This window comes from Mixophyes fleayi, chromosome 2, assembly GCF_038048845.1.
Source record: "Mixophyes fleayi isolate aMixFle1 chromosome 2, aMixFle1.hap1, whole genome shotgun sequence".
NCBI classification, from domain to species: Eukaryota; Metazoa; Chordata; class Amphibia; order Anura; family Limnodynastidae; genus Mixophyes; species Mixophyes fleayi.
In genome coordinates, this window is record NC_134403.1 from 92,874,522 (window position 1) to 93,018,700 (window position 144,179).

General features: G+C 42.0%; 1 protein-coding gene across 2 annotated transcripts; it reads right to left on the bottom strand.

Annotated features, from left to right (window-relative positions):
* Positions 1-45,476: 45,476 nt before the first annotated feature.
* Positions 45,477-81,662, bottom strand: NR4A1 (nuclear receptor subfamily 4 group A member 1). 2 transcript variants are annotated; one of them, XM_075199684.1, is made up of 7 exons: positions 81,387-81,662; positions 51,355-52,166; positions 49,852-49,981; positions 48,749-48,903; positions 47,938-48,140; positions 47,006-47,184; positions 45,477-46,377 (listed from the first exon to the last, which is right to left on the bottom strand). In XM_075199684.1, exons 2-7 carry the CDS (start codon positions 52,162-52,164, stop codon positions 46,121-46,123), a joined length of 1,734 nt encoding a protein of 577 aa, XP_075055785.1. In that variant the 5' UTR covers positions 52,165-52,166; positions 81,387-81,662; the 3' UTR covers positions 45,477-46,120. The 2 variants fall into 2 exon arrangements, with proteins under 2 accessions (XP_075055785.1, XP_075055784.1); XM_075199683.1 differs by lacking the exon at positions 81,387-81,662 and adding an exon at positions 55,180-55,298.
* Between the last annotated feature and the right edge of the window lie 62,517 nt (positions 81,663-144,179).

Below are 144,179 nucleotides of genomic sequence, written 5' to 3' on the forward strand. Positions count from 1 at the left end.
CTTTGTGTCTACTTATTGATATTTTGTTTTCCTGATTTATCAATGTTAGAAAATGGCCATATATAATTATGGTTTGCACCATACAATTTTGTTTTTTACCTACAAATATGTAAAGGTCTTCAGGCCTTGTACATATTCATGCACTAAGAAATAAGTAAATAACACACATAAAATCACATGCTTTAGACACATATTAGTGATGCATTTTCAACAAATATTCCATGAGTTGCCCTTTTAACTAATATAATCTATTGTATTAGTATGGAAAATTAACACGAGAAATTGGTTGTTCTACGTTATAAAGTTGTAAAACACAATGGTGGGTATGGCATCACTGAATCTTATTTTGGACATTTTTATTGTGATTTTCAATAAAATTGCATTTATTAATGTTTACAAAGTGCAAAAGTTTGGCTGGGTGTGAACGAGCCGTCAATGTAACTCAGGAACTATTATTTTGTTCATATTGCCTGTTTTTATCTTTTTACTACTATTGATAGCATAATCTAGTTCAGGTAATATAAACATGTATGACATTCGTTGCCAGATTTTTGAAATACTTTCCAGGAACACGTTGCTGCTGAGCCAGTACACATAGCAAGTCACACGCTATACTCTCTTGGTGGACCTTGGAGAATCCCGCATAACGTCATATTAACTGGATTTCATTACCACATACTTTTTTATAGTTTAAATACTCCTGCTCAATAATTGTTAATTTATAAAAGTGAGACTAAGAACATATGATAAGAATTAACTTGCATCTAACATGCAGAAAAAGAGGAATTTTATTGTTCATTTAGTCAGAATTGAAAATACAGGGATATTTTCAGGGGCAAATCTTTAAAACCTGGGACTTGGAAATGTGGGACATTGGTATCTGGGTGACTGCCTTGGTGTACAAGGAAACAGGGTCTGCACCTGCATTAATTCGGGCATTGATGCGGGAAAGCTGTTCTGTTCCGGTGCCACTCGGTTAGTTCCAGTCTCGTTTATTCATCTTTTTCTCTTTGTATTATTTTGTGAGAGGTTCATTGTTCATTGTTTAAGTCCATCCCTTTGCAGATCAGCCCCCATTAGCAAGTTTAGGTTTCCTAATGCACTGACTGATATTCAGCAAGTGTGATCTGAGCCTGGCCACATTACGTAGCTGTGGTCTAATGGAACACAAGGCTACAGAGGGGTTAAACAGCACATATTGTGAGATGATGAGTGCTGAGCTGGTGTCCCTGTGAAGTGTCTGACTGCCGGCCAGACAGAGACTCATTTCTCCCTGCGAGAGGGCGTTTCTAGGGTTCGCGATTTCCCTTCTATTTTTGGGGACGACAAATCAACAAGTAACAGGTGGTGCCTTTAAAAGCAGCCGTCAGGGTAGTATTGGTTACCCCTTCCAAGGGCATCAGAGTTTCCGCGTGTGTCACACAAACCTAATGTGTGAATCCCGAGGCCCTACAGGCTTTTGACAGCTATGCTCTGCTACAGAAACCTTATCCCGGGCTTGACAGGTCTTGTGTTACTAGGCAACACAAACCCTTTTGCAGTTGTAGTCTGCAGTCTATTGCTTTGCTCTGACAATAGTATAGCAGATGTAAAGTGAGTAGAATATACTGTAAAACAGACATTTATCACACTATTAAATTTCATAACAAGAAAATATCCACCGCACCAGGCAATCACTCACCCTGTATGATGTATATAATATATAATTGAATTATAACATTACAACAGTTACTAGGGTGGTGCTCCCCAACCATGTATAGCTCACAGATAATAATAAAAGAAAAAGAAAGAAAACATGGAATGTAAGTGAGGGCACTCTTAGAGTGACAGAGTAATATTTTAAAATAAAAAACTTTATTAGGTATATATTAAAACGATCCCTTAATGGCCAATAGCTTATTTACATTCCATGTTTCTTTTCTTTTTCCTTTATTATTAACTATTAAACTTCAGCAACAGTTTTCTTTTTCAATTTATGCTTTATTTTTATATAGAGTATATTGGATGGAAAGAGGTTACAGGTTATACTAGAGCATATAATGACAAAAAACAGTTATAAATAAAGGACATTGTGAACAAAAAAACATTTAAATTAGGCAGGGCTTATTTTGATTGTTTATCTGATTACAGCAAAGTGACTAGAATTTTTATATATTTCTTTATTAAATCAATCAATGTATCATTGTGCCACGCACACCACAGATTGATTGATAGTTTTTGTTTTGTTTTTTGTTTTAATGAGGCACAATAAGCTAAATTCAATTTTAAAATGCAAGGCCACAATACTTGTGGTTAGTATACAGTTCAATCCCTGATCTAGTATAGAACAGAGACTCTAATCTGATGGATAGTGTAAACTACAGGAATATATTTGAAGATTAATGAGTAATACAGGCTCTCAAACGATGGCTAGTGAACAATGAAGACCTTATTCACCCGGTTAGTGTAAAATACAGACCCCAATCTTAGCGACTAGTGTAGAAAGCAGACCCCAGTTCTGGTGGCTCATTTAAAAATCTTACCCCAATGCTTGTGACTAGTAAAAGTCAGAAACAATCTGGGTGGCTAGTATAAAACATAGACCCCAGTCCAGGGGACTATTTTAGAAAGCACACCCCAATCCAGACCTGATCACTTACCTGTCCTATCACATAAATTTGCTCTCCTTCTTGCCAACCCGCAATGTTAGTACCTGGACAGATCCAGGGACACTGTGCACATGCAAGCAGACCTGTAAAAGTCCTTTACTTATTCAATAATGAGCGGCATAATCATTGTTTTTACTGGGTCAGAATTGGCAGCACATGAAAACAAATTTACAGTTATACATTTTTTTTTTACCTATGGCTAACATTTTCATATTGTATTAAATTAGAGATGTTTACTGATCCCCGTATTTTGGTTTTGGTTTTGGATCTGGATTAACTTAATGTTTTGGTTTTGGTTTTGGCAAAACCACCCTTGTGTGTTTTGGTTTTGGTTTTGGATCTGTATTTTTTTAGAAAAAATATCTATAATATGTTAAAATCACATAATTTTGCTCTTTTTTTGTTCCTACATTATTATTAACCTCAATAACACTAATTTCCAGTCAATTTTGACCACCTCACAGGTCACAATATTATTTTCATACACTCTCGGACAAAGACTGCAGCGACCTGGCCGGATGCTAAGCGACAGAGCAATGGCTCAAACACACGGCAGTTCCTAGCACATCTAGGAAACATTGCCACACAGCTTCAGAAAAGAAAAGTGGTACAAGATGAAATTGTCCTTGGGCCCTCCCACCCACCCTTATGTAAGATATTGAAAAGGACATGTACAGTTTAACAAAGCAAGTGCTTCAGCGTCAAGGAGTGCAACTTTTATGGCTGAAGTGCTTGGTTTGTTAGGGCCCCCACAAAACAAGCTAACAATGGGCTTAAGGCACCTAAGCAAACAGTGCTGTTAATGAACTCTACTGTGGAAAGTCATACTCCAGTAGAAGCAGTTCTTGCCAGTGATAAGAAGAAGGCCATTGTCATGCCTGGGCATAAGACCAAAAAATCCACCTTATGTGTGGAATTACTTTTACACAAATCCTGACAGTTGTCCAGCCATTTATAGCATTGTAAAGCCACAGTCAGTAGAGGTAGAGGTAGGAAACTTATACTAAAAAATATAAACAAGCTGTCCAGCATCAGCTACCTCCCTTCTCTCAGCTAAATCCCAGCACCGGCAATCTACACCCCCAACAACTTCATCAATATCCTCACAAGTGATCGGAGTTAGTTCTGCTTCCACGTTGCTAATGCGAGATGACTCCTTCCCTATCTAGGACTCCTCAGAAGAATCCTTGAGCGGTAGGCCCACTGCTGCTGCTTCTGCTGCTGGGGGTGGATCTTCAACACAGAAGCAGACCAAGAAGAAGACTGCTAGTAGTTAACAACAATTGACTGTTAAATAATCCTTTGCAAGAGGAAGCAAGTATGTCAACTGTCAACCAGTCGCACAGCGGATCACAGGCACCATGTGACTATTCTACCGTGTTTCCCCGATAATAAGACACTCTTATTTTTTGGGGAGGCCAAAAATAATGCATATAGCTTATTTTTAGGGTAGGGCTTATTTTAATCAACATTGACAGAAATTTCAATAAACAGGTAAGTATGAACAAAAAAACCTACCTGTATTCAAAAATGGTCATGTCATCTTCTTCAACAACATCATCATAAATGTCCATACCCCGAATTCCGGCCTGAATTTATTGCGCCTCCATTTCCTGCAGAAGAAGTGGACCCAATCTGTCATGTCCAGCGATATAGCTCTTCTTAAATGAGCATGTCTTGTCCAGGTAGCCTGCTTGTAGTGCATTGGCGACAAAGCTGTCAGTAATTTTATCCCATGACTTCTTCACCTAAGTCACAAGCTCTTGCAGACGGGGCTTCACAAAGTTTCCACATTATGCCCCTCAGTCCTGCTTTTTCCCACATCATGCCCCCCCAGTCCTGCTTTTTTGCACATCAGGCCCCTCAGTCCTGCTATTTTCCACATCATGCCCATCAGTCCTGCTTTATCCCACATCATGCCCATCAGTCCTGCTTTATCCCACATCATGCCCATCAGTCCTGCTTTATCCCACATCATGCCCCTCAGTCCTGCTTTTTCCTACATCATGCCCCTCAGTCCTGCTTTTTCCTACATCATGCCCCTCAGTCCTGCTTTATCCCACATCATGCCCCTCAGTCCTGCTTTATCCTACATCATGCCCCTCAGTCCTGCTTTTTTCCACATCATGCCCCTCAGTCCTGCTTTTTTCCACATCATGCCCCTCAGTCCTGCTTTACAATACTTTACTGTACTTTTTTCTTCACTTTCCTCTTTTTCTATCCTCTCCTCCACGGCGCTTCTGCAAATGACGCTGGCACGCACGCCAGCGTCATTCACAGAAAACGAGGGGAGGGTGCGCGCTCACTGTGAGACAGTGAGATGCTGCAGCTGTGATTGGATGCCACTGTTAAATCTTTAACAGCGGCATCCATTTCATGCGGGCAGGGGGAGCTGGGGGCATTGTATTGTAGCGCAGGGGGCGGCCAAAATGGGGATTTAGCTAGAGTTTATTTTCGGGGCAGGACTTATTTTGGGCCGTTCGGGGAAAGTAAGGGTAGGTCTTATAATCGGTGAAACACGGTAGTATTAGATCTGCGTCCAGTATCCACCATTAATGCAGCAGGTATAAGACAGTTAATTGAGGTCCTGTGTCCCCATTACCAAATTCCATTTACTAGACAAGTAATTACTCACCTGTACCAGAAGGTTACAAAAAAGACAATTATTGGGCTACAAAATGCCATTCTACCCACTGTACACTTAACCACAGATATGGGGACAAGCGGAACTGGGAAAATTAAAGATTATATGACTGTGACAGCCCACTGGGTTGGTAAATCGCCTTCAGCAGCAGGAACAGCAGCAGCAACTACGAAACAACACCAGGGGCTAGATTTACTAAGCCGCGGGTTTGAAAAAGTGGGGATGTTGCCTATGGCAACCAATCAGATTCTAGCTTTCATTTAATTAGTACCTTCTAGAAAATGACAGCTAGAATCTGATTGGTTGCTATAGGCAACATCCCCACTTCTTCAAACCCGCAGCTTAGTAAATCTAGGCCCAGATCCTTCAGAGGCAGGCTACTCTGTGTATCATCTGCTTTACTAAGAGGCATACAGCTGACAACCTGTTTGAAAACTTAGGGATGTCATTGCAACATGGTTTATCCTGCTTGGTCTCTCCTGAGGATATGTGATTTCTGATAATGCCACCAATATTGTTAGAGCATTACAGCTGGGGGAATTCCATCACATTCCCTGTTTTGCTCACACAATCAACTTGGTGGTACAGAACTTTTTAAAAAGTGACAATGACATGCAGGAGATGCCGTCTGTGTCCCGAAATATTGAGGGTCATTTTCGGGATTCTGCAACAGCATGTAGGAGAATGCAGCAGCTGCAAGAAGAATAGAATTTAGGGGGAATGAACTTTAGTCCAGCGCAGTGGATAATACTTTCCGTGGTGTGCAAGGTGCTGAAACCACTCGAAGTAGTCACCTGTGAAGAGAGTACAGACACTGTTAGCTTGAGTCAAGTGATTCCCCTAATTAGACTTTTTGAAAAGCATCTAGAGAAATTGAAGGAGGAAATGAAACAAAGCAATTCCGCTAACTATGTTGAACTTGTAGATTAAGTACTTTATTTTCTTCGCCAGCATCCAAGAGATATCAACATCTTGAAATCGGATCATTACATTTTGGTATCTGTGCTTGATCCTAGGTTTAAGAACTATGTCTTCTCTTTCTTTCCAGCTGATCCAGATTTCAAGAGATGCAATGAGCTCTTGGTCAGCAAGCTGACACCTTAAGTGGTACATGACACAGCGACATCTCCTCCTTCAGTTTCTCTGGAAACTGCTGCTAGGAAAAACTTAGCTTTCCCAAGACACCCAGTAGTGATGCAGATGAGTCAGCACAACATTTTGACATTTGGTCGGATCTAAAAGAATTGACAGCTCTGCCATAAAATGAACTACAAATTCCAGGAGGAAGGCCATTACCGGCAATTACAACAAAGTAAACAGATTTCTGTGATGGTGGATTCCAGCGGGCATGAATTAGTATTGTTTGAGGATGATGTACACACTGATGAGAATGAATATGATGACAGTGTAGATTGCAGGTGCTGAAATCTACCTAAGAGAAGAAAGCTAGCTGATGCTGGTATGCTTGGTAATATTTTGGGTAGAATGGCATGTTGGTAATTTTATGTTTTTGTACAGTAAACTTTCACCTTTATTAGAGAGGTGTTTTTTTTATTTAAAAAAGCATTTTATTTACATTTTTGTTTCCCTGACTTAAAACCACTATGCACTTGAACATAGGCTTTAGCACATGAGATAGAGGGATTAGTATCATCTTGACTGAGACTGGAGAGTGACAGAATAATGTGACTGAAGACTGGAGAGTGACAAGGGCACTGCCACCCCTCCTATTACTGTATAAGCTATGGCACAGTAGAATGTCACTGGAGACTTTTAATAACACTGCCAGCCCTATTATTTGAATTTCTGTTTCAGCACTAGGGCACTGCCACCTCTCCTATTTCTGGGTGAGCTATGGCACAGTACAACGTGACTGCAGATTTTGAAGAACACTGCCAGCCCTATTATTTCTATTTCAGCAATGACAATTAGCAATGAAGCAATGGAGCTCTCTTGTTTGTGTGTTAGCTATATAACACAGTACAATGTGACTGCAGAATTAGAACAAGACTGCAAGCCCTATTATTTCTATTTCAGCAATGACAATTAGCAATGGAGCTCTCCTGTTTCTGTGTGAGCTATAACTCAGTACAATGTCACTGAAGACTTTGAAGAACACTGCTAGCCCTCCTCTTTCTTTTCTAGCTATGATGCTGCTCAACTGCACTAGATACTGATAAGAACTGTGCTATCCCTTTGGCGTCTCTCTGTGAAATGGCGCTGGATCGCCGTGGAGGGTGGTACTTATAGCATTCAAAACTCGTGAGATCCGACGACGTAACAATGACATTTTGCCTCGTTTTCAATTCCGGCTCGACTCAGTACTCGGATCTGTTAAGTTCGGGTGGGTTTGGTTCTCGGGGAACGGAGCCTGATCATCTCTCATTAAGATGTGTCGGAACTGAAAGTGCAAGCAGCATTTATTACAAAAGGGGACTTGCAGGTCATAAATAACCCTTAGGGCCTGACACGGAGTTGGATGCATGTTGGCCATAATTTATAATAAAGCAAAGCCATCTGTAAAAGGAGGGTATTTACACCCATGTGCTGAGAAGTAGCCATCTCAACTTTTTACCCATAGCATGTACACCAGATTTGCATCAGGCTTACGTTCGACATACATATGTCAACATACATACACATACAACCGGGTTATAAGCACAAGAAAAGTTTGTTAATATTTGTTTTGATAGTGAAAAACACATTCACTATGAGGCTTGATTACAATACAGCAGATATAATACTCCTCAAGTCTGAATGAAATTAGCAAAAAATATATATTTAAAATGCGCACAAAATCCTTTAATATATGCACAATCAAAGAAGAAATCACTGATCAGCTTCAGAGATGAGTTCACAATTAGCCAATCAGATGCAACTAGCCAATCAGATGTGCCTAGCTAGTGCCGGCGACCGTCATCATCAGCAGAGTGTATTTACACCTGCAGACTAGCAGATGTAAGAGATCTGACTCCTGACATATATTTATTTGTCTCTGTGTTGGCCTGCTTTAGCCGCCTTGAAGTGAATATGCCCTTATTGTATGTAAGACCGCCTCTACCCCCCCATCCTATCTGTTTACTAGTAAGCAGTTGCAGTTCTGCATATGTGCATACACATGTACTTGTTTTCCAGGCATGCACAGTACAAATTTGCAGATTTTACTCAATGCAAATGGGTGTATGTCAAAATCAGCATCAGGTCCCCACACAAACTGCTATAAATACTCTTTTACTTGAATTACAAGTCATTGGGCAGTATAAAGATTGACAGTGGACCAATGAGGGAGAATACATCTGAACTCTGATGCTTGCACATAACCCCATATAAGCCTTGTCCTCATCTACCAGGACGACCAGAGCAGAGACTACTCTATGTGCTATAGCACCACAGGGAGGGTACAGTATTTGTTGTTTGGATCTGTGAGAGCAAGGCTCTCTTTCTTGGAAATGTACTGAGGATTAAATCCAATGGATTACTCTTCATTTCCCAGAGAGTGTGATTTGGTAATATGACATGGTGACCGTGAGACAGAGCACAAAGCCAGGTTTAAGATAATATGACACGGAAGCTATGTTTAGTGAAGGGTTCAAAGTCAAACAAGTGTTAAAGCCAAATTGCATGATTAATTCACTATAAAACCAACCACATTACTGATTTCAATGTCTTCAATGCAGTAATGTGATTGGTGCAATTAATTGTTACTTGCACTTTCGATTTAAAGAGTAGCAAGGGCCACTTTTAGACATTAATATGTTGAAAGCCAGTGCATTGGCAGGCTAAACTACATACCCAAAATAACTGATGTTTTCACATGTAACTAAATCCATACCAAATGCTGACTCCATCCTACAGTTGGCAATTTTTGTTGTGTGAACAGGGGCCCGAGTAGTGGCATGGCTGTGGCAGATTATGGTGGAGGTGGGTGGGGCCCCAGGAGGGTGGGGCCCCAGACACATCCGTGATAACAGCTGAGAGCTTGGCAACGAGCGACACGCCCTGCGTGTGACGTATCACATTAGAAAGGATGCATGACCTATAACCAGTAGAACCTTGTGGGTCCAGCTACAAGGTGCAAATGGTTGTACTATGCAGCAGTCAGAGTTGCTGAATACATAAAGAAGACCTAGGGGTATATTTACTAAACTGCAGGTTTGAAAAAGTGGAGATGTTGCCTAGAACAACTAATTAGATTATTGCTATTTATTTAGTACATTCTACAAAATGACAGCTACAATCTGATTGGTTGCTATAGGCAACATCTCCACTTTTTCAAACCCACAGTTTACTAAATATACCCCCTAGAGAAAAAACTACATCTGACAATTTGAATGAAGAAGTGTGTTTGTACCTAGAATTTTTTTTTCAGCGCAAAATTCAAACTAAGCAGATATTGAAGGTGGCACTTTGTTATCTAGCTTCATATTTTAAGAATTCTATAGTGAAATATCAGGGTAAGACTAAACATTTAGCATTTAAACACTAAACCATTGTCACATAGTTAAGAGTTAATATATATATGCATTATTGGGAATGGATGTGTAAATGCTAAGTTTATATCAGGGTTGGAACTATTCAAAGAGCAATGCCCTTTATCCTTTACTCAAGATTTTTGTAACAGGAATAAGAGTACAGTATGATGTTCCCTAGCTTTACATCCTGCTGAGGATTTCAGGGATTCTTAGTTAAGCATTAAAAAACTTTGATGTAGTTACTGACACCTGAAGCCGCTTCACACTTGGAACATTGCTGCAGCTGTAAGTCATAGGACACTTTTTTCATTGATGGGCACTTACCTATTTAAGCAAAAGTAAATAGAATGTTATGTGCAAAGAATTCTCACTTGATAATTACTCTGGATTAGAGGCAGTGATCAGCTTGGTGTGGTACTGGGGAGTAAGCCAACTAACTAACAAGTCAATAGTGCAATTATGAGCCAGTCCTGCTTGAATTCCCATTTGTTGATGTGTTTGCAACTTTGGTATAGCTCTGTAATAGCTGCAGAAATGTGACCTGAGTTGTTTAGAACTATTCATTTTGAGACATTTATTCAGGTTTTTAGGAACTGGTACCTGTTATTTTACCATTAAAATCAAAATTGCAGCTTTTTATTCTTCCATACAAGTGTAGTCATTTCAAACATATTAATTTACAACAATTCCAAAGTAATTCTGCTGCACAAAGAGATAATTACTCTAACACGTTCTATGACTATAGCTTTCATGTTTTATTTTTGTGAACAGGCTCATGTGGGTTTTGCTTTGAATATTTGAAGTCTGACTGCATTGCTTGACATTATTAAGTAGCTCCATTACTAAACCAACCCAGCCATGATTGTGAAATGGAGTATGATACTGTACATGGGACATGAAACTTTCATGTACACAGTAGTATGTTGATATCATATTATAGAAATATTATATTTTTACTGTATGACTAATGGCAACCAGCAGTGTGTCCACATGTATCCCCTGGAGACTATAGAGGTTATTATCTGCTTGTTAATGTCTCCGTCAGCTACAGAGCTGTGAGATGTCTAGGGGATATTCCTCAAAATATGAAAATAATGATACAAGGCCGTAACGAGGGCGGTACAGCCACCCAGGGAGTAAGGCTGAGGGCCTCACCTCCCCCTGTTATTAAACAAGTCAGTTGCAGAGATGCAGAGTCAGTGCCAGCGGATCGCGGTATGAGTAGTGCGCGGGGGAGTGGGGAGTACGTGCCATGTTGCAGAGGTGCTCCTCCCGCTATTGCCCCCATATAGGGAAAGTGCAATAAGGAGCTCCTGTGCACTGCAGAACAGGACGCTCCTCCATGAGGCCACTCTGCTCACCCACTCACACTCTCACTTAGTGCTGATTTGCAAGATGAACAATACGCCCCTCCCCTGTGGTCAGCCCGCCAGCTAGTCCAGCCCAGTAAGTCGCTGCATGATTATGGTGAGTGCTCAGCAGAGGACCCTTTGCTCCCTGGACAGACCACCAGCTTCTCCTCCACTTTACACCTGTCTGTACTACAGGTATCTAGGTAAGCAACACTCAGCAGGTGATTTTTCCATTGTCACCCTCTCAACCTGAGAATCTCTCTCATATCCTCTGTCTCCCCCTCCACATATTGGTGTCTCCCCCTCAGCCTGTGTGTCTCTGTTTCTCCCTCCTTCCCTTCCTTTGTCTTTCCCTCAGCATGTGTGTGTCCCCTTCCCCTCTGTCTCCCTTTCAGCATGTGTGTGTCCCCTTCCCCTCTGTCTCCCCCTCACCATGTGTGTCCCCCCTTCCTCTCTGTCTCCCCCTCAGCATGTGTGTGCCCCCTGCCCCTCTGTCTCCCCTCAGCATGTGTGTGTCCCCTTCTCATCTGTCTTCCCCTCAGCATGTGTGTGCCCCCTTCCCCTCTGTCTCCCCCTCACCATGTGTGTGCCCCCTTCCCCTCTGTCAACCACTCACCATGTGTGTGCCCCCTTCGCCTCTGTCTCCTCCTCAGCATGTGTGTGCCCCCTTCCCCTCTGTCTCCCCTCAGCATGTGTGTCCCCTTCCCCTCTGTCTACCCCTCAGCATGTGTGTCCCCTTCCCCTCTGTCTCCCCCTCACCATGTGTGTCCCCCCTTCCTCTCTGTCTCCCCCTCACCATGTGTGTCCCCCCTTCCTCTCTGTCTCCCTTTCAGCATGTGTGTCCCCCCTTCTCCTCTGTCTCCCGCTCAGCATGTGTGTGTCCCCTTCTCCTCTGTCTTCCCCTCAGCATGTGTGTGCCCCCTTCCCCTCTGTCTCCCCCTCAGCATGTGTGTGCCCCCTTCGCCTCTGTCACCCCCTCAGCATGTGTGTGCCCCCTTCCCCTCTGTCTCCCGCTCAGCATGTGTGTGTCCCCTTCTCCTCTGTCTTCCCCTCAGCATGTGTGTGCCCCCTTCCCCTCTGTCTCCCCCTCAGCATGTGTGTGCCCCCTTCGCCCCTGTCTCCCCCTCACCATGTGTGTCCCCCCTTCCCCTCTGTCTCCCCCTCAGCATGTGTGTCCCCCCTTCTCCTCTGTCTCCCGCTCAGCATGTGTGTGTCCCCTTCTCCTCTGTCTTCCCCTCAGCATGTGTGTGCCCCCTTCCCCTCTGTCTCCCCCTCAGCATGTGTGTGCCCCCTTCACCTGTCTCCCGCTCACCATGTGTGTCCCCCCTTCCTCTCTGTCTCCCTTTCAGCATGTGTGTCACCCCTTCTCCTCTGTCTCCCGCTCAGCATGTGTGTGTCCCCTTCTCCTCTGTCTTCCCCTCAGCATGTGTGTGCCCCCTTCCCCTCTGTCTACCCCTCAGCATGTGTGTGTCCCCTTCCCCTCTGTCTTCCCCTCACCATGTGTGTCCCCCCTTCCTCTCTGTCTCCCCCTCAGCATGTGTGTCCCCTTCTCCTCTGTCTCCCGCTCAGCATGTGTGTGTCCCCTTCTCCTCTGTCTTCCCCTCAGCATGTGTGTGCCCCCTTCCCCTCTGTCTCCCCCTCACCATGTGTGTGCCCCCTTCCCCTCTGTCTCCCACTCACCATGTGTGTGTCCCCTTCGCCTCTGTCTCCCCCTCACCATGTGTGTCCCCCCTTCCTCTCTGTCTCCCTTTCAGCATGTGTGTCCCCCCTTCTCCTCTGTCTCCCGCTCAGCATGTGTGTGTCCCCTTCGCCTCTGTCTTCCCCTCAGCATGTGTGTGCCCCCTTCCCCTCTGTCTCCCCCTCAGCATGTGTGTGCCCCCTTACCCTCTGTCTCCCCCTCAGCATGTGTGTGCCCCCTTCCCCTCTGTCTCCCCCTCAGCATGTGTCCCCCCTTCCCCTCAGCATGTGTGTGCCCCCTTCCCCTCTGTCTCCCCCTCAGCATGTGTGTCCCCCCTTCCCCTCTGTCTCCCCCTCAGCATGTGTGTCCCCGTTCCCCTCTGTCTCCCCCTCAGCAAGTGTGTCCCCCGTTCCCCTCTGTCTCCCCCTCAGCATGTGTCCCCCGTTCCCCTCTGTCTCCCCCTTAGCATGTGTGTCCCCCCTTCCCCTCTGTCTCCTCCTCAGCATGTGTGTCCCCCCTTCCCCTCTGTCTCACCCTCAGCATGTGTCCCCCTCCCCTCTGTCTCCCCCACAGCATGTGTGTCCCCCCTTCCCCTCTGTCTCCTCGTCAGCCTGTCAGTCTCTCTGTCCATCCTCACTGGCTATTAATTTAATTGGATTAGGGGCTATTAATGTATTATTAAGGGATATTAATTTAATGGATGTAGGGGCTATCAATTTAACTGGAGTAGGGGTTATAAATTTGTTACTGGGACTATTAATTTAATGGGGTTTGGATCTTTAAATTTAATAGTAGTGGGGGTTTTAGAATTTATTGGTGGGGCTATTCATCTAATGAGGTTATGGTCTATTAATGTAACAGGAGTAGGGGCTATTCATTTATTACTGGTGACTATTACTTTAATGGGGATAAGGGCTATTAATTGATTGGTGGGCTTATTCTTTTACTTGTGGGATGATTGTGGTGGTGGGGGCTATTAATTTCATACTGTGGAGTTTTAGGTGCTTTTAATTGAATGTGGGACAGAGATGGGGTAGAAGAAGACCTGTTTGTGAACTGTGAGTAATATTAATTTAATGTTGGGCTGGTTAGTGGGGGAAGGCTTTTACTGTTCACTAGTTGCCTTGCTTTTCTTGTGGTAAATAATTACTATATTTTTCCAAACAGGGCCCCAACATAATCCAGCCAAGAAGCAAGTGAGGTTAAGACACCAGCAGCAGCTCCATGTGGTCAAACTACAAAAACAGCTACTTCTCTTCCAGCAGTGTGCGCCTTGGGAGGCAGCTACTACTCCCACCAAAATTACTGTGTGTGTGGTTGTGGGGGTTGGGGGCGCCAGTGGTCTATCTCACCCAGGGCACTAAAACTTCTGGTTATGGCTCTGCAATGATATGATACACACAAATGTGACCGTAAATAATATGTGGGTAGGTGCAAGAGGTGGCAATAATATGGTGCACAATACTTCATTATCACAGAGAAGATGCATTTATTTGCAGTCTATAGTATACACACTGCTGTGTACATGTAACACCCTAAGGTGTATACAAAGAAATACCAAACATGAATTTATTGCCTTGGCTGCTGAATGATACTCAGCTGCCATAGTGAGAGAGATTCAACCTGATAAGCGTTACCATTGTGCTCAGCATCTGAAGGAGTTCTGAGACACTGGTTCTTTTTTAAAAAAAAAACCAAAACAACAAAACCCTTTAAACATATCTTACATGTCAAATATTTATTTATGTAGCCAGGTAATAGCCACTCAGTTTCAGTCTGAAATATTTAGATTTTTTTAAATCATGGCAGTTCAAGTGCCATTGCAAAACTTGATACATTAGCCACCCTGACGCCAGGACCCTTAATGGGTGTCTGTGTAGGTTACCCCGAGGTGCTCAGATTCCTCCCACAGTCCAAAAACATACTGGTATTTTAATGTAATTCTGATTTTGTGTGTTGATTATGTGTCTCTGTGTGTGTCTCTGTGTACGTGTATTCCTATACTTGTTGGGACATCAACCTGTTTACAGACCTACACTGTGAGGAACGTAGTGGAGACAAAAAAATTAGGTCCCCACATAACTTACCAACACTAGTTAATCATCATCATCAGCTATTTATATAGCGCCACTAATTCCACCACTCTGAACAGAGAACTCACATCAGTCCCTGCCCCATTGGAGCTTACAGTCTAAATTCCCTATCATACACAGACACACACTGAGAGACTAAGGTCAATTTAATAGTGACCAATTAACCTACTAGTATGTTTTAGGAGTGTGGGAGGAAACCCACACAAACACGGGGAGAATATACAAACTCCAACAGTTAAGGCATAGTCAGGAATCAAACTCAAAACCCCAGTGTTGTGAGGCAGAAGTGCTAACCACTAAGCCACCATGCTGCCCAATGCAGGGCATCTTGCTAATATACTCAGCATCAAAATCTGGCATGTCCTATTGTTAAACCAAAAATGTCTGTGCATGTCTGACATGGAGGAGAAAGTGTATATGCCACCACTAGAGGTCAGTGGAAAATACGTATGTTTGACTACACGCCGGAAGAAAAAGAGATTGCAGCTTTCTTGCCCTATTACACCAAACGGGGATAAGACACAGTCGCATCCTTCTCCTGATGAAAGTAAATTGGGGATAGTGAAGCATGACACAGTCCAATGGTGGCTCCAACTATAGCCTGGAGAGTAGTGGAGATTAGTATGACTCTGAGACTCCAGAGGAGAGTGGTTCAGATACTAGTGATGAGGCGCCACTGATTGACAATGGAACAAAACGAAGGAACATGGGTACGTGTTCTAGCCATGGCGAATCTTGACTCTGCACACAGCTCTGAGGTGATGAGCACAGGACGCAGTGTTCGGATTCCATGCAAACTTCCAGACAAAGAGATAGTGTCCAAAGGTTTCATGCAATGTGCAGCTTGCCAAGGATTGTTTGTGAGAAAATACCTGTGGCAACACATAAAGACATGTATGCTAAACTAAAGGAGCAACAAACCCAAACCTGGTAGAGTCCAGTCTCTGTGTGCCTTTAAGCTGCCTGTTCCACCTGACATTAATAGTGACTTTTGGAAACTCTTGAGCGATATGACCCCAGATGAAATTTTACTCACAGTCAAAAATATCCTATGTCCACTACATCAACCAGAAGCTTCGAGAAATGGGCAAACTACTGTTACACGCCTTTGGAGATGGTGGAAGATTTTACCATCCCATCAAACTTTTTTGTGTGTAGTAGACGCGGTGAAGCTGGTAGCTGGCTATAACGAGGAAACCAATACATTTAAGACACCCTCGCCTGCCCTGAAGGTCGAACATGGCTTGCAAAAGATATTCAGCATTGTAGAATGCTGAGCAATGATGAAGAGCTGCACTGCTGTGGTTTAAAATGCACACAACTTCAGGAAGACCTATGAGGAAAGATGGAACGAGTTAATCTCATTGACTGCCTTGAAAAGTTGAACTGGAACATGCCTCAGTTCTTACCTTTCACTGAAGATGTGAAAAAGATGCACTTCTAGATGTGAAACAGCAAGCGTGCCAAAGCAATTTATCCACCAAGCCTACGCTTAACAACTGGGCATTGCTTGCAAAAGTCACCCTGGCGAAGCTGATCTTGTTTAATCGAAGAAGGGAAAGTTAAGTTCACAAGTTAATGTTGACTACCTTCTCTTTAAGAGATACTTCAGATTTCGACTTATATGTTGCCCTAGCACTTTCCGAGTTTGAAGAAGCTCTGCCGGCACATTGCACAAATTGAAATCCAGGGAAAATGAGAGAGAAAAGTTCCAATCCTGCTGACACCAGCAATGCAGAGCGTAATGGAACTTCTTGCAGAGAAGCATGAAGAATGTGGAACGGCTACCCAAAATGTCTCTGTTTGCCAGACCAGCTGCCTTGCCACATTTCAAAGGTTCAGATTGCATACACATGTTTAACTTATTGTGTGGATTTAACAATCCCCAAACACTGTCTTCTACGAAGCTTCGAAAGCATGTTGCCACTCTTTCAAAGGTTCTCAACTTAATCAACATATAATTGGATCAATTGGCAGACTTCCTTGGGCACAAGGCATCAGAGTGCACACAGAGTGCACACAGGCAGAATTACCACCTTCCAGAAGGTACCCTCCAACTTGCCAAGATCAGCAAACTCGAGACAAGTGGTCATGTATTCGGTCAACACTTCTCCATCAGAAGGGAGAGAGTGTATGGACCTGGTAACCTGGGATTAATGCCCAGCCAAGGCTTCCAAAAGTTGGTGCAGCAAACAGATTAGTTATGCAAAAGCATGTTGGGTGCCCGAAAAGCATAATTGCATCAAAAGCACCATGGCTGAAACATCAGCACTGAAAGATCAAAACTGGTTAGCTGTGATACAAACTCCACACAGATAAGGCCATGGTCGGGAATTGAACTCATGACCCCAGTGCTGTGAGGCAGAAGTGCTGCCACACACTATAACTGTAACCTGCATAGCTAGGTGTCAGTGTATGCGGGTGTATGGATATCCTTAGATGGCCGAAATACACGAAATACATGAAACTTTCCCCACCATACAGTCTGTGTCAATACTTTGATCAAAGTCAAACTGAAAATATATGGCATTAGGACAAGACTGTCCCTATGTGTCATGTTCCAGTATATGTGTGTGTGTGTGTGTGTGTATGTGTATGTGTGCGTGTGCTGCCAGTATACAGTGTGTGTGTGTGTGTGTGTGTGTGTGTGTGTGTGTGTGTAAAGTGCTGCATAATATGTTGGCAACATACACATAAAGAATAATGTGTGTACAGTGCACTCTATATATAACCTAAAGAAGTGAGGAAAAGGATGACGCCACTGTAGGCATATTACGTAGCTCAGCATAGTAAAAACCCTAACATTAGATCATTTTACATAATTGACTGATTTGTACACTTGTTTGTTTTTACTGACAGGTGAACAATCAACTTTTTATTGTCTGTTAGTAAATTTACTAATGGTTAGTAAGGCTGGGCGGTGCTTACACATGGCTTTGTAGGTATGCAGCTAAGGTTGAGCATGCAAATGGGTTACAATCCCATCTCACCCTAACTGAAGACTTGCCTGGCGAGTCACAATATTCCTGTATAAAAACATCAGGGTAAAGTAAGCCAGGTCCATGGTCTGTAGACCACATGCTCTTCCTCTAAATTGCCCTCACACACCCCTTCCGACCCTCCCCCATTCACCATTCCTCTTTTTCCCACATTTTAGACTGTTTCACATGAAACAGCACTGTTGGGGGTATGCAACGATATAAGGCAAATATACTGTATGCCAGTGCAAAGTAAAATGTGGTAACTTATACTTTTTGTGTAAAGGTTAAGCATATGTGAATTTGAAAGAGATGATGGAGAAAGCACAGTAGGAGTGAATATATTTTTGCCCATTAGAATGTTCGGGATATTTTGCTGCCAGGAAAAAACGCTGGTAGAATGCTAGCTGTTGAGAGAGAGTGATTATGGTAAAAGTAGATCTTGCGTTATTAATATCTGGGCAGCCCAATTTTTCCAGTGTCACACTATCTCTTGGCAAAAAATATCATGGTGTCAGTGTCTTGTCCTGTGACTTCTGTGGCGACATCAGTGAAGATCTTATTTAGTAAAACATCTTGATCAGAAAGAGTAGAAATGATGGAGCGATCACTTATGAAACAAGTACTAGCAGGGTGTATTTCATGGTCTATAGACAAGAACAGCAGGTAGGCACGCAGAGAGTTGTATTGTTTTATTTTCTCAAAGTAGAGGAGCTTTACAGGCAAAACATCCTTAAAACAAATTATTGCTTACAGAAGGCGTATTATTCACTCCTCTATCTTCTAATACCTTGATAGCATTAAAGAGACAGTAAAGCCAATATTCAAACATCTTTATATGAATGTGTCAGAAGCTTCAGAGCTAGATATTTGACATAATTGTTTAATCATCTGTGAGGCATTTTGTCCAATGCACATAAAACTTCCTGTCTATAAGCCGACTGTAGGACACTGCACTGCATAAAATTGTTGCTTACAGGCAGGGGCGTAGGAACGAAGATTTTCATAGGCGGGCAAAAGGCCACAGACTACTAAAGGGCTTGGAGGACCTTTTTTTTGTAACGGTGACTGTAAATATACAAAGACTTTATTTATACATTATTAAGTCAATATTATTATTAATATTAATTACCAAGTAGTACAATAGCTGTTAGAAAGATACATAAGTTCCATTGTTCATCTTAAAAATTTACATTTTACGTTTTAACCTAGTTTTTATTCAGATTTCGTTGACAGCCTAATCTCATTTCATTGGGAGTATATTTAAGTCTATAGTCACTGCCTCACTGGTTATGGTATGTGCTATAAATTTAAATTGCTATATCTCATCTTTGTTACTGGATGAACTGCACAAAATTCAGGATAAAAGTAAAGTGAATAGTTATTCATCATAATCAACACAGGTTATTTTTTAAATGTTTATGAACGCAACATTTCGTTTTTTTAAATAAGCAAATCAATCAATCTTTATTAAACCTACACTAGGGCAATCTATATTAAAGAACATTTGGCAGTTATACTAAGACAATCTATAATGTAAACAAGTTTCACTAGTTTAGAACAGATACCATGACTTCAGAAAGTAGCATGTGTAGAAGTTCATTGGGGGGCAAAACACAGTCTTTGCCCACCCAACTAAAATCTTGGGAAGAAACTGCCCCCTCTGCCCCCCTGGTTTCTACACCTCTGCTTACAGGATATTATCTTCTGTACTCTTGTCATCTACCCAATTTAAACCTTTTATAGCATTCAATTAGGTAGATAACAAATATACATGCAACAACAAACATTTTATCTCCTTTCATGGTATTTTTTTTTTATCTATCTATCTATCTATCTATCTATCTATCTATCTATCTATCTATCTATCTCCTCTGACTGACACTAACCAGAGAACCATTTACTAGTCATTAAGGGGAAATTGTCATATCTACTTTGCACAAAGCGGTGTCTGCGGTAGTACAAATGTTTGTACCGCCTAACAGAAGGAGTTGAGGGGCTGAACAGTGCTTTACCGGGTCCCACTGCAAAATTTGCATAGCGGCACAGTGATGCCGCTCCATCCTCCAGAGGCCCCCTCTGAGCATACACAGTACAGAGAATGTGCACAGTGCACATAGGCCAGACTTCCGTATGACCAGAAGCAGCCTCTGCTCTAGTTAGCAAAGGGGGGGGGGCTCAGAGGTGGATGCTACCTGGCATTGCCAGCCCCCTCACCTCCAGGCCCTCTACCCACAGCACCCATGATAGTTATGCCCCTGGTTGAGTGTATTGGGGCTGTTCCGTGCTAATTGCACAAGTGGCAATGCAAGATTTGATATTTTTTATGTAAAAAAATTGCACCCTGTTCGTAAATGTTAATTTGTTATTAGTTTGTAAATTATCATAAACAAGTATTTATTTTCTCTGAATGTGGCAATTGTTGCTTAGAAAAATATATATTTATACCTTAAAAACCAAAACCAACTTATTTTTAGCACAAAATTATTTTTTTTAATAATGAAATAATTATATACAGTAATTTCTCAGTATCAGTAGTTGAAATTTAAAACAATAAAAGTAAAAAGATATTTGTAGGGCCAGCCCTGAAAAAGTGGAAAGGGGGCCCTGCTTGCAAGCTTACAGTCATTAGGAAAATAAGAATTTGATACATGAGGTTAAGTGCCACTTTTATTTTGGAGCTGCAATGGAATGTCAGGCTAACGGTGAAACAATGTATGTTACTTTCATGGTTCTGTGGTTCATATCTCCTTTGATATTTGAATTTTTCACTTCTGGGGTTTAGAGATCCTTTAAATAGCTCATCCTGCAATCTGAAATCTAGTTCTTGCATATGTACAATACAGGAGCTTTCCTGTGCCTAGCCAAAATGTGCCTCAATCTGCTTAGCTCAACTCATAAGCAACAAAATTCTGCAACACAATCCAGATGCACCAGTGTAAAAATAACCACATGACAAATGTATTTTGTTAAATATGATTACATGCAATGAAACCATTTATTCTGCTTTTGTCCTGGATTCGTCTGAAATTATAGTATTTTTGGTAAATTCTTCAGTATATTTATAGCCTTATCGGGAAATCCACCTAAAAATTACCATTTAGACTATGACACAGTAAATGTTAATAGTTTCTGTAGTTGTAATACCTAAATAAGATTCCCCAGTTCAAAAGAAAATATTTATATGAACGTCCTACATAGATTGCTGAAAAGTTACCTGCTATTTCATCTGTTTTATTTCATGACGTCCCGTCCCAGTAAATTTCTACGCAGAGAATAAGGTGGAGCCGTTTCAGCAGACATTCTATTATCTTACAAACAAATAAGATCCTATTTATTCAGTCTGCAATAACTATTTTATTTCTGTTAAAATTTACATGAACAATCTGTTTAATATTCTTTTGTTTCAGAACGCACAAGGAAAAATCTTAGGTTCATTCTGGCTAGAAGCCTGACATGAAAGATCCTGTCATATTTCATATGATAAAATAACTAATTTAGCTTTAAGTATAGATGCACCAATGTGTTGCTTTGTTTGCCAAAGCTTCCAGTTTCATGCATCCCAGAAAGTATTTTATTAGTGTGTGACATGATCTATTATTAGCAATTATGGTTTTGCATCTGTTCTGTAATACATTGACCCGTATCACCTACAGTTCATTGATGGAGGGCAATAGCTGCTTAGAATTCTGATGATGTAAAATCTTATAACGTAAAGCAAGAATAATTAATCATGTTTTCAGCACCGACTTGCTGACAGCACCTTTTTATAAGGTTACGATTTGTATCACATTGCAAGCTCTTTTGAAATATAAAATGAGTAGGTGGATTATAGTACCGTAAGAAAAGCCTCACTTATATATATATATATATATATATATATATATATATATATATATATATATATATATATATGAGCATATTGTTCTTGCACACAATGGAAAAAAGAGAGGGGTCCATATCTTTATGGATTAAAGAATGTGGCTTTGCTGTAGTTACTTTTGGGATTTGCCTGTCATGGTGCTGAGAGATGATAGGTTGTTTTGAGCATATAGCTCCCCTAACAGTAATTAAAAAGTAAGTATGCAATGCCAATAATTCTGTTTCCAGTGGCTTCTGTCTGCTAAAGCAGAAGTGCTGGGACGTATCAGGCCGGTTCTGTAAGAAACAGAGCACAGGTTTTTACTAGTATTGTGGCATGGAGCATCATCTTGCTGAAAACGTTAATTCACAAATGGGTACACTGCTGCCATGAAGGGTTGCACCTGATTAACAATGATATTCATATACCCTGTGATACTTGAAAATTGCTCTGCTTATATCAAGTAATCCAATATGTGCCACAAAAACATTTCTCATACCATTACATCATGACCACCACCCCGCATTTTTGACACCTCTCCTGATTGATCCATGGACTCATTCGAGTTTTGCCTTATATTAACCCTTAAATTAGGATACATTTTTTGCAATTGTCTGCACCAACTTGGGATACTTAATGCAGTTGCCAGCAAGATTGGACAAGTTGTGCTTTCTGATATGTGTCTTTTGGCACTACATTTTCAACAGTCTGTTTCTGACCACGGGTCCACAGTTCAGTGGTAACCTATTCTTAGTATGCTAGTTATTCTGTTGTGCATGAAAACCCAGTAGTTGAAAAGGCAGTAATGTTCTCTACAATAAAACTTTCATCTGGTTGGCTGTGAGAATCTAGCAGCCAATCAGATGCTGCCCTCTAATGCACAGAACTCTCCATGGCTCTGCAAGGCTTTCCAAGTTGATCATTGTTAAAGCCACTGTTCAGTCTTTAACCCCAGATATATGTTATCTCTTCTTGTTTTTCTATATAAAGCCTAAATACCCACCAGCATGCTGCAGAACTATTCCTTTTTATGAGCTTCTGACATACCAGCAGTATGAATTCTTAGAAAACAACAAAAATTGGATACTGTTAATGTAAAGCAAGCATTAAGTAAGCTGTCACTTATACCTAATAAAAAATAGTTTATTTTGATAAATTATTTTATTTTATTACAAATTTACCATTTTACAGAAGTGTTGAGATCTCAAAAGGATACACTCCATTTTCTACATCTTCATATGGGCAAACAAGTAATGTTGTTCAAGTATGATAATTATCAAACAGGCTTTATATAATACTGGGGCAAATGTTCAAAGCTGAAACCTCATTTTGGAATGTCATACACCCATTTATGAGTGCCGTTTTATATGAGGAACTGTATGGATTTGCAAAACGTCTTGTGAAAGCTGAGCAGATTGGAGCTTTCCCTGGTGAATGTAGGCTAAGTGCACTTGTAAGTCTGGTATTGTACTTACATGCAAGAGCCAGATTTTGTTTTATGGGATGATATATTAAATTGAGACTCAAGGGCTGGAGACTGCATTTATGAGTGCAGTTTCTGGCCAACGGGGGGTCAAAGAGACCTTTTCTTTCAGCAAACAGACTTGATTTGTATGTGTCTTTGGAGGCGACGGAGACGAGAGTCAGCCTAAACTTTTAATGGAACATTATGTGCACCCTCTATGCAGGAATGACCTTTTTTTTTATATATATTCCTTATTTTGGAGAAATTGAAATCATACAAACAATAAACATAGGCAAATAGCAATTTCAACTAAACAGTTGGGAGCTGTTTTCTTTTTTCTTTTTTTCACTTAACATTTCCAAATATTTGACCAAAGGAATATGAAACCAAAACGTGGGGAAAGATTACATTGGTATCAAATATGAGCTAGAGCCCAACAGAAAGGGTTAAAATAGATATTTAGGAGGGAGGTGGGAAGAACAACAGTAAAGGAAAGGGAAGGAGGACAGGGAAATGTAATGAGGATAGGATGAGTCCACGCCTACAACCAAGGCGGCCCAACTGGACTCTATAGTATTAAACGAGAAGCCAGTGGGGAGAAAAATGCTTAGGCAAAGGTGATTCCATTCTAAAACAACTTTGTGTCTAAGAAGTTGAAGTGTCCAGATAAGATCTATTAATGGACATTTCTTTAAACCAGCCAAACCATGTGGTGGTGGCTCCACATATCTATCTATCGCTGCTAGTGTTATATCATACATATAAAACGACACTCAGTGATGGAGGGAGAAGGGGACCTCCGTTGTACTAGGCTAAGGGCCTTGCCAGCATTATTCTAGTAATTTAAGAGAGATTTGTTACGTTTCGAACCAATTTGATCAAGGATAGAATCTGGTAACAAGGGTAAGTCAAGACTTCCTCTCCCCAATTAATTGTTTAGTTAATTTGCCCACCTTTATCAGATATGGATAAAGGTGCCTGAGCAGAGTCACACTGGGCATTCTGTACTACATGGAAAGGATTTCAAATTGGGTTTCCACAAGTCACACATGTATGTGTTACCTGGAAGATTTCGGGACAATCATTTTCACTTATTCTGATAGATCTCTTTCCCATAGCTCTATGAAATGAGTCATGAAAGGAAGCATGTCTTCTAAAATTAACTTTTAAAGCTTTTTATTATAGTGTGCTTAGGAACCACTGAGAAACACATAACATCTCAAAAGGTGTCACTCCCTCCCTGTATTTTTCAGACAACATCTCCCTGACCGGAAGTGTCCCAAATGTACCAATGTTCATTGTTTCTACACTTTTATTCATGTGTGAATGAGCCCAAAAGTCTACCGATTGCATACTACTATGAAAACAGACATTATTATTATTATTGTTACCCAGAATTTATAAAGTGCCAACAACTTACATAGAGCTGCACCATATAAAAAAAAAGCTGAAATGAATCAGGCAGTGCTTGTTTACAATATTGCATACGATTTTTATTCATCTCTGCACATAAAATGATTCAGGCCAGTTGTCCACCACTCCTCTATCATATCTCTGAAGGTCAGTGACAAATCTGTTTGTTTTTTTACACTGTTGGATCCATTTCATTTTAGGCAGGAACATCTAACAAAAAGACAGTTAGATATAAAAAGGAACAAATGTAAAAGAAAAAAAGGAAAATATTTTGGTAACACATTGCAGCAACTAAATAAAAATAAATAAAAAATGTTCTATAAAAAACAAATGAGTTTATTTTAAATCCCAGGCATGAGGAATGTCGCATTTAACTTTGGACTTGAATTTTTGGAAATGATGGAACAGTGCATGGGAGGTTTTCTAATCATTTATAATACTGTCTTTCTTTTGGTCCTTGCAACTTGTTTTCAATTTCCTTTATTCATTTCTATTAATCTGCTTCAGTTCCTACAGTCAGTTCAGGAATGAGAATGTATTCTCAGTAACGTCCGCTTGTATCTTTGTAAAGAAATCATTAGTCTGCTGAAATCCGAGGACAACACAGGTATCTCTTTACTCTGTCCGTAACAGTCACTGGCTAAGCACACATATAATTGTAAAGCTGTCACGCGTGATAAGAGACAGGTGGAAGATTGAGATTCATGCTCACAGATGAGGGAGAGACAGGTACACAGTCTCAGGAGTACGGTACAGTAAAACCATGGATGTATTTCTTGTGAAAGATCAATTCATTTTGTGAGCTAATTTGTAATCATATCTGTATGTATATAGGTATATGTGCTCACGTGACTTCGGAGTGGGAAAATAAATTATTGCCTTGACACTGTTTAAAAAGTGAGGCAAACCAGTGACAGCTGTTGTGAACCTTGGTAGGTCATCCTAATGACCTTCAGTAGTTAAAATAAGGTTACAGTGTGGCAGTCTAGAATTCCTATGGACTAAGTTATACCCCTGACACCATAGAAGTATCAGCTTATTATGGATGTACTTAAGTCTTGTTTTTTTTCTGATAGTAACTATTTGCCTACAGTTAGCAAGGACTGAAACATAGGGCACATGAGTGCTATCATGTACAGTGCCAGCCTGAGCGCCAGACTGTACTGGCACTTGTCTTGACTAGGCAAGTCAACCACTAAATACAATTATTTATTCTTGGTTCAGATTATCAGCGAGACAACTGTGTTTTCAATGTAAAATGTGTACCTGATCATCATCAGCAACTATAATCCCTTGCTTTTCCATTGCTTGTTAGATTTCTCTAAGAGCACAGAGGTAAGCCCTGCAGCATTGCTGCACAGTGATTATGTGATTACACAATGGCTATGTGTGAAGTCCTAGAGAAGTGATGGCTAACCTGTGCTACTCCAGGTGTTGTGAAACTACAAGCCCCAGCATGCTTTGCCAGCTATCAGCTAGTTATCTACTGGCAAAGCATGCTGGGGCTTGTAGTTTCACAACACCTGGAGTGTCACAGGTTAGCCATCACTGTTCTAGAGGATAGGTGCAGTCAGGCCTCATTGCTTTGGGTACTGAAGCACCTTATCCTGCCAGGGATAATACATGACACTTTTTGTTGATGTGACAGCAGCAGGACTTCAACCTGTAAAACACTTTTTTTACTGATAATTTTATGAAAACATACTGACAACCGTAATTATTTACCAACATGTAAATGGAAAGTATCAACCAACTAGACAAATGGTCTTTGAAATTGGAAACAAGGATTTTACTCTAGTTTAGTAGTAGCACCTCCATGATTAACATATACATCTAATTTTGATCATATTATAGGAAGTCACAGTCTCTCAACATTATTGGTGCAACAATTATTTTGCAACTATATCCAAATATGTACCAGTGGCATTTGATTTTGATTGTGTAAAACAACCATTTCGGGCCTCACACAGGGTACGTTGGATGGTCAAATTAGTCAAAATGAACAAACTGACAACAAAATCACAGTGTGTGTGGCCAGTATACTCAGACCGGATAGGCTAGGCTTCTTGTCTACTACTTCGTGACTCCAAATTGGCAGCTGTGTCTTTTTGGAAGATGGTCTTGGTTATGAGTATTTACTCTCTGGAAGCCTTATAGTGACATCTAGCATATGACTGTTAATATGGGACTGTAACATTCAATAAACAGCTAGATGGGAATTATACACAGTAACTGTACATAGGGTTATTGAAGAGGTGGGTACAAATTATGTAGGCCCTGGCCTGCCTCGGGGTCCTAGCAGTGATGGCTTATAGTAGAGGTGGATGGGGCTAGGGATGTGCAGAGCTGGAATTAGGTGAGGGCCCCTTCAGACTAATAATCCCATTAGTTGAATGCAAAACAGGGGAAGTTGATGGCATGATCCGATAGGTCTGAGCTTGTGCCTTCCTATTGCTCACACCCCACTAGGCTGCCTGAGCAGCAATGACTTTTGACAGTGCTTAATATATCAGCGCAAAAACTCCATGAGAAACTGATTCAGTGTGCAGTTCCCACGGCTACACCGAGACACAACACAGATGCATATATTAGGCACTGGGAGGTAATAAAACTTGGGGATGGATGGGCCGAAACTCCCTCCCTGTGGCCCTGACTGTACTTCAGGGAAATCACTAATGTGAAATTTCGCAAGAAAGAGCAGAACACAATGGTTTCAATCCATTTTCATTTGTATAACAAAAATAGTATAGTAAATGTTACCACATTCATGTGGAGGGTGCATTTTAATTATTCTCACTATAATGTTTCAGTTTAGACATACAATGCAATTTTCAAGAAGAGACTGTAAGATTTCTGCTATGTGTGGATAATCCCACATTTACCTGTTGTTGATTTGTGAGATTACACAATGATTGCATGCTGTGTCACTTATCATCCAAGTTATGCACTAAAAACCCAAAAGGTGTTTAATTTATTTAATAGTATACTCAAGTTAGAAAACAACAACCCGGGAAATTAAAGATTTTAACAACAGTAAAGCTTGCTACGGATGGACCCTGAATTCATGTTAATATACCTGCCTACTGAAGTCTTGACAAGATAGCGGACTAAGAAGACAGAGTTGCCAACAGAAGAGCAATTGACAGATCCCAGAAATCTTGCAGATCCACTTGGTGACATATAATAAAATGGACTGTTAATAAACTGTAATTTACCTCTGTCACTCTGAGCCTTCTTTTCCAAGTCAAGTTCCACAGTATGACATGTTTACAGAACTCATTTACACAGAGTAGGAAATTAATAATGTCTACAGTAAGTCTGTGTTACTTTTCTTTGGCTAACCATAGATTCAGACACCTCAGCATAATTGCCGAAATCTCTTAAGAATCAAACTTACTACTTCTCCCTTTTCTTCTTTTGGTCCCTTTTCTCCCCTAGGCAAATACATCTTTCTCTCTTTTAACTTCACTACTCGTATGAGGCTCTCAAAGTCCTCTACTCAGTTAAAATGTTTAAGTCCTTATCATTAAATGTAAGGGGATTGAATTCTCCTGCTAAACGATGTTTAGCACTTTTATTTTTTCATAAGCAAAAAGCTGATGTTGTTGCAGCTCAAGAAACGCATTTCTTAGCTAAATCCCCCCCTATTTTTAAAGACTATAGATTTCCGCTGTGCTTCTCCGCAAATGCCCCTTTTAAACATAATGGGGTGGCCTGTTTGTTTAGACCTAAATCCAACTTTATCCTTCAATCCAGCATTGAAGACAAAAATGGTAGATATCTAATTGTAGTGGGTTCACTAGATGGTAAACTAGTTACGATTATTTCTTGATATGCTCCCAACTCGAGACAAGTTCTCCTCCTTAGATCCACGTTACGAGATATTGATAAACATAAACAGGGTACTCTCATTCTAATGGGAGATTTCAATATTCTGGTGAACCCCAAATTAGACAGATCTTCACAGACCTCTCCCCGTACAATAGACAATACTACTGGTCCCTTCGCTCTTTGCTAGACTGCTGGCAGAGTTCGGACTTTATGATGTCTGGAGGACTCATGCCCCGCTGGGACGTGACTATACGTACTTTTCCTCGGTGCATTATTCTTATTCTCGAATTGACTTGATTTTGTATGGTCTCTACAGAATACTAAGTCAATCAAGATCCTCCTGATATCATGGTTTGATCATACCTCTGTAGTCTGGACCTGGGGATTCCCTCAACAGGAGATCCCCACTGGTACATAGTGAATGGCCCCTTACCTTTTGACGCTGTTGGAAGCGAAGGTAGCTCTCAAGAAGATGCTCGAGATGTATACTGCTACCAACTCACCGGGGGACACATCCATATTTAACTTCTGGTGCACGTTTAAAGCTGTGATGCGTGGCTAAACCATTCAAAATGGAGCTAGACTAAAGCGTGCATCACTTGGCCACCAGATGAAGTTGGAGGCGGAATTGTCCTCCCTCGAGTCCCTAAATAAAACTTACCCCTCAGGAGATCTTAAGTTTCGTATAACCCAAATTAGAAATCATTTACAAAAATTTTTACTTTCCCGTACTCAACAAGTGTTAAGTAGACTTCGCCAGAAATACTATGTATCAGGAAATAGAGCAGGAGATTGCTTGCTAGAAAGTTAGAGGGCCCAAAATCATATTAAATATTTGGTAGACAAGTCAGGAGCCAGAAGGTCTAACCCACGAGACATAGCCAATCAATTTGTGGTCTATTATTCTAAATTGTATAATCTCTGTGAGTGCGATTCCCCTCCTCAACTGGCCCCTACCTTGATTGAGAATTTTTAAATGAGCTAAAGTTACCATGTCTGGATACTAACTAACTAATTTCTTTGAATGCCCCTTGGACTCAGTCTGAGATTATGCAAGTTATTAAATCTCTACCTAAAGATAAGGCCTCGCGTCCTTATGGATTTATTAACAACTTCTATTCTACGTTTCAGACTGAGCTTACTCCAATTTTAGAACAGTTATTTAATGCAGGTATCCATTCCTTCTGAAATTCTAGAGTCCCGTATTGTTACGATCCCTAAGCCGGGGAAGGAACCGACCCGCTGCCAGAATTATAGACCAATTTCACTCCTTAATTTAGACATAAAATGTATGCAAAATTGATCGCTAATAGACTTAACCCCCCCTTATTCCTTCCTTAATCCACTCGGATCTGGTCAGCTTTGTTCTCGTAAGACAAGCCTTCGATAAATCACGTAGAACAACCAACATTATCGAGTAAGCTAATAAATCTCATCGCAAATTGTTAATTATGTAATTGGATGCGGAATAGGCCTTTAACAGGCTACATTGGGGCTATATGAGTGGGGTCCTTGTCCGGTTTGGTCTCAGTGGGGAGATACTCAAATCCATATTAGCTTTGCATAGGGCTCCTTCAGCATCGGTCTATAGCAACAGCTTCACTTCAGATAAATTTACACTGTCAAACAGTACCCGACAAGGATGCCCCCTGTCACCCCTCATTTTTGTTTTAGCTATTGAACCTTAGACCAAGCAAATTAGGCAACATCCCCATTTCCCAGGTATTACCACGGCAGCAACCACTCACAAATTATGTCCTTTTGCTGATGACATTTTGTTATATGTTACTAGCCCGGAGACCTCGCTGCCAGCCTTGCACGATTTCCTACATAAATTTCGAGAAGCTTACTACTACAAATTAAACACATCCAAAACAGATGCCCTCCCTATTAATATATTGGATGCTCTTCTCGTTCGCCTGAATGTGGCCTTTCCATATTCCTGGAAAACCCTGTCTATGCCTTATTTGGGTGTTACTATTACTCCACATTTAGATTCCTTGCTCAAGGATAACTATACTCCTTCACTGATACAACTGAATGCTCTGGCAAAGTCGTGGCAGCATCACGAGGTCTCCTGGCTAGGTAGAATTGCTGTGTTTAAAATGTCTCTTCTACCCAAAATGATGTACTTATTTCGGACACTACCTTTTGCTCTGCCCAAGTTCTATATGGATAAGATACAATGTATTCTTACCTCTTATATATGGAAGGGCAAACCACCTAAACTTGTTCACTCGACTATATCCCGCTCAAAGCAGACAGGAGGTCTAGCCTTACCAGATATAGTTAAATACCAGGAAATGGCCATATTAGCCCAGCTACGAGACTAGTCTCTTCCGGGTTCCCATAAACCTTAGGTTGACCAGGAGAGAGATCTTAATTATACATTTCCATTGATGGACCTTCTATGGATCCCTAAATCCTGGAGACGCTCTCAGGCTGTCCTTCCCCGTCTCACGAGAGATGCGCTCATAATTTGGGACAAGTTTTTAAAGACATCTAATGCGGTCACTCTCCCCACCTCTAATTTCTCCCTCTTTGCCTTAGCTAAACTTATACCTAATCTGAGCTTGTCCTTGTGGTATTCTAGATGTATTACCAATATTAAAACGCTCCTTTCTAATTTGTCTCTTTTACCTTTCTCACATCTGAAAGAGCAATTTCAGATTCTTAACCAAGATTTCTACAAGTACAGCATTGTTTAGCCTCCCAGAATAAGCAACACCTCTCTCTACAACTCCCTCCAGCCCTCTTCCTGACCAGATTGACATCTGGAATTAACAAGGCAGCCATCTCCTTCTGGTACACTCACCTTAATGCAAGAAATCAACCGGTGAAGGCCTCCTCCCAATTACTTTGGGAGAAAGATCTTGGCCTGGTATTTGATCCAACTCAAGGGGACCTTATCTACCACAAAGCCCATAAAATGTCGAAGTGTTTGAATCACATGGAGATGCTATACAAATTACTCCATAGACACTATATATCTGCAGATAGACTTCATAAGATCTGGCCATCCTAGACTAAGGCCTGTTGGCGTGAGTGTGGAGAAATAAGAGACATTTTCATTATCTTTTGGAACTGTCCGGTTGTCTACACCCTCTAGGCAGAGTTTTTACCCTAATATCAAAGGGTACACAAACCCCGATCCCTAACACTCCGGAAGTAGCATTTTTACACTTTATCCCCCACAAACCCTTCTGGGAGAACGATATGTAATAAGCCATATTTTTATATCTACTCATGCGGTGATATCTCAAGAGTGGACATCTCCCACGATCCACCAATAGCCAAGATAATGTCCAAGGTTCAGTTAAGCTGTGATATGGAAACTATGGGAGTACCATATGTCTCATCAGCTTCCTCCCCTCACATCAAGTGGTTTGCCAGGACTCAATATATCTCCAAAATTCAAGCCTTGCCAGACCCTTTGAGTCATTACTAGAGTGTTTTTTCCCTTTGTATAATTCAAATGAGCATAAACATGTCAATGCAATGAGTTTTCTATTTGCTGATTTAACTGATATGTACTGCCCTCCTTTTTTCCCTATCCCTCTTCCCTTCCCCCATATTCCTGATACTTTATTGTTGTTTCTTTTTGTTTGTGTTCCCTGTAACTAAAAAAAAAATAGAAAACATTTTATATAAATTATTAGTGGAAAAAAAAAAGAATCAAACTTAATGATCGAGGTGGCATCCTCTTACAGACAATCCTCTAACTGGTAAACTAGTTTATTGCTTAAACCTACAAAAATTGTCCTTTTAGCTTCTAACATCACATTTCCAACAGACAGCACAACAACATTACAGGTACCTTCATCTGTGCCACATTAAATGTTATCTAAATGCAACAGACATAAACCATCATTGCAGGTGGAACACTAAAGCAAACAAGTCACCCCAAAGCAAGACCTACTGACAATTACTCTGCCTTTCTGCTCTTTAAAGTGTATTTACTTTTCCATTATATCCTAAGTTAAGGGGACCTTGCATCTACCTTTATCTTTATTGACAAATTATTGTGTCTGAGTAACAATTGTGACCAACATCATTACTCCCACTCCAGGACTATACTAGGAGGTATAGCAGCTATTTGTGTTTCTTCAACTACTCTATCCAGTCTCCCCCACAGCAGCACACCCATACCCACATTTCCTTCTGCTGTGTTTACGGCAGTCCTCATACCAGCTTAGTACTCTGCTGCTTTCACTGAGGGCACCAACTACAATGGGTCATACCTGGGTCCTCACTGAGTGAAGTCCATATCCACTTGCAGGGATCCCAGGTGAAGTTCGGTGGGGAACTTAGACTTCAAGCCTGTATTTGGTTATGCTAATCCACCTGCTATTGTGATCTCTGTGTGTCTACTCCACTTCACTTGCTGTCTATGACTGTTCTACAGGGTCACTGTGATATACTCCATTTTCTTACTGCTTTGACAGTGATAACACCTCCATATACCTTATTGCACGTTACGCACTGTTCTATCAGTACCTACATATTTGTGTACCTTATTGCACGCTACACACTGTCCAACCAGTGCCAACACCCTTGTGTACCTTAGTACATACTACACAGGCAGTGCTTGCAATCTCTGTATACTCCGTTGCACATTACCATGTACTCAGCTGTACCCTCAGCATTTTGTCTACAGTGTCAAAAACCTCAGTGTATTCCGGTGGGACAACCTCTCTTTGTATCATATCCATACATCTCCTGGTGTGTTTCCCCATAGATACAAATCCCAAGTTCTCACATCAAGGCAATGGAGTATATTAGTGAAAATGCCCTTTAAGATATAAGAAACTTGGTTTGGGAATTAAAAAATGTTCTTCATACTTTCAACAATGTCAAAAAAATAACAGTAGTCTTGGTTGCCTGCAAGGTACTATGGTGAATAGGGAAGTTAGGGAGGGTTTGAGTTATCATAATGATGTTCTGCCATATTTAGGGTATATGAAAAAAGTTGTGGTTAGTTCTGTTTTAATTACTAAGAAAAGAACTCTACTAATCTTGATTGATGTACATTGGTATTTTATAACCAGTCATTCCTGTCAACAACTTTTGCCCCCCGTGGTGCAGATCTATCTGAGTAGAAGTCACTCATCACTCTCCACGAGGATGACAAGAAACATTTACATGATTTCTCCTGGCTGTGAGCTTTGGAGATACATATATGTGGTAGAGTTCTACTTTTACTTAACCTATTAGAGAAATCCATTAATAGCACTCTGTGTACAGGTTGTAAGCCAACCAGTACTCTGGGAAACAGACTGTACAAAGGTTATCAATGCTAGTACTAGGAAGGATTCCCCCATTTGTAGAGTTCATATTAGGTTTCACATTTGGAATTTCTCTACTTCAAAGTATGCTATATAAGATTAGCAATTTATGATATTGAAGATTGTTTTGAGAAGACGTGTTAAGGTTAAAATAATTGTTACCTTTATTGGTTAGTGGTGTAGGAAGAATATATCCTTTCCTCAGATGTGGTCTGTCTCTTAACACTGAATGGAGCATTGCAGCTGTTCTATATTCTGCGCTGGGGCCTTCACAACTTATTACTGTCAGACACAGGACACAGATCTTGTATTCTAGATAGAAATTAGATCATTTTAACCTTTGTCCACCATCGCCACCCAGGCATTCCACTGCCCCTTAACTACATTACTAAATAATTTTCGGTCTTCAGTGTTCGTGTTCAGCACATACATTAACAGCTTTTATGTCAGCAGTTTAATAGAATTGAGCTGTAGTGTTTCAGGGGCCTATTTGTTAACAGTTTCTTGATCTTAAGTTATAGAGATGCGGCTGTTTCCGCATGGTTACTGCAAATCTAAGTAACTGAGAAACGTAGTAGATATTGGAGATATCTCCTGCGTTAGGCAAACTAACGTTGATTACTGCCACCCCCATAATTCTCAATGGGCACTGCAAAGTAGAGCTATTTATCAAGCTTTGAAGAGCTTAACTTTCGGAGCTTGTCTATGATTGTTAATGCCATCTGAGGATGGCGGTACTGGGTCTTACAAATAGCTAAAGCATCTTCTGATCCTCCCCCCGGCAGGCTGGGTGCTCCTCACCTCCTTCCTGTAACTAATCTTTTTGTGTGCATGGGCTGACTGACCCGAAAGTGTAGTCCTTTGCTGCTGCCATCATCATTAGGCACTCTTTGCCGAAACCGCCTCTTATCAGACACGCTGTCCTGGTGTGACTTTTATGATACATAAGTCTGAAAATGCATCCCTTATTGCTATGAAAAGGGATTCTTATTAACGGGGAAATTTGTGGACATCAATAAATAGGTTTAAAGTGTAAATTATACCCTCTCAAGTAGGATGCAGTCTACTTCCTATAAGGATTCCACTAAATTATAAACATCAACATACAAAAAATGCAGAGGAAAAGCAGGCGCTACCAGTCCCCATTGTAATGGGATGTAAATGAAGTATTGTTCAAAGATTCTTGAAAAAAAACCAAAATCTTCTAGCGATGGTGAAGCAACCAATTCTTCTATATAATATTATACTCCACCAAATAAGCAATCGAAAAGGAAAAAGGCAAATACAGTATAGTAGGTATGAATGAGAACACAAAACACATTACTAATAATAATAATATTCGTGGTTGTCTATATCTCCAAGCACAAGTGATTTAATACCTATACACCTTACCTCCAATATTTAATTACCTTGTATCGGAACAGGGGGAGTGGAGACATCACAACGGGGCGTGGTCACATCCCAGAGGACTGCCTAGCGCTATGAAACACTGCTGCTCCTTAGAAACCTCCCTTCCCCTTCAAACACTGCAGCATGCACTAATAACAGGTGCTATGCAGAGCAGTGGTGAACAGAATATATCTCCCAACGTTCCAACCCACCAGTTAAACGTCCACGGGTGGGACCGAACCCTAACATCGGGACAGTTGGGAGATATGTCTTATCATAGTGGTAAATAAATCACCTTTCCATATAAAGTGCACCTGGATGTCCTTTTGCGGGGACAATATTTATTTATATCCAATAAATAAATATTTATTTATATCCAATATTTATTTTATACATCCATCTATATTTAAATAACATAGGCACATTCATGCAAATGGCATTTGCGCTGCAGGAGCTGTACTTTCATTTTCCAGTACTATAACATATTTTGTATTATATGGGCAGCACGGTGGCTCAGTGGTTAGCACTTCTGTCTTACAGCACTGGGGTCATGAGTTCAATTCCCGACCATGGCCTTATCTGTGTGGAGTTTGTATGTTCTCCCCGTGTTTGCATGGGTTTCCTCCCACACTCCAAAAACATACTGGTAGGTTAATTGGCTGCTAACAAATTGACCCTAGTCTGTGTGTGTGTGATAGGGAATTTAGACTGTAAGCTCCAAAGGGGCAGGGACTGATGTGAGTGAGTTCTCTGTACAGCGCTGCGGAATTAGTGGCGCTATATAAATAAATGGTGATGATGATTATTATAAACCATATACTAAGCACACATTACAAACTCACATTTCGCCTATTTAAAAAGAAGCATTTGTAGCTACTACACCTGAGGCAGGAAAACTACATTACCTAAAATTAAATAAAGCCTGACCAATTTAGAACTACTGCTTTAGAGCCCAGACGTATTGGTCTTTCTATGGCTATATTTGGGTGTTTATCTTACCCTTGATTCAACACATTGTTTGTTTGAAGGAGATCATGTGTTTTCTTTTACTGTTTAATATATTACTAAAACTGATGTATTAGTTATTTCCTAGACTCCCCACATTCAAACTACTACCATTATATGTATATACTATGTTATATAGGCGGAAGAGTTCACAGACTGTATAAAATAGATAGAGTGCATGCTGCGCCTCAATCTCAGAAAGCATGTGTACTGTGCGGATCTCATCAACCAGCATAGAGGTAGAAATAAATAGTTCTTGGTATCGGATGCCTAAGTCTATGTGCCTATGGACATTCTTTTTTCTTGCATTTATTTTATAAGTGTTTTTCGAGTGCTTTCTCGATTTTTTTCAGTGTATTTTTTTTTATTTATATGCATTCTCACAAGGCTATAATCATCTTTTAGTTATGCAGCATCAACATAATACAGAACGCCTTATGATGTAAGAATGTTTTTTCATTCACATCTGTCCTTCCCCAGTAGAGCTTACAATCTAATTCTCTACCACAGTCTCACAAACACTAGGGCCAGTTTTCCTACCAGTATGTTTTTGGACTGTGGTAAGAAATGGAGCACCAAGAGGAAAGCCCCACGAGGAAGAGAACATACAAACTCCACACGGATTACAGCCTGTTGGAACTGAACTCAAGGCTCCAGCTCTGCAAGACAAAATATGTTTCCATAGGAATGTATTGTGGGGGAAAAAAACACTGACTAGCCTGCTAGCCATGATTTCCCTGTGCTGTTTACTCACGTAGTGTGAAAATAAAATGCAAACATTTTTTCCCACTCCCGGCTAAAAATATCTGTATGTAGTCCTAAATGCTATAACATATTTATTCAAACTACCGTATTTCCCCATGTATAAGATGCACCTTAATTTTGGCCCCAAATTTTTTTTAAAAAAAATATTACGGTAGTTGTCAAAAAAGGCAGGGAGCCCCTTTCTCCTCCCCCCTCCCTAATTCCCCTTCCCTAATTCCCCTTCCCTACCGTCCTTCCCCTTTCCCCCTCCACCTTCCTACCCTGCCCCCCCCCTTTCTCCCTTAAACTGTTATAAATATTTACTGTACAAGTTGTATTTACCTTGCACACCGTTCAATGGTTTTATTTTGAACTTTTCAATTAATATACTCTATTTGTGGGTCTCCCGAGGTTCTGGCGGCTGTTGATGCCGTGCGAGCCTAAGTACCACCCCCCCCCCCCCCCCCCGTGCACCCTTTGACATTGTTAATCTTACTGCACTTTAGCTTATAATAATGTCTTTGAATCCGTTTAGGATTTTTTTTACTCAGGGTTTCCACCCAATTGGGCTTCTTCTTTTTCTATCTCCTTTATCTTCCTCTTGTGACTTTGATCCACACTCTTACTGGTTCTTCAAGCTTCTGTTCTACCCACAAACTAACAGGTTTTGTTCCCTATCTAACTGTTTAGACCTATTTCCAGACTCTGGCTCCCCGCGACTGCCATGGCTTTGAAGATTTTTTCCGTCAACGTGAATGGCCTCAACTCTCCTCGTAAACGTACGATTCTCTTGGGTGCCTATAGGAGAGAAAATGCAGACATTGTTCTTCTTCAGGAGACTCATCTCACAGGTGTCCACACACGGCTCCAGGGTTAGCAATTTTCCCAGACCTTCTTCGCCTCAGCGGACTGCAAGAAACAGGGCGTTGCTGTTTTAATCCATAGTAAAGTACCCTTTCTTCATTCCAAGACCCATGCTGACCCAGAAGGCTGCTTTCTGCTGGTGAGCGGCACTCTCCGGTCTACTCCCATCACACTGGTCTCAGTTTATGCCCCGAATCAGAGGCAAAAGCCTTTCTTCACAAAGCTCTTTAAGCAAATTGAGCGGTTGGCGCAGGGCCATGTTATCATGGGAGGTGACTTTAACGTTACTCTCGACCCTGCTCTCGATAGATCTCTCCCCTCCTCTCCCCGGCGGGGTACCTCCTCCTCCCTTGAATCCTCCAGCTTGTCCACACTCCTTACACATCATCGTTTATACGACTCCTGGAGACTATATAATGCAGATGCCAAGGGTTACACTCACTTCTCAGCCCCGCATCAACTATACATGTGCATAGACATGTTACACATTTCACACTCTCTCACTCATCATGTGACGCGGGCAGACATTACCCCCTCTCTTGGACAGACCACTCGGGTGTTTCCCTCATACTAGATCGCCTTAAACCCCCCCTCCAGCGCAGTAGATGGCGCCTAGACAACGCGCTTTTACTTAATAGATCTATCTGCCTAGACATTAAGACAAATTTCACCCCTGATGTTGCCCCCGGAATTGTTTGGGAGGCTCACAAGGCTACCATTCGAGGCCAATTAATTAGTCAATCTGCTGCAGCTAGAAAGAAAACAGCTGAGGAAATCTCATCTTTGGAAAATGGGTTAGCTTCACTCCTTACTCAACATCAAACTCACCACGACCCGACCCTACCTCCCAAGATTGGATCATTAAGGGGTCAACTAAATACCCTCCTCTCCCATAGAGCAGCTATCACGATGCAGAAACTCCAACAGCGGTATTATGATAAGGCGGATAAAGCTGATTCCGTGTTAGCTAGAAAGCTCCGGAAAAAAATGGCCTTGCAACATATTGATAAAATCCGACAGTCCCCTTCTGGAGATGTAACTTATGACCCAACGGGAATAGTTAGAGAATTTATGGACTTCTACTCCTCTCTTTATAATCTTGAATCTCCCCCCCCTCGTCGGGACCCCCTGCCTCCCACCTTGTCTGATTACCTATTATCTACACCCATCCCTAAAATTACTACCACACAACAATCTTTCTTGAATGAAGATATTACTCTACTGGAGGTGTTGGTGGCAGTCAAGTCTCTGAAATCCTCCTCAGCTCTCGGCCTGGATGGACTCACCCCCCAGTACTATAAAAAATTTGCTGAGGTCCTTGGTCCTCATTTGACAACATTTTTCAATGAGGTGCTTAGGGGGGCTCCCTTCGACTCCGTCACCACCAGGGCTAATATAATTGTAATTCCTAAACTGGGAAAAGACCACTCTCTCTGCGCTAGTTACAGGCCCATCTTGTTACTAAATCTTGTGACCTGAAATTATTTGCAAAAATCCTGGCCTCTAGGTTGAATCCACTCCTTCCAGCCCTCGTCCATCCTGACCAGGTGGGCTTTATATCAGGGCGCCAAGCTCCCGATAATACTAGAAGGATTATTGACCTAATTCACACGACAAACAATGATAATCTGTCCTCTCTCGTCATGGCGCTTGACGCCGAAAAGGCGTTTGATCGCATCTCCTGGTCATTTATGGAGGGTGTGCTTCGAGCAATGGTATTCACAGAAAAATTTCTGACAGGAATTCTAGCCCTCTACCGGTCTCCGTCAGCTACTGTTTCTGCTAATGGTCTGATCTCGATGCCCTTTCTGATCACGAACGGCACTCGTCAGGGATGCCCCCTCTCCCCACTGATATTTGCTCTAGTCATTGAGCCATTGGCGCTAGAATACGTAACAATCATGAGATATCTGGTATACAGGTGGGCCCCTCTACCCATAAGATTGCCCTATATGCGGACAATGTTCTGCTCACTATCACTAACCCCAAAACGTCGGTACCCCCCCTCCTAGATGAGCTAGATCTCTATGGCTATTTCTCGGGCTACAAGATTAATCCAGATAAGACGGAGGTTCTAGATTTTAATATTTCAGCTACAGACAAGCTATTATTAGAACGCTCCTTTCCTTTTCATTGGGGTCGCAGCAAATTTAAATACTTGGGTGTTTCCATCACAAAGCACTATCGACATCTTTTTCAAGCCAATTTTCCTCAGCTACTCGATCAAGTTAAAACAGACCTTACATTGTGGTCACAGCTCTACATCTCCTGGCTAGGATGTATTAATGCCGTCAAACTGAATATCCTCCCCAGGCTGCTCTACTTCTTTCAAACTCTCCCCATCCGATTCCCGCCATATGTTTTTAAATTCCTGCAATTCCATGTCTCCAGATTTGTCTGGTTGGGCAGACGACCCCGGGTCCAATTTAAGGTCCTTCAGAGGTCCCCGCAGGGGGGAGGCCTGGGGATTCCTGATTTTCGAAGATACTACCTCTCCGCCCAACTCGCTCAGTGTGTCCTGTGATCTGGTCTGACGGAAGCCAGAGTATGGTCTAAAATTGAGGCAGAGGGTCTGGGACTGCTTTCTTTATCTTCTCTCCTATGGGTCCCGAGGCCTCGTCGCACCAAACGTTTGTTATCTCACCCAATAGTCTCACATACATTATCCATCTGGGACTCAACTTCCCAAAGATTTGCCCTATCTCCCCATCCCTCTCCGATTGTTCCGCTATTCAACTCTCCGGAATTTCCTCCCGGACTGCATCATAGCTCATTCCAGCCATGGTACTCGCGGGGAGTCATTTACCTCAATCATTTATCCACCTCCGTAACTTTTCCTCAGTTTTCTGAAATTCAATCGCAGATCCACATTCCCCCAAAGCACTTTTATCAGTTTTTGCAACTTCGCCATTTCCATAGTGTTGCTAAAGATCGCCTGCTTACCCGACCTCTCTCCACCTTCGAAGCCCTCTGTCTACGCCAATCTTCAACTAAAGGTCTAATATCAACGCTTCCCCTTCTCCTTCTATTAGACCCCCCCATGAGCTAACCTGGGAACGGGACCTTGGTGAAGAGCTACTGGAAGAGGAATGGTCTGAAATTTACGAGAACGCCGCCTCTAGTTCCATCTGTGTAAGAATTAAAGAGAACGTCTATAAAGTGCTATATCGATGGTACTATGTGCCGTCGCGTCATCGCAAAATCCTTCCGAATTCATCTGATCAATGCTGGCGAGGGTGCTCCCATGAAGGCACATTCCTCCACATATGGTGGTTGGGCCCAAAATTGACAGGCTTCTGGATCCAGATAAGAAGCCTAATTAATTCAAGTCTCCAGGTGGATATTCCCCTGGAGCCCAAATTTTTTCTTCTTCCTATGGGGGCTCCCACAGCATCCCGACATGAGAACAAATTGATCAGGCATATTGTTTCGGCAGCTACCTGCCAAATAGCGGCAGACTGACGCTCGCAATCCCCTCCTTCTATGCAGTCCATAATCAATAAAATCTGGCAGATTGAATGGATGGAATACATGACCAGTATTATCCGGAATTCTTCTAGAGCCTTCTCCAAGGTTTGGGACCCATGGTTATCCTGCATCCATGCCTGCTCACCCTTTACTTAACTCAGCTTTAAAAAACCTCATATTCCTCTTGGATCTTTTTCCAACTAACAATGGATCTAGTCACTTTTTCCCTTCTCTCCTCTCTCATTTCTCTCTCCTCTCTCCTTTCCTCCTCTATATATTCTCTCTCTTTCTTCCTCTTTCTATAAAACCTTAGGTCACCTGTTACTACTAAAAATGTTAGGCTGGTTGACTTAGTGTCTTTATATGTTTAATGCTGGTGGTTGATATTGTTTCCCCCTGTATACTTTTGTTATCAGTATGCACTCTGTCATTCGTCCTATGCTGTTATCATGACCTTGCAAAAATAAAACGTTTTAAAAAAAAAAAAAAAAAAAAAGGCAGGGAGAGTGTAATGGCTGGCTGCTCTGATTGTGATCAGAGCAGCCGCTCTGATCACACTCTCCCTGCAATCGCCCCCCCCCCCCCCACACTGTTCCTCTGTCCCCCTTCTCCTGGAACCCTGCTGCCACTGTGCCTCTGTCCCCCTCCTCCTGGATCCCCGCCGCCACTGTGCCTGTCCCCCTTCTCTGTGATCCCCGCTGCCACTGTGCCTCTGTCCCCCTCCTCCGTGATCCCCGCTGCCACTGTGCCTGTCCCCCTCCTCTGTGATCCCCGCTGCCACTGTGCCGGTCCCCCTCCTCTGTGATCCCCCCGCTCTGTAACGCTGCCCTGGTCCCCCCCGCTGTCACTGTAATGCTGGTCCCCCCCTGCATCCCCACTACCCCTGCATAAGACGCACCCAGGCTTTAGACTCAAAATTTTGGGGAAAAAGGTGCGTCTTATACATGGGAAAATATGGTAATTAAGACCATCCTTAGGATTTAGGACTATATTTTTGGAACAATCCAAAATGGATATGGCAACACATTGTGCCACACAAAGGAGGGGAGGGAACAGCGCAAACGCCACATAATAATGATAAATGTCATTATTATGCAGATGCATTGTAGCTCTGTCTTGACTCCTCCTCCACATTCTTCTCCCGATGGATGACCATGCAAAGCAAGAGAGGGGAGGCAAATATGGGGGAGAATATGTAAATGTGTAAATTTTTCCTCCATATTTGCCTTAGCACATAGACCCATAAATACTTATGCACATCTAGAAAGACAGTGTATTAAGGAAAAAAAATACATAAAAAACCTTAGTCTTCAAAAATACAAATATAACATTAGCCATCTTAAATCGGAGATAAGAGATGATATGAGCGTACCTAAAATCTACTGGTCATGGTTAAACGTCTTCCAGGATCTGTCACTGATGGCTGCCATTTTGCTGGGCAGGTACCAAATAATGAAATGATAAATCAGAGAGCAAAATAAAACCACTGCACTTATGGCATTAAAGATCATTATCATTCCGTATTGCAGCATGTGTGATCAGTTGATTTAGTCAACCTAATAGTATCAAAGAATAGACAACCAGTACTGATCAACTCCAGTTGTGATGCGGCAACTTTGACTGAGAGAGAGAACCAGTGTCAGGTTTGGCTGCACACATTGAGATTCGGCTGCTAAATCACTGTCAGGGCCTGTTAAGAGTGGTTCGACAATGACTGCGCACTCACAGGCCTATAGTCATCAGCTGACCAGATTTAATAAGATGCCCAATACAGATGTCAATGAAAAACAACATCTGAATTATTACCCAGATGCACCCCTAATTAATAGGAAACCATGCTATTTCTTCCTCACTTTGCCGCATTCACATATCCATTAAATAAGCAAATACCTATCTTTAACATTAGACACCATGGGGAGACATTTCAAAAACTGTTACAGGTTGTCTGTGCAAAAAGCATGCAGCCAAAAACAACAGGTAGACATGTATTTCTAGAAACGACCATGATTGCGCTTGTTCTACAGCTGGTCTATCCTGTTTTCATACAAACGTCTTTATAGCGCTGTGTTTTGTATTGCCGTCACTTCATACCTCATGGAATACATTTATACATTGGTACTTCCTGGTGCTTCAAAAGACCAATTCAGTTTTGTTATTACACAGTACACACATTGTTACAATAAAGTCTGGCCTTCAATACTCATTATAGATTACGTATGCATTTTCTACTGCCTGTGTTTTTAAATAATTGTTTATACACATAATACTGCTGTATTATAAATAAAGTGCAAATCAACTCCATGCATTGCAAAAGTGTGTGTGTGTGTTTTGTTTATGCTGCACATTGGCAAATTAAATCATTCTGTTCTAAGTACCCGTCCTAAATCAGCATGTTTGTAAAAGCCGGTGAATATAAATTGTTCGTTCCCTGTGATGCATATCATCAGGTGGGATGGACATTTGATAGGACATTTTTATTTTATGTAACAGAGAAACCTGCTGTTTATGCACTTTTCTGAGAACAGATGGTACCTCATGTTGAACAAGGTTACAGCATTTATGAATATGGAGCATTTCAAGATAAAGTTTATTCATAGCTTCTTTTTAACCCTGTGACTTGCCAGGTGTTGTGAAACTACATGCCCCAGCATGCCCTGCCAGCTACTGTCTGGCTATCTATTGGCAAAGCATGCTGGGACTTGTAGTTTCACAACATCTGGCGAGCTACAAGTTGACCAGGCCTGCTTTGTACACTTTCACAAGCACTTGAGTTTATTTTAAATAACAGAAAACCCGTAAATCTGGCTAAAAGGTAGGCTTTTACCAAATGTAGGGATTTTTCTTATTTATCAAAGCCCCCTGGCTGGTGAGGACTATCCTATCCCTCATCTCTTTTTTTTTTTTTTTTTTTTTAGTCAACTTGCCTGATAGAAGATTTCATACATCACTGCCTACAGCAATAAAAAATCATCCATAATGCAGGGTCTTTTTTATAAAGACCCCATAGTCTATATTATTGTAAAGATCTACCTTCATGAAATCTTTCATCTTCATTTAATTAGGCTTCGAAGAACCAGTGTCCATTTTGTAAAAAAGTTACGTAGGGTCTCTAGTAGATTTTATCCACTGCTACCAGCAGCTAGAAAGTTCTGCCCTTTAGTGGCCTTTATCTGCATTTACCTGGTCGCTAAATATACTGTCATGTGCACATCAGGTTTTGTAAAAAAATAAAAATAAATTGCTAGTATTTCCTAACTGCTGTTACAGAACGTTAAGATTTCTCTTTTGATTATACAAAACACAAATCTCTAGACTATAGAAATACAGGAGAGGATTTTATACTATTAGGCAGTGTCTTGTCACTTTTACGCCAAGTTATATAGTGTTACAATGGTGGTATGAATGTCAGGGAGTGTCACATGTACAGTAAAGTGCAGGGTCTTGTGATAGCTTTTAAAAGTCAAAATATTACTGAAAAGGTTAACGCTGCAGTCAGCGGAAATCCATCTCTTGGAATCCTGGGTTGTAAATACCTTATTTCAGGTCACCGTAGCGGTTTGGCGCATTCTGCCAGAATAATATACATTTTTATATTTAATCACATACCTCCCATCTCTCAACATTCCCACATGCGGGATAGACAAAAATCAGGACCGTTCCGCTGCATGTCTATAGTTAGCCACATATGAAGATATCAGGCTATTGGCACAAGATTGTAGCCTGATATCTTAATATGTGGCTAACTATAGACATGCAGCGGAACAGTCCTGATTTTTGTCTATCCCGCATGTAGGAATGTTGGGGAAAGGGAGGTATGTGAAGTGCACGCCTCTTGTCCCGCTGCCAGGGACAGACATGTTGGGAGGTATGAACATGGGTGGAGCAAGTGGGATTTAACTGAATTGGTTGATGCAGAATCCTTGTGCTACAGATTTCGTTTTTTCCTTTAGCTTTTCTATACACCATTACTTTCAGAGATCCTACATGAAAATGGAACACTGTAGATAGCACCTGATGTTAGAGTTCTATGAGTAACAGAAATAGCGATGAGGTGTTTAGACCAGAGTCAGAGAAGACCATTTCTCCATAGTAGATGTGGCTTTGGACATTCATGCAACATGCTTCCAGCTACTGGCAGTGTCTACATGACAGTAACAGATGACATCTACACTGAGAATAGGTGCTCTAGTCTATATACATAAAAACCACAGCTTAAGAGTCATTAGGGAAAGCTATACCAATGAACAACTGTTTGCTACTATTACAGCATTTTTTATTCAATATATTAAATATATATTAATCAGAAAAACACATACTGTAAATCCAGTAAGGTACACAAATATAAATGTTTCTTTTTAAAAATTACACATATATACACACAGCCCAAAACACTGTGGAAACCATAGTGACCATTACAAGGGGTAGCTTTGCATTTTAATACTATATACAGTTTGCTTTTCATTTATGTACAAGTCTTTACAAACTGGCTGCGACTGAAATAAGGTCCATTCCTTTCGGCCTGTATGAAAACAGATGTGAGAACGGACAGGGCAGGTGGGGCCCGTCTCCTACTGCTTTTGCTATAGAGTCTGTTGCAGAGGACTGTTCTAGTCCTGAGGTGCTGTATGGAAGGCAGTTTAGGAGTCATGTGAATTCTGCAAGTATTTTTTGTAAAAGTAAATACTTTTGAAAGTGAAACAAAAGACGAACAAGTACAAAGTCTGTCTTAGCCAAAGGCACATCTGGATTTTCTAGAATAATAAAAATTAAGTCTTCATATAAGACCCAGAGAATCCCACCGAGGAAAGGATCTACTGGGTTAGGCACCTAATGTCAAAGAAAAGGTTCCACAAGTTTGTAATAGGACACTCCTCCATCCAAGCACGGGTTTCCTTTTCTCTGAACGCGCAAGAAAAGTGCAATGTTTCTTTAGAAGGGCAGCGTGTCCATGAATATTTTCTCTACAATTGGTGGTGGTGGTACTAGGTCCTCTAACTTCAGGTAAAAGATGCGCTGCAGACCCTGCGTGCAGAGGGTGCGGAGCTCAGGAAGTTTGCCCAGTAACTTGGACAGACAGTTGGATCTGTTCTGCTCACTCAGTGTAGACGGCACATGCTCTTTAAGGCAATTAATAATCCGACTCTGAAGGTCCTCCACTTTCTTAGGCTCTTTCAGTCCATGTCTATCTGTAATGGGGACACAAAATAACTGGTTAGAAGTGATCTCAATGGTGAGGAATCCAATGTCTACAAAAAGGTAACCATTTAGAACAAAGGTCTTAATTTATGATCATACCATGAGGACACTAACTGCCCAAGGTGAGAGGTGCTGTAAACCTTCTGTATATGTCTGCACGAGCCTACACTTGTGTATGAGGATGTAAACGGTCAGACTAGACGCGCATCATTTTATGACCTAATACATCTACTTCTTGCTATCCTTTCAGGCACATATCCCAATAATGGTGAGTAATATATACGGATACTCTGCTAGTCATAGAGAGGGGCGACTTGCATGGACAAAATCCATTCAGCTATTATAACCATCAGGAATGCGTATTTTGCGTTTGTCGTGTTGCATTTATCTTTCCCTTCTTTCTCCATTTCCCCAGCATTGTTTTTATTCAACCAATTTATTCACATTAGTGCCTGTTATTTAATAAAAACTATTAAAAACAAAAGAATATTCAAAACCTCTGTAAGGGTGAACATTCATATATACATTTAGTACGACCTACAGGAAAATTGTGAAGGTTATTTTTTTCCCAGTGCTAGACAGTTGGCTCTAAATGACCATTCTGAGCTTCAGATTTACCTGTGATTATGACAAGGGCAGAGAGGCAGGAAAAGGATGGGACATCAATGTTCATGCGTTTCAGACTGTGTGAAAATTCAATTATGGAATCTATCCACTCTCCAAAGCCTCGGACACACTGCATACGGTGAAGCACCAATCCATTACAGAAGATTAACTTCCCTTCCTCTGGCTTCGAGCTGAAATAGAGAATGAAGCCAGGGTTAAACAGGCAACACAATATTGTCAGGGGTACTAAACTCAAATATAAAAGATGCTAGCTGCTTTTCATATACATAGTTTACAAAGGGAAGGCAAAAAAAGAACATGGCATCATGTTGCCCTGTCGAAAGTATGTGGTAGTGGATAACTTTACATGGTAAAAACACAAAGTGGTGAAAGGGATATTTTTAATGGCTAACAAGAAGCACCAAAAAAACAACATAATACTACCAATAAAGTTTATTCTGAAAATCAGATCGGCAGCGCATCCTGGAGGGTATTTCCATGACAATAGCTTAAGCCTTAATATATAAATGCTTTGGTTTTTTTACGCCAGAAAAACAGTTTTAGAATATCACAAAAACCACCCAAGTAAAACTACTTTGTTTCTAAACAGATCACTCCTTTAAAAATAAAAAAGCACATCAGAAACAAATAAATCTGCAGATAAAGTATATATATTATACAATAGACAAAAAAAAAAAAAAAAAAGGCTTATGCATTCTATCTTCTCTTGTCGTTATGCATTCAATGGAGTCTAAAAAAAAAAAAAAAAAGAAAACACACTTGTGCTAAATATAGTTCTTTATTTTGACTCATGTTTGCTTTGGCTTATTCTCAAACCGGAGTATCTCAATTCTCAATTTCTAACTCGTTATTGCTTCTTGTCCTGTCTAGTGCTCAGAATAGGATTTTCAGCCAAGACATCCGCACTAAAGCAAGCGGTTTACCTGTAAGCAAGTCGTAGAATGAAGAGTTCCAAGAAAGAAGACTCCAGCAGGAGTTCCTGGTCTTCTTTGGGAAGCTCTAGGAATCCCTGGATTTTCTCTGCCCATTTACGAATGACTTCCAAGGAACCAGACAGAAGGTCATAGAACTGCTGCACGTCTACAGGATTCTCCTTCTCCAACAGGATGGGTACATTCTCCTGGTACTAACATGGATAAAGGCAACAAATCAGGCCAAGTGCAAAACTAAACAGCAAACATACAGTAGAAATAAAAAGCCAAAGTAGTCTCCACTTCACAAATCATTGTAATAATAAATAAGCAGATAATAAGCAGTCATGCTACTACAGAATATCGCTCAATTTCTACAATGACTTTGTAAACTAAAAGTAATGTAAAACTTTAGCTTGATAAACGATACCCTAAGGGATAAAAAGATTTTGAATTCAAATAATTGAAGCTAAGCTGTCATACCCAAGAATGCTTGATCACTCTAATTACTAGATCCTTTTTTTTGTTCCAGAATGCAAATCTGTATCTTCTACAGACAATTAAATCCTTATTCTAGTAACATTCTAAGCAAAAGACAACTAATTAAGCAGTCATTCTAGTAGTTTAAAAAACAAAATATCCCCCTCAGCATTGCAGGTTTAATAAAAGCTATAAAAATGTGATTACAAAACTTCCTAGCCATATACAATACACAGTTAACAGAAGAAAATATAATTAGATTGTTTAAAACACACCACTGGGGTTCATTTTGGAATGAACACACAACAACTCGTGGAAGAGACATTAGGAGTAGATTACCTACCTTGGAGAAATCCAGATTAGTAGAAGTGGGGATGGTGTCGATGTGAGCTCTCACGAGTGAGTTGATAAGACTAACCGGAGAAGAACACTCTGAAACTTGCCTTGGTTTCGATGGGAGACGACCCCTCCTGCCCTTTAAGCTGTCTGTACGTACCACTGAAAAATAAACATATGTCCAATTAGTGCAAACTGCAGAGAACTCATTTTTTTTAAAAATGGACAGATTACAACAAATTTGAATGTTTGCATATTGCTACTCAATGATTCTGTTCTCGTTTGTCCGGTTTCTAATTAACAAATTTAAAGCAAAAAAAAAAATAGACTGAGTAGCATTCGAGGACGTCGCCTAATGCTTCAGATGAAAACAAAATTATTAAACATGGACCTTACCAAATTTGAACACTAACCTTCATGTTACACTTAATAGTTATTAAAACTACCAATGTCCTTTATAAAAGAGTTAAATGGGACAAGCTTGTGTATTCAGATTACTTCCTGAGAAATCACTTGTCACTTAGGACTGCAGATTTCCCGTCTTAATGAATTGCTGTGTTAAAACAAAAAAAAAAAAAAAAACCCACAGGAACATCCAACCATACATTAAGGGGCTATGCTAGAAAACGGACTTCAAATATAAAATTATAAAGTGAAAGTGACTTCAAAAAGTTACTTTAGGCACAAGCCATTCTGCCATGTTTTCATTTTTATTCCATGCAGGCTAAAATACTAATGAGGAAAATGAGCATGGTTTAACACCACAAAAAAAAAAAAATTTTTACATATATAAAAATTACAAATTTTTTTTTTAAAAAAACATTTATTTTTTAATACATCTATAGTGTCACTTCTTTCTTCAAAAAAAAAAATCTTTATACTCAATTTTTCTTTCAAGTCATATTTACAGAACAACCTCCAATCTGTATATTTTTAGTGGATTGTTTTTCACATAATTTTTTTATTAATTTTTTTTTTTTATAAGAGTTTGCATTTATATTTTAATAGTTTCAGCACATTTATTCATCTTAAAATAAATTGTATTTTCTCATTGCACATCATGCAATAAATAATAAATGTGAATTTGGAGTTGTATTGTTGAGTGCATACCTTCTTTTACCATCCCCACTGCTAAGCATTTTTGAAACCGACAGAACTGGCAGCGATTCCTGCGCCTTTTATCCACGGGACAGTCCTTGTTAGCCAAGCAGATGTACTTGGCATTTTTCTGTACAGTCCTCTGTGGGGAGAAAGAGACAACAATTGTCATGGGAAGCAAGATGCCAGACCAACACAAAGCCCTGTCTGTTCCCATTTATTTTTGTAACATTTCTCTAGTGTCGGACTGTTCCTAATATCAAGTTGACATTTGGCTCCGAGCAAAAGGGAGCGATTCACCTATCTTAATTAGCCAAGCATCTTTTCTAAAGCACCCGATTTACCTACAAGGCAGATGGACCTAAACCAAGATGCGCAAAAGCAAATTATTTGGCTATGAGCTGAAACTGTAGACCGTTTGCTCATGCTAGATATATTGAGATTGATTACTGCAAATGTGAGGGACATCAGCCAAAAAACAGTCTTTAAAGTCTGAGCAGACCAACTAGATTCAGAACAAGGGTGTTGTAATGTTAGTGAAATTAAATAGAATTACAACTTTTTTTTCCGGGGGGCTGGAGTGAAAACTGTGCCACATATATCTTTCCCTAAAACATTATATGCAGATGCAACATACAACATGGGGAAATTCTTTCTTTTAAGGTCACACAGGGACCTATGCAAAGAGCTTTATCTAAAAATGTATTTAAACAGCTAAAGCTCGGTACCATAAACAAATGCAGTATTATATGCAGAAGTAGAGACTGCTGGAGTTTGAACATCTCTAAAGGGGTTAAAAAAAAACCAGCAACTGTTATAAAATTATTAACGTGCCAAAGGACACCTATCATAGCTAAAACACGAAAAGGTCTCTGGGTTTGATCTGTACTGTCTCATAGTAAATTTATTCTGCAGGCTCAATTATTTTGCCAACATATAGCAATCCAAACAGTAGAATAGAAAATAGATTTTAATAGGCTAAGCATTTTATTTCACAGATACATAATGAGCGTTAAATAATGTGACTTGGAATAGACACTAACTAAATATCACTGCCCCCTCTGTTAGTGAAGGGTTAAAGTTGCAGTTTATTTCACACCGTTCCAACACCTGCTGCCTAATGGAAACTTCTGGTCCCCTAGCCGCTGTCTAATTGGTGTTCGGTTCCTCCTCTTATCCCCAGTTTGCCCCTGCTCAATCCTTCCAGTTGACGTTAGGAAAAGGCAGCAGAGATGATCAACTGCTGTAGAAGCGGGCCAAGAAACTGTACACGGGGTGGACAGCTGGTTTTTAACACCACAGGACAGTTTTGGGACGAGCCCTCTTCCTTCATCCCTAGGAACGCGTATCAGCTGAAGCGCAAAGACTGGGTGGCTCAGAACCAAACATATGTGCCAGGACCACCTGCCAAGTCTGCAGGGCAACCAGCACCCTGGGGGACCAACAGGTGAGGCAATCAAGAGCTAGTCTAAGAAATGACAGTCAACCAGTGAGCAGAAAGTATTTAGTGCTTACCTTAAAAAAACCTTTGCATCCTTCACAGGTTCGTACACCATAATGCTGACAAGAAGCATTATCTCCACAAACAGCACAACGCCCCTCATTTGAACCGGGACTACGTGCTTTTGAGGGGGATAGAGGACCGTCCAGTAAAACAGAGCTGTCCATTATCACAGGCCCCTGACCAATGGGTATAGTGGGAAATCCAGCTGAAGAGTTTTGTGCCAATGCAAACACATCAGGATCCACAACTTGCTGTTCAAGTCTATGTGGAACTTGGGTCATCTTTAATGAATTAGCCATGTTTGGGCTATGAGATGGTGTCCCAAAGGAGAAAAAAGAAGGCTGCGGAATGCAGTTTTTCTGCTGCTCAGTCCATGGCCGCATGCTGTCGTAGTTATGAGTTGGAGAGTAGGCTCCGTAAGAGCTCTCCCACGTAGGTACTTGAGGATTCTGGAAACCGGGTGTAGAAGGAGATGGGATGGAGCAAGGACTACCGTAATAATCCGAACCGCTTGATGACATGGTTTCATCCAACTGATTTGTGAAGGAACCTGGGTAACAGCCAAACACTTGAAACTCCTCCACCTTCAGCGAGGATTGAGGGTTTGAAGAAGGTATCTGGTAGAGAAAAGCATCAAATTCTCCAGTGTAACCGTCCATGAAGGTGCTGAAACTGGGCAAAGAAGTGGAAGCTGCAATTTCACTGTTAACAAGGTCCATGGTGAATTTACTGAACTCTGAGTTCAATATGTCTGGTACATAACCGTCACTGAGGCCTGCACATTGGGACAGACTTCCATACTGCGTTTGAATACAGGGCATTTCTAAACAAAGAAAGTAAAATAGTAGAGGGTTAATTAAATGCATTTGATTACACACACGTAAAAAAAAATAAAAAAAAATTAAGTATTTATTTACAAGTAGACTAGGGCAAAAAGTGGTTCTCCATAAATTATCAAACACCAAGCCCCAGTGACTGACAAGCATGATGGGGTGTGCAGTTACACAGGTTGCTGACCCCTGATTTACAGCATTAATAGGAATTAAAAACCACTTCTCCTCCACAATAAATATTTCACCATACAAAACACTCTAAACCAAACTTAGAACAGAAGCTATGACAAAATAAATGGCAGGTGCAAGTGTCATTGGTTCATCACTGTGGCTTCCAGAGGAAACAAGTGATCTATTTCTGCAGCAAAATGCTGTCCTACAAGGCCCCTTTGACATTGCAAAGTATCAGTCCTTTCTTTTTTAAGCAAAAAATGCTATAAATTCAGTTGTCAACACTGCAAGTCATTGGGTTTTAAGCCAGTTAGGCTCAGTATATCTCCGCACAATCACTATCGGACAAAATGGTCCATTGAAAATCGCAGTAATTACAGAAATCCTTACATACACTTACATACAGAATTTAAGGTCTATTTCTGAATTCTGTACATTGTAGTCGAATTATTAAATTTAGATCAGTAAAAACAAAACGTAACTGACAACTGCAAATGTTCATTGGGGGGGGTCAATAAAATGCAGGGGATTTAATTTAAAAATGTCAAGTTGTTAATTTATAGATGAGTGATATTTACATTGTTGTTAGTTCTAATGGTGCTTAATAATTATAACAGTTCTCTTACAAAGTGCAGATGACCCATAGAGAAAAATGTTTATGGTACTTTGTCAAACGATTAAGGTATTTCAATTGCTACTGCAGGAAGCAGGATGGCTGAGAACATCCTTAGCTTTACATGCTGTGGGCACTGTACTCCGTTGTAGTCATATATATTTCACAGACAGGCTGGAAAAAGACAGTCAGATCAGCAGCTCTCCAACTTTTGATGTAGTACGACTCCCAGCATACCTGGCCAGCTGGAAGGTGTGGACCCAATCTACAATAGCTGCAGAGCCATCTGAAGCGGGCACCTAACTTTCCTTTATTAATAGACTGCTCTGTAAATGTGTATTGTAGATAAAATGAAAGCCAATAAAGACCTATATTTTTCCTCTTTATCTGAAGAGTGCTGGTCGCTGTGATCTATAAAATATAGATAAATATTTTTATTTTTTCTGAGGGGCAGGCTTGAGAATTTTTAACAGAGGAAATATATAGCTACATATTAGGTTATAGTTTATTTGTCCATATTCTCACTGTATTTATAGATGGCACCGGGCATCTCAGCTGCTGCAAAATACTTAAGAGTTGTTAATATGTTTCGTACTTTTTTACACCGTGCTCAACTAAGGGGTGGAACATCATCAAGCAGAATGCCAACAGCAGGATTTACACCTCTGAATTCCAAGAGCTTCTGCAGCAGCTGCAGATTTTACTGCTCTCTGGTTTTTGCGGTGAAACATCTGGATCCATGGGATTCCTATATTAAAATTGTTTGAAAATAAACAATGCAAACACTACTACAACCTTTTAGTACCACCCCATGAATAAGAGGACCATCACTATGAACCAAATTCTGCAAACTATTAACTGACGAGTAAACAAAATAAAAATCAATCATATCTAGAAGGAACCTTAACAGCTCTCAAGTGTGGGTATGTTACAGGGAAACCGCTACTTTTGTTGTTTAGCAGCTGACAAACACCATTGTAATCCAACACAATAAAACGATTTTATAAGCCTTATAGGTTAGACTTTTCCCTAGAGGAAATACAGCCAGAAGCATGAGATAGTAGACTGCATAGAGCCAAGAAAGCACTTTGCACAGGAACACAAAAGCATTGCAGAAGATTGACTCCCGATAGGCCAGACTTCTATAGAATGAATCTCATCCTTCTTACAAATAGGAAAACACAAAACACTATGAAAACCTGCCTTGTTTTATGGTGCACAGCAAGTTAGATAAAAAAAAAAAAAAAGTTAAACATATGGCTGAGATAAGTACAAAGCAAAGCCCCTTTAACGTGCAAATAACTTAAACACTGGAGATTTCCCTTAGCCAGAGATGTCTAGGTACTGTCAACACACAAAAAAAAATAGTGTTTAAAAGAGGAAGAAAAAAAAAAAAAAAAGATGGATTATTCTTCTTAATGGTTTATTATTAATGCTATAACCTACTCAGATTATATTAAGCAGCGAGGCATTGCAATTATATAACTGTAAACATACAAAACGGAATTAAGCTGGGATTTATCTTGCAGACAGGAGAGCCGGTTCAAGAACTGGAAGCGATGTCATATGCAGGTGCACAGTGGGACAGACAAGACATAAAAGCTTCAATTGAGAAGTATCAAATTCACTCTACAGAAATAGCACAGGACCCTTACTCTATAAGTAGGAGGTGTATCATTTGCAGGTTATTATGTATCTATACATAAGCATAGGTCGAAAGGTGCTCGATTGCTGTCTGCACGAAACAAGGAATCTGTATACATCTGCACCTGTTGCTACAAAACAGCCAAGAACTCAATCAATGCCTGCTGCCAGTATACGGGACCACCATCCAGACAACCGGAGACAATTGCACGCTATAAAACTCTTAAATGCATCTATCATACAGAGTGCAACCCAATGATTCCCTACAGTAAGCAATGCAAAATACAAAGCATACATTAAATATACGCCTATATAGAAATGTACAACATCAGAATAACAACCTGTTAGTCTATAGTAGAACAATTCTGCATTATCAATGAGCAATATGCATCAATACGAGAATAACTGTCCTTGAAGAATCAAATTCTGTATTGGTGCAATACTAATCCATTGTGTAAGTAATAATAATTTGAATAATCCGCATAAATAGGCGATCGCCCATCTCATTAAAACATGAATAATTGTGCTATAAAGACATACATGCGCCAGACGTGAAAGGCATTGACATGACATACCAGATGTGTCAGCTGGATGTCCCCAGTGCGGGCTGTCCGCGGGGGTCAGCGTGTTGCAGTGTGTGATGCTGCTCAGCCACTGTATCTGTCTGTCTCCAAAGACCCTGCACTGCTCACTGTGCTCCAGTCCTTGCATCTACATTCTATTAAAGCCTCTGTGACGCACTGGGGGGGCGTGGCCCTGCATGACGCACGCGGGTGATTCTACTCCGCTCTCCATAGAAGGCTAGAGGAGGCGTGGCCTTTCCGGAGCGTAGCATGGAATGTCTCCGGTGACGCACGTTGTTTCCTATGACGCAGGGCACATTGTTTGATCTATTAATAGCCCCAGCGCTATTAATAGGCCGGCGGCTGGAGGGACACGGCTCTGAAATAGCAGCCAGGGGAGGGGAGACCCCGAATGAACGTCATCAGCCGTCAGATATAGCCCGGGCAGGAGGCTTCCCTGGGATTCTCTGCATATTTACGGCAGAAGGGATTCCATATGCAGCGTGTTTATAAAATAATCAGACAGGGAAAGTTTAGCAGGGCTGTCATGTGCCTGTGATGTCAAGATAGACACGAGGTGGCTGTGTTACATCACTGACAGTTTATATACACAAGTGATGACCAGCCCTGGTTTTGTAATCCTGCACTAGGCACAGGAGAAAGTGTGTTATTATAGGAGTATGTATACAGGATGTTATCCCTGAAAGTAATAGGAAAGCAGTTATTAAAAAAAAGAAAGAAGCACTATGCACCTTGTAACATCTGCATAGAGCACGAAAGCTTGACCCATTTTTAAAGGGGTTTGGATAGGTTATCAATCATGACAAATGAAATCATATACATACAATTTATTTGGAGATTTATTTAAAACAAAATGTAGAAATGGTGAATATTAGTAGTGTGTCAAACAAAGGTATATTTTACTTATCTGTATCATTAGAACGAAGCATTAACTTTCCTTAGTGTTTAGGATCGTTTTTTTCACTACCAGCAAATTTCTATCCTAGTAATTATTCACTTCATTCTGTATACAGGAGTCTATAATCTGTCACACAATTCCCTCTTTTCCACCTCTGCCTCCTCAATGTCTGGCAGAGGTAAAGATGATGTTTTCACCATATATATATATATATATATATATATATATATATATATATATATATATATATATTACACATATTACACACATACACACACACAGGGCCGGATTTACCATCAGTCAACCTAGGCAATTGCCTAGGGCCCAGCGGTCCCCAGAGGGCCCTCCCAGGGCTAGCAGTGAGACCAACCTTTAAAAATGGGCCACTTCTTATGGGCCAGTGCTATGTGCTTGCACCCCCGGGCTAAAGTCTTCCAGCCAGCCCCTGAATAGGGGTATATGTTATGCTAAAAAACTATAGTGCTATGGATTTTTTCAGGGAGGGGGCCCCAAACCAGTATCTTGCCTAGGGCCCCATGTGGTCTAAATCCGGCTCTGCACACACACACTATAAAGATTACTCAGTGCTGTACATTAAGGGGATCTTGACACAAATTATAAATGCTGTAAAATGACATAAAACAGAGGTGAAGGTGGTCCAGCCTAACTGCTCTGCAGACCTAGATTGTTTTATTTAATGTCCTGCCCCTTTTTCACTAATAGCAGGTAGCGGTTACCTGTGGCAGCACAATATGTACATGTTCCCGTCAGCATAGACAGGCAGGCAGAGGATGCTGTCCAACCCTGCTTTGTTTAACACAATCTGCTCGACTGGACAGGATCTCAGCCGACAGGAACATTAAATAGCGTGCAACCGCCATAGGCAGCCCACCCCTGGTAGGGGTGGCTACTGCCCCAATCCCCCCTCCCGGATCCACCACTGTTCCTGCCCAAACGACTAATCTAAGATGTGCGGGGAACATTTGATACATAAGGTAGCGCATACTTTCCTACATCTGCTTTCTGGGAGATACGGGAGCATGGTATAAAAAGCAGAGGTGGGTGTCCTTATTTACACCATTTGCATCATCAAGTGGATGGGACAAGGCATTTGATGATGCAAATGGTATCCACACACTCCTTCATGATACCTTCAATATATGAACTGGGCAGGGCAAGGCATGTGAAGGGGCAATTTGCATCACAGTAAGTTCCTGTCCTCTATGCAGGCGGTGAGTCTGCTCTCTCTGGCGGTGGTGGTAGTCATTTTCCCAAAGACTACATTACCTACATAACTTTTAACAACCTGAAAATTCCGATGCTTACAATCTACACATGTTGTAAAGACAGACTTACCAGAAAAAAAAAAAAGACAGCCAACATATCCTGCAGGTGTGGTAAAATGTGCGCAGCCCAAAATGCTGGCAGTGAGGTTTCGCGTCACTTAACATAGCGACAGAGATTGCTCTATTTAAAGCAGCAATGCCAGGACACGCCAGATAGATTATCTAAAAAACGCTTAGGGTTAGGTTTAGGGTTCAGGATAAGGTTAGGGGTAGCATTAGGGTTTTCCACCGGGTCCTGGCATTGCTGCTTTAAAACCGGCAATCTCTCTTGCCAAGTTAAGTGACGCAAATCCTGACTGGCAGCATTTTGGCCTGTCGCACATTTTATCAAACCTGTCAGATATATTAGCTGTCTATTTTCTAGCAAGTCTGTCTTTACAATATGTGTAGATTGTAAGCATCGGAATTTGAGTCGGTTAAAGTTATGTAGGAAATGTAGTCATTGGGAATACATACCCCTCCCTGGAGTTCAGGAGATCCCAATAGTCCATTGGCTGTCTGCAGCCTGTCGACCCGCCATTTCAGCCACATCAGTATTTTTTTCTGCTTTATGCCACTGGCCCCAGCTCTTACAATGGGTGATGCTTGGAACGTCATAAAGCAGATAAGACTGAAGTTATTATTATTCTTTAACCGGAGCAGCTGACTTGCATCACGTGACCTCATCTGCAAGGTCGTCACGCAACACATCTGAGATCAATGAAGGAGGGATTTACAATCTGAACTCCATGGTTTATCTACTGCCCCTGGGAAATAACTGTGTGATTCCTGTTTATATTAAAGCAAAGTAAAGAAACTTTAGGCAGGGTGTTATTAATCATTAAAGTAGTGGCCAGTGGTACTCCCAGTGAGGATTGAGAGGGAGTGGGAGGGGTGGGGGATAGAGGAGCATTTTGTGCAGAGTCCGAGATATATTTTGCATATGAGAGACGAGCTGTAGGGTAAGCGGGAGGTAAGCTTGCGAGCAGGGCCCTCTTACGTCTCTGTCTGTATGTATTGCCCAGTATTGTTTTATTAATGTTTGTTCCCAATTGTAAAGCACTACGGAATTTGCTGGCGCTATATAAATAAATTATGATATGAGTGGTGTTTTGGGACAAAAGTAGGTTCTAAAAACCGTATGGGGTGTTTTGGTCGAGTGGGCAGTGTAGGATCTGACAGTTTTTTTGAAGTGTGTGGGGGTTTTGGGTTACATGTGTCAAAATCTGAAGGGTGTTCTTGATTATATGTGGGATCTGTCTTTGATTAAATGTATTAAAGTGTATCAGGTTGCTCATCACTGCTTTACTTGTAATACTGTAGTAACACAGATATGTACACATAGGTCTCATTTAGAGTTGGAAGTAAGTCCTTTTGTGTAAAAATACGCATTGCCGTACTGCACGTGTCCATATTTAGGATTTGACCTCATCTTAGACTTGTAGCCTCTCACACCTGGAGAGGCTGTTGTAAGTTGAATACAGGAAGTGTAGCACCCCCTAAAGGTGCAACTGAATTAGACTTGATCACAGCTCCAAGTAAGCTACTTAGGAGGTGTATATTTTGTGGTGTAAAGATGCATTCTGGTGAAAATCAGGGGCGGATCTAGACAAGTGCTCTACTCGGGGCGATTTAGGCCCCGCCCCCTTTCTGATTTCTAAGGCTGCCGGCGGCTGCACAGTATGTGCAGGTCTGCTTGGCAGTGGCAGTGTGCTGCCCCGCTGCTCTGATTGTGTTTAAAACACAATCAGAGCAGCCGGGCAGCACACTGTCACTGCTGAACGGACCTGCACAGTATGCAGCTGTCGGCAGCAAGCCCCTGCTAGGGGGGGGGGGGCGATTGCCCCGATCGCCCCCCCTGGATGCGCCACTGGTGAAAATGACACCAGCACTATCTAGCGGTTTCTGATTGGATGTTGGTATATTGACCCCTCCAGCTAACAGTACTTCATTCAAGAGCATTGTGGCTATATTATGTCAAGCTGCAGCCTTATATTCAGATTTCTTATTTCCACTTTCTACTATGCAGGAAAGAGGATTCCATTTGGATTTATAAAAAGGTTAATAACAGATGTGGAGGCATTTTTAATTGCATTTTATATGGAAAAATGCAACTTTTTCATTAATAGGACTGTCAAGTCAATATTCTCTTCATCACATTATATTGTGTACAAAAAGGGTAATGTGACCTTTGCATTTACAACTAACACTGTCAAACTGCATCTCTACACATCTCTACACTATAGATGGGTGTATGTATACACATTTGTACGTCTGACTTATGACATAAAAATACCGCTGTCTTTTGAGTTGGATGTATCTTAAGATACAGCTCAAAAATAAATACACATTTAAAACAGTAATTTTGTGATTGCATTTGTACATGTATGTTTCAGACGTGTTGTTCATTTTTACTTTACTAAATTAGAAGTGCCCATCTGCCATATTGGATAGGCTCTTTTGCCCAGTTCCAGGCACATAGACAAGAAATTCTCTGCTTTTTGCTATGTCCTGTCATCTTAAATATACTTGTGTCAACTAGACAAATCAGTGTTTGAAACTTTAAACACTGGGATTGCTTTGTGCGGAGATGGCAAGTTCATGTTTTGTAATAAACTCTTTAGCTGTCAAAGCAATCACGATCAGCTCAATAGAAACCTGTGGTAGGGTCGGAGTCTACTTCGTGTGAGGAAGCGGTTAAATTCTCCTAAAGCAAAGTACAGCTCTGCCCCTTCTTCACACTGGACCTAAATAGTCCCTTCAAATGGTGCATCATAAAATAGCCTAAGAGGAGGAGTGGAGTGTATAATGTTAGCTCACTCTGTGCTTGCCCAATGTGGTGTAAAGTGTTTATATTGTATATATCCCCTTTGCTCCCATCCTTCATGATTGTTTCTATGGTTGGTGTCCCTACACTTGGGTGTAATAAAGTTGTTGTTGAACTGTACGCCTGGAGGCCTGACTCAACCCCTGCCTTCCACTACGCCTCTGACATAGCACCATAGTAACCTACCCTGCCTGAAACCATTGACCCAGGGATGCTCACACTTGTTGCCATGACAGCCGCCAAGAAGGGGGAAAGAGCAGACTGGTAAAATACACCGTTAGGAAAAGGAAAATACACTACAGATATATGGTCTTCGCTTACCTCCTGTAAACAGTGTATATTGTAGCAATTTGTTTTTCTCATTAATAGCAACAGATTTTGCAATGCACAAAATGTAGCCTGGCAGATCCCCACCCCTAAATGTTTCACATTGGAAATGTCTGGCACAATTGCTAATAAAGGTTGGCTTTATGCTTTGTCACTCTGGCAAGTAATAGCTGTAAACAAGGCTTCATACGGCTATCAGCAACTAAAAAGGAATAAATGAATGTATTTATGTATATATAATTACCTCATTGGCCTCTTGTTCCACTTTGTGGTTTATGGGTCATTAGTCAATTTAAGTGTGTAAAGAAAAATCCATGTAACACTTGCTTAGTAATTACTCTCCATACTGTATGTGGCAGTCAAGCATTTAAAGTAGTAATCAATCGAGATAACATCCCACTTACGTCAGTAGGAAAACTTGACTTGCTTGAGAGATTATAAAGATGTAATGCTTGTCTGAGCTCCTATAATATTTTATCTTTAGTTACTGGGTTTACAGATGGCCACGTTAGCAGTAGGGTAGATACATTTCCAAGTCCCATTTTGGTCCACCAGATCCAGTCAACTGAAAAGGTATAAACAAGTCATTTAAAAGACCAGGGTCCCTATTTATCTATCTATCACTGGCTATATCACAGCTTATTGTTATTGCCACTCACTGCAATGACAAAATATCTTGTTTTTCTAGAATTTATCTATAAAATGTTGCCAGGGCAGCTGAGTGACACCCAGTGATACTGGTTGGCAGCAGTCAGAGGTCTCTTCTAATCACTCCGCCAGCCGGCCCAAGGCACGGCTTACGCATATGCATTGGAACTGAAAACCCGGATTTGAGCCTCCAGTTCTACATACTATTAAAATAAATAATTGTGTTAAAATCCAGTTGGAAAGAAATCTTAATATAAATAATGCATTTTTTTTCCCCATTCTTGATCCCTCCTGTCACAATAGCAGTAAGAGGACAGTGGCAGTACCTGAACTGCTGCTGTGTGTCCATGGTAATTAGGCTTCCCCATGCTATCCCTTGATGTATAGGGGGAAACTTGATGCTTTGTCACTCTGGCAAGTAATAGCTGTAAAGGCAGCACGGCGCTGGGGTCATGAGTTCAATTCCCAACCATGGCCTTATCTGTGTGGAGTTTGTATGTTTTTCCTGTGTTTGCGTGGGTTTCCTCCCACAATCCAAACACATACTAGTAGGTTAATTGGCTGCGTGCGTGCGCGTGCGTGCGTGTGTGCGTGTTAGGGAATTTAGACTGTAAACTCCAATGGGGCAGGGCCTGATGTGAGTGAGTTCTCTGTACAGCGCTGCTGAATCAGTGGCGTTCTATAAATAAATGATGATGATGATGATGATGATGATTTAGGGACTCGATCTCAGCACTTCGACACTGAACTCAAATTGTATTACTCTTTGTTTTGTAATTTATGATATTGTTCAATTTATAATAAATCAGTAAAGATTTCCAGATTGCACATTTTGGGTATATCTTCTCTTAATGTTGTCAGCCATTAATAATAATTTTATCCCACAGCAACACCCCGTGGGTACGTTTTTTTAATTGAACATTTACTTTGTAGCCCTGATTATCTATTTTTGGGATAGCCAATTAACATTTCACTTCAATATTTTCCCCTTTTCACACTGGTAAACTGGAGGGTGAAAGCAGACTTGTTAGATTGTGCTATTTTATCCAAATGATAAAAATGCTTCTGGGTCACATCAGATGTAAAACTTTATATGTGGCAAATTATCAAATCAAAGAACATTCCGTGCAGTTCATAATAAGTCATGTTTTCCTACGCACTGTGTCATATACCTTTGTAACAAGATGCCTGATGCCTGTTTGCATACAGTATACTGCTGTCGATAAGTAACCCAGCACTGCAAATAAAACAGTGGTACACTGTCAGCTGCTGGCAATGGATGAGGGAAATCTGGAAATCCACACATGCAATGAGATATACAAACAGAAATAGGTTATGCACTTTTCCTATTGTTAAATTCTATTTTTGGAGTGCTCTCCGGGTTCAGTTAAGCAGGTCCACACACAGGCGTAATTAATACAACTTTATGGCATGTTTGCGTTGGATTCTTGGAAAAAGGCCCAGGGCTGCTGCTTTTCGGAATGTGATGGGGGTTAGTATTGTGGACTGCTTTGCTAACAACTTTCTGGGATCCCAGCCACTGCCTAAAGAACACTTTAAATTACATGCATTAATCATACATCAATAAGGAAAGGAAAATCTGCACAGATGGCATTTTAGAAATGGAGGCATTGTGTTTATTTAATTAAGTTTTGTTATTTCTGTGATTTTTGTCTCTTATTTTACTTTGTGTTTAATGATGACATATTTTCATCTGGATGAAGCTGTAGTAAGTTGTTCATAGGAAGAAGATACACTGCACCATTTGTATTTAGATCTTTACCACAATTAAATAAGCCATGGCAGACAGAGAAGTCGCACAGACGTGACTGGCATCACCATGCTCTCCCAACAGGGTGCCATGATGCAATTTTCATCAATGCCCTGTTGTGGGCAGGGCAGCGTTATGGCACAAGTCGCACTATTAAGTTCTGCCCAGACCCCAACTACAGAAGCATCTCCGGAGAGGCGCTCTGAAAAATCAGCAGCTATAAATATAATCCTCCATTTGAAAAACTTTGCAATTTACATATCTCAATTAATGTCTTATTTTTAAAAGGTTTTCAAGAGCTTTGAATGGATTTCTATTATGCTATTCCCCTTTTCACACATGTGTGAGAATCGCAGCATTTATGCAAGTGGTGCATTTTTCCTACATTCATTATGTTGAAGTCTATAAATATGGGAATAATGCATCCGAAAAACACAACACAACACATCTTCAAAAGTGAACAAGTACCAATACAGGTGTAGGGTCTATATATAATATAAATAATAATATATTAGATTGACATTTAATAATGACTCCTGTCTCTCTCCACAATGGCCCTGGTATTCCCCTCCTCATTACGTTATTTAGATTCCCAGTGGCTACAGGAAGAGCCACTTGGTGAGTTAGGTGTATGAAATAATCACCAAGCAGCAGCACCTGTTTACTTTTGCATTTTTTCTATACATCCTTCCCTGACATACCTGTGCTATTCATAATTGGCAAATTTAGGTTTATCCCCTCCAGGCGATACCAGAGGGGAGATGATTTACAAGAGCAGAGGGGATGGGGCACTGCAAATATCGAGCCCCCCCCCCATGATGCAGGATACAGAAGAATGGCCAGCTTTCCCAGGAGACCTACCCAGACTTCGGGAGTGTCCTGGACATTCTGGAAGAGTGGGCAAGGATGGTGCTGCTGCATATGGCATCTGTCAGTGACTAGTCAAGAAACGTGTCCCATTAGCATCCTACGTAAAACTGGATCTCACAGGGATGACGAGTTACTGTGAAATCAGACCAGTGCAAGTTCCTGTATGAATCTGTGCCTAGTGTAAGGGAAATAGTTTTATGGCACGAGTTTGCTACCTTTCTGCTCTTTGTCATATTTTAGTCCTTCCCTAGCCTCCAATTAAGTCGGTATCCTTTAACAGTAGCTCACCAAGTCATTGCATTGTGAGAGGACCATCACACCTCATTATGATTGACAGAGAGAAAGGGAAAGAGAAGAGAAACAATGACAACTCTACCGAATGGTGAGCTTTGCCAGCAAACATACTAGACACTATCAACACAACTAGTTGAAGTCCTATAACAAGATTATTTTTTAATTTCCATTACAAACAGAAAATGAACACCGATTTCTGATAACAGTTAATACATTTCATTACAGGAACCATGATATTGGTGTTTGTTCAGACCTTCCACTTTATTTCCCAGGGTGATTTGGTCAACTATTTCCCATGGTACTTTTCAAGCCATAGAAATGTATTATTCTTTTCAGCTTATATGTTCACAAGACTGTGGGTGGGGGATAAACAGTGCTGTTGCCAGTTCAAAGGGACACTAAAGCCTGAAAATAAAACAAAGCTAAAAGCTCAGACTTTCATTTACTAAACTACATCTTGTTGCCCATCATCTCATTTACTAAAGTGATTTGATCAGTTCTGCATTACTTTCCTGTGTCAGTAGTATGTCACAGTCCTGCCACTGTACATGCCTACACGGTAATAGCAGGGACAGTGGCTGCTGTTCCTACACCTCAATCACTAGTCTGCAGTGTATCACTATGACATCCACTTGTTCCAAGCAAGCACGTGCTTCACTATAGCACTCCTGTTTGGAGCAATATTTCTCTCATCTACATCCACAGACATATTTTATCACTTTTTTTTTTTTTAAAGTCATAGGGTTCTTCTCCCTTCACGCCAGTTCCAGGAGTGTGGAAAAAGGGGACGTCCTTTTCCAAGCCTGGATCTGGCGTGTTCTAAAAATAATGTGCATAGCTGTTTGTGTGAGCTTTTTTTCCTTAAAGTTCCATTCATGTGAATGAAAAGTAATAATACGAGCACATCTGTAGGTCTGTCTGGAAGTTCCTTAAAAGAGAGAATCACTGAAGGAATGTCACCCTCCAGAACACATGAATAATAATAATAATAATAATAATATTATTATCTAATGCATTTTATGAATCATAACATGAAACTGGGTAATACTTTTTGTAGTCAGCAAATTTAATGACCGGAAAAAAATAAGTAAAATGTTTATCTGTTCGCTAAAACATATACAGCAGTTAAAACGTTTTTTGTAATGTGCAACGTTGTGATCTGTTTAATCTGATTGTCCTCTGGATACTCTATATTTATGGAATAGAAAAGTTATAAAAATAAATATTAATGTGTAGCTAAAAATGCTGGTTGTTAGTATATCTTTGTAAAACATAAAAAAAGCAAAACAAAGAACTATAGCAACCAATCAGATTCTAGTTAGCATTTATTTAGTACATTCTACAAAATGACAGCTAAAATCTGATTGGTTGTTATAGGCAACGTCTCCACTTTTCCAAACCTGCAGTTTAGTAAATATAACCCCAAGAGTTGATAACTTTGGTATACATTTTGAATGGGTGAAAAGGGTAAATGTTAGAATGTGCACACAGTTCTTTTCCCAGGTCAGCTGGACACCAAGACGCTCAGGTAAAGTTGGACTAATTTGAACCCTAAATCTACACAGTAAAAGGCACACAAAGCCAAATTAAAAAGCGCATTTATGTGCATACATGTAGTCGGATGTATCTCAACATGTGATCAGCTGTAAAACAGTATAACTTATGCCGGCGTATAATGTGTATGCTTATGCCCCAAGATAGTGTGAAGAAAGCGTAGATGCGCGACAGTAAAGCTAAAGTTGTAGTACCCTATTTGTGCGCAATATAGTAATGGAAGTGTCATATACACAACAGCGAACAGTGTCTTGACATTTATAAATAAAAGTAAGTCGTATTTTCAACATTAAATGCAAACAAATGATATGGAATTAAAATAATTTATTTAATGTAATTTAACTTAAGTTAAATTAAATAACATCTGTTGTGGAAATATACATATACGTTCATATACATACTTTTTTTTGCATGCATGTACAGTACGGAAATGTATATCTTATGCAAAAAAACAAAAAACAAAAACCAGACAGACATTCTCCAGCTCTTCATGAGCCCGTAAGTGATCTAAAAATAAATTGGCTATAATACATCACTTTTTTTCACATTTTCCTTTAGGGCTTAATCACATATGGACCGGGAAAATGGGAAAAACACAAGAAAACTAGTGCACACTTCAGATGCATTTTAGTATTGATGCTTGTACCAATATGATCTACTGTCCTGGTGGTGCGCATTAATGTTCCAGAAATAGGTTGTGCCGCGGACAAAAGTTTTGAACGGGGCATTAAACTTTTCATCCTATTTCTATGGCGTTTATCAGGCGCTAGTGCCTGGACATGTGCAGTCATAGCGGATAGGTGTAAACGCAGCTCAGTGTTGTAGAACAGTGGAAAACTGTAGTCAAGCAACATACTGACGAAAACAAGATGTGATGAGACCAATTTACAAGCCATGGTGTTTTCCATAACCCCAGTGATAAAAGAAGGAGATTCTGTACATTCCTTCCATGAGCTACAATCAGCCAGTAACAGAGCAGGATGGGGAATTAATATACAGTCAGAAAGAAAAAACATACAAACGAGAGGAACAAGACAGTAAAGTCCTTCCAGACATGATGGGATTTTTTTTTATAGTGTTTACTTTTCACTTTGCTTCTTTCCAATATAGGAAATCAGGAGCCACAATGATGTCCTAATGATGACAAATAACATCACAGAGTTTAATTCAGTGGTCCAATACTAGCCCACTTCCACCACTGTTTAATAGATAAATATATTTTTTTTCCAGGTAATGAAATGTCCAACTGAACATCTGCACATAAAAGTGCTTTTTCTTGTGTGTGTCTTTTGTGTACGAGCAGGGAACATATACGAGTGCAACTTTACACACACCTCTTAGTGCCCGGCTTACGTACGCGTGCTATAAAGGTTTACCTTCATCCAGCTATATCAAATATATACTAAACTTATCAACTCAAAGTCAATTCGTGTTTATCTGTTATAGTTTACAAAGATATAGGATACAAACAACAAGCAATTTCCCTACACTAATATTTTTGTATAACTTCTCTTTTACATAAATATACAGGATCGAGAGGACAAGGAGATTATATATATATATATATTTATATATATATATATATATATATATCTCAGTTTAATCATTTTATTTTTTTTCACTTAATGATTCATAAAAAGCATTCCCCGTTATTAAGGAATGAAGCCAATATGTATATATATTGCCCCTAGATGTAGCAGTGCAGGAAATGTGGGATATGAAATAGCCTAGAAGCCACAAGTTTATGACGTATATCTGTGCATATGGTATGTAAAGAAACACAACTTCTTGGGACGAATATAGCTACAGATTCTATAAAAGACTGGCTCACGGGATAGACTTAGTGCCAAGTTACTAAATTTGTAGCGACATCAATCCAGACAACTTAGCACTTAATTAATATCTCTCAACACAATTTTCACCAACCCATTTTGAGGTCTGTTACAGCAGTGAGGTGATAGGGGGTCAAACTTAGGCATATTTGTGGCCAGTTAAGATTCATTTTTATTTTTACTGGGTTAATTATTACTGAATGCGGTGACTAAGTTTTATGTAACAGTCTATGATGGATGCCATGGCTACTCATTCCAGTATCTGAATACAAGAAATATTATAATTGTACAGTGTATCTAATGCCAATACTCAAGTAACATAGACAATGTTAAAAAGGGTTTGTAGTCTAAAGGGTATATTTACTAAACTGGGGGTTTGAAAAAGTGGAGATGTTGCCTATAGCAACCAATCAGATTCTAGCTGTCATTTTGTAGAATATAATAAATAAATCACAGCTAGGATCTGATTGGTTGCTATAGGCAACATCTCCACTTTTTCACAACCCGCGGTTTAGTAAATATACCTCCCAAAAGTGTAATCCAACAGACATAGATGGCAGGTGTATAATAATGTAGCACTATGGATGCTTCAAAACACTAGAACAGATGAAGTAAAAGTAGAGTATACACCCGGTCAGGCGGTATCAGTGGTGTGGACAATGTGCAAGCAGCTATTGTCATTGTGTACACAGGCAGAGGTTTCCTAGCTTATCGTAAATCTGTGCATGGGAAGGGGACATGTCTTCAGTGATCACAGGTAATTCCTAACCCGAACGTACACATTTTGAACTACAGAAGAACAATGGATATTGTAACATAGGTGGTGGCCCCTCCAGCTGTTGTGGAACTACAGGTCCCAGTGTGCCCTCTCAGACACCAGTTGTAATTATAAGATGGAAAAGTACGGTCTGGATGAACTGTAAAGTGTCTAAAAAGAGAAGAAGTACTTCTAGTTCTTACATACCTTTATATTCAACATCCAGTGCGTGACTTCTGTAGCTACACAGAGGACACAGATCACATAGCTCATTATGTTATAGAGCTGTGGTGCTCCTAGTTCATGTATTATTGAGTGTTCAATATTGATAGTAAGTTATAATGAGATCTAAATCAGTCTTTTTTTATTTGCATGTGACCTTGAAAAACAATTGGTCATGAAGAATTGACTCAATATATCACAAGCTGTGGTGGTCCACATACACGTTTTTCAATCAGCGTAATTGCAACCCATGGTAAGAATAAAAGTGATGATATAGAAGTAATAGATGATCCTAGTCACGGTGCTATCATTGCATTGATCAACGGGACATGAACACATGCAACGTTCTGTACACAGACCCCTTTTTAAACAATGTAAAATCAGCAATTTGTTTATATGAAAGACAAAGGTCTTAAAATCGGGAATAATATTTTTATGTCCAACAGCAATCATATCCAATATGGCATTTTCCTAGGAAATGCTATATAATATATATATATTTATATTAATTAAAAATACACATTCAATGGGCCATATAGCTTAACCTGTGGAGGTTCTCAGCAAAGTGTGAGAGGGAAAGGGTGGAAATAACAAAAACATTCTGCTTTGTTTACCTTCTCTGTTAAGGGAATCAAATAGATTTTTGGAGGTTTCACATGTGCGCACCCCCCCCCCCCCCCCCCCCACACACACTCCTACAAAGGGCCGCTCAGTATATTTATTCTGCTTTCACATGCACATATTTGACCCAGAGTAGTTATTGTGGGTTTGCCATGCTTTAAATGGAGCAAATGGACTAGGATATTTTGATAATGACAACAAAACTAATTATTACATTTTATAATTAAATATGAGCAGCATCCTGCGCTGCAGATGAAGTACTGAAGGGTGGAAAATGTCACGGGATGGTCCACAGGGGCACGCTGCCTGTACATGTGGTGTTCACACTCATTACTGTTCATGGCTAGTCATCCCCTGCCCCCACCCAGCCTGCCCCCACAGTGAGGGGTATCTGATGATGATGGAGGCCCTAGGTAATGGAACCTCATTAGGGTGTTTGTCAGGAAACCGAGTGGCTTCTATTGAACACATTGTGGAAAAAACTTTTAAAAAAGCATAAAAATAGCTTTACAAGATGTTTAAAGGGGGTTTCCATACAAAGTAACCCCTGTACTAAATCATCTCCCTCATTAATAACAGTACTTTTGCTGGGGAGATTCAGCACAGGAGCTTTAAGACTCTGCTATATAGAACCAAGTAGCGCCAAAATAGATCAGCAGAGGGTCTGCCTGTATGCGAGTGCTGGATCCCTGCTAAATAGAGCTCAGTGGGCCCCCACCGTGGTATTAGTGGGAAGGGAGGAGATTTAGTACAGGTAAAGTATGGTATTAATGTAGAAGACCACTTTAAAGCTAGAATCATATAATTTGCACAATTGTTGCAATAGGTGTAACCTGTTCATTTCCACCCAGAATGCTGAAGACAAGCCTCAGTCATATAGAAACAAGGGAAACTGATCACTAATATGACTAAAGCTAAAATCATCAGAGCAGTCATTACATCCTGCCCGCTTCGCTGTTGGGCAGAATATTAGGGGCATCACACTCTTATAAAGCTTTATAAATCCACATTACTCCACAAGCAAAAAAGATCACATAACATTTGGGGGAAATGTAAAATACCGGCCTGACAAAGGGTTTGTAATTTTCCCTAAAAAAAACCTTTATCCAGAAGTCCCAAGAATTTTGGAGAATAAATCTCATGCTGCTAAAAAACACGTACAACTATAAAAGTAGATTTTCTTGGTATACCAGATAACAAAACTGCCAACATGACTCCATTATTAGATTATTAGATGTAACAAAATTAGCAGATGTAGAGTGTTCAATAACACAGCAAGGTTGAATGTACATCAGCAGTTTGGAAACTGGCTTATGACAGATGGTCTGTCAATAACAATGTGTTGTATATAAAGAATTAAATCAGTGCACAAAATCCTGTTACTGAAGAATGCAGAATGAGTTCAGATCACACTAAAATGTATCTTAACTCTTCTGTACACCATGAATTTGCTTTATAATTAACACATATAATATTTGTTACAACATGGGACTGTAGCTGTTCAATTTACGGACTGTGTAATGTATTGTCCCACCCCCAGGATACACCTCACGAGACTAAGGGGCCTTTATATATGAACCTCTGAAAAGGTTTTTAGCACAGTAAATCCCCCAGTTTTCGGTGGATTACCGCATATTAAAGTAACAAAGGGAATTATTATAACCGTAGATATCTGCTGCGGGTCCAGCCTCTTTGATCGCAAATGCAATCTCCATAGTTATCTATGGGGACTGCGAAAATGCCCTATTTATCAAGCTCTGAAATTCAGAGATTGACCCCCACAGCTAACGCCATCTGAAGCTAGCATTAGACATGGTATCCTATGGGCAGGGCCGTCTTTCCCATTGGGCACAATGGGCAGGTGCCCGGGGGCCCTGCAGCCCAAGGGGGCCCATCGGAGGCAGTATAAAACTGAAAAAAAAAAAAAAAAAGAAAATACTTACCTTGCGGTCAGCTGGCGATCCGGCTCCCTCCATGGTCTCCTCCTCCATCGCGCTCGCAGTGCATGTCGGGCATGATGTCATCACGCCTGCCCGACATCCATTGCGGAGCGCGACGGAGGAGGAGACCATGGAGGGAGCCGGATCGCCAGCTGACCGCAAGGTAAGTATTTTCTTCAGGTTGTTTTTTTTTTCCTGCCTCCGACGGGCCCCCCTGGGCTGCAGGGCCCATATATATAATAATTTTTATTTATTTTTGCATATATAGGGGCCCCCGGTGCACTGCTGTGCCCGGGGGCCCACGATGTTCTTAAGAGGGCCCTGCCTATGGGGATAGCCTCGCAGAGAGGGATCTTCAGATCCCCCCCTCGTAGGTTTCATGCTCTTTCCCATTGCAAAATGTGCAAAGCCATAAGAACCAGTTGTGACAGGATGGACCGCCTATGCCACCCTGTCTGTTGTTGCTGGGAACCGGCTGGGCTTTCTTTGCCACCGTCCCCTTTCGTTATTTCGAATACGCCCCTCCTGCTGCAGTAGGAGGAGCCTGCTGCCACCACTGGCCTCCTTTATGGCGCCCAGAGTCACGCTCCTTCTGGGTAACTGTCACTGCTGGGGTACCCCCTTGCTGGTGTACCTGTGCTGGTACTCCGGACCTCTTACTTTTGATCAAGGTTGCTGTGGATGGATCTCCCCTGGCCTATCCCACTGACCAGAGCTGCCGGGTAGCAGGCAAAGCAGTGGTACCGGAAAAGCTGGGTCCAATCTCAGAAACAGCCGGAGAACAGATTAGATTTAAGGTCTAATCTGCAGGTCACAGGATTACAGCAACATTGAAGATGTTTTCAAGCAGGTCTTTGAAGCAAAGAGTGATATTTATTTGCTCTCACACTGGTTGAAGCTACCAGTGATCAGGTCAGATGGAACATCAGAATGATACATTTCAGTGTACAAGACTGTGCTTTTTATACTGATTTGGACACAGGCTATTTTTAGAATCAGGATGCAATGTGTTTACACAAACATGAAATTACATGCATTGCAAAGAAACAATATTTACACTTATCTGTGAAATTCTCGAAATGCTGTGATGTCCTGTATCTTGTTATTAGACACAGGAAATCTAGCAGTCAAAAGGTCTAATTCACATGAATACTTTCTTCAGAGAGTGGCAGAATACACATTCTGAAAGAAAGGTACAAACTCCAAACAAGTCATTTCCCCACATCACGCTACACAAATACTTTCTAAACAAAGGCTTATTGTATCAGATCTATACATCAGAAATAAGGCAAGGTTACAACTGAATAAGCAAATTTTCTACCCTGGTCTCAGAAATAACGATTTCCTATATCAAATATACACAATATCAAAAATAAGTGCATTGGCAATTATATAATTAAGCGCCCTGCTCTATTGCCTTTAAATAAATTTAAACTATAAGTCATTTATAAGTGATCCAGTTACACTTGTAAAATAGATTATTGTCCAGGACAGGCTCAGAACCGCTATCACGGCTAATAAATTTTAATAAATTGCCACTTTAATTAATTTATTATCACGGTGATAAGAAATTATAATAAATGTGAACAATATGCAATGGGTCATAAATAGACCCTTTAAAGTGTTCTTGAAACATTGGCAACAATGCAGTTGTGGAGAAAATGACTCTCTGCCCATGGTCTGATGTTGGACATACAACTTAAAATTGTATATATAAACAAAACAATTATAACAGATTATTATTTACAAACTGCTAAAAAGTGTGGGCAGATCTGCTCTGTATAATGGATGGAATTCCCAAGCAGTCGCATCAAGGGGTTTCCACTTGGAGCTGGGGAAACTTCTAATTCCAAAACAACCCAAACTCAGACACATCTTTATTATATCTAAAAGGTCAAAATTAACATAACTTCTCGTTTCATGCTTGTTTTGCTTTATTTGTAATCCTCATATCTGATTCCTACAAATTAAATATATATATATATATATATATATATATATATATATATATATATAAATCATTTTACATTTTACTCAATGAACAGTTATAAGCTCATGAAACCTTCAAATAGAGTAGTTAAATAACAGATGTTTCAAATAAACCCTCTTCCCCCAACTAGTAGAAGCATTAGGTACCAATGCTCAATAGCCTCACAGTTTCGGAGTCACTCACTCCTGCCTGCTACGAACACTTGCTTCTCCAGGCATAAAAGCCTGGAAGTTGACAGTACAGAGGCTTCATAGAATGGTTGTTGATGCAGCTTTGTGAACAAAACATGCAGCCCCTCTTATCCACTGTGTTCAGAGCTGTTCAGTTTGGCTACTTTCAAACCTCAACAGGCTTGTATGTATGCTAATGTATGTTTGGTAAGCAAAGATTCAGGCACCAATAGGAGGTGTAGATTAAACCTAAGTTGTCCAGGGCAGGTTCTACTACGTGGGACTGTTCAAAATTGCGATCTGCTGTATGTTATGTGTTTTATTTTTTTAGGACAACAATTTGAAAATGACAGCGTGCTCCAGTCTTATTCAATGTTTCATTTGCAATGGTGGAATAGATTTTATATTAATTATAAAGAGAGCTTTATCTTGAATATCCATCATTTTGCCTTTGAATATTTCACCAATACCTTGTATGTGATATCCTAGTGGTTGCTATAACACTAATATATATATATATATATATATATATATATATATATATTTATCCTATATTGAGATTTTGTTTAAATGGTAACAAAAGTGAATTGTATTGAATAATAGAATGAAAAGAATGAAGTGGAAAACCTTTGAAAATATGCAAAATGTAACAAAGCCGGGTCCCAGGCTAATAAAAGCAGTGCAGACAGTGCCAGCATGCCACTACTTACAAATAATGGATAAATGATTTTTACTGGTATAGTTTTACTCTGCAGGAGTTATAGGGTGTCTGCAACAAAAATAATTTTGATTTATAAAATTTCTCATGTGTTTTTTTTACTTCTTTGGATATTAATATAATTTGGTAGTATTTAAAAAATCAAAAAGGTAGAGAAATCAGCCTGAATTGGCTGCCAAGGATTCACCGGCGCCATCAAATGTAGCCAACACTGTGACTGTATTCATCAACATAAGTCATGGTTATAGATGTCCCTTCAGTTTATAAATCATCCTGTGTCTGACAACAAAGCTGCATATTTATCATATGGGCCCTATACATCAATAGTTCAATGCCGATGGTAGCCCTCCGATGGTGATAAGAATTGCCGGGTTTCAACAGAGATGAAGTTCCACTAAGCAAAGCATGGGGAAGGCTATTTAACAAGCACAGTACGTACCTCCGCAATACTCGTTCTGTTATCGCCATCTCAAGATAATAAGAGACAATGACTGAAAAAAATGCTTAATTCTGTAAAACAATATTTTTTCAATGTGTAATATTTTGTAATTATTTTTCTTACATATTTTATTCTATTTAAAATCTGGGATTTCAGTTCCACGGAGCATGGTTGAAGTAGCTAGACAGGTCAGCCAGTGACTTCCGTATGTTGGGCTAATGTTTGTGCATGTGCATAGTATTTAATTCAGCAGGGGATCACGCAAAGCCTTTCCCCGGCTTCAGGGAAGCAGAGACAGGCAAGCCAACACCACCTTGTGATGGCGTTAGTTTGCAGCGAAAAGCCAAGGCTTTTGCTGCTTAGTAAATGACTAATTAACATCTCAGTCCCCAGATAGTTGTATGAGGACTGCGGTAACCCACGAAAAGTGGGTAACCACATCTCCTGCGTTAACCCCTTCATAACTTGTGTGATGGGCATTCTAGAGAGAAAATAAAATTTTTCCAGGTTTATGGCTGATTGCACTGTTCATAAACAGACCCCTTAATTTGACTGGTTTCTTTTTGATGCACACAGCTCTTCAATAGCACATCATGGGACCTATTTATCAAGCCCTTCCGAGAAGAATAATTTATATCACTGCTTATAGCAGCAATAGAAGAATCTTCTATCGGCAATTTATCAAAAAGACATGTCACTAGGGTTGCCGATTGGTGCGAATGGGGGAAAATATTGCCAGAGGCCCCCGGCAAAAGGCTACTATCAGTGATAGTCTTCACCACATCGGGTCTTTGATAAATAGGAAAGATCTCAAAATTGATAAATAGACCTTCATGACCTGTGTTTATCACTCCCTTTCATCTTATGCATATGAGCATGTATGCTACCCTAAGACCCACGGTACATCTGTCTGCATCAGGGCCGCAAATATCAGCTGCAGTGGTCCAGTTATCGGCTTTTGCCGAAGATGCTGGCACAGCCTCAGAGTGGGCAAGCGGCTTTGTGCGCAGTGCAGCCCCCCCCCCAAGAACCTACAAATTTGTATTTTACAAGTTATGGAGGCTGTGGAAGAACAAACAACTTAGCAACAAAACGTAAAGACAGTGAGCTCCTAGTTGCCCATTTCAGGACACTTCCAAATTAGTGGGTCTCCACTCAGATGCCGGAGAAAGTAGAAAATTCTCGCTTAAGGCAGCTTACCTGGCACAATTCCTGGTGGGCGGAGTTGTGCCACGACAATGCAAATGGCATCATCAAGCACCACACACACCTTAGTGTACACTGAGTGATGTCACAATAAGCATCATACACCTTGCCCCCCCCCCCCCACTTCATAATGCAAATGAAATATGACTAAGAGGAAGAAAAAATATTGTAGTTTTAATTAACATACAATAATTCAACACCATTATGGATTTCCCATAAAGCCCAATTGTTTTATCTTGATTATAACTCACTGTCTATATTATTTTAATGTTCTGGTTATCATGATAGGTGTGTTTTTCTATGTATACGACGAGTTCAGCATGTGAGCACATGAAACAGCCACTGTTCTCACATACAGTTACCATGACAATGAGCCAGTTGGTGACACATTCTGCCTGAATGCTGAAATAACTCTTATAAACTGTGCCCATACTGCTGTGTTTCCCACTTGATAACAGCTGTGCTTTGTTACAAAAATAATACAATACAAACATATCCTACAAGAAGCATTGATGGTTTCGCATTACTATTTTGCAAACCTTAGCAATTGATTAACAAATCAGACCAAGTATTAATAGATATGTAGCTCCCACTCCTGCTAAAAAAAAAAAAAAGCCTTTTGTGCAGATAATTCAATCTCTCGGTTTAAATCTCCACCTTTCTCTTATTACATATTCATCATCTTGCAGAGCTTTATGCAAACACAGACCTTAATTATTATTTATTTTGTGCCAAGCCGAAGGTGCTTTTGCTTTGTTTACACTGAACCATTTTTTTGCAGATCTCTATGGCAACAACCCCCCACCATTTCCAAAAACATGGACAGAATACAGTAGATTTCAAGACCTAGCCAGACAATATAGCTTACCATAGGGGAGTATTCTGAACAATATACCTGCAAGTCACCAGCCAGTGTCCCACCCACTGCATTTCACATCCTGTTACTACACTGTATTTTTTTTTATTGTGAATAACACAAACATATTCTGCTGTGCTGTACAAACGTTATGTATAGGCAGGAATTTATAATATGCCATCGTGTTATAAATCGCACTCCTGGCATTTATACAATAAAGATTCCAGTGACCTATAAAGTAGGCTTACACTCACCTATATTAACTCAAACTCATCTGGTCCAATCACACAGAAGATTTACTGTAGCACAAATTGTTGAAAAATGCTGACTATGATAGAAAGGAGTCAGTGCAACGCAGCTTGTTGCATATGGGGCTGCGTAGCTACACGTCGGTCAGAGTGTCCATGCTGACCTCTGTCCACCGCTGAAAGCACCTACAATGGGCATGCAAGTGCCAGAACTGGACCATGGAAGAAGATGGCCTGGTCTGATGAATCACAGTTTCTTTTACATTACATGGATGGCTGGGTGCGTGTTCATCATTCACCTAAGAAAGAGACAGCACCAGGATACACTATGGGAAGAAACAAGCCAGCAGGGGTATTGTGATGCTCTGGGCAATGTGCTGCTGGGAAACCTTGGGTCCTGGCATTCATATAAATGTTACTTTGACAACTACCACCGATGTAAACATTATTGCAGACAAAGAACGCACTTTATGGCAACAGTATTCCCAGGTGGCAATGGCATCTTTCAGCAGGATAATGTATCCTGCCAAACTAAAAAGATTGCTCAGGAATGGTTTGAGGAACATGACAAAATAGGTTGAGGTGTTGACTTGGCCTCCAAATTCCCCAGATAACAACCCCACCTCGCAATGTACAGGACTTAGAGGATCTGCTGCTAACATCTTGGTGCCAGATACCACAGGACAGCTTCAGAGGTTTTGTGGAGTTCATGCCTCAATGGGTCAGAGCTGTTTTGGCAGCACGAGGGGGACCTGCAAATTATTAGGCAGGTTTTAATGTTGTGGCTGATCAGTGTAGAGCCTCAAAGACTACCTCCCCTTCCTGTTATACAGCACACAATGACCCCCTCCCCTTCCTGTTATACAGCAGACAATGACCCCCACCCCTTCCTGTTATACAGCACACAATGACCCCCACCCCCTTGTTATACAGCACACAATGACCCCCACCCCCTTGTTATACAGCACACAATGACCCCCACCCCCTTGTTATACAGCACACAATGACCCCCACCCCCTTGTTATACAGCAGACAATGACCCCCACCCCCTTGTTATACAGCAGACAATAACCCCCACCCCCTTGTTATACAGCACACAATAACCCCCCCCCCCCTTCTTGTTATACAGCAGACAATAACCCCCACCCCCTTGTTATACAGCACACAGTGACCCCACCCTGTTATACAGCACACAGTGAGCACCATTTCATACAGGCACAGTCCAGAGGGATATCCGTAATCTGATGGCATTACAAAGCAGCGACACACTTTGAAAACAGCTGTAATATTGGTTTTGTATGGGTGTTCATCTGAGTAAAGTTATTTTATTGAAATATTTCCACAAGATGGCTATTTACAGGCAAACAGGTGAGCACATATGCCATATATGTAGTATTAAAGATGGATCACGCAAGTTTAATATCCAAGAAATGCACATACTTTCCTGGCAATATGTGTAGAAACTGCTACTGAGATATGGGACTGAAGTAAACTCTCAAACTCACCTCATATATACCCTGTGCTAGGCAAACGTGGTACAGTTTCACAAATGAGAATAGATTTTCTAACCTCACAACCTGAGAGAATATGGGTCTGATTCATTAAGGAATTTAGGCAAGAAATTTCTTACGCAAGTCTCCTGGAGAAAACCATGTTACAATGCAAGGGCTGAAAATTAGTTTTCTATTTTGCACATAAGTTAAATACTGGCTGTTTTTTCATGTAGCTAACAAATACTTGATAGCTTATTTGTACACTGAAATTTAAACTTGATATTTGTGTGCTACATGAAAAAAAGACAGTATTTAACTTATGTTAAGGCCTATATGTTTAAGACTCTACTAGGAAAGTACTTTATACTCTGTCCTGTTCTACCACATGCCCTCAGACCTCTCAAGTGCTGCAAAATAGCCCCATATATCCTCACACCCACAAAATGCACTCAGACTCCTTCAAGCCATCAGATCCCACATATACTTCAAAACTCCCCCACATGCCACTCAGACATGCCCACAGGCCCCTCAAACGACTTCAAATGCCCGCTAATTCTTACCACATGCCTCTTATATGTCCATCAGACCACCCCACAAGCCCCATACATGCCAACCCTACCTCCCCACAAGCCAACCATACCTCCCCACATGACCCATACATGCCAACCATACCTCCCCACATGACCCATACATGCCAACCATACCTCCTCACATGCCCCATACATGTCAACCATACCTCCCCACATGCCCCATACATGTCAACCATACCTCCCCACATGCCCCATACATGTCAACCATACCTCCCCAACATACTTTTTAGACTTCCTCCACATGACTTCTCACATTCTCTCGACATACTTTTAAAGATTGAACCAGCAGAGTAAGAAGGGTGTTGACCACCACTGTTCTAAACAATAATGTAAATAAACAGGATTTTAATACACAGACACGTTGCCAACATTCAAATATAATTTCCAGGGACAAAATGCTGCTGGGCATGTGCACAAGCTGTGTCGTCTGTAGATACAATGCATTACATTTCTCAAAATATGTGACCCTTAATTGCACCATAATCATTTGCTCTACCTATGAACAGCCCCCTCTAAAAAGAACTCACAGCATTGTACATTTTTAAACCAGTGCAGATTATTGGGCCTGTTCACCATACCTGCTGAAGATTTATTCTTAGATCCCTCTGCCACACCCCTTGCGTTCAGCCTAAAGCGAGTTATGTCAGAATGCTGTTAGACATGGCTACCCTAAATCATCAGTCATTGCCTAACCCGATGAATATAACATGGTGTGTACATTGGCAGGTACTGGGTATAGTAGGGTAAAACAGGAGTGAGTTGATAATGTTAAGGTAACGTAGATGTTCTGTGGGATTAAAGCCCCAAATGTTACTTGCTGCAGGCCCCATGATTTGGTTTATGTAATCTGTGTGTAAAAGTTACATGTTTCTAATGACACTTCTCACATTCAGCGGCACCTCAAATTAAGCCCTGCCCAGTGTTTTTGATTGGCAGCACCTTTATTTCTTTGCACACCACAATCTTTCCAATTTCTTTTCTTTTTTTGCCTGTTTGTATCTGCGTGCAGCTGAATCAACCACTCCCCATAGAACAATATTGTCAAACAGGGTTTAAGTGAAGGCAGCAAGTTGTTTGGTCAGATGTCGCACCAAACAAGTTTATCTACACTGTCACCGTTCCCCAAATGTATCAGTTTGTCTCCACTCCTTCAGGTGCCTGGAGGACTCTACTCTTCTGAGGGACTACTGAAGTAACATTAAAATGCCCTGAGGCGAGTCTGCCTCACTCTCTCTCTAACCAGGAGGTACTACACAATATGGGATCTTTGTAGTTTGATATCCTCATAAGGGCCTCTCCTTCAACCATATCTTCACTGATAAACTATATTACAGTGGTCCTCTGTGGCACAAAAAAAAACCCAATTAAAAAATAAAGAATATGTTAGACCAACTAAGAATGTACATGATAGCAGACAAGGAATGTACATTCTACCCTTGGGCTATTGTTACACAGGCGACTTAACAGTAGCTACACTGTGTAAAACAAATTTCTACATTTTGATGTCATTGTGTCTCATGGAGCGGGTTTGTCTGCTTAAACTAATTAGTGTTTATTTCTTTAGTAAGGTGTTAATGCTGCTAAGGCCTTGTACAGCTTTCATTCATCCATGTTGAATTCCTTTTTCTTCAGGTAGATGGAAGATCACTGGTCCCCAAGAGACAATGTGTTGCTTTCATATACGGCAGGACAGAGATTGATGGCAAAAAAGTAATATTAGCAGCCTATGTTTTTGCATCCATGCCCATTCTGCTTTGTGAGAAGCAGCACAAGTTGCACATGCTTCATAAGGGTCAATAATCATCTCAGGCCACAGCATAGAAAGACTAGGTAGCCTGGCATGCTGCTAGGTAAAGAAGATATGTAGGGAGGCTATAAATACTGATGGAAGTAGAGGTGCTTGGTTTGTATCCCACAGCTGACTCCCAATGTCATTGCACCTGTGGTACTTAGCTAGAAGCTGTTGTAGAACATTAGTAGAATGCAAGTTACACCAAGGAGCAGATAACTGAGGCGTTCTTTTATACAGGGAATCCAGTGATTTTAAATAGCATTGTAGTACACAAGTGACATTAATACTGTATAAGTGGTAATATTAGCAAAATAAATCATTATAAATTGTACTAGGTGATGTTGTCATTTCAGTATTCACTAATAAAGAGCAACCTCACACTGCACCACTGTAGGCAATGAGGCCAATTGAAGTCAGAGACCCATGTACTGTATAAGAACTCATCTTTAAACATTTTACATTCAACCTACTCTGTGGAAAATGATCATTTACATTAAGAGATTGCAGTAGCTCATATATTACATAATATTCCCAACATAGTCTGTATATTAAACTGATGACATCACAACAGCCATTATAACATAGGTTCCAGAATGGTATAAGAGTGTATATTGGATTCATACCTGCCACAAATGTTCTCTCTATATACCAATGGTTTAAAAATGTTTGGTTACTGCTAATGGCTTTTATACAGCTCCCTTGTAATAGCAACAACAACGTAAACAAAACAACCTTAAAATATACGTATAAAAATAATCCCAACTATTCATCTATCTTGTCACATGCAAGAATAGCAGCCTCTGTACTTACACACTGGGACGCTCTGTGTGTCTCTCTCCAGTCCCGAGTGCACTGATCAGGTTACACTGGACACATCCACCTGCTGTGTATGGGGGAAAGAAGCAGGGATCCCTAGGTCATTTACAGTCCTCTTCCCCCCTCCCTGTGCCCGCCTCCTATCTCTCCTCTGCTCGGGAAGCTCCGTCCGCGGCCCATAGCCCAAGTTGAAAGGCAGACATAGAAATCTGATGCCCCAGTGTTCCTGCACTGCACCCTGTCTTGCTCGCATTCTGGCTGCCAGGTTCTTCCTTCTAACCGGGAGGGAGGGCCAGTGACGTCAGCGCTGAGCCTCATTGACGTCAGTGGAATCCCTGTATCTGCATCAATGAGCTAAAATTAGCTGCAGAAAAGAAAAGACCAAAATAACTCTCATGCCTTTTGTGTCACAAGCTCCAGCAGTTATTCCACAGACAACAATGGGGGCAGGTTATATTTATAGGCCCTCTCAGTACAAGGAGAGCTAATTACAGACTCTTTATGGATGCCAAATTTTTTCTTCCTGAGGAATAAAGGACTCAAGACGTCAGCTGACACAGTACCGAATCTCCTCTGATTTCACGAGCTCCATTACGAGGCCTGATACATTCAAAACATGCTAATCGTGTAGAGAGAGAAGTTAAGCAATATTGCACTCAGGAGAAAGTATTACAGAGACTATTGTTTGGTAATTACATAACTCAAGTTAAATTAACATGATTGTATAAGGCCATGGGAAAAATAAATATAGCAAAGTGTTGTTATAATACTAGTTGCAATGTGAAAATATTTAAGTAACGTTAATAAATACAAGTTTGCAGCATTTTTTCTGTTCCAAGTTCTAACTGTGCTGCAGGGTAAGAAGGGATATTGTAAACTTAATGAATAAACTCTGGAGAGACATTTATAATGTCCACTCCACATGTAACCTTGAAAAAAGACACTCCAGCCTTGTTGAAAAAATGTGATATTGAGATGGGTAGAATCATGGCTAAAAGTTTTGAGAATGACACAAGTATTATTTTTCACAAAGTTTGCTGCTTCAGTTTTTATTATGGCAATTTGCATATACTCCAAAATGTCATGAAGAGCGATCAGATGAATTGGAATTAATTTCAAAATCCCTCTTTGCCATGACAATGAACTTTGTCCTTAAAAAAAACATTTCCACTGCATTTCAGCCCTGCCACAACAGGACCAGCTGACATCAGGTCAGTGATTCTCTCGTTAACACATGTGAGAGTGTTGATGAGGACAAGGCTGGAGATCACTCTGTTATGTTGATTGAGTTAGAATATCAGACTGGAAGCTTTAAAAGGAGGGTGGTGCTTGGAATCATTGTTCACATAAATCAACCATTTATCGGAACATCAAGAACTTCAAGGAGAGAGGTTCAATAGTTGTGAAGAAGGCTCCAGGGAGCCCAAGAACATCCAGCAAGTGCCAGGACAGTCTCCTAAAGTTGATTTAGCTGTGGGATCGAGACACCACCAGTGCAGAGCTTGCTCAGGAATGGCAGTGTCAGGCACCGCCCCCGCACATTCAGGAAGTGCCGGGGATGAGTACCTTTCTATTCAGAACAATTGCGTCCCATTGCCAAGCAACAGGACGCATCTAGTTTCCTGACCGGCGCTTGCGCAGTCACCCGTCTCCGTTGCTAGGCTACGGGAAGCTCCTCTCTGGCTTTCTGTGATAGCTGATCACCCTGCCACCAATGATTCTTCTGCACTTATTTAAGGGATACTCTGGCACCATTCTGGGCCAGAGTATCAAGGTCCATCTTGTCTCTAGCTCCTGTATATCCCATCCTGACTGCTTTTGGCTTGTGACCCGGATTGTTTGACCCTACTTCTGGAATAAACTTTTGGCTTATATTGAATCTCTCGGCTTCACCTTTGTTTTCCTGACCGTGCTCCTGGTAATACCCTTTTGGCTCATATTGGATCTCCCGGCTTGACTCCTGCATTCCTGACTCTGCGTTTGCCTGCTCCCTCTGTTCAGTATTTCTGCACAGCTCTGACTCAGATTGTCTGACCTTTCTCTATCATCTCACAGGTGGCTAGCTTGGAGGGCCGCGACCTGCGTGTCTCTGCCGCGAAGCCCAAACCTCCTTTCGGGAGTCCTTGGCAAAGACATTGGGCACGTTAGACTCCGCGCCTCCTGGACTAGCTGCGCCAAAACCCCAGGTGAGCCTGATTCTCACGTCTAGCGTGATAGGCAGCAGGCAGGTGTGAATGCATCTACACACACAGTGAGGTGAAGACTTCATCATCATCATCAGCAGCATTTATTTATATAGCGCCAGCAAATTCCGTAGCGCTTTACAATTGGGAACAAACATTAAATAAAACAATACTGGGTAATACAGATCCAGATCCAGATAGAGAGGTAAGAGGACCCTGCTCGCAAGTTTACAATCTATGGGACAATGGGAGTTTGAAACACAAGGGCATGTGCTACATCATATTGCACACTGGACCAGCTAGAATGCAAAGGTAAAAGTATTGAATGGGTTGTGTGTGTAGCAATGTTGGTCAGCGGGTTGTTGTCTTGTGTTAGCTGTGTAGAGGGTGGTAATAGGGTAACCTAGGGAGACTAAGATGCTGGTTGAGGAATATTGTCTGAAGACTTTTGGAGGATGTCCTGGTATCAGGGACAGACTGATATTCTATGAAAGGTACAGGGATTGGACTGCTGAGGACTGGGGTAAAGTCATTTTCTCTGATGAATCCTCTTTCAGATTGTTTGGGGCTTGTCCGGAGAAGGAAAGTTTAGCGCTACCATCAGTCCTGTGTCATATCAACAGTAAAGCATCCTGAGACCATTCATGTGTGGAGTTGCTTCTCAGTCCAGGGAGTGGGCTCACTCGGAGGGGTTAAAACATCGAAATTCAAAAACCTACAAATTCTGACAAACTCCAAGCACTGATTATGCAAGAATGGGCGGCCATCAGTCAATATGTGGCCCAGAAGTTGATTGACAGTATGCCAGGGCGAGTTGCAGAGCTCTTCAAAAAGAAGGGTCAACACTGCAAATATTGACTCTTTGCATAAACTTAATGTAATTGTCAATAAAAGCCTTTGACACTTATGAAATGGTTGTAATGTTACTTCAGTATACCATAGCAACATCTGACAAAAAGGTGAAGCAGCAAACTTTGTGAAAACCAATACTTGTGTCATTCTCAAAACTTTTGCCTATGACTTTACAGAAAATGACTCCAGATGCGATTTCTGTAACGATTTTACTAACGACTAAAGTCCTGATGATCATGTACATTTATGTGTACACACCGATATGATTTACCTTCAGATCGGTGCTCTCCATCTGTCATAACCATTGGCTGAAAAGATTGTGACTTTGCACACTCTATAGAGATCTGCTTACACTGCTGGTAATGAGTGCATACACACTTCCACATTTCATTCCTTCGTTGATAGTGAGTTATTGGGGCCTATTTATTATTGTTTTTTGCATTAAAGCCTTTTTCGGCTCTCTATGGGGACTGCTATATACTGCAATTTAATAAGTTGTGAAAAGACAATTACACATATGGTAATGTACACCAGCTCAGGCTAGCGTACATTACCGTACGTGTAATTTTTCAGGCCTGCTGTAGGGGGAGAGCATTGCAGTAGAGGGATCCCTCACCGCATCTTACCGCTCTCCTAAGAATAGTACCACAGCCAATCAGCAAAAAGGAGCTATACCAACGGCTCCACCCTGTCTGTAAATGTTACATGATGTCTTTTTCATTTTAGGGCATGGATGTTTGCCATCAGGCAGGGTGGAGTCATTGGTATAGCCCAAAAGTTACCACATTTTTTGGTCTTGTCAAGTCCAGACTGAGAACAAAGCAACCAGATCTAAACAAACATATACAGGGTCTGCTTTAAACAAACTGAGCAAAGAATAGTTACAGGTCCCCTTACTGTCACAGTACATAGAAATGATCATACTCATATATCCTGACCAAAAACAAATAATAAAAACTAAAATGCACAAGCAAAACAATACAGGTTGAAGCAACACCGCAGTCTGGTGTCCACTATACCACAGAAGAGCCTATTTTGGAGGCAAGTTTACAACGCAGACCATATTCTGGCAGTAAGTGTACATTAGAGACTTACTATCAGGGCTGCCATCAATTGTGGTGCCCAGTAAAAATTTAACTGTTCAGGGCCTCCTCTTTCCTTCTCTCACCCCACCTCCTATGTTAAATTATCCTTTACCCAACTCCTGCAGTACTCTACTTACCTCTCTGTTTCTATTCTTCTTCTCTGCTTCTTCATGCTGGCTCTTTTAAGCTCCTCTCCATTGTCAAGGTTGTGATGTCATTAGTTATGTGCCATCAGCGACTCTACAAGGAGCATGTAGTCTTGTCATGGCTCTCTGCCCGGGAGCCTCTCAATTGGAAAGATGGGCACTTGAGGCAAGTGTAAGGCATAGTCTGTTTTGTAGGCTAGTGTAAAAACTCCAGTTATCAGTATACAACACCGAGCTAACTCTAGGATCAAGTGTACAAGCCACACCCCATTCTGGGGGCAACTGTTCAAAGCGTATTATATTTTGACGGCTGATATACAAAGCTGTGTCCTTTCCGTTGACCTGTATAAAACACAAGAGTCGGGGACCCCCGAGCCTTTGGCATTTGCTCCCCTACTGCTATGGAAGCCTACAAATCTCATTGATTTGTAAAGATGATTCAGGTTTGTGAAGAGCTAGACCAGTGAATGGCAGCAGGTGGCCCTCCAAACCTTCACCAGCGGCCCCCAGCTCCTTCCTAATTCAGATTTGTTTGTAAAATCTTGTCACACTTGTTTAAAATATCTGTGGCTATATTAGGTGCCCCTTTCTTTAATTTAATGTATTGCTATAACTTGCTGAGATTAAGGGTAATGTGCGGCCCCTTTGAAGGTTAGAGGGCCGCACCATGCAGCCCCTGGAGTGTATCAGATTGCTATCACTGAGTTAGTGAGACCATACAGAATGCCAAGCAGGTGATACATATCTGCAACATATTTAATCTAGCAACTCATGAGAACATCATAATTGTAGTGTAAATATGTTTTTGGTTAGTATATGGGATAAATTCAATTTCAGGGAAAGAATTGCATTTTAAACTGTAGATTTTCCTTTTTATTGTATTTTATACAGTAATAGATGAGCAGTCATGGAGCCTGCAATCTTGTCTTATGACGCATTGCAACAATAAACTTTCCTCTGTGTTGTGTGCAGCTTTTGATAAACATACTGCAAGTTCCAGTGGTTTTATTTGTTTACATTTCATAAACTATGACTCACTTCTCAAGGTTGTGAACACAGCTTGGATATTTCATAGGCTTGGATAATTGTTTTAGTTATCAGCTGCTTCGTATAAACTACATAGTGTTATTTTTGTGTAGTCTAGTAGCGCAAAATTATAAATGGTTCATGAAAAGTCTACTATAATATATTGCCTCCAGGCAGGGCCGGATTAACCCTAGGGCTAACTGGGCTACAGCCCAGGGGCCTATGGCATCCAGGGGGCCCTTGAAAGTGCTCAGCAGCAGTATTGATTGGTCGGGGGGCGGGGGCGCCCCCAGCGCGATCAGTGCCGCTGAGCACTTTCACTGTGGTCCTTCTCCGGCGCGCTGTAGTCTCCTTACTGAGGAGATCTCGTGAGTCTCACTCTCACGAGATCTCCTCAGTAAAGAGCGTACAGCGCGCCGGAAAAGGAGGTAAGTGCCAGGGGAGGGGGGGGGGGGCGCGGGCAGCTCGGATCATGGGGGGGGGGGGAGGTGCGGGCAGCTCGGATCACAGGGGGGGGGGCCCTCACGGGGGAATGGAGGCCCCCTTAGCCCAGGGGCCTCCATTCCCTTAATCCGGCCCTGCCTCCAGGTAACATGTTTTTGGGTACTTAAAGGGGTTTCTGATCCCAATTTAGAGTGTTGGGGCATTTATGTAAAATAAAGTCCTCTGGGTGTGATAATAAGAGATGACATGAGAGATGTCCTAGTACTCAGTTTGTGATGGTAACAATGTAAAGGTATGATACAATACACAGCCTCATTCTAGCTGCATCAAACCCTAGGACAGGTTCACTCTGCTGCATCTGATAGTGTCCTGAGCTGTCAGGTGCAGCTGGCCGTATGCCAAAGATAGGCAATGGTGAAGGCCCACTGAAAGACTACATATGGGAGGGCTAAATACAAACAAGTTACAAGTGTAACTTGTTGGTCTGACACAGGGCTTGTGTCAGAGCGTGATTTATATGGGAGGACGGGCGGAGTTTGAATTCCCCGCCGGGGTCACATGATCGGCACTGCCGCAACCCAGAAGTGACATGCAGCCGGCAGCGCGAGAATCGTGGAGAGGTGAGTATTACAATATCCCCCCTTGTCTGCCTTGGTGTCCTTAACTCCAGGTCTAAACGTGATCTGCATATCAAAGCGAGAAAAAAAGAGAGACCATTTTGCTTGTCGTGGCAGTGGCAGATTGGAGGTATAACAGATTTTTGTGCTCGGTGAAAATAGTTATAGGAAAGAATGCTCTTTCCAGTATATGTCTCCACTCCTCTAACGCCAATTTCATAGCAAGCAACTCACGGTTACCTATTCCGTAATTTCTTTCCGCAGCGGATAGTTTTCGGGAGAAGAGTCCACAGAAGAAGATTTTTGGGACAAGACAGCCCCGCCACCAATAGAAGAGGCATCTACCTCCAGAATGAAAGGCCAGCTAGTTTCTGGTTGTTGTAGAACAGGGGCAGAGGTGAAGGCCTTTTTAAGCTGAAGGAAGGCTTCCACTGCTTTGCGTGGCCAAGTTAGCAGGCCGCTTGGTCAAGGCTGTGATAGGAGCCACTAGAGAAGAGAATCCCTGGATAAACTGTCTATAATAATTTGTAAAACCTAAAAATCTTTGAGTTGCCTTTAGACCATGAAGCTAGGGCCAGTCCAGTATAGCCTTGTGTTTCTCTGAATCCATTTGGAGTTCGGAGCCGGAAACAATATATCCCAGGAAAGGAAGTTGACTGGATTCGAAAATACATTTTTCTAATTTGCAGAATAATTGATTCTGTCAAAGTCGTCTTAAGACGAAAGAAACATGTTCACGGTGAGTTTCTAGGTCAGCAGAAAAGATAAGGATGTCTTCCAAATAGATTACTACGGAGTGATAAAGTAGATCCCTATCCCTTCTCACCTTCTTCGCTCCCTCTCCGCCGGCACCTGCTCCCACCTCGCTCACCTCTTTAACCTGTCCCTCTCCACCGGCATCTTCCCCTCCGCCTTTAAACATGCTCTCGTCTCACCCATTCTCAAGAAACCCAACCTTGACCCCACCTCACTCTCTAATTACCGCCCCATTTCCCTTCTCCCCTTTGCCTCCAAAATACTCGAGAGACTTGTCTGCAACCGTCTCTCCACCTACCTCTCTGAACACTCCCTCCTTGACCCTCTCCAATCAGGCTTCCGCCCCCTCCATTCCACTGAAACTGCCCTGGCTCAAGTTACGAATGATCTCCTCTCGGCTAAAGCCATGGGCCACTACTCCCTCCTGATTCTCCTCGACCCCTCAGCGGCCTTTGACACCGTTGACCACCCCCTCCTGCTTCACACCCTCCAGTCCATTGGCCTCTCCGGTACTGTCCTCTCCTGGTTCAACTCTTACCTTGCTGACCGTTCCTTCTCAGTTTCCACCTCTGAGTCTCTCTCCCCCTCTTCCTCCCAGTCGGGGTCCCTCAGGGCTCTGTCCTTGGACCCTTACTATTCTCACTATACACCTCTTCTCTGGGTGCACTCATCAGCTCCTTCGGCCTCAAGTACCACCTTTATGCTGATGACACCCAACTCTACCTTTCTTCTCCTGATCTCTCTCCCTCCCTTCTCTCCAGGGTATCCGCATGCCTCTCTGCCATCTCCTCCTGGATGTCCTCTAGATTTCTTAAACTCAATCTTGCTAAAACTGAACTCATTGTCTTTCCTCCCTCTCGTACCTCCTTCCCCTCTGACCTCTCCATCACTGTTGACAACTCCTCTATCTCCCCTGTTCCCCAACTCCGCTGCCTAGGTGTCATCCTCGACTCCTCTCTCTCCTTTGCCCCTCACATTTACTCTCTCGCCAAATCCTGCCGTTTCCAGCTTCGCAACATTGCCCGCATTCGGCCCTTCCTCTCCCAGGATGCCACCAAATCTCTCGTCCACTCTCTGATTATCTCCCGCTTGGACTACTGCAACCTTCTCCTTATCGGCCTCCCCCTCTCTCATCTCGCTCCTCTTAGATCTGTACTTAACGCCGCTGCTAGGCTTATTTTCCTCTCTCACCGTTCCACCTCTGTCTCCCCACTCTACCAAGCCCTTCACTGGCTCCCCTTCCCCTACAGAATCCTTTTCAAGCTCCTCACTCTCACTTACAAGGCCCTCGCCAACTCCACTGCTCCCTACATCTCTAACCTTATCTCTATTCACATTACCTCCCGCCCTCTGCGATCGTCCAACGATCGTCGCCTCTCTTCCCCCCTGATTACCTCCTCTCACGCACGTATTCAAGACTTCTCCCGCGCCGCTCCCCTCCATTGGAACAAGCTCCCCCGCTCCATCAGTACTTCCCCTAATCTGTCCTCTTTCAAACGAACATTAAAAACCCACCTTTTCCTAAAAGCCTTCCAGTCTCATGCCTAAACTCCCACTGGTCGGCCTCCTCTCTTTCTCATCCCTTCTTCCCCTTCCATCTCCGTCTCATTCATGTGCCTGTCTGTCTTCCCCTCCCTTTAGATTGTACGCTCCTTTGAGCAGGGCTCTCCTACCTCCTGTTTCCATCACTTTTAACTGCGCTCTCCAGCTACTCAGTTCACCTCCTCTCCAACCCTCTGCCCTCTGTCTCCTCTCGCTTCTCTCCGCTCCCCTCAGTGACTCTTTACCTGTCATCCTTGCCCACCCTCTTGGGCCATAGTTACCTGCCTGTACTCACTTTTCCCCTCCCTCTCTTTCTTGCTGTGACTGAGCCCCCAGAGTTATAGTGCTTACTGTTACTTGTACTGTGCTGTTTCACCTTGTACTGTGCCATTGTTTGTCCTTGTACGGCGCTAAGGATACTTTGTGGCGCCCTATAAATAAAAATTAATAATAATAATAATCCCGGAAAATCTCGTTCATTCGAAGTGAACATCATGCTTATTAATGGCTGTCTTCCATTCGTCCCCCTTCTTGATTCAAATTAAATTATTGGCACCTCGAAGGTCTAGTTTCGTGAACACAGAAGCTCCTTTAATTCTATCGAAGAGTTTGGAAATGAGAGGCAAGGGGTACCTGTTTTTTACGGTGATTGCATTCAAACCCCGATAATCGATTTAGGGGCGAAGACCCACATCTTTCTTCTTAACGTAAAAGAAGCCAGCCCTCACAGGGGAAGTAGATTTTCGAATGAAACCTCTCTTCAGATTGTCATCAATATAGGTTGACATAGCCTGTGATTCAGGCAGAGAAAGAGGATATATCCGACCCCGTGGGGGACACTTCTCAGGTAATAGTTCTGTAGCACAATCCCATGAACGGTGAGGAGGTAGCTTGGAAGTTTCTTGGTCACAAAACACATCCGCAAAGATGGCATATTGAGGCGGAATATCCGGAATGGAAGTACTAAGACAAGGGGAGTGACTAAGCGGAAGGATCCTCTGGAGACATCTGGTGTGACAAGTGGGACCCCAGGATAGCACTTGGACTGATTTCCAATCCAGGACAGGAGAAAGGGCTTTAAGCAGGGAAAGCCTAACACCAGAGGATTGACGGCTTTCGGAATTACCAGGAAGGAGATGGATTCGCTATGGAGAGCCCCAACTTCCAGAATTAGGGGCGCAGTACGATTCTTAATAGAACCCCCCCATAATCTTGCTGGCATCAATGGCAGTGATAGTAATGGTTTGAAGAAGAGGGACAGTGGGCACGGAGAGTTTACAAGCAGTGTCTGCAGCCATGACATTCCCAGCAGCTCCAGAATCAATAAGTGCCAAGAGAGGAACTTGGTGATCAGAAAGATAGAGGGTAACTTCAATAGAAAAATTTGTATTGTGTGGAGAGATTTCAGATCTACCTAACCTGGCTTCTCCAGAACTGGTTAAGCTTTCTCGTTTCCCGGGCACTTAGGACAAAGATTGATGACATGTCCAGGTTCGCAACAGTAGAGACATAACTTATTTCTAAAACGTCTCTCCCGCTCTTCTGGTGTAAGCCGAGTTCGGCCCAGCTGCATGGATACCTCAACGGGTGTAATGGGAACTTGGAACCTGGGCACCAAGCGTGGAATGGAATGCCGGGAGATCTCCTTCTCTAGATTTCTCTCTCTGAAGTGGATATCAATTTGATTACAGAGAGTGATGAGTGCATCCAAGGTTGTGGGGAGTTCCCTCCCAGCTAGTTCATCTTTTATTCGGTCGGTTAATCCCTGCCAGAAGGTAGCTGTTAGAGCCTTCTCATTCCACCTGAGCTCTGAAGCTAGGGTGCGGAATTGGATGGCATATTGACCCAGGGTTAAGAATCCTTGGCGCAGGTGAAGAAGCCCAGAGGCTGCACTAGAGACTCTACCAGGCTTGTCAAATATTTTTTGGAAGGTCTCTGGAAACACACTATAGTTCAGAAGGAGGGGATCATTTTGCTCCCATAATGGAGAGGCCCACGCCAGGGCTTGCCCAGACAAAAAGGAGATATATCGCACATTAAGAACCCCCTGCAAGATTTAGGGTCACCGTCAAATTTGGGGGAATTTGGTAAGCGTAGTTGCAAGGAAGTAGAGGGAGCGACAGCAGCACCAGCCACAGGGCGAGCGGATGGTGGAGGGTTAAGCTGAGCTGCCAGAGTGTTCTGCAGGGTATCCATACGAGTGGAAAGGCCTCTAAGAGCTCAGTGTCACGGGCACTAGGAGTCTTGCCCAGGATCTCACCAGTTGACTATGCTTACCAGAGAGGCGGAGTTTGCACAGCGGTCCTCTGGCAGCAGGGTGAATAGTGGAATGTATATAACAGCAGATGGAGAGAGGATGCCAATAGAAATGATGATAGTCAGTGACTTGCAGCTATACTGGTAAATGAGTCAGCGACTTGCAGCTATATTGGTAGATGAGTCAGCGACTTGCATCTATAGTGGAAAGGCAGGTTTGAACCACGGAGACCAGGTTGGACGTGAGCAGGTGAAGGAAGGTAACAGGAGAGTCAGTGGTCTGCGTACAGCAAGTTGTACCACTGCTATGGTAAGAAGACTTGTCCAGGTGCAGGTAGGTAGTGGGGAAGTCAGTGGTCTGCGTACAGCAAGTTGTACCACTGCTATGGTGAGAAGACTTGTGCAGGTAGGTAGCGGGGTAGTCAGTGGTCTGCGTACAGCAAGTTGTACCACTGCTATAGTGAGAAGACTTGTCCAGGTCCAGGTAGGTAGCAGGGAAGTCAGTGGTCTGCGTACAGCAAGTTGTACCACTGCTAGTAAGTGAGGAGTAGATCAGGTGCGGATGAGTGGAGGCATGCAAAGAGTCAATAACGGTATGAAGACACTGAGAGCACAGAGGAACTTGTTCCAGACAGATATGCAGCGTTAACAGCTAATAGTCTATAATGGTATGTATACCGCTGCCAAGTAGAGAGGCTTGCACTGAGCGGATATGCGGGATAATAACTGATAGTCAATCACAAGTGTGCATATCACTGCTGAGTAGAGAAGCTTGTTCCAAACAGATCTGCAGCGTAACAACAAATAGTCTATAGCGGGTATGGATACCGCTGCTGAGTAGAAAGGCTTGTCCTAAGCGGATATGCAAGGTAACAGTTGATAGTCAATAACAAGTAAGCATACCGCTGATGAGTAGAGAAGCTTGTCCACGAGAATATGCAGGCACAGCAGGGACGTTGAACGGCTGTAGCGGGTATGGGAACCGCAGGTGAGCAGGGCAGGTAATCAGAAGCCAGCTGAGGACACGAGCAGGATACAGGAGACTGTAGCGGGTATGAGAACTGCTGATGAGCAGAGCAGGTAATCCAGGAGCCAGCTGAAGACACGAGTAGGATACAGGAATCAATAGCGGGTATGAAAACCACCGATGAGTAGCACGGGTAATCAGCAGGAAGCTGAAGACACTAGTAGTACACAAGAGATACCTTCAGAGACTCACAGGGAATGAGACTCAAGATCAGGCCACGAGGTAATGAGCACAGGTGCCTTAAATAGGTAGAGGTGCCTGATCCACCAATGAGATTAAAAACAAAAGGTCATAAGTTCTTGGATGCTGCGCATGCGCAGTGCATCAAGATGGCGGACGGCCGCGGCTCAGGACAGGTGCCGGCAGGAAGGCTAGGGAACCAGGCACCAGCGCAGAGGCACTCACGGTCTGGTGAGTGACACTCAGTCTGGTATTTCTTTGGTTCTTCTAATCAACCTACTATCTGTCCCAGGAGGTCCCGTGGCAGAGGATTGCCTGCTTTGTCCATCTTTTAGGGGTCAGAGCAAACTGTTATGCTCAGGGGAGTCCCTCAGTCAGTGTTTGCACCAGCTCAGCAGGGAGCTGAGTCTAACAGCCTCTTAGGTCTTCACCAAGAACTTCCGCAAGACAGGATCGGCTTGGCTGCTGAGAAACTGCAGGTCGCGGCCCCAACTGAGCTTACTGACGTGAGGAATGTGTAGACTAGCAGCAATGTTATATGAAAACGGTACCTGAGGCAGGGTCTGATGTGCACCGGGGATCCTTCCGGAGGTTGGTGAGGCACAGCCGGTTCTGGTACACAGTAGTAGAGGTCCGACATGCCAAAGGAGAATCCAACAGAGTAGTGAGGGCCGAGCCGGGTCTGGTACATGTTAGCAGATGTCCGTCACGCCAAAGGAGAATCCAAACAGAGTAGTGAGGACAAGCTGGGTCTGATACACAGGGAAAGCACAGGAGATGCAGGTGAACACAGAGAGACACAGGGAGCAGAAGTCAGGAACGTAACTTGTTGCTCTGACACAGGGATTGTGTCAGAGTGTGATTTATATAGGAGGACAGGCAGAGTTTGAATTCCCCGCCGGGGGTCACATGATTGCCACTGCCGCAACCCAGAAGTGACAGGCAGCCTGCAGCGTGAGAATCGTTGAGAGGTGAGTATTACACATGTGATGCAGACACAGGGGGAAGGCCATGTGATGCAGACACAGGGGAGAGACTATGTGATGCAGACACAGGGGGAAGGCCATGTGATGCAGACACAGGGGAGAGACTATGTGATGCAGACACAGGGGGAGGCCATGTGATGTAGACACACCTCCTCCTCTGATCTCAGATGGCTTGCTGACACAGCATGACCTCCATGCATTGTGCAGGGGAGGTCACATGGTGGTCATGTGACGTGGGAGTTGGCTGTTCCAGGCAAAGAATAAGATCAAGTTCAGTCTTATTTTCTGTTTTATGACCTGCAGAGCTTTACACACTGCCCCAGTTATCCAAAAGAGGTGCAACTAGGGCAGTAGGAAGAAGCTAGGGGCTGCAGGTGAAGGCTCGGAGGTTTGCAGTTGTAGGGACACCTGTTGACGATCACTGGCTTATATACCTATTTCTACTGTGACATAGATGGCACATTAATATAGCTTTTACATCACTGATAGATGTGGATAATACAAATATATCAGGAGCAACACATGGCTTAGCTCTGTTTTTGCATAGAAACATAAGAAAGAAGTGCTGTCTTAAAACTCTTGAACTGAAGTTTGGTTTGTGTGTTGAACTTTGGCCAAACTCAGAAAGCAGCAATGTTATGTTAGAAAGTAGATGTGGTCACTAAAATGCTTTAGCATTCAAAGTTAGCTTGATGGGTGGATCTTCCCCTTTTGGGAACGGTTTCCTCTTTTTACCATTATCTTTAAAAAAGTTGTTTCACACTTTCGCAAGTGTTTCCTCATTTTATGTTTCATGCTAATTTATAGCTTATTAAACTATAATTTAGTAGTGAAAGCATCTAGAAAGGAAACATTATGACACAGTGTTACTATAATAAGATTCTTGGAGTAAAAGCCAAATAAATGCATTTCCTTGAATAGCAATAATGTAAACACAGAACAGAAATGCCCCACAGCAAAAATAAATATGTATGTTGGCAACATATAACTATGAGATTCCGCAGTAGATACATTCTTATAAATGATCAGACTTCCCCTAATATGTAGTATATTGTAAATAACCAATTCCAATAATAACCTATAGCACCCCTGAAAACAATATTATCATTCAGCAACCAAAAGATAATGTATTCTTATAGTGGGCACTCTAGGGCTGGGATATTTAAAGCATGTATTTTATTGATATGCATTAAAATTAAACTTCTTAGGGACACAGGCAACATATTTAACAATAAAAATGTGATAGGTGAATGTGAAAATGCAGTAAAATAAAATATGAAAAACTTAACTGTTGCTTTTTTTTCTTGTTTTTATTCTTGTAATCCTTATTGATTCCTTCTTTTTATCAAATTACTGACGGCACAAATCATAATACACCATAGTTCCTATGTGGAGACAGTTTATATTGAATATTTCATCATTTTATGAGTATCTTCCAATTTTGTCCTCAGAGCTAGTACATACCAGTATTAATTGTAATTGCCAGCTTAATACAGATAAGAAAATAAACTGTTATTCAGACGTATACAGATCATGTATCACTCATAGTATGTGGATTATCCAGGTATCAATCACATATTATCTGCTCCTGTTTACAGTAAATGTGTTTCAGATCTTTTGATTGAGCATCATTTGTATATGATAATGTCTATTCATATTAATATGGTATAGTATAGGTTATCATCAGTTTAAGCAACATATATTCCTGTTAATCCAGGTCTGTATCTGAAATCTCTATATCACTGAATCTCTTGTGATGGTTCAGTTCATTGCTTAAAACAGTATAATATAGTGTTTCCCTATAAATAATATAGTATAATATTTTGTTTCCCTATGTAAATATTGATCATTTAAGATTTAATATGTATGGAAGCTAACTCTGAAATGTTGGCACTATGGATGTCAGGACCAAACAGATGGATGTCAGGACCAAACAGAACATTGTGGAGGGTCGTGCTATAGTGTGGCATGACTTCCAGTGATGCGGGGTATGTTTTGCCATTCTTGATAAAGCAACAGTGAAACTCGCGCTGCATCACAAACTGGTGTGCCAAAGCCTCAGCTTAATTACTTGTTACTATTTAATTGTAACCAGAAGTGCCATGCAATGCTGGTGCTACTCCTCTTATCCCTATTTTATATTCCATACATTTAATAGTGCTTGTAACCCAAGAGACTACGCCACCGCTTTTCCATTGCACTTATTTATATTTGTTTAAGGGCAGTACTTTCGGTGTGCTATGAATCTTCATTGTCCCATAACTACTTATACCACCTGCCACCAAACCTTCCTTATTCCAGAGGCATAAATAGAAATTGCAGCACCTGGGACAAGACAGAAAACTGATGTCCTCTGCATCCCAACTGTAACCAAATCAATCTAAGACAGTAATTTCCCTGTCCACCTTCAGCTTTGCACCTTGAGTGGTTGCCTTTCTCACACATCCCTAGTTACTTTCTGCCTAATATCAGGATACCGGGGTAATTTTTAGCCCTGTTCGCCTTGTCAGCCAACTTGTCTGCCTATAGGTCAACCCTAGGTGCCTCCCTGGCATTCCAGGTACCTCAACGTGGGTTTGATAAATCATCTCAGCAAATACTGGGTGAAATGCAAACGTTTATTATGTATAAACCAAACAGCACACAAAATAATAGCAAATAAGCAACAATATCAAAAGGTTCACCATATTGTGAATAAGGAATGAGTCCATATCAAGAACATGTGTGCAGCTGGTGATTCACTAGCTATGGTTCATTTTTACCACAAATTAGAGTTAGATTGGTAGAATTCTGCAATTTCATATTCATAGTGTTGTAGAGGGTTCCTTATCACACTTTCATTTAACCTCCCTGAACTTTGCCAATGAATGGTTCTGGTTGCCACACTATTTAATGGACGGGCACGTTGTACAAATGTCCAGGAGCACTGCGGAGTGGTCGGTCCAGAATATGGGGGATATTTCAGCTGAGTGTAGCGATTGTGCAGTCACGCAATCTACAAACATCATATCTATATGTGATTAGGTGTTATTGGGAGGTCAGTAATGCGTGTAGGGTTTCGATCTGCAGTATAGGCTATACCATGTATCGTATAAATTGGGCAACTTTAATAAAAAGTGAAGCCTTTACGGCTCCTTGGCAGGGGCAGGCTGGGCTGGGGGGCAGGTGGGCATGTGCCCCTGGGCTGGTCCCATAGTGGGCTACCTTGCACTGGGTCACTGGGCCCCCCGGGCTAAAATTTGCCAGCCCTCCCCTGCTTCTTGGCAAGCCTCAAATAGGAGAGAGAAGGAGCGATCTGTCCTGCTTCACACCTCATACTGTATTGAAGTCATCTCCTATTATGACTCAAACTTTGGATGCCTGCGATAATGTTTGAAAAAATGTATTAACAAAAGGCAACCTGTACCCCATTACGGGGGTTTACAGAAGCAATTGTAATGGGTGATTGGTATATCGTCCTAGTCAGATTTATATATATATATATATATATATATATATGCCCTGGCTATTCAATATCATGGAGTCTACAATAATATGAATTGGTATTGTGTTTTGGAGTAAGATAATGTGCCTTTGTTCTAGAGATGGGCGGGTCCGGTTCTCCGAGAACCGAACCCACCCGAACTTTGGGTATCCGAGTACCGAGCTGAGCAGCTCGGTACTCTCCCGCCAATTCCGAATCCAAATCGAGGCCGAACGTCATTGTGACGTCGTCGGATCTCGGGACTCGGTTCTCGCGATACTTCAACTTTATAAATACACGCCTCCACAGCAATCCATCGCCATTTGACAGAGGGAGAGAGCAGGGTGTAGTCATAGGCTAATTAGAGCAGGGACAGAGAAAGAATACAATATTGTTCTTGCAATTGCTCTAACCAAAATCGCTAGTGCAGAGAGGAGGATAGAGGTTTATTATTTTTTCTTCATATTTGGCACTCCCCAGCGCTTTTGGGTTGTCCCCCATAATTGTGCATTAATATTTCTGGCTGTCAAAAGTCATATCTGTCAGCAGTATCTACTCAATAAATGTTAGCACTCCTCAGTGTTTTTGGGGTGTCCTCTCTAATTGTGCATTAATATTTCTGGCTGTCAAAAGTCATATCTGTCAGCAGTATCTACTCAATAATTTTAAGCACTCCTCAGTGTTTTTGGGGTGTCCTCTCTAATTGTGCATTAATATTTCTGGCTGTCAAAAGTCATATCTGTCAGCAGTATCTACTCAATAATTTTAAGCACTCCTCAGTGTTTTTGGGGTGTCCTCTCTAATTGTGCATTAATATTTCTGGCTGTCAAAAGTCATATCTGTCAGCAGTATCTACTCAATAAATTTTAGCACTCCTCAGTGTTTTTGGGGTGTCCTCCCTAATTGTGCATTAATATTTCTGGCTGTCAAAAGTCATATCTGTCAGCAGTATCTACTCAATAAATGTTAGCACTCCTCAGTGTTTTTGGGGTGTCCTCCCTAATTGTGCATTAATATTTCTGGCTGTCAAAAGTCATATCTGTCAGCAGTATCTACTCAATAATTTGTAGCACTCCTCAGTGTTTTTGGGGTGTCCTCCCTAATTGTGCATTAATATTTCTGGGTGTCAAAAGTCATAACTGTCAGCAGAATCTACTAAATAATTTTTAGCACTCCCCAGTGGTTTGCGCTCAGAATGGATTCAAAGCAGTCCACATATGATCTAAATGAGCAACCAGGTTCTGTCACCAGTCCTGATGTTAGTGTTCCCAGTACGTCATCTGGCCAAGGCGATGTCAAACAACAGAGTGTTTTCAAATTAGTGCAAAAAACAAAAACCCAAAAAAATTTTACTGTATTGAAGCGAAAAAGAAGTGTAACTGAGCAAAAGTTAAGTGACGATAAAAAAAAAATTGCAAGCATGCCATTCTACACACGCAGTGGCAAAGAGAGAATGAGGCCTTCACCTTTGGCTATTAGTGGCAGATCCCAAAAAGTTACCCAGCCTACAATTGGTGCACAACTACTGTTACGCGTCAAAGCCGAGCTGCAAGATAACAGTGAGGCATTACAGGAGAATATTTGCTCTGATTCACAAATGACAACAATCCCTGTGGAGAGTCCATCCAACAGTGGGATGTCTAATCGTGAGCATTCTGCTGATGTGTGCCTTAATAGCCCGAGTGTAGCCGGTGATACCCAAATTGAGGATGCCACTTTGGAACTAGAAGAGGATGAGGGGGAGATTTGTGTAGGCGACGAGGGCGCTAATGATGATGTTGATGATTATGATGCATACAGATACCAAATTGCCTTTCTCAATTTCTATTTATATTCTAGATTATATAACGGCTGAATAGTTTTCTATTTTACTCCTAGTGGAGAGAGGATCTGATGCAGACAGATACCAAACTGCCTTTGTCCATTTCAATTTATATTGTACAGTATATAACGGCTGAATTTATTAGTATTTTATACAAGTGGAGGGGGGCCTAGAGAGACAGAAACCAAACTGGCTTTCTCCATGTCAATTAATATTGTACAGTTTATAACGGCTGGATTTTTTGGTATTTTATACAAGTGGAGGGGGGCCTAGAGAGACAGAAACCAAACTGGCTTTCTCCATGTCAATTATTATTGTACAGTCTATAATGGCTGAATTTTTTGTTTTTTTAAAAAAGTGGAGGGGGCCTATAGAGACAGAAAGCAAACTGTTTTTTTCCATTTCTTTACATATTTAACTATAAGTGTAGGGTGTAATATAGATTCAAAGACGATGGCTGCATTGCCAATATGCATAGATGGAGAGGAAGACAATCTGTTTTGTGTGTAGAATAAACGAAGGCCTACCAACGAAGAATTAAACAGTTTTTTTTGGATGATTTATTACCTCAACAATTAGATTACTTATCTCTAAAACAGTTGGAGCACTAAATTGGGTTATTTTAGGCACAAAAACATGTATTTTCCAACAAAATAGCAAAACAAAACCAAACAAAACCAAAACCAAAACCAAAACACGCAATGGCGGTTTTGCAAAACCAAAACCAAAACCAAAACACAACGGTAATCCAGATCCAAAACCGAATCCAAAACCAAAACACGGGGGTCAGTGACCATCTCTACTTTGTTCTTACGGTCAGTCGTTGCATAGTAGGCAGGTTGGTAACCCTTGTTGACCCTGGATTAGAACAAGTTAAGTACATCTCCTGTAGCAATATTATGTGAGTTTTATGGCATTTAAAGTATTGAAGAGCCATGGTATGCTTCTGTGGGGGGATAACCATTCAGGAACAACACTCTAAGGGGGAATTCATTTGGCCGCGTTACTCGTGAAATTAAAGCGGCCCGCACACTATTATCGTTATTACGGTAATTTCACCGCTGATTTTTGCTTGCAGCTTCCACTTCTGTATTTGTCTGAGAGGCATGTTGGTGTCAGTAGCTGAGAGGGGGTACTGGCACTGAATTGCTGTTTGGAGGCTTCTGGGGTACCTCTTTGGTAAGTTGGCTCTCAATTTAAAAACACATATGTATGGCCCAAATATATGGGATTCTCATTGTTTAGAGTAGGACCATCCTATTAGCAAAAGCGCCTTGGCGTGGCAGGATGGCTTAAACATACATTTGCAAATGTGTGCAACAAAGACTTTTGCATTTTTATCTACAGTAGAAATGGCAGATCTGTTGCTGGCTATAGCAGTGTGCTGGGGGAAAAATGTTGTGTGTATGTTCCTTGCAGGATAACCCCACCCTTTCAAGCACCTGTTATGGCCTATAAATTGATTTGAGCAGCTTCCACTTCTGTATAGCTCTGAGAACTGCAAGTAGAAATCTGCATTAAAATTACCATACTAACGGTAATAGCGTGTGGACGGCGTTACTTTCACAAGTAACGCGGCCAATTGAATTCTCTCCTAAGGCTCATGATAGGGTATGGGATGGAATAACTTTCTCAAAGCTGCTTTCTGGAGCAATGTGTGTCCTGGTAATAATTAAATAAAGGGACTGGGGGCAGAGTAAGGGGATGAAACCAGTTCAGACACACAGCCAAAGGCATAGAAGTCCAATAGAGACGAATTAGACAGTGAGGTCCCAACCACAACTGGTACCAGACCTCAAAGAACCAGCACCAACTGTGAAGAGATTCAGCAAGACTCATATATTAACTAAATATTTCCAAAACATTTTGAGCAGATGGAACATAAAACTGAGGAGCATGGGGGGGAGGAGAGGCCTAGTCTAGACTGACTCCAGACACTCCTCTCCTCGAGAGAGTTTAAACATTAAAATATGTTTACAAAAAACTTATATAGTGGTAGGGGTATGATGCAGGGAATTTGGCAACATCCCCAGAATATCAAAAAATAAAGTAGTGCTTACAATTCAAGAAACAAAAAGAAATATTGAAACAGTGCAATCCCAGATACAGGATGAGGAAGGCCGGATCACTGCAGTACCTGTGAAGGGAGCAAAAAGAGAAACAAACAAGACACATATTAAAGATATTACAGTCTCTAAGCTTGCTAGTAAAGAGAAAAACCTCAAAGATCATAAGAAGCGCAGACTCCCCTTTCCAGGAGAAACAAAATACCACCATAATACATAGTAGAATAAAAGATATATAACATTTATTTTTTAAAAAAAACATTTTCTAAAAGCACATAATACATAATACAAACATAGACTACTCAAAATAGCAATAATTAAGGGCCTGATTCATTAAGGATCTTAAATGAAGAGGTATCTTATTTCAGTCTCCTGGACAAAACCATATTACAATGCAAGGAGTTTTCTGTTTTGCACATAAGTTAAATACTGACTATTTTTTCATGTAGCACACAAATATCAACTTTAAATTTCAGTGTACAAATAAGCTATCAAGTATTTGTGTGCTGCATGAAAAAACAGTCAGTACTTAAATTATGTGCAAAACAGAAAACTAGTTTGCACCCCTTGCATTGTAACATGGTTTTGTCCAGGAGACTGAAATAAGATACCTCTTCACTTAAGATCCTTAATGAATCAGGCCCTAAGTTAGTATCTTTTGGTTTTTCTTTTTCTTTTTATAATTCTTGGGGGTTGACATGCAACAATCCCTGCTAGAAGAAGAAATCACCCCCACCAATCAATTAATAATAATAATTATATGGCTGCAATTTTGGATACATTTTAATATATATTGACCTTTTTTGAGGCCTTTGATTGAAAGTGTAGGCTTATAGACTGAATGGCTAGTAAAACGTTTAGATTACACAAAGGGGCAGATTCAACTGGCCGCGTAACCGTAAAAGGTAACGCGGCCTGCGCACTATTACCGTTGTTACGATAATAGTGCATGTAATTGCTGTTAATATGGTAATTTCAATGCTAGCTCCTTCTTGGTTTTGAAGTAGAGGAAACACAACACTACATCCTTTGGTGGTTGATCATGGGAATGTTTAGATCTCAGAGCCCACTGAGCTCAATCACGTTGAAAGTTTGAGATCAGTACATCTGGTAGACATTGTTGGAACTATCCTTCTAGCAATTTTGGATGTGGAAAAGCTTAGCAAGGATAGATGTTCTTTCCATTGCTAAAATGTGGTGAAACCAGAGAAGAGTAGCTCCCACTAGTGGTGAAAAGGCAGTGAAACTAAAGCTGCTAATGAGTGTCTAGAGCAGTGGTTCCCAAACTGGGTGCCGCGGCTCCCTGTGGTGCCGTGGCAGTCTCACTGGGGTGCCACGGCTAGGGTCGGTGGTAAGCAAGGCGGGGGCAACTTGGTAATTATTTTGACTTGGGGGGGCCTTGAAAAAAATATGGAGACCCTAAGGGTGCTTCAAACTGAGAAAGTTTGGGATCCACTAGTCTAGAGGGATAGACCCCAATGTTTGGAGAAGTAGATTAGTTGTAGAAACCAAAGCTTTGAAAGCCAGATATGTAAAGTTCACATCAATGAGGAGAACACTGAGCTGTATTTGAGAGGTAGGAGCTCCACAAGCATGTTGGTAGAGGGTGCACAAATGCTCACTCCAGAGATCCTTAGAAGCCCGTCTGTCCATGATGGCTGTCAAGCCACAATCCGACTGTTAAGAATAATTTATTGTACAGTAGCTATCAAACAGAGTGGGATGGTGGAGCAACTTTTTATTTTAATTTGAGGAAATATTTTTATTTATTTTTCAAGTAATAAACATGGGTAGTGGGTAGAGAAAGGAAAAAGAGGGTATATAACAAGAACTGCCAAAGAAATTGAAACATTTGGCTACAAGTAATAAACATTAAGTTGAATATAAAGTAGTATAAACAACAGTGTGGATAACTTAATAACCTTAATAACCTTAATTTGCCCATCATCTTGACCATCATCAGTGTCAGCACTGGTGCTGGGATCTCTACTCGGAGTTGGCGCACATGACATGAAGCCTCTTTGGCACTTTACAATGCTATTCCTCAATACCCAGGTGCATGTTCTGATGCCTGCTTTGTTATCTGCAGAGCGGGGACTCAGAACTTAAGTTGGCACGTTGTCCTAGCTGCAAAAAGAAAGTTTCAGTGCAGGTGGGCTGGTCATGGTAAACCAGGCTTACTACGCATATTTGTGATTTTATCATCCCTACCGACACTTCTATTACTACCGCTCCCTCTAAATTCCTAACTCTCACTTCTTCCTATGGCCTTTCCCAATGGACAACTTCCGTCACCCACTGAGATGGTCACTCCGTGGACCTAGCGTTCTCCCATCTCTGTGACATCTCCAGTTCTGTCTTCTCACTCTCTGACCACAATCTCAATTCCTTTAGCCTTTCTTTACCCCTTGCCTCACCCCTCTCACCCAAAGTCGCTCACATGCAGTGTCTCATCAGCAGCATTAACCCAATCGTCTTTGCATCCTCCATCGAACCCCTCCTCGCTCCTATTTTTTCCCTATCATGCCCCAACACCGCTGTCACTCATTACAACTCCTCACTCTGTTGCCCTTGACATGGCAGCCCCAGCCACCACACTCCTTCTCCACCAATCTAAACTCAAACTCTGGAACTCCCCTCCTACTCGTCTCCTCCAAAAGTGCTCCCGCTCCTCTGAATGCTAATGTAGGAAATACCTCTACATCGCTGACTTCATCCACTTTAAATTCATCCTTTCTTCCTACTATTCTGCTCTCTCTCTCTTGCCAAACAAATCACTTAACATCCCTCATCTCCTCCTTGTCCAATAAATCCTGACACCTCTTTGTTACCATTCATTTTTTACTGTGTCCTCCCCCACCACCTACCCCCTCGTCTCTCAACGCTCTTGATTTTGTCACCTACCTCAAAGACAATATTGACTCTATCCACAATGATATCTGTTCTCACCAGATTTGCCTCCCCCACCAGTCTTTTCTGTCACTCACTCTACCACCCTTCGCCACTACCCTCCTGTAGCTGTGTCTGAGATCCTCACTGTTCTCCTCCTTTTCTTCTACAACCTGACCTTTTGACCTTGTTCCCTCCAAGTTCCTCCGCTCCCTCCCTCCCTCCCTCCCAATGCCTGTCATCACCTTGCTCACCTCTTTAACCTCTCTATCCACTGGTATCTTTCCCTTGGCCTTCAAGTATGCTCTCATCTCTCCTATTTTCAAGAAAGCCTCCTTTGACCCATCCTTTCTCTCCACCTATCGCCCCATATCTCTGCATTCCTTTGCTTCTAAAATTCCTGAATGATTGTCTTCAATCATCTGACATACTTTCTCTCTTTCAAACTCAACATTCCCAAAACTGAGCTCATCATCTTTCCTTCTGCCAATGTTGCTATCCCTCCCAATATCTCCCTCTTGGTTGACAACTTAACTCTCTCTGCTGTCATCCAAGCTGGCTGAGTCACCCTTGATTCCGGCCACAGCTTTACCTCTCATATCCAGTCCCTCATAAAATCCTGCCACTTCCTCCTCTGTAGCATTACAAATATCCATCCCTTCCTCTCTCAGGAAGCAACTAAAATCCTGGTCCATTCACTTATCATTTCTCGTGTTGCAACCTACATCTCACTGGCCTTCATAGCTCTCACTATTTCTGACCTTCAATCCATACAGAATGTTGCGGCTTTGCTCATTTTTCTTTCCCGTTACTCCTCTTCTGCTACTCCTCTCTGTAGCTCCCTTCATTGGCTTCCCATCCATTTAAGAATTCAGTTCAAGCTCCTTACTCTCACTGACAAAGCCCTTACTGACATTTCTATCCCTTTGCATCTCTGTCCTTGTCTGATGGTACATACCTACACGACTACTCTGCTCCGCCTCTGACCTCCGCCTCAATTTACCTCTCAATACCTCCTCCCATGCTTGCCTCCAAGACTTCTGCCGTACTGCCCCCAATCCTTGGAACCCCCTACCCCGCCTCACTCAACTCTTCCCCAACCTTCAGTCCTTCAAATGCTCACTCAAAACTCACCTTTTAAAGCTTTTCTACTCTACCACTTCCTGACCATCTTATCCATCTGCTAGTGTACTTCCGTGCTGGTACACTTGGGCCGGTACCCCTGACTGCTTACTATGGTTCAGGGTGCTGTGGATGGATCCCCCCTGGCCTATCACACTGACCAGAGCTGCTGGGTAGCGGCAGAGTGGTGGAACTGGAGAGCTGGGTCCAAACCTCAGAAACAGCCGGAGGACGGATTAGATTTAGGGTCTAATCTGCTGGTCACAGGATTACAGCAATATTGAAGAAGTTGTCAAGCAGGGTCTTGAAGCAAAGAGTGATGTTTATTTCGCTCAAGTGTCCTGACAAGGACAGTTCCACTGATTAAAGGTATCAGTGGTCAGATCAAATTATCTCCCCTGGTGTCAGAAATAAAGATTTCCTATATTAAAATATACACAATATCAAAAATAAGTGCATTGGCAATTATATAAATAAGCGCAATGCACTATTTCCCTTAAATAAATTCGTACCATGAGTTATTTATAAGTGACCCAGTCACAACCACTATGGACAATAAATGATTCCTTGGGACGTGTGACTCAGTTGACATTGATTTAAAAGTGACTGGCTTCCCCTAATTAATGATTTATTGAAATGTATGCGAAAAGCTCCATGCCCCTTGCATCTGGATGCATTCACAAAGCCATGCATAGACGGTCAGAGCATGTCAACCACAGCTATATCGCATGTCTGCCGCATATAAAATGCATAACCATTTATATATGTTTTCTCATGCCGTTTGCACTTACATGTTTTTGACATAAATGTAACACCAGTGAGCACCTGAGACAAGAAATTTATTTAATCAATAAATTTTTTCAGTAGTCTCTTCTTAAAAACACTATCATGAGATGGTGTAAACAAAACGGGTATCACGGGCGATACTTAATCCCAATGGCACTAACAGCAGCGAACATACATAGTAAGCAGATATGTCAGCTATTGTTGTTTTTAATAATTTAAATTGTTTTATGGAATAAAATATATGTTATATATTACTAGAATCTTAATGTCATTGAATTTTTTCACCACCTTAAGGGACTCAAGCAGATTCAAATCATGATGATTAATTTCAAGCAAATGAAAATATCACATGAAAATAAATGAGTAAGATGCAGTAGGTGGGAGGTCAGTAAGTATATAAGGTATATGTTAAGATTCCTATATCACCAGATATCCCTCCACCAATTACAAACTCATACCAGTGCTGAACAATGCCGCCAGAAGGAATAAAAGTAGCTGATACAGAAAGTTTTTGGGGGTAGGAAAAGGTTTATGTGCCGCCAAAGGGGCATTATGTTTATTATGTATTAAAACTGCGTTGCTCTCACCTACTTGTTATTGCAGTTTTCACAACCTGGTACTGAACTCTTGTCTGGATCCTGGACTGTTGGGACTTGTTTGGAAAATGTATATGTACAAGAAAAATGGAAAGCTGTGCAATAAGTGAACACAGTAAAACACAGTGTATAATACATACATTATAATGAAATATTACATTTATCACACCCTCCCCAGCCACATCACTTCCTCCCCAGTCACATCACGCCACCCCCAGCCACATCATTCCCACCCCAGCCACATCATGCCCTCCCCAGCCACAACATTCCACATGACATTAGCCCCCAGCCACATCACGCCACCCCCAGCCACATCACGCACTCCCCAGCCACAACATTCCACATGACATCAGCCCCCAGCCACATCACGCCACCCCCAGCCACATCATTCCCACCCCAGCCACATCACGCACTCCCCAGCCACAACATTCCACATGACATCAGCCCCCAGCCACATCACGCCACCCCCAGCCACATGACGTCAGTCCCCAGCCACATCATGCCCTCCCCAGCCACATCATTCCACATCACATTAGCCCCCAGCCACATCACGCCACTGCCAGCCACATGACGTCAGTCCCCAGCCACATCACGCCACCCCCAGCCACATCATTCCCACCCCAGCCACATCACGCACTCCCCAGCCACAACATTCCACATGACATCAGCCCCCAGCCACATCACGCCACCCCCAGCCACATCATTCCCACCCCAGCCACATCACGCACTCCCCAGCCACAACATTCCACATGACATCAGCCCCCAGCCACATCACGCCACCCCCAGCCACATGACGTCAGTCCCCAGCCACATCATGCCCTCCCCAGCCACATCATTCCACATCACATTAGCCCCCAGCCACATCACGCCACTGCCAGCCACATGACGTCAGTCCCCAGCCACATCACGCCCTCCCCAGTCACATCATTCCACAACACATTAGCCCCCAGCCACATCACGTCAGTCCCCAGCCACATGACGTCAGTCCCCAGCCACATCACGTCCTCCCCAGTCACATCATTCCACAACACATTAGCCCCCAGCCACATCACGCCACCCACAGCTACATCACTTCCTCCCCAGCCACATCACTTCCTCCCCAGCCACATCACATCAACCCCCAGCCACATCACGTCAGCCCCCAGCCATATCATGCCACCCACATCATGCCACCCACAGCCACATCATGTCCTCCCCAGCCACATCACGCCAGCCCCTAGATACATCACGCCAGCCCCCAGATACATCATGCCAGTCCCCAGACACATCACATCAGCCCAAGCCACATCACGTCCTCCCCAGTCACATCATGCCAGCCCCAAGACACATCACGTCAGCCCCCAGCCACATCATGCCAGCCCCCAGACACATCACGACAACCCACAAACAAATCACAACACCCCTCAGACACATTATGACACCACCAGAAGCTTTATGACACCCCCCACCCCCCAAAAAATGTAATTGAAAGCAAAAATAAATGCACCTGGCTGCTTCCAGTGGAAGCCCCGGCCCCAAGGTAGGCCTGAGCCCCGGTACTTTGTACCCCCCTCTCAGCGCCACTAGTGCTGAAGGTATAGTTGCTAAACAAATTACTATCAATCACCAATTTTTAATGTCATGATATGAAGCGTCTGAAAAAGATAAAAGTGTGAGCAATCTGACAATATTTATGGAATATGAAAAAGTATGGAAAACATAAAATATGTGCCATGTAAGTGGTTCAGACATTGGAAATAAGGAGTTTAAATCTAAGGCCCAAACTACTGGTGTGAGGCACACGTAAGATGTTTTATATATAAACTTACTGATACCTAAAAGTAACATGTTACCTAGATAACATAATAAGTCATGAAGACTGACAAGAAAAGCTTTCACATAAAGATTCATATTTGAATAAAGTAAAAAATCCACTTATGGATCCAAGATATTGCTGAGGTTAATAAGTTTTCCAGGTACACAACACCAGCCTGTTCCTGAAATATGCAGAGCATGTTTATTGTTCTACCTGCTGTCTGTGAATGTCCTGCGGCTGAAGCAGAAGTAAGAAGCCAGCAATATTGTAATTAAAAATGTGCTAAATACACCGCAATTCTTAGAGGTGGGAGCCATGCATATTGGCTCTGATTGCTTGCCAGGATGTGCCCTCACACAATAGTTACAAACCAGCCTGTGCTCTTCTTACACAAACATGTGCCCCCACAAAGGCATTACACACTCTCACAAAAGCACAGAGCTGAATTCCTTAGGAAGGTCGGGCATGCCAAAAATGTGTGGCCATCCATCCAGGCCAGGGTAATAATGAATTGTCAAAAATACATGAAGTACTATAGTGAAAGTGCAAGACCCAGCAGCAAAATTAAATTAGAGCGCTCAAACCTACATCCACAGGTCACATAGGTATGTATCAACCCTATGTACTTTTTTACACAAATTTTGTTATCATGTAAAAAAAACAACATTAAAAACATACAGCTCATGAAAAAAAAGCTGCATATCTCAGGTACCATAAATATATGAATATTTATATAAATATATATTGAGACAGTTTGATACTCAACACCAGGAACGATTAAAACCACTGAGTGAATCCAAGCCCCATTGGAGCGTGACTATACTTATTATTCCTCAGTCCATAACTCCTATTCCTGTATTGATTTAATCCTTACGGATAAATGGGCACTTCAAAATACAAAATCAATCAAAATTCTCCCGATATCATGGTCCGATCATGCTCCGGTGGTCTGGACTTGGCGATTTCCTAGATCGTTGATCCCCCCTGGCTCATGGCGTTTGGTCCCTCACCTACTTGCTCTTCTACAAGTCAAAGAAACACTCAAGGAGGTATTAACACATACTTTGCCACAACTCTCCGGTAGACACCTCTATTTTCAACTTCTGGTGCACACTTAAAGTGGTCCTACGGGCACTCCTATTCAGAGGGGAGCGAGGCCTATTTTACCAAACGAAGTTGGAGACAGAATTGTCCTCTCTTGAGTCCATTAAAAAGGTGCATCCTTCAGGGGATCTTTAGACACATATTACACAAATTAAATCTGAACTCGAGAAGCTACTCCTCTTTCGTACACAACAAGCAATGAGCATACTACGTAAAAAAATATTATGTTTCAGGCAATAGGGCGGTAGAATGCTTGCTAGGAAGCTGAGAGGGCAAAGAGCACAAAACCGCATTAAACATTTGGTAGCTGATTCTGGAGTTAGAATATCCAACCCCTAGGCCATTGCAAATGCCTTTGCGGCTTACTACTCCAAGTTGAATAACTTGTGTGACTGCACCAACACCTCCCCAGCCAAAACAGCCTTTAATCGAAGGTTCTCAGCAAGCTTAACCTTCTGACATTAGACTCAGGCTTAAAGGAGGCCCTAAATGCCCCATAGACTCAGCTGGAGATTTTGTCAGTAATGAAATCTTTACTCAAAGACAAAGCCCTTGGACCTGACGGGCTCATCAATCTTTTTTACTCCACATTTCAGGTTCAATTCATCCCCTATCTAGAACAATTATATAATTAAGGCACTAGACCAGGATGTTTTCCGTCAGAGATGCTTGAGTCCCATATCATGACAATCCCCAAACCAGGTAAGGACCCGACCCTGTGTCAAAATTATAGGCCAATAGCCTTACTCAATTCGGATATTAAAATCTATACTAAATTAATAGCAAATCGTCTTAGCCCCCAAATCCCAGCCCTAATACACCCAGATCAAGTGGGCTTTGTTTTGGGTCGGCAGGCATCTGATAATACACGCAAAACATTTAATATCCTTGAACAAGTTAACAAGACCCTAGAACAATTGTTGTTCCTTTCATTGGATGCAGAAAAAGCCTTCGATAGGCTCCATTTGGAATATATGCAAGAAGTCCTTTCCTGGTTTGGTTTTAGTCATGAGATGTTAAGCTCGATCATGGCACTTTATAATGGCCCATTAGCATCTGTGTACAGTAATGGCTTTACTTCAGATAAATTTCTAATTATCAATGGTACTAAACAGGGGTGTCCCCTTTCGCCCCTTATATTCCTGTTAGGCATAGAACCTTTAGCCGAGAAAATTAGATGACATCCTCACCTCCCTGGTATTACCCTGGCCACAACTTCACATAAACTATGCCAATTCGCTGATGATATTTTGCTGTATGTCACTGACCCGAAGACCTCGTTACCAATTTTGCACTACTTGCTACTCAATTATGGCATTGCCTCATACTATAAATTAAACACCTCTAAAACAGATGCTCTACCTATTAATATTTCTGATTCTCTCTTGACTCGTCTGAAAGTGTCCTTTTCATACTCCTGGAGGACATCATCGATACCATATTTAGGGCTATTGATTACCCCATATAGATACTTTGATTGAGACAAATTACGCTCCATTACTGCTACATTTAGCCAATCTAGTGAAGTCTTGGCAGTGTCCTGAGGTCTCATGGTTGGGCAGAATTGCTGCATTTAAAATGTCTATGCTACCTAAAATGTACCTTTACCGCACACTTCCTTTAGCCCTGCCCAAATTTCATTTAGACAACCTGGGACACCTCCTTACCTCTTACATCTGGAAGGGTAAGCCCCCAAGGATATCCCACACAGGTATGACCTGCAGCCATATTGGCACAGCTCCGTGATTGGTCTCTCTCAGCCCTTCATAAACCATGGGTTGATCTAGAGTGTAGTTTAGTCCAGGCTTTCCTGCTGGCTGATCTCTTATGGATCACTAAACCTTGGCGCACACCACCATCTGAACTCATTAGGCTCACAAGAGATAGGTTGCAAGTGTGGTATAAGACTCTGAAGACCACAGAAATCATGACCCTCCCCACTTCCAACTTATCTATCCCCGCCCTAGCGGAACTCATTCCAGACCTCAATTTAAATATATGGTATGCTAAAGGCGGTACCACTATTATATCTCTATTTTCGTGCCAGACTATCCTATCTTTTTCACAACTACAAGATAAATTCCAGATAGCGAACCAGGACTTTTACATATTCCTACAGGTCCAACATTGGCTGAATTCTATTAACTCACAACATCTTACCCTACAACAACCCCCTCAACTCCTTTTTGCTAGACTGATGACAGGAGCTAATAGGGCTGCAATATCTTTTTGCTATACATTTCTAAACTCCGAATGCGAACAGGCAAAGCTCTCCTCCAAATGTGCTTGGGAGAGAGACCTGGGCCTGGTACTAGACAAGATTCAATGGGACCTAGTTTTTCAAAATGCCTACAGGATGTCAAAATGTCTGAATCACTCAGAGATGTTCTATAAACGAATTCACAAACTCTACTTAACACTAGATAGACTCCACAAGATGTGGCCGGCACAGTCCAAGGCCTGTTGGCGGAATTGTGGAGTGACAGGGGATTTGATACATATATTCTGGATCTCTCCCATTACCCATGCTCTGTGATCTGCAGTTTATACATTGATATTCCAGGTCATTAAAACTCTGATTCCCTGTACGCCAGAGGTGGCTCTCCTACAGCTTTTTCCTGCCCCCAATTGTCCTCTGGCGATCGATATGTAGATGGCTGTTAGGAACCCCTCCAGCCAGTACAGCAAAACCCGGAATCTGCTATGAAGTCTGGTGTTCACTGTTGCCCCTAGTGGTGGGGACAGACTTGGCTTCAGACAAACAGAGGGTCGTGAGATGTGTACTGGCCAAGGAGAACCCAGGAAGAGAGTGCTATGGCAGACAGCAGCGTGGGGTCCAGGCAAGGGTCAGCCGACAGCAGACAACTATCCAAGGAACAAACCAAGGTCAGGGGCCACAGGCACAGGTTCTGAGTCCAGAGACAGACGTAAAATTGGGGTCACAAGCAGAGGTTCAAAATCCAGGTTCAAGCAATAGGTCGGGGTCAGAAGCAGAGGTTCAAGGTCCAGAAACAGGCAAAGGTCATACACAGTAGTTCAATCCAGAAGGTTTACACCAAACAGCACAGGAGCAGGTTAGCAGACAGGAAACTGGAAGCTATAACCGGCAGTGAAGCTCTGACCTCACTGCCTTAAATAGTACTGAGAGCCAATCAGGACAGAGAAGAACAGGGCTGACAATCAGCCTCAGGAGGCTGCTAATTAATTACTAGCTAGAACTGGCATAGGTAATAACATAACCAGGAAGCATGTATAAAAATATAAATGAACCAGTTTAAATCATATGAGAGCTCCCCCTGGAGTTGGAGGATGTCCCTACACCCTCCTACATCTATGCAACAAGGATAATCCCAAAGAATAAAAACAGAGCATAGAAACTAGAGCACACGCCCGGCTGCTAGATCACGCCAGGATGCGGCGTACCGCCGCTGCTCGTGACAATGGCCATATATTTATAGCCACTAGGGCGGTGATTGCCCAAGCTTGGAGAACCTCCTCTCTCCCTCCTGTCACTAAGGTAATAAGTAAAGTTCAGTTGAGCTGTGATATGAAAACTCTAGGTGTACTTCTTCTGCTTCCTTACCTCCTCATATAATGTGGTTCGTCTGGAAAGAGTTTATTTCTACAAATCCTATCCCTCAAGACACTTCAAACACACCATTGCCCTCTTCCCAATAACTCTCCAACCAAAGGGCGTGTGCATCTAATTAAGATATTGTTACTAAGATCTTAAATTGTATGCTGTAAAATTTAGTGTATTGTATGTGTACTACCACCTCCATCCCCCTTCCCCTCTCCAACCCATTTTCCCTCATTTTAATGTTCTCTTTTCCTTTATACCATGTACATGAAAAATCTCAATAAAAACTATTATTGGAAAACCACTGAGTGAAGTGAATAACATTGATTATCTTGTTACAATGGTATCCGTGAAGGGTTGGGAAATATTAAGCAGCAAGTGAACATTCAGTACTTGAAGTTGCTGTGTTGGAAGCAGGATAAATGGGCAAGCGTAAGGATCTGAACAACTTTGACATGGGCCAAATTGCGATGGCTTGACAACTGGGTCAGAGCATCTCTAAAACGGCAGGTCTTGTGGGGTGTTCCTGGTATGCAGTGGTTATTACCTACCAAAAGTGGTCCAAAGAAGCATAAGGCTCATTAATGCAAGTGGGGAGCAGAGAGTAGCACGTCTGTTCCAATCCTACAGAAGAGCTACTGAGCCACTGAAGCACGAATTGCTGAGAAAGTTATTTCTGTCTATGATGGAAAGACAGACTAGTCAGAGAGCCCATGCTGACCCCCAGGGCCGGATTAATGTAATGGAGGCCCCTGGGCTAAGGGGTCCTCCATTCCCCTGTGAGGCCCCCTTTGAGCCACCCCCTCACCCCCCGTGTGTGTCCCCCTGTGACCTGCCCCCCCCCCCCAAGAGCTTACCTCTGTCTGAAGATGTGTCGTGAGAGTGAGACTCTCATGAGATCTCCTCAGTTAGGAGATTACTGAGCGCTGCGGAAACTGCGGAAAGACTGCAGTGACAGGCTCAGCAGTGACAGGCTCTACACAATCTTAGGCAGGTGGTTTTATTGTTGTGGCTGGTCAGTGTATACTGAATATGTAGAGGGCCTGCCAGCTATTGATTGCCTGAACATGTTGACATATGTAGAACTACAAAAGTACACACACACACACACACACCTATTTTCACACCCTTTTAATTAAAATAAAAACTCCCCAGTGCACTTATTTACTTTTTTTTTTATTAGACTGCTAAATCCATTGTAAATCTTCTTTTTTTCTTTCTGATGTAGTCCAAATCGAAGAACCATAAGAGAATGAAACTACTTGCAGAGCCGCGTTGCATGTTAATGAACTTTATTGCTTTCAAGGGTCAGTATGCAAACTACCAATCAGGCCCTAAATGTCAGAACCAATAGTATCAGTGTCCAACATCAACCACTTATAGACACATCTCTGGTGTACCAATGATTAGGTTGCTGTCTAGAACCAACCTAAGTACAAGGGCTGAGAACACAGAACGGGGACTCACTCCCAATTTTAAGTCACCATGATCAGGGCCATCTTAACAACATTATGGGCACCCGGGCAAAGCAGTGCACCGGGGCCCCTAGATATAGATATAGATATATAGATGTATACAGATACAGATATAGATATAGATATAGATATAGAGAGATAGAGATAGATAGATGTACTTGCTCAGTGACCCTTGTAGGTTTTTTCTGCAGGGTTTTTCTTTTGCAGGATTATTTATTCTCATTAAGAGCCGTGCCTATGGGGCCCCCTTGCCCGTGGGGCCCGCGGGCAGCTGCCCATCGTGCCCAATGGAAAAGATGGCCCTGACCATGGTGATCTGGCGACCAGGATGTGTCCAACCCAGGACTAAAGCAAATATATATTGTACTAAAGAGTGGAGTGAGGTATATAACTTTTATTACCACTATATTTAAAATGTTTTCATATTTCTGTGGTGCTGTTTTTTAATAGGCCAACACTATTATTACAAAAAGGAACACAGAAGAACATTAGGCTGAAAAAATATTAACTTAACTAATTTAATGAGGGATTGATCGGCAGTGCTCAGTGTAACTAGGACTGCTATTGTACATTGTACTGGACAATGCTTCTTCTTCTTCCGGCCTGTGGACGTGTACCAGGCCCCTGTATCAAGGTTAGGGAACACACAGGGGATTAGTGGGATCTGGTCGCATACAGGTTGCTAGGCAGCCAGCCTTCTCTTATTCCCAGCTAATTCCTGAGCGTTTCCTGAGGCCAGGAGAGAGTGTATTATTTCAGAAAAGAAACTCTTGCACCTGCTTGTTTTGAATCCAACTCTATTTGGATGATAAAATCAGTGCCAGAAGCAAAAAGCAAAATCCTCTTATTAATATAATGGTTTGATGCTTCAAAAACATTACATTTTGTAAAGAAATAAGTTAATTTTAAACATAACATTGTTTACATTTCTCCCAAATGTTTGCAGGAATATATTGGATATAGTCACATAAGGGATGCCTTATATCACTCTAGTACAGGTTTACTTACCCAATGATTGCCTTTATCAAAAGAAACTTTGTTGGTTAAAATTTCTAAAACAAAAGTATTTCCAGGTAATTAAAACTAAATTGTTGACCCATGCATGAACATATAAAACATATAACTTACTGCGCTGATGGGCAGGTGCATCGCGACAAGTGGGGTGTGGGGCATTCTTTCCTCAGTCATAGCATGCTCATTGTAAATGGCTGCAATGTATATTTATTGTATTTAAAAAAAACAAGAACAAATTTCTCTCATATATATTTCTCTCAAAAACAGTTTTAATATATATATATATATATATATATTTATATTAAAACTGCAGTACTACCTATGTAAAATATTTTACTAACGTGCCCCTCCCACTAGCTAGAGCCCTTGGGGCTGCTACTTACAGTGGCAAATAAACTGAATTTACCACTTTTAAATGGCTGCATAGGAGGACCAATCACAAGCCGCGTTAGTAATTTCCATAGGTGGTTGTGCTGCTTTCATTTATAAGACATAGAGAACAAATAAAGAGAAATACATGTCATACACAGAATAGGTTATACTGTGCAGACTGCCAGTGGCAACATGGTGGCAAAATGGTTAGCACTTCTGTCTCACAGCACTGCGGTCATGAGTTCAATTCCCGACCATGGCTTTATCTGTGTGGAGTTTGTATGTTCTCCCCGTGTATGCGTGGGTTTCCTCCGGGTGCTCCGGTTTCCTCCCACACTCCAAAAACATACTAGTAGGTTAATTGGCTGCCATCAAAATTGACCCTAGTCTCTCTCTCTGTCTCTGTGTGTGTGTTAGGGAATTTAGACTGTAAGCTCCAGTGGGGAAGGGACTGATATGAATGAGATCTCTGTACAGTGCTGCGGAATCAGTGGCGCTATATAAATTGATGATGATGATGATACCATGGGGACATAACTGTCATAGGTGCAGGGGATGCAGTGGCTATGGGGTCCACAGCTGGGGGAGGGCCCACCTTCCCTAGCAAAGCCCTATGTGTATAACTGAATGTTACACTCCCCATGTACTGCCAAATATAGAGTTTTTCCCCACTGGGTGGTACATTGGGACCCACAAAACTCTAGTTTACACCCTGTACTCCACATATTTTTCCATGCTTGATCACCCACCCAAACACTCATATGTTTAATATACACACTAGACCATTTACATTGTTTTCTTAGAACACACAGCAAGTTCCAAGGTCAAGTACACTAATATACACAGCAAGCCTTATCCTGTATTTTGCAGTTATCAACAAGAACAGTCCCTAAAGTCACTAGGTTAAATAGCAAATGCCTCACCACAAGCTCATTTTGTCTCTTGTCAAGGTCAGTGACTAGCCAAAAAAATGGCACACATTAACCCCTTCAAGCCCTGCTCTGTGACCACATCCATGGAATGCTTTCTTTTGGTGATACATTTTAATAGATAGCTTTTTTATTGACATCCATTAGCTATGGAATAAACAGACAAAATTCACACAAAAAAATCTTCTTTTCGGATTGTTTCCCACAGATACTTTTACATGTTCAGGATTAGCATTACACTGAAATGTTTTTGTCTAGTTCTCTTGTAACTATAGGGACGCTAAATACAGTAATCATACCTTTAATTAGGGTGTTAGAGCAGTAAAGGAAATAGGTATATGTTTTATTGGTTTTTTTATTTTTATTTTTTATTAATACCATTAGGAGTCATTGGAGATTATATATCTGCTTTTGTTTATTACTAATAGGTCCAATGCAAACTGGATTTATTAGTTACCATAACATCCATGTTAACTGGATGGAAAGTCCAATTGCCTGAAAATGGGATTTTTTAACTGTGATTTAGTCTATCTTTGTCCAGTACACATAAGGGGTTACTGCCTCAGCATGGTGAAACCAATTTTGGATATTGCAGTGGTACTTGTGCCGCTTAGGATGGCGAGAACAGAAATAAAATTTAATTCATTTAATGCTTTTAATGCTTTAGTCTTTTATTTTTTTCATTTTTACAATAAATTTTGAAAGTGGAACTACAAGGCAAAGCTGGCTCACGCTTGTGCATAATTGGAGACACTGGCACGGCAAAGTTAGTCCTTACATCTCCAGCCTAATATGCCTCAGCGATGGCTTTTGTTACATTGTGGCGATAAGTGTCTTAAGGTGAGTTGCTGCTTGTCTGGATCTTGGAATGTTTGAGTCCTGTTATATGGTCTGAGGATCAAGGAAGAACAGCAGGGCCGAAAAATTGTGTTGTATTCATTAAATAAAGATTTTGAATGTTTGACTTGTTACAGGGGAACCAAGAAGGGGAGAGGTGGGTATGCTTAGATCTCAATTGAGGGCCCATCTGAGCTGAATTATGGGTGAGGTAAAGTTTTTATACTGACCTGTAGCTCCCTATTGGCCAGGATAGTGACACCCATCCTAGGTTGCCATAACAGAAACCCAGGATTCTTCTCTTAGCCCTGGTCCTGTATAACTCACCCACATATAGTCAAGCCCAATTCAGTATGAAGGGGTGTTGGTTTGTATGTTAGGAACAAGCACAATGATTACTAATGTGTGACACATTCCCTTATGATAGCCTACATTATGTGAGCAGACACATGTCTTTATTATTTTACTGGTTAGCTTTGGCAGCTGACCAATAATCCATTCACTTTAAATACCATCGAGGTGCTAAGGGGCAAACCCAGTATTTTCAGACTACATTCAATATTAGATAGAGATTTGGTGTAGGAGTCAGTGCAAGGAATTCAGCTGGAAAGAAGAATCAGAGAGGATTTTGAGAGAGGTAGGAAGGAAAAGTCGTGTGTCATGGCTGAGCATGTGTCGACTGTAAGAGACAGATATCGGAGGGGGAGATTCAATTAATAGTGAAGTGCCGCAGTTCAGCCTCTTGCGACGTGACTCCACTGCGATTTCTTGCCTTAAGTCGTTGCTTATTTTTGCTTGTACCTCTGTGAGGGGCAGGCAAAAGTAAGCAAAGATTTCAGTACCGTATTAACCACCTGATCTACCTCTAATCGTCCATTTTCGTGAGGCACCACTCCACTGTTTTAACAAGTTGTATCTGTCCACCACTTGGCTTATATCTCATCTATAGGTCATTTATATCACATCTGCATGTGCGAAGGCCCCTGCTATTCCATGTAACCTATATACTCAGAGCTGCAGAGAATATTCTCAGGTCTCAGGGCAGCTGGTTCTTGGGGCCCCCTCCCCTGTGCAAGAGCCTGTGCTGTGTGCATAGCCTGGCTGTTATGATGTCATCGACCTCCCCTGGCTGTGGGCCTACAATCCAACTCAGAAGGGGCCATGCATGGGTGAATGGGGCCAGAACCCCAATAGCCCCTCCATAACTCGTCCGTCCCACTCGGTGCCCCTTCTTGCATGTACACTGGGATGATAGAAACTAAGATACAGCTGGGTGATCAAGTTAAGTGTTTACCTCTCTCTCTCTCCCCAGGTTACAGTGCTAAAAATAGAAGATTTTTTTAAAAACAGTTTTACTGGTTAAGAAGGAGGATTCTAGGCACCAGTAATCTCCCTCCGTGCCCGCCTTTGGTGCCAGGCAATGTGGCATGAGTATACATGGTGCACAATTACAGATCTCTGCTGTGTATGTCTATGGACTTTGGATAGAATAATTGGCTGTCTATTCCACTAGAACAATGTAATTTCCAGCTAAATTAAGCCCAGGTACTTACAGATAAGGATAAACAAGTGCATACAGGCATATAGTAAGTATACAGTTATTCTGAAAAACAGTTAGAAATTCTCCCAACAACCTGACTCGTCATGAGTTAAACACTAGTAGCAGCATTACTTGTCAGTATTACACAGTGACTGTGATAAATTGTACCAGCTGGTCTGAAATAGCATTACTGTGAAGGCACTCACTGCCCCTAGTGATCAAATGGGTCCATAGCAAGTGAAAAAAAATATGTTTTTATAGGTCCCCCAAAGATACAAGATACTGCAGTTGGCAGGCAGATACACAATGTTCCATGTAAACACACACCCACACATTATGGTTATGCTGTTGGTCCACTGAACTGTGAAAATTACAGAAAAAAATAGGTATGCGATTCAACATACGACACAAAACAGTGAGAGAGTGTTTGTTGAAATTGAAAATAGAAAGAGAGCTACCAATATGTCTCACATCTATATTGTACATAGAAGACAGTGCTGTATCATGCATGCTATAAGGTAGAGCTCAGAGATTGACTACAATGATTAACGGCAGTTGTAGTAGCCCACGGTAAGTTTGCTGTGGGCCCAGGTTGGTTAAATCTGCAGCTATATGATTGAGTTAGGCTGTATGTGTGAGTTTAACAGAATGCACTGGGTTATATAAGTGTTGTTTTAGATTTAGATGGATCATACTAGCCTCTGCCAAAGACAACACAAAGATGCAGGTGCAGGAGAGAGTTCCGCCAAGGGCCCAAGATAATTTAATAATGGTTGGTATGACATCCACCTGTGGCGTGTTGCCCCGCGCTGCATTCATCATGATGGTGAGCAGAGTATAGGGCAACACACTGCAGACAGATGTAACATCTATGACCAATGCCAGATCCAAAGATCCCTCCCCCCCTCAGTAGAGGTGGGTTGCTTGTTTCTGCATACCATGTACTTGTATTTTAAACACAATCAGAGTGGCCGGGCAGTACTCTCTGTCTACGACCAATCGCTGATTAAACCCTTGGTCATTACCTTCCATACTGTCCATCCTTTTTTTATTTTTTATTATTTTTTATTATTTTTTATTGTTATTTTTATTTTTATTTTTCAAATAGTACTGTCTCATATTCTAACAGCCTCCTTATATCAGTCACTCATTTATGAGTTATACATTTGACCACTGTAATTTTCATTGTATCCTGGTGTATATTCACCAATAGCACGAGTTATATGCACTTACATCTATCACTCAATAACATTTGATCAGTGTATATCCGCAGTTGTGGCAATTGAGCGCAGTACATTGTGTGTATATGTTGTGATTTACAGGAAGGGATTCCTGAGTATTGCTGCTCTTGCCTGAATTGGGGTTGAGCGCAGTCCTTCTATTGTTTCGAGTACTCTCTGTCTGCCTCTCGGCTGTCAGACACGTGTACATAGTGTACATAGTGTGCGGCCACAGGCAACCAACTCCACCAGCGTCAGAAATGTGTACACAACCTAAAAGATCACTAGTGATAGCATGTGGGTGCAAAGGTTTGCACCTGTTAATGTGAGGGATTGGATAAATCAACAACGTACCTTGTTGGATGAGGATTAGGTGTACAAACGCACATAGTCCTGGAAATCAGGTCCCTATACTTATACTAGGATACATTCTGCACCCTCCCAAGTGTACATTTAAGCGCACTTCAAGCAATGCAAAAATAAGCTTCAAACACATGAAATTAAGACAGCCTGGTCCATGCACTCTCCTGATTAATAGAAGTCATAAAGGAGGCTAAAACAGGCAGTATTTTAAAAGATAAGCATTTACATTTTTTGGAGCACTACCAGTTAGGTGCAGATCCATCTTACTGGGAGAAGTGAGCTTGCACTTTTAGCCTTGAAATGCACTAGACAGACAAGCATGTACTGCAGTTTCACAGATTATGCAATTTGTATATGGCCCTTACCTCTGCAAAATCTGCTATTTTAGCCTCTGTTACAAATCAATCACAATTTGAAACTACCCCCCATCCCCCCACCTCCACACAACTGGTGAGTTTCCCTGAGTACTAACATCAGCAACTGTGCAAGTCTCCCCGCAGTGATCTCATTCAGCCTTCTATCTTACAGTAGGAGTGACCTTGTGGATATGTCACAGCCTCTGACGGGGCAGAACTTGTGTCAGATGAATGCAGCCTTGAGAAGTTTACTGAGTCTACGCCATAGTAAAACAATAATCTGCTCGCTTTGTAAAATGCTTTCTCAGTTGCAATATTGTAAAGCTGCAATATTTCAGTACTTTTATATATTTACATTAAATCAAACATTATGTACGTGACATTATCACTGAAAACAATTATATAGTTAGTAGTCTGTAATTATATCACATATATATATGTATATATATATATATATACATATATATATATTTATTTATTTTTGATGGAAAAATGTCAGGCCTATTTCAGTGTCCGTTTTTTTAAAGGAAGTCCTGACTTTTTGGTGACTTTAGTGTATAATTGTATACATACCTTCATGCAACCTTTACTGGATGCATTGCTTTATTTTTTTAGCTAACGTATGACCCTTTTATCAACATATTTATAACATCAGACAGAGTTCCTTATTTTTGTAGCCCCGGCTTATGACATAACGGCTATGCTCTGTGTATTGTGTATGATGATATCTAGAGACCAGTTTAGGGTCTTATTCCAGGGAAATGCATAAACTCTGATAGATACAATTGGTTTATGTTTGTCCAATGCAAGTTAAATTATTTGTAAGTCTCAAGCATGTCTGCTGGGAGATTGTCACATGGCTCCAGGTGCGCAACTAGAACTTAGGGAGACCCATAGCAAAATCTTGAAGGTTCCCCACGGGCTCTCCTCACGTATACTAAGGAGCACCCACTCTGCACTTCACATCCTGCTAGGAGAGGAAGAGAACACCAGAGTTCCACTCTGAGCAGAATGAATCACACAGTGTCGGCAGCCACGCGGCAGGGAGCTCATTGAGGGCAGAGTACGGAATAGGATTGGAGGCAGCCACGCGGCAGGGAGCTCCTTGAGGGCAGAGTACGGAATAGGATTGGAGGCAGCTACACGAGGCCCAGCTGCTGAAGGGCCACATGAGCTGCAGGGCACTTTGCAGCTGCTATCCATATTAACCCATCAGTTATGCCTCTCCATGGATCGATCATCCTTTCTGTAAAGAAATGTTTTACTTGCACCTATATGGACAATTTGGCACTGATTCATAATTTGTGAAAATTGAGGATTCAAATTGTTTATATTGATATTGGATGTGTAGTGGTAAAGGAACTTCCAGCTACGGTAGAAAGAATGGACACGGATGGCAACGGCACGGGTTGCTCTCGATAATATACTAATCATTTCATGCCTTAAGTGATGCTACATGTTTGTGTGGATTAATTTAGACATTGATACTACAAATGGTCTTTCCTTTTCTTTTATGTGCTTACTCTATTTTTCTTTTTAATTTTAATTTAATTTTGTTCTTTCTATTAGCACACTTTCCAATAGGAAAATGTTATTGAACAGGGAGAATCCTGTATGGGGTCTTGCTCCATTTATTTGTTTTTATATATATATACACGAATATAGGTTCTTTTATTCCTGTGATGCAGACAAGAATTTGTTGGTCTCTAGAGAATATATATTACTTTATTTTTGATATATGTAATTGTACAAACCTGTCTTTTGATGACCTATTTTCTGAAATTTGTACATCTGTGGCTCATTATTTGATACAATAAAAATTTGTTTAACAAAAAAGAAGTGCTTTACTTAAATATTCTGACTTCATGGACACTGTTAATACCTCTAATATATTTGAATATTTCTATAACAACACCTCTGGTCATTCTCTCCTCTAAACTGTATATATGTTCAGAAAGATATTTAAGGGTGTTGTTTAGTTGTCTATTTTAAAATATGTAATTGTTGCAGGTTGTGTCTTGCATCATTTGCTATGTGACATTTTTAGAATTTCTGCCAGTGGTAATGCAACTCCAGGCTCCTCTTTAATATAGACTCGGCAGATTCTGCCAACAATGACTTGTGTTTTGGGAACAGCAGTAGGAATAGACTACAGCAAGAACTGTCCATTTTCTGTACAAAATAATTTAATAATTGTTGACAGCAAGTCAGGATTAATATGTCATCTTCTAGGGGGGGATTTCTTGGCGGAAGTTGCTCTACTACCATTAAGTATACTTACCTACTTTTTACAAATTCCAAGCGACAAGTGCAGGGGGTGTGGTGATGAAATTTGCAGCAAACCGTGTCATCACAGCTCCACCCACTTCAGTAGGGTGGCCTTCACTCCCGCGTGTCTAGAATAGCTCCTTGACATACAGGAAGGCAAGTGTCTCATTAAGTTTTCTGCTCTCAAGTTTGAACTTGAGTTATTTAAGGGAGGGTCCTCCACGCAAATTGTTTGATACATTTGTCTATGTTGGTTTTGTTCTCTCAATGTACAGCACAGAGCTGCAACACCTACAAAACCTGCCTGCTTGCCTTCAAACAAAGTTTTCTGGGGAGGAACCCTGGCCATCTCATATGGCAAGACCCAAATTTCAGTGCTGACGAGGGTTAAGAGTTAGAGATTAGCAGATCGTAGATGCCAGTATGTTCCACACCTGGCATTCCAGAAGGCACAGGAGAAAGTAAGGGAGGGGAGTGGGGAGTAGTGAATAAGATTGATGAGAATGGCTGGAGTGAACAAGAGGGAACATTTTGGAGAGGGGTGGTGGGTAAGGGCAAAGGCTGGGAATATGGAGTGGCCCATGGGGTTGAGGAGATGTACCAGCAGACAGGAGAGGTGAGGAGGAGAATATGAGTGAGAGAGATGAGAACCTGTTGAGTTGGGGGCAGTGTTGAGGAGGGGTAGGTAGGAGAGGTGGGTAAGAGGGTACAATTAGGGAGTGTGACGCATTGTGAGAGAAGTGGGGAGTAAGGGTGGAAATTAAGCAATTGCAAGGAGGAGGGAAGGTGGAAGGCCAGAAGGGAGAATGGGGTGCGGGTTATTAGGGTAATTTTGGGTGGCCTGGGAATGTCAAGCTTTGCCCTGGGAGCCAGTGTGCCTGGAAAACACCCTGACTCAGGGGTTAAATGAATTAATTTACTTGTTATACTGCAGATTCAAATGATTTACATGAAAAGGTTAAATATCTCCGTTTATAATTGTGAAAACAGTGTATTTTATATGAACACCTTGATCTTTTCACCATAACCCCTCTATAGCCTGTTCAGAGACCTCTGTAAAAGGCCTAAAGCAGTGATTTCCCCTTTAAGGAAATTACAGTATGTTCTGTAATCCCTTTTCATTGACTTTGCTTCTCTAATTTGATGGATAACTGCAATATGTCTGTTTCAGCCAGGAGAGTTTTACTCTATTTTATGATAATCTGAATTTGCGAGCTGACAAACACCTCTAAATCTCTGCTTAATCCGACTTGCTGATTTGTACCATAGGAAAACGGGAAAGCCCTTCTTAAGAGGCAATAAGTGCAGTCATAAAAGAATCTCATCAGATGACCCTTCTTGTTACTAGGCCTGTGCTAGGATTTTCTGTTTGGCAAGCGCACAGTGCAGGAATAATTTCTTTGGTCTGGATATAGCAATGCCCTTGACTGTAAAAAGAAAGCACAAGTAACCCATACCATAAATGTCCAGACACAAAGTAATTTTGGAACATGCACAGGACATCTGAGCTGTAATAAGCAGCCACCACGACACACCCCCCCTCCCTCCATTAGCACGGGGTCTTGTGGCTTTGGACCGTCTCCCTTCATTCGATCCCTCCCCACCTGATGCTGTGTGTTGCTGGGAGGTGTGGAAACCAGTGCTGCTGAAACATTAGAGAGCATGGTGTGGTTTCACCATAGTGACAGCTTCTGTGTCAGATGATGAAGGGGGCGAGGAGGGTGCATTTCACAGAGTCAGATGTGCATGAGAAAGGCACATGCAGTCAGATGATGTAGTGGTGAGAGCCATTTACAAGGTGTCAGAATGACAGAAGGGATCTCCCGTAAATTACAGAAAACCACACAAGTAGCACAAGTCAGTCTGTCCCATGGTCTGTGACATGCGCCCTCCAGTTATAATCATACCCAATAAGGCAGAGTAATTAATAACCTTGATGATAATCCTTCTATTTAACCTCTTCAACTCACTGAGGTTTGCAGAAGGCTGTGCTTTACAGGCTTGCTGTACTGGGGCACAATTACTTGGCAAATAAGAATAAATGGACTGTGGCAGTTCAGTGCTGATGTGCAGGCAATCCACCGCATAACAAGTGGCCAGCACGGTGGCTAAGTGGTCAGCACTTCTGTCTTACAGCACTGGGGTCATGAGTTCAATTCCCAACCATAGACTTATCTGTGAGGAGTTTGTATGTTCTCCCCGTGTTTGCGTGGGTTTCCTCCGGGTGCTCTGGTTTCCTTCCACACTCCAAAAATATACTGGTAGGTTAAATGGCTGCTATCACATTGACCCTAGTGTGTCTGTCTGTCTATGTGAGTGTATGTTAGGGAATTTAGACTGTAAGCTCCAATCGGGAAGGGACTGTTGTGAATGAGTTCTCTGTACAGCGCTGCGGAATCAGTGGCGCTATATAAATAAATGGTTATGATGATGATGATTAGATGGCAAACTGGAGCAATACAGCAGCTACCGCATGGTATCTATGCTTTATACACTAGTCATCTGATTGGAGGCCTACTTCATACACTACCCACTAGATTAAGAGTAGACCTCCAATCTTGTGGTTTGTGTATAAAGCAGACTTCCAATATAGTGGCCAGTGCTTAATGCATTCTTCCAATTTTGCTCAAATTGATACTCATTATACATTAAATAAAACATAATAATAATAACATATAATGTAGTGGTGATAATACTGTGCATACAGTTGGTAAAAGGTACCAGACTGGTTGTGTAGCAGGTCCTACCTGTTGAACCTGTAACGACGTGCAACACTATAAGCCAACTCCTACAGTATATTCAGAGGTCACATTCTTTCCAATCAGCATGTACACAGTCTAACAGCGTATCAAGTCTATATCCACAAAGGAAAGGTGGAACAGGAAGTTTTGTAGTGACAAGAAGGTGGCTGAACCATCACACTCACCCATGTGAGAAATAGATAACTCTGCTGTTGACTGATCTTCTAATAATAGTTGCAATAAAAAAAAATATGCTAGATACTAACAGACTGTTCCAGTCCCAGACCCCCAAGTGAGCATGAGAGAGGCACCTAGCCCCGGACAGAGACCTGCGACAAGGCACAAAGGCACCTGGCTCCCTGCAGCATCACTGGTGTACCAAATGGTGTCACAACGCTTTCAGTCGAGAGGAACCGAAAGGAGAAGCAGAGAAGAGGAAGGGAAGCAGAGAGGTAAGTAGACTACTGCAGGGGTGAGAGAGAACTGGGGAAGGGGGGGTGGCTGTAGAGAACTCCAGGGCGGGAGCAGGGTTTTTTGGGCGAGGAGTCAAATGTTGAGTAGAGGATAATTTAAAAATGGTGGGGTGAGAAAAGGAAGGCTGGGGGGCCCTGTCTGTTAAATTTGTACTGAGCCCCACAATTTCTAGAAGCAGCCCTGCATGCACCTATGTATATGTTAGGCCAGCGCTGTACAACTAGTGCTTTCTGTCAGGGATGTAGCTAGGGCTGTGCGATATGAGCCACCACCCAGGGCGCAATGCTGAAGGGGGAAGGCGCAGTTTATGAATATTTTAGGTTAATTTGGTTAAAATTAGAGATGCTAAGGCTTGGTTCCCCGAGAACCGAACACACCCGAACTTAGCAGATCCGAGTACAGAGCCGGCTCGGCTCAATACATTTCTCCGAACCTCCTCGCAGAGGTGAGGAATAGCTTTTCTAGTAAAATGGTGTCATGATGGAATTTGGTAACGGGGACAGAAGACCTCAAGTAACTGTCTAAAACCAGCTGCATTAATAGTGGATATTGGACACAGATCTAATACGAGCATAGTCCCCATGGCGTCTGTGATCCGCTTTGCGACTGGGTGACAGCTTTCATACTTGCTTCCTCTTGCAAAGGATTGTTTAACAGTCAATTGTTGTAAACTACTAGTGGTCTTCTTCTTGGTCTGCTTCTGGGATGAAGATCCACCCCCAGCAGCAGGAGCAGCAGCAGCAGTGGGCCTAACGCTCAAGGATTATTCTGAGGGGTCCTGGATAGGGGAGGAGTCATCTCGCCTTAGATCACTTGTGAGGATATCGATGATGAAGGTGTTGGGGGTGTAGATTGCAGGTGCTGGGATCTAGATGAGAGAAGAGGAGTAGATGATGCTGGACTGCTTGTTGTTATTTTTTAGCATAAGTTTCTGATTTTCACAAGCGCTTTCCATGAACTCGTTTCAAATGGCGTAATATGGATGAGGTTCTTAGATGGTTAAGGTCCCTACCTCTACTGACTGTAGCTTTACAATGCTACAAATGGCTAGACAACTGTTGTCAGGATTTGTGTAAAAATTATTCCACATATAAGAGGTGGATTTTTTGGTCTTATGCCTAGGCATGACAATGGCCTTCTTCTTATCACTGGCAAGAACTGCTTCCACTGGTGCATGACTTGCCACAGAGTTTATTAACAGCACTGTTTGCTTAGGTGCCTTAAGCCCATTTTTAGCTCATTTTGTGGGGGCCCAAACAAACCAAGCACTTCAGCCACAAAAGTGGCACTCCTTGTCGCTGGAGCACTTGCTTTGTTAAACTGTACATGTTCTTTTCAATATCTTACATTAGGGTGGGTGGGAGGGCCCAAGGACAATTCTATCTTGCACCACTTTTCTTTTCTGTCACTGCTGTGTGGCAATGTTTCCTAGATGTGCTAGGAACTGCCGTGTGTTTGTGTCATTGTTCTGTCGCTTAGCATCCAGCCAGGGTGCTGCAGTCTTTGTCCGAAAGTGTATAAAAATAATATTGTGACCTATGAGGAGGTAAAAATTGACTGCAAATGACTTGAAATTAGTGTTATTGAGGTTAATAATAATGTGGGGGGGGGGGGGGGAAGCAAAATTATGTGATTTTATAAAAAAAATAAAAATAAAATATGGATCCAAAACCAATACCAAAACCAAAACACACAAGGGCAGTTTTACCAAAACACAAAGTTAATCCAGATCCAAAACCAAAACCAGAACACGGGGGTCAGTGAACATCTCTAGTTAAAATTGAGGACCGGGGGGGGGGGGGCGGCAGTTTTCTTTCTCGCTCCAGGTGCTAAAATTTTAAATTACGGCTCTGCGTTTCTGTTGCCCACCACAACAGCTCATCAACAAGAGGTTTCATTATTAACCACTACTGCACAAAAAGTGTGTTCTGTTTACATAAAGTTATTTTTTGCTACTAATTGGTGTGTGGGATAGTTATAGAAAAAAAAATATGTTCTTACCTATACTACTCTTGCTTTCCTGCTCCTGCATATGTTGTAATTGTGAGCCTGTTATGGCTGACAGATGCCGTGGTTTGTATGCAGGTTGGCTTGTAATGTAACCTGACAGAAATCTAATTAACCTCAGCATGGCCTGGCATTCCATTCGTGGTTGCTATAGCAGCCAGAAGCTGCACATATTACAGGTGAGCTGTATCTGTGGGTGGAGATACACTTGAAAAGATGAATTCTATTGGCTACACAGAGCCAGTGCTACCATTAGGTGAACTATGGTGGTCACCTAAATCATTTACTTCATGCCACTTATTTAGGGCCTAATTCATCTTTGAACTCAATGTGAACGCAACTTAGGTTTAAAAAAAATGGGCGTAACTTGCACGTGCATACGCCCGTATTTAAATACAAGAAACATTTCCATTTTAATATTGGTATGTACGTTCTGGCTATGCCCTACTTGCAGTATGTAGACAGACGCAACACACTGCAGGATAAGCATATGTGCAATATCAAGTCCCATCAGAACGCATGCAAAAAAAAAGATTTTATAAAATTAATTTAGAACAATATTTTTTACATGAAATACATACATCAAGATGTTCTTAATGCTTTCTGTAAATAACTTGCATTTTTATACTTTCTCTTAATAGCAAACACATGTTCCGGCATGCATGCACGTCAGTCATTACTATCGGTACATACATCTGCCCTGTAGCTGGTGCAAGTCATACGGCTAAAAAACACGTATCTTAGAGATGTCCAGAGCTTGAATAGGACAAATGTCGTGCGCTCAACCTTGGAACGCTCTTACTGTACATTACCTATGTGTGGTCGCCCCTTGTCGCCCCCATTCCACCCTTCAAGTTGTAGGCAATCGGAAATGTTCTTTGCATTTGGTCATGAATTGGATGCAAGTGTGTTTACTGGTGTAAAGTCCATTTCTGAGCATATGGCGAGTAATTTCTCACCAGATACGGCATGCAACGAGACTTACTACCGAAGATGAATGAGCGCTCCTGCATTGAGCATCAGTTGTCCTGGGATGTAAATGTAATACACCATTCCTTAATGGCTAATAGTGGGATAGGGGGGGGGGTGTTTAATAATTTAAATGACCTTCTTTCTTCCATGGTGATGTTGTTAGCTGCTGCATCTCTGTATCACTGATAGGCTGGGAGAATGTCACTGGGCTGTGATCACAGCGTCACAGAACAACACCACACTCCCAGCCTTTCTCTACCATGGAGGAGCAGCAGCCGGCAGTACGACAGTCAGCACGGAGACAGACACACCCCTCCCGTCAAATACAGGTCAGAGGTTACTGCAACTAGTTGATGTAATCATTAAGAGCGGATGAACAATGTAAAAAATGTAGGTATATATATACACCTCTCTCAATGCATATATATCATCCAGTCAGTTATTGTCAACTAACAAGAAACACAATTTAGCATAAGATTAACAATATATTAAATCTCCACAAAATAGCATAAGCTCACTTACAAAAAAATAATTGTGAATATTTAATAAACATAAAACAAAATTATTTCATAGAATGAAGAGCATACATTTAGAAATAAAAAATGGAGGCCATTATTAAAGAGAAAGACGGTCCCATGAAACCGACATAAAGATGCACCTAGCTCTGTAATGTAGCTCTGACAGATTATTAAATGAAAGCATAGTCCCATAAAATAATGCTGCCATCTAGGCTCACTAAGTGCATTTACATATACAAACAGGTGCATTTGTATAGAAGTAGGGTTGACCCGTGGAGGAAAGCCCCTGATAATACCAGGAGGACCACCAATCTGATCTGATCCATTCATAGCGACAAGTTTCCCCTTTTAATAATGGCTTTGGATGCTGAAAAGGTGTTTGACCGTATCTCTTGGCCGTTCATGCTTGGCGTGCTTGGATCGATGGGTTCTCTGGCAGGTTTCTTATCGGCATCTCATCTCTCTACTGGTCTCCATCTGCAGCTGTCTCGGCTAATGGCCTTACCTCCATACCCTTCACAATTGCTAATGGCACTCATCAAGGATGCCCCCTTTCCCCTCTAATTTTTGCTCTTATAATTGAGCTGCTAGGAGCCAGAATGCGCGCTAATCAATTCATCTCGGGCATTGGGGTCGGATGTACGGAAAACAAGATTACCTTGTACGCAGATTATGTCAGACTTAACCACATGGTCTCACCAATTCATCTCCTGGATAGACATCCAAATTTATTTGGGTGGGCTGACATACACGAATACTGCTCAGAGTTCTTCAGAGGTCTTCCCAAGTCGGAGGTCTCGGTATTCCAAATTACAAACGTTACTACCTTTCGGCCCAACTCGCCTAATGTGTCCTGTGGAACGGTCCTACATTTGCTAGGGTTTGGGTAACTCTTGAGGCTGAAGTTTTGGGCCTACTCACCCCGGCTTCTCTTCTCTGGTTCCCAAGGGCGCGTTGGACCAGAAAGACCTTGACCCATCCCATGATCTCCTACTCCCTGGCTATTTGGGACTCAACCTCCAGACTATTCGGTTTCTCCCCGCACCCCTCCCCAGTAGTCCCTCTTTTCAATTCTCCAGAGTTTCATCCAGGATTGCTCCCGTCCTCACTCTCTCCCTGGCACACCCAAGGGGTATGGTATTTATATGATTACACTTGCAGCACCTTATTCCCCCAATATGCTGACATTCAAGTGAAAACTGGACTGCCTACACAATACTTTTATCAGAACCTACAAATTTGCAATCTCCACTACCGTCAAATTCCATCTCACCTGTCAACCACTCACTACTATTGAGACATTGTGTCTGCGCCAAGCGGGGAGGATTGAACCACGGCCCTTGGCTCGCTTGTTTCCCGTGCAGCGGGCCCAATTATCTCTAAGGGCCCCGGTGCATCGCACCATCGGTAGTTCCACCACTGACTCTACTAGCCCGGCGATATTTTTGTTAAATTGAGGTGTTAACTGAATTTATATCGCCGAAGAAAAACAAATCAGCCGTGTCACTGCAGTCAGTTTTGTAATGATAAATAGACCCCTAGACGATAAATATATTACTGCTTATGAAATTGGCTAAGAAAACATGAACAGAAAGTGGTTATTAATAGTTAAAACTCTACCTGGACTAAGGTTATATGTGGTGTATCCATTGTCGGACCACTGTTATTTAATTTGTTTATAAATGTAAGCAATAACATAGGAGTTGGATTGAAAAGTACTTTGTGTTAGCAGATGACACAAAATGTTGTAGTGTAATAGAGTACAGGTGGAACACTATTGAATCTATGATGGAGAAGGATCATAGTATAAGTATAGATCATAGACTTAGCAATAGTCAGCAATGCCGATCTGCTGCATTCAGAGCCAGAAGGATATTAAAGTGGCATAAAAAGTATGTTTAAGACCTTATACAGTTTATTGCATATCTTCGATGTACGGGTCCTTACACCAGGAAAGGCAGCATGGGGGAGAGAAAGGGCGAGTTAATGCTGAGTACAGTAAGGGCGTGTTCACGTAATTGCAAGATAATGTGAATACAGACACAGATACACCTATGTATCACCTGCCAGGGCTGTTGCAAATCTACTAGGTGATAAAGACGGCTATCAGCTTCACTATATAGTAGAGATGCTCACTGACCCCCGTGTTTTGGTTTTGGTTTTGGATCTGGATTACCGTCGTGTTTTGGTTTTGGTTTTGCCAAACCGTGATTGCGTGTTTTGGTTTTGGTTTTGTTTGGTTTTGTTTTGCTATTTTGTTTTAAAATCAATGTTTTTGAGCCTAAAATAACCAAATTTAGTGCTCCACCTGTTTCTTGGATAAGTAATGTAATTGTAAAGCTAATAAATTATCCAAAAAACTGTTTAATTCCTGGTAGGCCTTCATTAATTCTACACACAGACCAAATTGTCTTCCTCTCCATCTATGAATATTGGCAATGCCACCATCGTCTTTGGATGTATATTACACCCTACACTTATGCTTAAATATGTAAAGAAATGGACAAAGGCAGTTTGGTTTCTGTCTCTCTAGGCCCCCTCCAGTTGTAGAAAATACAAAAGAATTCAGCCGTTATAGACTGTACAATATTAATTGAAATGGACAAAGACAGTTTGGTTTCTGCCTCTATAGGCCCCCCTCCACTTGTATAAAATACCAAAAAATTCAGCCGTTATAGACTGTACAATATTAATTGAAATGGAGAAAGCCAGTTTGGTTTCTGTCTCTCTAGACCCCCCTCCACTTGTATAAAATACCAAAAAATTCAGCCGTTATAGACTGTACAATATTAATTGAAATGGAGAAAGCCAGTTTGGTTTCTGTCTCTCTAGGCCCCCCTCCACTTGTATAAAATACCAAAAAATTCAGCCGTTATAGACTGTACAATATTAAGAGAAATGGACAAAGACAGTTTGGGGTCACTCTGTGTATGGCACCCTACCCTTAAGGAGAAATTGCCCAAAGAGCAGCCTTTCAAAACGGTACGTGATATGGAAATGCCCCAAGTCCCTTTCCTCTTTTGGGGTAGATTGCACCTTACACTTACATAGAAAGTTTTAAAAAGATGTTATCGTCATCATCTGGAGCTTCATCCTCACACTCATCAGTGTGTACGTCATCATCACAGACTATCAATTCATCGCCGCTTGAATCCGCCATTAGAGAACAGTCAGTGCTTGGATGTCTTGGATGGTGAAGGCCTTCCTCATGGAAGATGTAGTTCATTGACTAAGTTCCCTGCTGTGCTGAACACTCGTTCAGAGTACACACTGGAGGGTGGGCAGCTTAAGTATTGCAAAGCAAGTTTGTACATGGGTTTCCAAATGGCCTGCTTTTCTTCCCAGTAAGGAAAGGGACTGTCTGACATTTCCATATCAATTACCTCTTGAAAATAATCCTCCACCATCCTTTGCATGTTAATACTCATATTGGATGGAGTTATGGGCAAGGTCATAGATTTTTTTTAAAAATCCTTCAAACCAGCCCAGATGTTAAACTGTTCTGGTCTGCCCTCTGCGTCCTCCATGCTTCTTTTTTGAAAATTAAATTTTTTACGAGCAGCAGCTGCTTGAGAAACTGAAGGAGGACACGTCGTCAAGCCAAGTCCCAGTTCAGTGGACAACTTGCTGAGCAATAGCTCCTTGCAAAAGTTCACATCTCGTTCGTTTTGAAGCAAAGACTCAATGTAGGTCTTAAACCTTGGATCAAGCACAGTGGCCAAAACGTACTGATCCGAGCTCAAGATCTTAATAACTCAAGGATCATTGTGAAGCGAATTAAGTACTTGATCGACAAGGCCAACATACTTTGCAGAATTGCTTGATTTCATCTCCTCCTTCAGTTTCTCAAGCTGCTTTTCCAATAGTCTAATTAAAGGAATGACTTGGCTCAAACTAGCAGAATCTGCACTCACTTCACACGTCACAACTTCAAATGGTTTCAGCACCTTACACAGCACTGAAAGGATTCCCCACTGTGCAAGAGTGAAATACATGCCCCCTCCTTTCCCAATGTCATGGCTTGTGCAATACGCTTGGATGGTGTTGCGCTGTTCCTCCATCCTCTACAGCATGTACAGGGTGGAATTCCACCTAGTTACCACCTCCTGCTTAAGTTGGTGGCAGGGCAAGTTAAACTGCTCTTGGAGCTGCTGCAATCTCCTACATGCTGTGGCCAAATGCCTGAAATGGCCTGAAATCTTACGGGCTACCGAAAGCATCTCCTGCACCTCACAGTTATTTCGTAGGAAGCTCTGCACCACCAAGTTGATGGTCTGAGCAAAACAGGGAATGTGCTGGAAATCACCCAGCTGTAATGCTTGCACTATATTGTTGGCATTATCAGAAATGACATATCCTGGGGAGAGTCCAAGTGGTATAAGCCATGTATCAATGTCATCCCTTAGTTTGCGTAACAAATTGTCAGCTGTATGCCTGTTAGTGAAGCCAGTGATACAAAGAGAGGCCTGCCTGTGACAAATGTTACGTAGTGGTGTACATGCTGCTGCTGTTCCAGGTGAATGACCAACCCAGTGGACTGTCACAGTCATATATATTCTTTCGTTTGACCACTTCCACTTGTCCACATATCTGTGGTTAAGTGGACAGTGGGCAGAATGGCATTTTTCAGCACAATCTCTACATTTGTACACACTTTTTGGTATAGTTGTGGAATAGCTTTACGGGAAAAATGGTGTCGCGATGGAATTCTGTAACGCGGACACAAAACCTCAATTAACTGTGAAAAACCAGCTGCGTTTATTGTGGATATTGGACACAGATCTAACACTAACATGGCAGCCTTGGCGTCTGTGATTCGCTTGGCGACTGGGTGACTGCTGTCATATTTGCTTCCCCTAGCAAATGATTGTTTCACAGTTAATTATTGAAATGTAGGACTGCTCTTTTTCTTGGCCTTCCTCTGGGCTGACGATTCACCCCCAGCAGCAGCAACAGCAGCAGCAGTGGGACTAACGCTTTCTTCAGAGGAATCAATAATAGTGCAGGAGTCATCCAGCCGTAATAAGTGGGATGCAGGGCTAACTCCGAGCGCTACTGAGGATATTGATGAGAATGGTGTGGTGGGTGTATTTTGTAGCCGTCGGGATGTCAGTGAGCGGAGGGTCCTAGCTGATGATGGTGTGCTTGTAATTTTTTTGGAAGAACTTTCCGCTTTTCCCAACACTTTGCCATGAACTCTCGTCAAATGGCGTAACATAGACGAGGTTCCTGTCAGACGCCGTCCCCGCTGATTCCCTGTCAGACAGGGAACGGACGTCTGATCTCCTCGTTGGCTGCCGCAGGACTTCCGGGTAGCGGGCGCATGCGCCCTGGTCTCACTTCCGTTGCTAGGCAACGCGACGCTACTCCTGTTCCCGCTGCCTCCTCCGCTCTCCACCAATCAAGTCAGTCTGGATCCTATTTAAACCTGCCTCTGGCGCCATTAGGGTGCCAGAGTAACAGGTTCACTACCAGTATTCCTGGCTTCCCTATTTCCTCCATACTCCTGAGTATCCTGATCCCTGATTACCTGTTGTGACCCCGGCTTGGCGACCATTCTACTCTTCTGTGTGACCCATTCTGTACTGTGACTTCGGCTTGGCGACTATTCCTTTGGATTACCCTTTTGTACCTGATATTCCTGACTGCTGTGACCCGGAACCGTCTGACCTGTCTACGCTACACTGGTAGCTGACTAATAGGACCGCGACCTGCGTGCTCTCTGCTGCAAAGTCCAAACCTCCTTGCGGGGGTCCCTGGTGAACACCAGGGGTACGTTAGACTCCGCGCCTGTTTGACCAGTGGCACCAATACCGGTTAGTGTCATATTATCTTCAGCCTCATAGGCCTACAGCGTGACATTTCCAAGATGGTTAAGGTCCCTCCCTCGACTGACTGTGGCTTGACATACACTACAAATGGCTATACAGTTGTTGTCTGGATTGGGGTAGAAATAATTCCACACATAAGAAGTGAATTTTTTTGTTTTATGGCCTGGCATGACAATGGCTTTTTTCTTTTCATGTGCCAGAACTGCTGCCACTGGGTACGTTAGACTCCGCGCCTGTTTGACCAGTGGCACCAATACCGGTTAGTGTCATATTATCTTCAGACTCATAGGCCTACAGCGTGACAGTTTACTCTGGCCATGACTGACGGTACCGGAGAACCCTCATCCCGAGATCTCCTCATCCATTTAGGAGTACGGGTAGAACGCCAGGAAGCCAACCAAGCACAACTCCTGCAGTGTTTACAAGGAGTGATTTCCCGCCTGGATGCCCTGAGCACTTCTCAGGCAGCAGCCCCAGTTCCTGAGCCTGCTCCGGCTGCTGCTCCACCAAGCGCAGCACTGACTACCTATTGAACACTACGGATTCCAACCCCAGAGAAATACGACGGTAATCGCAAAGGATGCCGTGGATTCCTAAATCAGTGTTCCATCCAGTTTGAACTTTCACCGAAAAACTTCGCATCTGAGAGAGCTAAGGTGGCCTATATAATTTCCCTCCTGACGGGACAGGCCCTAGCTTGGGCCTCGCCACTGTGGGAACGAAGAGACGGATCTCTCCTTCATTCTGACACTTTCATTGAGAACTTCCGGAGGGTATTTGATATACCTGGTCGTGTGTCTTCGGCTGCAACCAATTTGCTAGCTCTTCGCCAAGGTTCTTTAACTGCAGGTCAATACGCGGTTCAGTTCCGTACCTTAGCCTCAGAATTAGGCTGGAATGATGAAGCTCTTTCCGCCACCTATTGGCAAGGCCTGTCAGACCCTATCAAGGATGCACTTGCTTCGCAAGAGCTTCCATCCAAGCTTGACGACTTGGTCTCTTTGTGTGTCAAGGTAGACATTCGCCTTCAAGAGCGCTCTCAGGAGAGGGTCTAAGGTCGTCGCACTGTACGTTTGGCTCCTCATTTTCAATCTCCAGCTCTCCCGGCAGAAGAGCCAATGCAAATTGGACGCTCTCGCCTGTCACGGGATGAGAGAGAACGCAGGATCAAGAATCGTTTGTGTTTGTACTGTGGAGAATCCGGTCATCTGCTATCTTCTTGTCCCAAGAGGCCGGAAAACTTCACCACCTAGGCAACACCAGGGAGGTTGTTCTAGGTTCATGTCTCCATTCTCCCTCTCCTTCCAAAGATAACAGTTTTCTGATGCCTGTCACCCTCTCATTTTCGGACTCTTCCCTAAATTGTTCTGCTTTTGTGGATTCCGGATGTGCAGAAAATTTTATCTCTGCCACTCTGGTGTTGAAGCTTCACATACCCTGCCCTCCATTGCCGCAACCTCTGGTTCTTACTGCAGTTGACGGTAACCGTGTCAGCAACACTACTGCTCCAGTTCAGTTGCAGGTAGGGGTTCTCCATCAAGAGTGGATTCAGTTCCTGGTTATCCCACAGTCCGTTAATTCCATCATTCTACGACTACCATGGCTCAGGAAACATTCGCCACAATTCGATTGGGCTCTCGCTCAAGTTACCTCCTGGGGCTCCTCATGCTTCAATCAATGCCTCTCGAAAATACTTCCTCCTAACCAACTTCCTTGTCTCTCTCTGGATTCCCACCTCAAACTACCAGAGCCGTATTTAGACTTTATTGATGTCTTTAGCAAAACCGCTGCAGAGACGCTCCCTCCACATCGAGCATGGGATTGTCCTATTGAGCTAATTCCCGGCAAAACTATTCCCAAAGGTAGAGTTTATCCTCTGGCTCTCCCTGAGACTAAGGCAATGTCTCTATATATATCAGATAACCTTCAAAGAGGATTTATCAGAAAGTCTACCTCGCCAGCAGGAGCCGGATTCTTTATTGTAAAAAAAAAAGACGGTTCATTAAGACCGTGCATAGACTACCGCCGTCTTAATGATATTACCATCAAGAACCGCTATCCGCTCCCATTGATCACTGAATTGTTCGACCGGATTAGAGGAGCCAAAATCTTCTCTAAATTAGATCTCAGAGGGGCCTACAACTTAATCCGCATTCGAAAGGGCGATGAGTGGAAAACGGCATTTAACACCCGTGATGGGCACTATGAGTATCTAGTCATGCCGTTTGGACTTTGCAAGGCCCCTGCAGTGTTTCAAGATTTTGTCAACGAGATCTTCAGAGATCTTCTGTATTAATTTGTAATTGTCTACCTGGACGATATTTTGATATTTTCATCTGACTTACATGTTCATCGTCTCCATGTCAAGACTGTTCTTTCTCGCCTCCGGAAACATTCCTTATATTGCAAGCTGGAGAAATGCCTTTTTGAGCGTTCACAAGTTCCATTTCTAGGATACATAGTTTCTGGCACCGGCCTGCTGATGGATCCGCAGAAAGTGAAGGCCATTGTCAACTGGCCATTACCTATTGGTCTCAAAGCTACCCAACGCTTTATCGGCTTTGCCAATTATTACCGGCAGTTCATTAAAGGCTTTTCATCCATTATCTGTCCAATTACAGCTTTAACTCGAAAAGGTGCCTGCAGCAAACCATGGCCTGTCGAAGCCATATTGGCCTTCAAAACTTTTAAAGAAGCATTTCTTTCGGCCCCTATACTCAAACAGCCAGACCAAGGGAGACCGTTTTTTATTGAAGTGGACGCTTCTTCAGTTGGGATTGGAGCTATACTTTCCCAAAAATCTGCTTCAGTAACTTTAGAAACTTGTGGATTCCTGTCTAAGAAATTCTCTAGCACTGAACTAAATTATGGAATCGGTGACAAGGAATTATTAGCCATCAAGATTGCCCTTGAGGAGTGGCATCACTTACTAGAGGGTGCCTTACATCCAGTCACGGTCATGACAGATCATAAAAATCTTACTTATCTCCAGGAAGTACAATGTCTTAACCCCCGTCAAGCTCGCTGGTCTCTTTTCTTTGCCAGGTTCCAACTCATTCTCACCTTTCGTCCCGATTCCAAAAATTCCAAGGCCGATGCTCTCTCCAGGTCCTTTGATAATGACGGTACTCTCACTTGTTTAGACAACAAAATGATTCTAAATCCAATACAAACAGTGGCCATCACCAATTCTTCAGTAATCTCTCCCCCTCCAGGGCGTTCATTTGTGGAACCTCATCTCCGCTCCAAACTACTATGTTGAGTCCAAATTTGCCGGCCATGCCGGTTACAAGAGAACCAAAGAATTCCTCTCCAGATATTATTGGTGGCCTAAACTGGCTTCAGATGTTCTAAAATTCGTATCTGCATGTTCGGTTTGTGCACGCCACAAGGTGCCAAGACAAAGTCCTCCTGGTCTTCTCCTTCCTCTACCTATTCCGGATTCTCCCTGGACCAGCATTACGATGGACTTCATCACCGATCTCCCTTTGAGCAATGGCTACAATACCATCTGGGTCGTGGTGGATCGCTTTTCAAAAATGTCACACTTCACTCCCTGTAAAGGACTCCCTTCAGCTCCTAAACTCGCAGATTTGTTTCTAAAGAACATCTTCCGTCTTCATGGATGCCCTCAAGAGATCATTTCTGACAGAGGGGTACAATTTGTTGCTAAGTTCTGGAGAGCTTTTTGTAAAAAGATTGGAGTCAGTCTCAAATTTTCTTCCGGATATCACCCCCAGACTAACGGACAAACAGAACGAGTGAATCAAGACTTGGAGTGTCTTCTACGGTGTTTTGCTTCTGATCATCAAACGACATGGAATGATCTTCTGTATTGGGCCGAATTCGCCCACAACAATCTTCTACATTCCTCCTCTGGGCGTTCTCCATTTTTTATTATCTACGGCAGACATCCCACTCCTCCTCTCTTGTCCAAAGCTCCCTCCTCTCTAGTACCAGCGGCTGATACTCTCATCCAGGACTTCTCTCAAATCTGGTCTCAAACCAAAGAAGCACTGTCTACTTCTGTACAGAGACAGAAGAAAGTGGCTGATCTTCATAGAAGAGTTGCTCCAGTACTAAGGATAGGAGACCGTGTTTGGTTGTCTACACGCAACCTTCGACTTCAAGTTCCATCCATGAAATTGGCTCCTAAGTTTATTGGTCCCTTTGCCATATCACAAGTCATCAATCCTGTTTCCTTTAAACTTGCATTACCTCCGTCTCTTAGAATCCATAACACATTTCTTATTTCATTGCTGAAACCGCTGATTCTCAACGAATTCTTCAGAGAACCTGCTCCTCCTCCACCTATTAAAACATCTTTAGGGGATAAATTAGAGATCGAGAGGATTCTGAAGAGACGTTTCTTCCAGCGCAAACCTCAGTATCTCGTACACTGGAGAGGTTACGGTCCGGAGGAGAGAACGTGGGTCTCAGAGGCCGACCTTCATGCTCCTCGTCTCCTCGCAAAATTTCTGAGGAAAGGCAATCCTTCTCTGAGAGCGAGGAGGGGAGGGGGTACTGTCAGACGCCGTCCCCGCTGATTCCCTGTCAGACGGGGAACGGACGTCTGAACTCCTCGTTGGCTGCCGCAGGACTTCCGGGTAGCGGGCGCATGCGCCCTGGTCTCACTTTTGTTGCTAGGCAACGCGACGCTACTCCTGTTCCCGCTGCCTCCTCCGCTCTCCACCAATCAAGTCAGTCTGGATCCTATTTAAACCTGCCTCTGGCGCCATTAGGGTGCCAGAGTAACAGGTTCACCACCAGTGTTCCTGGCTTCCCTATTTCTTCCATACTCCTGAGTATCCTGATCCCTGATTACCTGTTGTGACCCCGGCTTGGCGACCATTCTACTCTTCTGTGTGACCCATTATGTACTGTGACTTCGGCTTGGCGACTATTCCTTTGGATTACCCTTTTGTACCTGATATTCCTGACTGCTGTGACCCGGAACCGTCTGACCTCTGTACGCTACACTGGTAGCTGGCTAATAGGACCGCGACCTGCGTGCTCTCTGCTGCAAAGTCCAAACCTCCTTGCGGGGGTCCCTGGTGAACACCAGGGGTACGTTAGACTCCGCGCCTGTTTGACCAGTGGCACCAATACCGGTTAGTGTCATATTATCTTCAGCCTCATAGGCCTACAGCGTGACAGTTCCAAGATGGTTAAGGTCCCTCCCTCGACTGACTGTGGCTTGACATACACTACAAATGGCTATACAGTTGTTGTCTGGATTGGGGTAAAAATAATTCCACACATAAGAAGTGAATTTTTTTGTTTTATGGCCTGGCATGACAATGGCTTTTTTCTTGTCATGTGCCAGAACTGCTGCCACTGGTGCAGGACTGACACAAACAACCTCATCAACATCCTCATTAGCGCCCTCGTCGCCTACACAAATCTCCCCCTCATCCTCTTCTATTTCCAAAGTGGCATCCTCAATTTGTGTATCACCGGCTACACTCGGGCTGTTCAGGCACACATCAGCAGAACTGCTGAAAGGGTCCCTCTTTATGGATACACTAACAGAATGCTCACGATTAGACATCCCACTGTTGGATGGACTCTCCACAGGGATTGGTGTCATTTGTGATTCATAACAAACATTATCCTCTACTGCCTTACTGTTATCTTGCATTTTGGCTTTGACGTGTAACAGTAGTTTTTGGTGTGTGTTTTTTTGACTGATTTCAAAAGACTATGTAGTTTGACATCGCGTTTCCCAGATGACGTACTGGGAACACTACCATCAGGACTGGTGACAGAACCTGGTTGCTCATTCTGCTCATATGTGGACTGCTTTGAATCCACTATGAGCCCAAAGCACTTGTAGTGCTACAAATTGTTTTAGATACTGCTGACAAATATGACTTTTGACAGCCAGAAAAATTAATACAAAAGAATGGGGGACACCCCAAAAGCACTTGGAGTGCTAAATATTATTTTTTTAGACTGCTGACAAACAGGACTTTTGACAGCCAGAAATATTAATGCAAAAGATTGGGGGACACCCCAAAAGCACTTGGAGTGCTAAATATAATTTTTTTTTAGACTGCTGACAAACAGGACTTTTGACAGCCAGAAATATTAATGCAAAAGAATGGGGGACACCCCAAAAGCACTTGGAGTGCCAGAAACTGCACAAAAAAACCCCCTCCTCTATCCTCCTCTTACTGCTGTAACAACTGGTATTAAGATTACAATGGTATTGCATACAAACAATAATGTCTCCAATTACTGCTCTGTCCCTGCGCTGATATAGCCAGTGTGACCTAACCCTGCTTTCTCCCTCTGTCAAATGGCGATGGATTGCTGTGGAGGAGTGTATTTATGCTTTTCAAATCTCACGAAAACTGACGCTCAGAAATACGAATACGTCACAATGACGTTTTGCCTCGATTTCTAATCCGAGAGTACCGAGCGTGCTCGGCTCGGTACTCGGATAGGCTAAATTCGGATGAATTCGGATCTCGGGGAACCGAGCCCGCCCATCTCTACTATATAGTCACATCTGATTGGATCTCCAGGTGACAGTACTTCATTCATTAGCATTGTATATTAGATAAATTAATTAAATTCATTAGCGACAGACTATTCGCATTACATAATTGCTATTTCCATAAGGACTGCTGCAGGAAAGACAATTACCATTTCATTTTTAAATGGATAAACAGCAATTAAAACATTAGCCTCTATTGCGTATGTGACCGTATTGCCCTGTTTGTACACAACATAATAAATGTGTTTTTATTAGGTGTACATACACACACTGTTGTGCCTGGCATACACCTTTTTGAATTGTTCACATGCAAAGATGCATCTGAGTGCACACGGATGCAAGTTCGCTTATTTTGCACACAACTTTTCCTGCATGGGCCAAAGTCTGTGTGGATGGTGTATGTGAGTTTAAATAAAAGAAAAATGTTGTCCGGTGCTTAGAAACAAACAAAAAATGAAAATCACTGTGTCAAAATATACATAAAGATGAATTTTGTGCACAATTAGCTATATTGGGGTTAAGCTCCCCTGCTACGGTCAAGGCATCTCCTGTAGGTGAGTCCCTAAGTTAGTGATACAAATTTACATTCAGGGTGTTACATTTAAAACCTTCCCCTGAACCTCCACCAAATAAAGCCTGCAGCACCTGTAGGAAAACTGCTGATAGCAATATGATAAGTACAAGTGCTATAGGAATATACACAGGATGGTGGTTTATCTGAGCAAGGAAATCTGTATATCCTATACATCATGCATTAATGCAGATATATTTCATTACTGCTATGAAGAAAGGATTACTGGTTGTATTAGGAAAACAAGCCAACAAAAGTGAACAGTCAAACATGACACCTGAAGACAGAGCTGAGGAACCGGCTGGGTTGTCATGTTACAGGCGTGTATGAACAAAGGTACAATAGGTGATGGTTTAGTTGGGATTACGAGTTGACAGTTTTTCAATATTCAGCATACAGCTGCTAGGCAGAACGGGATTTCCATGGATCGTTGGGAATATGTGAGGTAATCCATACTTATTAGGTAACATGATT

Excerpts from the sequence above, each read along its gene's own strand:
- NR4A1 (XM_075199684.1), bottom strand. The coding sequence starts at position 52,164 with ATGCCCTGTATTCAAACGCAGTATGGAAGTCTGTCCCAATGTGCAGGC. Across the intron at positions 48,904-49,851 it reads AGTGGGGATGGTAAAAGAAG|TGGTACGTACAGACAGCTTA; the intron begins GTATGCACTCAA and ends TTTATTTTTCAG. Across the intron at positions 48,141-48,748 it reads CTAATCTGGATTTCTCCAAG|TACCAGGAGAATGTACCCAT; the intron begins GTAGGTAATCTA and ends TATCCATGTTAG.